General features: G+C 39.2%; 1 protein-coding gene across 1 annotated transcript; it reads left to right on the top strand.

The window, feature by feature from the left end:
• Nucleotides 1-52,778: 52,778 nt before the first annotated feature.
• Nucleotides 52,779-130,996, top strand: FAR2 (fatty acyl-CoA reductase 2; the record flags this gene model as incomplete). The annotated part of the gene is made up of 11 exons (XM_079547906.1): nucleotides 52,779-52,967; nucleotides 97,245-97,420; nucleotides 100,139-100,318; nucleotides 105,608-105,785; nucleotides 107,005-107,049; nucleotides 109,470-109,588; nucleotides 111,984-112,051; nucleotides 118,147-118,318; nucleotides 125,210-125,339; nucleotides 127,667-127,794; nucleotides 130,834-130,996. The coding sequence occupies 11 exons, from the start codon at nucleotides 52,779-52,781 to the stop codon at nucleotides 130,994-130,996; spliced, it is 1,548 nt and encodes a 515-aa protein (XP_079404032.1).
• Nucleotides 130,997-144,179: the final 13,183 nt, after the last annotated feature.

Genomic DNA, 144,179 nt, shown 5'->3' with positions numbered 1-144,179 from the left:
TGCAAGAACTGATGCTAATCAAGCTCTCTGTTCAGTATGCTGGAAGATAGCGTGAGCAATATTTCTAATTCTGTGCTTCCCAGAAGCATTGTTTCTGGTTATTTTTCAAACTGCAAGATCACTGTTACTGGAAAAAGCTACTCTTGATCCCCATTTTGTGTTAAGCTGGAAGTTTAAGTATGGATTTTTCAGTTAGACAGAGGTTTCTGCAGCCCACTGAGATAGATATTTACATTAAATGAGATGTAGGCAACCAAAACCCTGTTTACCCATAATTATTTGAAATGTCATCAGTCACTTTCAGCAAATGTAACTTCCTTGGTTAAGAACTACTTTCAGTGGTTTCTTTCTTTGTAAGTTTCCTCCCACTATACTTCCAATGAATGAATTTAAAACATCTTTGCTTGAACTTGTGGATTCTTTGTAAGGAAATTTTTAAATGAAAGCTAGAACTTCAACTGTCCTGTTAAGTGTTCTAACCCACCATGAGACTGCTGCTTTCACAAATAGCAAGATGGTATCTTCCATTTATGTAGGTGACGAAGTCAGTGTGCCCTATAACCTATATCTTTGCATGAGATGAATAAGCTGATCTATCTAATGCCACACAAATATCCTTACTCTAGCTCTGTAAATAATAGAGAGCTGTTGACATACAACTTGGGTAACTGGAACTTTTTATGATTCAGGTTGGCCTGAAGAGCCCTGTACTTAGATTACAGCTCAACATTATAGTAAGAGTAGCAAAATGCATATTGCATAGATGCTAGGCAGAATGAGATGAAAACCCTTTAGAGACTCCAGCTAGTTTTAAAGCTTAACTAGTAACACCCAGGCATGCAAACACATGCTCAGGAAGCTTTCTGACAAATAGCAGGCACCTGCAGCCTTTAAACATCTCAAGAATGGCATTAGAGACAAAAGAACTGCAGCTGTGAGTGCAGCATGTAATCCCTCTCCCTCTGGAGGTCTGCTTAGTGCTGGTACTGATTCAGTCAGTAGTGATCACCTTACCTAATGTTTCTGGGGCTTTTTTTTTTCAGTGCTAATAAATTGATGATGGTAAATAGACAAACACACTCTTGTTAAATTAATTAACGCTTGTACACGCTGCGTGATGATCCATATAAAAGCATCACTTCTTGCTTATTCACAAATCGGGTTGAAAAGATCTCTCTGATACATATCTTTAGTAGCTGGAACGAGAAAACCAGCATTTGTGGTTGAGTAGGTAGGTTGTACATCTCTTCATTTTTTCTTCTTAATAGCTGCAACGCAAGTTGAATGACAAACGCACCACGACATTCTTCCTCATCATTTTAAATGCAGAGCCAAATAGATGGACTTTAAGCAGACGAGGGAACACCGTTCTTTGTACTTCAGAGGCCGGTGTAGGAACAGTTGGACTTACCCCTCCCCCGTGATTTTCTCTAGCCTTTAGGACCCCATCCCAGCACCGCGCCACTGCCGGGTGGGAGGAGGACAAGAGTAGAAGACAGGAAGGGGCTCGGGGAGGCGCTGAGGAGCTGCTGCTCACCTCGTGCGCCGCGGGCAGCTCGGAGCTGGCAGCGGAGCCCCGCCATCCCGGTAAGGAGAGGAGCTGCGGGGAGAGCCTTTGCTTGTACTGTCTACTGATGCCTGGTGGCGTTGCGGGCGCGGAGAGGAGGCGACGCCGTGGGCTGTGGAGGCTAGAGACGGGGTGGCCTGAATGTGGGGCCTGGGATGTCTCCTCGCCCACCCCCAGTAGATTCCCACTGTGGAGGAGCGGAGCCCCGGCAGGCGGCCTGAGCCCTCCACCCCAGCTCCGAGAGGCGGTGAAGGAAAAGACGGCGCAGAGTCTGCTCCTCCCTCCCTCGGCCGGATATATAGTATAAAACCCAGAAGGGGAGGAGAGATTTATAATTTTTTATAATTTTTTTTTTCCTCCTTTCTCTACCGCCTCCTTTTCTTTGCCGGGAGTTGCTTACGTGTTAGGGAAGGTGGGGGCAGCGGTTTGCAGACGGGAATTGGTTGGAGAAGCGGGAACCGAAGGTAACGAGCCGCCAGGGGCACGAGAAGGAAGCAGAAATGTTAAAAATAATAGTAATAAGGAAAAGAAATAGGGTGGGGAGAAGATGAGGAGGCCAGGCTGTGAAGGGCTGACGTGACTCGGGAACGGGAGTCGGCCGGGGGGAGCAGGGCCGGGCCGGCTGCAGCCCCCGCCGCTGCGGGAGCCGGGCCGTTCTGGGCCGCGCTGGGTGGGGAGCGCGGGCCCCCGGGCAGCCCCTGGTGCTGTGTGGTGCTGCGGTGGAGCGGAGGCCCGAGCCTCTACGTAGCTCTCGCTTCTCGCTGGGGAAGTTGAAGCCGGGGCGCAGCCCTACGGATGAGGAGTGAGGCAAACGGTTCCTGCGCTGTTTCACAGCGAGGCTTGCTCTGCATAGGGCTGTTTTGGAACGCAGTGCTGTCGGTAAATAAATAAATAGAGAAACTCTAATGCAGTTTAATGGGAGGCTTGCCATTTTAGTTTTCCTGTTATTAGGCCCTAAATTTGAGGGGAAAAAAAAAAAAAAAAAAAAGAGTATAGTGTTAGACAGTGATAGACCTCTAACTGTATGAAGAGGTCTTCTTGTTCTGAAACTTACTGCTGTTTTGTTTCATGATTGGGAAATTACTGGATATCCCTGCTGCCCACCCGCATACCATGAAGATTTAACCCAAATTTCATTGCAGGATCCTGTGAGGATCTCCCCAGGTTTCTAGATACTAGAGACATGTGACCTCATCTCCTACAGCTCTTTGCAGTAATGTTATTACTCAGAACAATTTACTTTTTACATGTTTGCCTCGGAGCCTTTTAAGGCCATTACTAGAGAGACAAATAACTAATGACACAACATTACCTTGCAATGAAACAGAAGTTGATTCGCCCAGAAATAGCACAGATTCAGTCAAAAGAAATATTTTGGACCTTATTTTTAACATCAGTGAAATTTATTAGTAGGCTGGAGAAATCTACTCCCAAGTCCATATCTGCTGTAGTTCACTCAAATTTAAATTAGCGTAAGAGTAAAATTGAAATATGCAGTAATCCCGAAGGTAGCCTATCAGAATCCCAGTGCCCATGTTGCTTCAGAGCACAAGTTCCTGCATGTGCATGCATTCTCTCCACTTCATAAGAAGCTTATGTCAGTTGAGAAAGATGCTACTGGAGTTTGTTTTCATTTGCATCTACTTTATCAAAACCATCATCATTTTTTCAGCTTATCTGTAATGTTCTTAAATAGGAAAAATTCACGTTTTGTTCATGACTGTGTAATATGCTCATCTTCACTTAAAAGTAATTACACAGTTTTGAAAACTATAGATAGTTTTTTTAGTGGAGCTGTAGAATCCCTATTTTTACCTAAATCTCCAGTGCCTTAATCTTCCACTATAATTTTGTAGAAACAACAATTTAAAACTTTCCCTCTGTGTTTTGGGGTATTTGTCTCTATTCTCCATAAAACACAGAAAATTTGGAGGCGGATGGGATGGGGAGAGCTGCACTCGTTCGAAGGTATCTGAATTAAACATGAAGCAATAGCAGATATAAGCCAGCCTTTCTTTATATTTAGAGGATGTTTAAGGATACATCACATCTGATACTGTAACAAAGCTACAAGTTCTTAATTTCTGCCAATTTGGGTTCCAGTTCTAATCCCTATTAAGGTTTGTTTAGATGAGTCATAGGGAAAAGCATTTTTTAAGAGTGCTTAACAGCTTGAAAATAGTGTAACAGCCTGAGTAAGGAAAACCTGTAGAGAGTTATTTGGGGGGGAGGGGGGGGGAGAAGGGGAAAGGAAAAGAAGAGAGGAAAAACAGCTAGAGAGAGACTGACGGAAAGGTAGTAAGTAGGGAATTACCTGCTAACAAGCATAAAATTAGCAGCTTTATAAACTTCCAATGGTTTCTCTGAAGTCAGTTCAGATTTGGCAGACACGGCTTATCAGAGCTGGCTGGGTGGAGGATATTGTTCCGATGTAGGACTGCTTGCATGGAGAACATTGGTGATGAGAGAGTGGGAGGTTTGTATTAATAAATATGGATTATGTGACCAAAGGCATTTGGTTGGCATGGTACAGCGGAGGAACATGAATGAGTAGTTGATATCTTCAGTAAACTCTGACGCTTCTATCTTCAGTTCCTAAAACAGAGTGTAATTCCAACAGGTCAGTCTGCGATGTTACGCTGTAAGAAACTTTTGAAATTTTTCCTTTCCACCTGCAAAATTACTAATTCTTACCAGTTAAGATTATTTTTTCTAAAGGCAGACGGTCCATCCCTTTGATACATTAAAATTACGTGAATGAGGGAATAATGAAAAAGGGGGAAAAAATAACCAACAGCTTTTAAAATGGGGAAGGGGAAGAGAAACTAAATTTATTGTTGGTATCACAGATATGAGTAGTTTGTAGAAGACAAAGGGTAATGCTGTGGAGATGAGGAAGCCACTGAGTGCTTTTCTTAACTGGGGAATATTGCTAATAGTGTTATTTTGCTTTGCTGTGTTAATAGGGAAATGTTGGGGATAATGTTAGCATTGTTCTGTAATTGCATTATTATCCCATTTTTACTATTTAAAACTACAAATTTTCTTATCCCCAAAGCTTTTGGGACCAAAAAATAGTCTTAAGAAATGCCAGTTTGATCATCCAATGAAACTAATGCTATCTAAGCTGTTAGTAGTAGGCAGTTCAAAGAATTGGGTATCTATAAACATACTTAGAAGTAAGCGCTGATCAAAGCATGCTGACTTCCCTGATACAACAAGCTGTTGTATAAAGGTAGTTCTTGCCTTGGGCGTATGTTCTTCATCTGTACAAAAGTGAAGCTGGTGTTGAAGGTCAGCAAGATATGCCTCTCAGTAAGGCAAACAGTGTAATTCTGTGGTCATTTTAATTTACCACAAATGTAGGCTGCTGCTGGAGGGTCAACCTGCCCACATTGCCTCTGGCTGCAAGTTCCTCATCTTTCACTTGTGCTGGTGCTATCGTTTGTGGCCACACGCAAATCCATTCTTGTTGCTGTTGGCTGGATAAATCTGGCACTGATTCAGTGTCTGACTGAAAGTCAGTGGAGATGTGCTGTTGGAAAGCGCAGGCCAGTCCTCTCAGTGTTCCTCATAAGAGGAATCCCAGACTAGAGATGATTGTACTATAGTGTAATGAGCTTGCCCTGTCCCATTTAACGATTCTGTATGCTTTCCTGACTGGGTTTTGCTTGCATCTGGCCTATTAAGAGGATGAAGAAAGAATTTGTTAACCATTGTCCACTTGTGTAGCTACACCCTGTGAGGGCCTGGTGAAGCTAGTAAAAGAGGAAACTCAAAGGACAAAAGGTTTTTGTAAATAGCTGTGCCCTTGAAGGCAGTAGGGCCTCACCATAGCATGCTAAAAACATTGCCTTCCTGTGCTCCAGATGCAGATCTCAGAATGTAGTTTTTGAGTCAGTTCTGCTGCTGTTGCTTGCAAACCCACTTATCCTATATTTAAATTGCAGACTTCTTTAGCTGCAGTATGTCTTTGCTGTTCTGTACTTTGCTGTACTGGGCTAATGAGGCTCAGACTTACGAATTGTTGCTATGATGATTATTTCTTGGCACAGGATGATCAAGGCCACAGAACCAGTCATGGGGCAGTGTTGCCTGAATTTGTTGTTTCCTCAGAACTTGTGGTCTTCTGTGAGTCAGTTGAGATGGATTGTTGTGCAGTACTGCCATGGGTAACCATGCATTGTAGCATCAAAGCCCTCCCTGATAACCCACCTACAGCTGGCAAAAGTTCATTTTCATTTGTTATCACAACAAAGCCTGTAACTCATGTTTTTAATACCTTCCAAGATAGACAGGCTTTACAAAAAATAATAATAATTTAAAAAATCTGATCTAAATATTGCTTTCAAGCTTTCTTTAGAAAATGTAGTTGTCTTTGAATGACATACTTAGACTACAGTGTCAAAGCTACAGTTAATTAGGTGTTTACATAGTGAAATAGTAGTAGAATCTTCTGTATGTAGGTATATAATTAATTTTGTATTGCTAATTACTGGAGTCTGGAAATCCCCTCACCCTCAAATTCTTGGTTATGTTACTTTTTGTTAAAGAATGAGGCATATTAAAGGTTTAGCAAAAATACCTGTAATTTGTCTGTGATTGTGTCGAGTTCTAAGCTTTTATTAGCTGTCTTTTGTAAGAGTTGCTTGTACATGTGTTTTGCTTTGTGCGTATCTGTGTTTAGGCAGTTACAAGTGACTGGAAACCATGTAGGATACTGGGTTTTCTCCATTCTTACAGAAAAAGATGTGTTGTGCTTATTTATGAATAAGCTCTTGTGTTTAGCTCAATTGTTTTCTGCTGAGCTGCACTGAAAACTCCCTTTTTTGTTTTGTTTTGCTTTTCTGAAAATAGCTGCAAAACCTGTTGCCTGAAGGAAAGAGATTTCCTGATTTTACTTCTGGTCCTGTAAAGAATGTAGATTTATTTTGCAGTAGCTTATTTAGGAGGGCTTTTTCTTATGCAAGGGGCGTTCTATATGGATACATTGTAGTGTCAGTACTGTCTCTATAATATTCCTTCAGAAGTTGCCTTGATATTGTGAGCAAAATCATGAAAGTGTAAAGTGATTGCAGTGTTGTTACTTTTTAAAAAACAAACAAAAAAGCAACCTCAAACCTTAGGTGGTCAGTAAGGGAAAAGTTCTCAACAAATAATACAGTTATACTGTTTAATAAAACAGAAAATGAAAGTAAGGGTTATACTGAGATTATATCAAACTAGTTCCGTGCAAAGATGTGATGTAGACAACGTTTCACATCTCTTTTGAGCTTCTGGCTGCAAGAAGGACACTGAAGCCCTGCAGCATGCCCAGAGAGGGGGCAACAAAGCTGGTGAAGGGGCTGGAGCACAAGTCTTATGAGGAGCTGTTAAGGGAATTGGTGTTTAGTCTGGTGAAGACAAGGCTCAGTGGAGACTTAATTGCTCTCTACAACTACCTGAAAAGAGATTGTAGCAAGGTAGGGATTGGCCTCTTTTCCCAGCTAACTAGCAATAGGACAAGAAGTTATGTATTTAAGTTGCACCAGGGAAGATTCAGGTTGATTAGGAGAAATTTCTTCACAAAAAGAGTGGTGAAGTACAGGTTGCCCAACGAGGCAATGGGGTCACCATCCATAGAGGTGTTTGAGAAATGTGTAGATGTGGCACGGAGTGACATCATTAGTGGGCATAATGGTGGGTTGATGGTTGGCCTGGATGATCTTAGTGGTATTCTGCAACCTTTATGATTCTGTGATGGTTAGCTAGCTTTCATCAGTGGCTTAAAACAGGCAGGGCTTCTGTAGTGAGGCCGAAGAGGTCTGGAGGTGGGATGAAGAAAATGAACAAGTATGCTCTGCTGATCTTGTCCTGGCTCTGTGGCAGCCGGTGAGGTCAGCAGTTGCTGATTTTCTTTAGTGAGACAGGGAGAGAAGAGATGGGGAATCACTTTCTCTGCCAGCATCAAGCTGAGTCAGTAGAAGAGCAGAGCCAGGGACTGCTGCAAATCTTTTCAAAACCATCTGCTTTTACCACCTGTCATTGCTTATTCACCAATGTATAGTCTTATTTGGAATTAGCATTAAAAATCTTTAAGTATAAAACCAAATATGTTTCTTCTGAAGTTCCTTCATGATATGTCTGTATTTCTCATGGGGAGCTAGAGAAGTATTTGTTCTCTGTAGGGGGAGAGAACTTGCATTTCCAACATAAAGTGCTTTCTGATGTTGTTCATACTGTGAACAGGACTGATTTTGGTTATCAACTGATCTGAAATGGATTATATGATTCAATTCTGTTTAAAAATAACTTAGAGGACAGTTTTTGAGGGTGAAGCTTTGTTACACAAGCAGTCCTTAGCAAAAATTCTACTGCATGCAGTGACATCAGCTACTTCATTGCTTCTGGCTTTATGCTGTGGGAGCATCACGGGCTAGGGACTGCTTCTAGATTTCCTTTGGTTACTGAGTTGAATGTCAGTGCCCTGAAGTCCCTGAGTTCTTTGTTGGACCGAAAAATTTTTTGGAGAAGCTGTGTTTGCAGGTCATTACCAAGGCACTCAGACTTTCACGTAGTCACATTTCTAAATGGAATGTGACAGAATTATACCTTTAGACATCCTTTACTTCATATATATGCAGCCTCACTGCTTTACTTCTGATGCTGCAGAATTTGCTTGCTTTTTTTGACAAGATCTCTGTTTATGCAAACCCAGGGATCTGATAGTCACATAGTCTAATGTTGCACTCGCTAAATCCATTTCTGTGGACTACAGCTGGTCTTTTCAGGGTATAGCTCTTTGCCCCATGATCTTTTCCCAGTAATGTAAGCAACGTACGCTATTGCTTTGTTGTTTTCCTGCAGAGTCCTTCAGTTTGCCATTTGCAGGGGGAAATGAGATGCCAGATCAAGATGTTATAGACGTTGAATGACTCTGTCTTCTACTGGTGACCTCTTTCAAGTGCCCATTGCTTTTATCTCTATTAGATACTCCAGAACAAGCTGAATGTATTCATACCCAACTGGTGTGGCACAAAGTGCCAGTGAAACTCTCTGCCTTTTAAATGAAATTGTCTTGGCAACGCTTACAAAGAGGGCTTGGAGTGCACAGATATCAGGCTGTTTGTGCCATGCTCTATTGTACACATCAACTCAGTCATTAAATCTTGTGCATAAATACAGTAGCGAACCTGTGAATTCATTGAAAAACTTTCAGAGTTCTGCAAGTAACTAGTGCTTTTAACCATAAAACCATGTTTAGTTGTATTTCTGAGTTGTCTTCATTCTTATGATTCTGTTCAGTGGCTACTGCCTTTCCCACATATTCTCAAAGCAGCCATTGGTTTGTTACATATGCCTCAATTCAAAGTTCTAGGGAATGCTGAAAATCCTAAATAATATATTGATTTGATGGAGGTGTTGGATCTTGATGTCTGTTTTGGCTAATATTTTTTTCATTTCCCATATTTCCTAACCAATGTGTTTTCTCTCAGGCATTTTGTTTTGTTCTTTTGCCTCATTCTACTATCTAGCTCACAGAAAAGATGGGGAGTCTGTGTTCTTAAAGACTGATTTTTGTCTGATGTGTGTGGCTTCACCTTCACTTTGGCCTATCGCTGATCATTGCTATGTGATGTCTGGTAACAGCTATCTATGTATGAAGGAATTGGGAATAGAATTTAGCCCATGTTCACCATGTTCTGAAGCTGTTTTATATTTATACTAAAATCAATGCTTCACAGGCATGTGACTCAAATCCCATGCACTGCTGTTTGCTACAGGTCTGAGTTAGTTGATAGGCAGAGAAATGCTTTCTCTTCTGGGGTACTGCTGTTTCCCGTACATAAGACATTGAGTGTTTGGTCCAGTTTTTCTAGTGAATTTTTGTACTGGGCCATATACAAAGTGAGATTCAAGCAATCCTGTTTTTTTTTACAGAGGGTAAAGCTGAATAGTCTTTCACTGGAAAGCCTAAAGCTTTGTCAAGCTCAGGGGTTTTCAAGAACTGATTAGACGCTACTTACTGCTGATGAACTTTTTTTGGCATGCAGGTCAGGGATCAGATAAAACTGCACGCTTCCAAGATGATGAAATAACATCCTGTATTTAAGTATGAAATCTCTGGACTCTAATCAGCAATGATACTGGTAAACCAAGCACACGTGCAAAAGTAAACTGGTTTGGCAGCAAGGCAGTAACTATATAAATCTGCTTTAGCTGCTCATACTGCAGCAGTGCAAGTATGTGGGGAGGTCATAGTTGTCTAGTTCCTCTCAGAAGGCCTTTGCCTGTTATTGTTATATTACTGTAGTTCTTTCAAATAGTATATAGCTGTATATTTAATTCTGAACACCTTTCTGTCATCCTTTCTGCAAGACTAGATTTCCCTCAGACCTGATTGTCTAGTTAATAGTGAGGGAGGATGGATTTCTTTGTGACTGTTTCTGCTTTACTCTTGAAGTTGAATACAGTTTTGAACTCTCGTTATTAAAGGCTGTAGGCTAGCACATATAACTCTCCATAGTTCACCTTAAGATATGAATAGTCATGTTGAAGAGTAAAAGGGTAATATTCATTGCCAGAGTTTTCATCATTGACTGAGTCCTTGAAAATGAGGAAGTTATTACCTTCTGATGCAAGATAATTTTACTTAACAAAAAACAAGGAGTGTAGTTCTCACTAACATTTAATTCTCATTGCAGTGTGGCGGATGAAAAGCTGGTCGTGAGCCTGCTGTGTGAACTTGCAGCCTAGAAGGCCAATAGTGTCCTGGACTGCATCAAAAGAGGGGTGGTCAGCAGGGCAAGGATGTTCCTCCTCTGCTCTGCCTTTCTGAGGCTCCATCTCGAGTACTGCCTCTATGCCTGGGGCCCCAGCATAACAGTGATGTGGAGCTATTGGAGCAGGTTCAAAGGAGGGCCACGAAGAGGTCCAAGGGGCTGGAGCACCTCTGTGTAGAAAGGTTAAGGAAGTTGGTCTGGTTTAGCTTAGAGGGAGAAGACTTTGGGGAGACCTCATTGTGGCCTGTCAGTACTTGAAGAGAGCTTACACGTGGGGTGGTAGCCAACATCTTACACTCTCAAAGTGTGACAAGAGGGAATGGCTTTAAACTGAAACAGAGACAGTTTAGGTTAGATGTTAGGAAAATATCTTTACTCAGAGAGTGACGAGGCACCTGAACAGATTGTTGAGAGAATTTGTGGATGCTCCATTCCTGGAGGCGTTCAAGGCCAGGCTGGATGGGGCTCTGGGCAGCCTCATCTAGTGGTTGGCGACCCTGCCTGTGGCAGGGAAGCTGGCACTAGACAATCCTTAAGTTGTTCTCCTACTCAAACCATTCTGTGATTCTATGCAGCTCTTATTCTGAAAAATGAAGTGAAGTTAATCAGGCGCTCTTCATATTACACAAAATGACAATTTTCACTAGTGTCTCATGAGTAGCTGTTGTGTTTTCTGTAAGGTATGATGCAAAAATCTTACCAAATCAGAACATTTCATTTTCACCAACAGAGATGTTATATGCCTTTGATAATTGCTTTGAAGTCAGAATGTTCAAGAAGATTTAAGGCCAGGAATAAATATGTGATGAAAAGATCATACTTTACTGCCTCATCTTTAAAGAAGCCATTTTTTTCATTCTTTCTTCTTTCAAATTTTTCACTAGGAGAGAGAGCTCTGCAGTCAAACTCATTACTTTGTTCAGTTTGAATACTTACCATGTCTTATTTAAAAAGCAATTTCTGAACAATTGTGACTGAAAAATAAAGTGTCATCTTTATCTTCCAATACATGAGGTTGTAAACCAGCATCTGTAGGAGACAGTACCTTGAGTTGAATGTTTCTTCATTGTTTACATCAGCCATCTAATATATTACAAAAAATACTTGATGTAGTTTTAGCCGGGGCATGTATGTTCTTTTCTTTGTGTAATTTTCATGTTTATCCTAATATATCTCACAGTTCTGTTGGATTCATAAGAACAAAGTATGCTGGGTCACAAACAAAGTCGTCTGTATCATCTTGAGAAGGTTTTCTGCCTGAATGTATTAGTTAATATGTTTGTCTATTTCATTTGTACTTTCTTTGTATGCCCATATGCATATTTCTTGTCTAGTGCTGCAATAGTAATACTCAAAAGCAAAGGGAGCGGAGCAAAGGATGCGTGTAATAATCTGTGGAAACCAGGTAGACGTGGTAGATTTCAAGTCACAGATACAGAGGTCTGCTATATCCTCAGTGAAGAGGAAGATGGTGCTTTGCATCTGTTTTCTGTTTCACTGTGACCAATAACTACGCACTTTAACACAGTATAAATGTGTTGTATTAAAACATAGTGTAAGGACTAGCACCTTATACTGTGTAAAGGGCTTGGCGTCTCTTGTTCTAACTTAGTACTGATTATTGGTAACAGAACAGATGGAATTTGTTTTTAGACATCTGGAAGGCAATGTCATAGTGAATATCTGGGTCCTCTAATATCTTGACTCAAAAGCAACTAGTGATGTGTCTTCAACCGATTGAAGTCCCTCATAAATTAGGTTTAAAAGGATACGTAGCAGTTGTGTAGTGAACATTCAGGAAGCTTTCCTTACAGGTTTATTACGACAGTGAAGGGGACTCTTAGTGAATTTCCTTCCTTCCCTTAGAGAAGCTACATCTTTGCAGAATCTAAATGTAGCCTAGTAATTTTATTCCTGGTAGGCAAGTATGAGCTCATATGTTAGAATGGTGCGCTACTATGTTTCTTCATTTGAAGATACTGTTAAGGGTATGATCAAAAGTTTTCTTCTCGCTTGTGGGTATTTCTAGACTCTCTGTTCTCCCTTAACATGCATTATTGCTCTAGTGAACTAGAGAGAGATTTTGCTTCTTTTTTTTTCCAGTATCACTGGCTGCTTGTGAAAGATACTTGTTGCTAGATGATTGCCCATTAAGACTGAGGTAAGAGTGCTTTGATGTTGTAAGAGGATGAGGTGAGGATAAATACCATTTTCTCAGAGCCCAACTGGTATGGAACTGAATGTGCCAGGAAGAGATGACCTTTCTTGCAATGTGGCACGGTGAGTGAGAGGTGCAATACATTTCTATTCCAAATGTGATTTTTGTACAGAAACAAAGATTATCTAAAGAAACATGATCTAGCAGTGTTGTACAGCAAGTGGAGAATACTTTATCCTTGAGAAATACTTAGAAAAGCTGATTGTATTCAAATTCATCAGGATGGATAGGATTTATCTTAGGATGCTGAGACATGGGTGATGGAATTGCAGTGCAGCTTTTCTTATGAAACAAGATGCCAGGGAGATCTCTGAAGGTTAGAAAAAAGCTATAATTTCATTCATTGTTAAGAAGAGTAAGAAGGTGAAGCTGAGGATCTACAGGGCAGTCAGCCTTATCACCACCTCTAGAAATATTGTGAATCACATTTGCCTGTAACTTTTTTTTCAAATGTGAAGGATGGGATTGTCATTGGGAACAGTCAAGTCAGGTGTGCCAAGAGCAAATCATGCTTGAGCAATCTGAGTGCCTTTTGCACTGACCATGCAGATGAGGGGGCATCAGTGGATATAGCATTCCCTGACTTCAGTGGGATGTATTCACTAAGGAAGGTTTGGAATATTAATTGAAAGTATGCATTTGTCGGATAGACTGAAAATTGCCTGGATATTTGGATTCAAAAGGTAGCCATCAGTTGCTCTCTTGTTTCGTTGTCACCAACAAGTGGCCTGTGAGGGATCAGTCAGTACTTTGTATCTGACAATTATCTAGATAGTAAGATAGAATGTCCATTATAAAAATTTGTAGATTGTGTTATGAAGGCAGGAGAGAGTTTAATAAATCAAGTGGTAGAAATTCATCTGGTCTTTGAGATGCCTGACCTCTGTAACAACAATTTCATGAAATTCAGCAAGAATAAACTTTGTGCCTATGTAAAACAGCTATAAATTTTTCAGCAGGAAGTGAATACTTCTACTTTCCTGGATAACATGTTAGTGGAATTTCTCCTTGGAAACTTCCAAGGCTCACCAGTCCAAATTGTGGATGACCCAATCTAGCACTGGTGACAGACCATTTTCAAGCAGAATGCTGAGGTGATCATCTCCAGAGGGCTCTTCAGCAAACTTTTCTGTGATTCTCAGAAGTCTGTTCGAGTCAGTCTGCCCAGGATAGCAGGGCTTCTAGTAATGTGGAGGAAGAATTTTGTGTGGTTGTGACATTTGTATGTGTGCAGCAGTGGGCATGGAATGATGAACAGTAGAAGCCCCTCTACTAGAAAGATTTTTCTCCCTATCATCAGCTTGAATTCTGTCTCTGCTCAAGAATTCCTTAATTCCATGTGTTATTATGTGGTTTTATGTCACTTAGCGTTTTTCAGATTCCTGCACTTTTGGCTCAAGTGGGAAAAACAATGTTTACATGATCATAGGAATCTAAGTAGTTTTTATTTCACTTGAGTTAAGGTTATTTATTAAGAATTATATCTACTTATCCATTCCTTCTCTTTTCCAAAGTGCATCAGGAGGTAAAATCAGATGTCAGGATCACAATAGATCTATTTTCATAGATCAATGTTTATGATGATGGGTTTGTTTTCAATTATGTTGATTCCTATTAATTCTGCAGCACTGACTGACAAATGCTGCAATATTTAATTGCAGGTGGTAAGGGATAAAGGAAAAAATAGACAACTTAAAGCCAGGATAATTGAGAGTATGGTTTTATCAGTAATCCAAGATAGGAGTGGAGACAGACAGAATTGGGTCAGACTTTGCACAAGTGAATGGCAGTGTCATGGAGTGCACCCTGAATACCATCCCTTCCATGGGACTGCTTGGAAAAGGTTTTGCATTCATTTGTTGGTCATCCTTTGAGTTTCCAGATTAACATCAATGCCAATTGCGTCAGGGCCATGTAAATGTGACTGTGTTACTTATGATATCTGTCCCAAACCTGTTTTATTTCTTTCACTTGATGCCTGAACAAAGAGATCCTGCAGCCCGGAGATATCTGAGAGTCAGATCACATTAGAGGATTCAAATCTCACTTACGTTGTCATAACTGTGTAGAGAAAAGGATTGTAAAAGTAATTTTTAAAAAATTGTACTGAATTCAGGGGATAGTTTGGAAAAGCCTGGATTTGAACTTTTGGCTTTAGCTGATGCTAGCAGATTCGGGAAACAATGCTCAAGTAACTAAAACAAACAAAACCTTACTTAATGTATGGTTATGGTCTTTTATTTCCTTGTTCTGTGTTTTTTCATGAAGTAGTTTTCCAAGCTACACCTATGTGAGTAAAGCAGGCATTGCTTTGATTTAGTGCACCCTATTATGGTATAATGCTGTGTGTTAAAAAGAGATAATATATCAAATTCATGCTCTGGGCAGACGTGGATTTTCTTTCTGTGGTCGGTATTGCTATCACAAAACTTACCTCCAAATCACAACTAATTAGAAAAGTTGCCATTCAAGTTATATGTGGTAAATCTTATCTGTGTTTATCACAAAACAGAACAACCTAGTTTCAAATGAAATACTTGTATTAATTCCTGCACAAACTTTGATCATTTATTGTTACTGTTTATTTACTTCAAGGAATAGTTTTCTTTTTAGAAAATTTCCATCATGAATTGGTAGAAGTTGTTCCTACATGTGAACAGGGTTTTTTCACTATCAGGATTTAGTATGCTTGTTACAGCTTATCTTAAGCATCATGCTTTGCTGTAGGAGTTTTACAGGAAGGAATCTTGATGTGCCTCTGCCAGATAAATTTTCGCAAGAGTATAATTATGATCTAGTCTAGATCTCCAAGGACACAAATTTGGGGAAAAAAAGTAATTCAGTATGGGAAATCATGAAAGTATATTTTGTGGAGGGGTGTGTGTGTGTCTGTGTGTGTGTGTCTGTGTGTGTGTGTCTGTGTGTGTGTGTCTGTGTGTGTGTGTCTGTGTGTGTGTGTCTGTGTGTGTGTGTCTGTGTGTGTGTGTCTGTGTGTGTGTGTCTGTGTGTGTGTGTCTGTGTGTGTGTGTCTGTGTGTGTGTGTCTGTGTGTGTGTGTCTGTGTGTGTGTGTCTGTGTGTGTGTCTGTGTGTGTGTGTCTGTGTGTGTGTGTCTGTGTGTGTGTGTCTGTGTGTGTGTGTCTGTGTGTGTGTGTCTGTGTGTGTGTGTCTGTGTTTTCATGTTTTTGATTCAGAAATAGAAGTAGTAACTAGAGAGTAAATGCTTTGGGTACAATGGTGTCTTGGTCATGCTAGTCTGGGGCTATATCTGGTGTTTTTCAGCAAGTCAAAGCTCTGAGCAGCTCTGTCTGAGCCTCAGCAAGTCTCAGCCTGCATTTGGCTGTGTTTACTGGCTGATTTGTGCTGTCCCTCTGCTGTTTAGGTTGTTCTGCACTATTGTCTCCTGTGTGCCTGTTGTCTACCACATTGCATAAGCTACATGAGAGTTACCTCTACCAAAGAATCTGGTTGTTAGATTACAGACGTAAACTTCCATACTCCTAGCAATGGTATTATATAAACTTCTTCTGTTTCTAGCTAGTACACATTGCAAGAGACTTTATAAAATTAAATTATGAAGAGACAGCAGCGAAGGTAAGAGTGCAATAGTGTAAAATCCCAATTTGATCCAGAAGTTGAAGCATCATTGTTATGAAAGCAAATGCAGAAACCTGCTTAGGGCTTTGTGGTTCTCTTGTGAATTCCTTGGATTTGATCTGCTGTTTTGGTATACCTCAAAGTAGTGCGGCTTGTAAACCACACCAGGGTTTGTGGAAACAGGTGATTAACACGTAGCTTCCACATGAATGGTAACATTATCTGTATTTATTGTTCCTGTTTGTCTTGTAATATGTTGCCTGCTGATTTGTATTATTTAAATTCTTGCTTTGTGCTTAGACTTTGGACTGGTTTTTATTTGAAACATGAAAGGTTTGCAAGATGAAATATGAATACAGTTTCCTGAAGGACCTTTGTCTATGCGAAGATAAGAGAAATAGGGCTCTGGGGATGCTTGTACTCAAGTGGCTTAACTGAAGTTAATGTGATCCCATTCCTCTTTTTTTTTTTTTTTTTAAGAGTTATGCAGAACACAATCACACAAGCCTCAGACTGTAACTTACTTGCTCCTCTCCTGAAACTGCCAGAGCAGAATTGCCCCAGTGGTAGTTCTCTTTCTATACTTGGCATTCTGGGTTATGAGGAAGAATGAGACTGCTTTTATGTCATAAAAACTTGTAAAGAAGTAAAATCACTTGTGTCTCTGGAGAGAAGACCATGTGCATCATGTGGGTAGCGCTTTACAATCTGAGAGCATCACTTTGCACAGATGTTTTTTTCAAACCTGAACGTATTTGAAACAAGGCTGATTGGTGTGCGAGTAGCAGCAGTGCTGTGTGGACATTTGAAGACATCAGGAACACACCAGTGCTTGTAAATCCTGTATTCAAGCTGGATGCAAACTAGTTATCACAGGGGTTGGCATGGACTTAGTACCTACAGCATGCTAGTAGTCAACTCCCTATTTGGAACACTGATCCCAATGAAAACTTTATAAAAATGCCACCATGAGATTAGAAACTACGACACAAACTTTGCAGGCAAAAAATATTATGCAAAACCGTATATAAAAGTGGACCCTATCCACTTAGCAACTGGGCATTTCTGCAGCCTTCTATGAGGAAATGGAGTCACTGCATACTGCTACTGTAACAACCTGCAGAACTGCAACCGGGCAGAGTTTGAAGGCAAAACTTTCTTTCCATTTCCTTATGAGTCTATAGCCTTATTAAAACTGGTAACTGTAAAGGCAGCTGGCTTATATAGTGACCCTGAATAATTTAAACAGCTCAGAAAAGGGTGTGTACTCTCCTGCTTGTTAGTTAAATGGATAGATTTCCAGTGCTTTAAATCAGCCAGTATGTAAGAGCTCCTGTATTCTGCCTAGTAGAAGGGAAATGCACTACATTGCTGGATGGGATTTTATTAAGTGACTCAAGTAATTGCTTTCATTAAGGTATTGATGACACCTGTAGCTGTACAGAGTTTTTTACAGTTATTGAAAATACTTCATTTTCTAGCTAAAAGAAGTGTATCAAAATCTGTATAAATACAACCAGGCAGTAAACAGTCTCTTTTTAAGTTCTTTGCTGTAAGATTTTTTTATTTAATGAAGCACAGAAACTGAGCAGATGAGTTGGGAACACACAACCTTTGAACCCTTCCTCGCTTTGACTTACAGACATTCATACAGACATACAGATTTGGCTTCAAGGGTGATTCTCCTTAAATCCTGCTCTCCTCAAGTGTAAATGTTTTCATCAGGTGCATCTCTTTGTGAAACATAAATCACTTCTACAAAAAAGAATAATTGAATAATTAAAAACAGGACAAACGAGCAAATCTCGTTGATTTCGTTATCTATACTCTTCTCACTGTGGTGATCAAGGCTGTAAAAACGGAAATTCATATGGTATCACAAAGTCCAGGAAATAGTTACTGAGGGGAAAAAAAAAAAAAAGAAGAACAACTGCTGCAGGAGTTGTCCTGGTGTTGCTAAGGATAGCAATACTACAATAAAGTGTAACAAATACATAGCTATAGCTGAAAACAGTGTATGTCGTCTAGGTTGGTATCTACTGACAGCTGTAGCACAACTTTCTATGAGTGTAAGCTCTCGATTCATTTTATTTATATGCAAAGCAAATTCTAGTTTTTATTTAGGATGAAGTCTCTGAAATCTTGTAATAATTTCTGCAATAAATGTATTGTTAGGCTGTGAGTACAAAATCTGTCAGAAAATGCAACTCCTCATTCTTGGTTTACTGCTTGGTGCAAAATACTGACCTGGTGAGATCATCACTTGGGACAGCTGAACTTTTCTCTGTATAGTTTTCATTTTGATTGTTCAGATTTGTTTTGTTTAGGAAAACCTGTTGTTTCCTTTGAGCAAAGTGTAAGTAATTATTTGTCTTGTTCATATAAGCTTAAGGCTAATACTGTAAATCACACCAATTTTTTTTTTCTTCTCCATTTAAATTTTATTTTATTTGGTGATATGCAGTCAAATACTCTTTTGCATCTTAGACCTGGATATCTAGTACTAGGTAGTAGAAGAAAGGGGATGTTTCCATCTGGTTCACACATGAGCGTCAATTTTATTTCATCAGTCTTTCTTAACCCTTTGTTATCCTAAGTTTACACTTCGAGCTTGTCTTTTGAACCTTTCCAAAGATGGAAAGGGAAATTTAAGAAATTTTACTCGGTTTTGTGACAATTAATTGTCTGTAGACTTCAGATTTAGAAATTATAGGTCTGAATACCTTTTAGTGGATTTGGTTCAGGTAGTTAACATTTCAAAGCAAATGAACTTGATTTGGTCTCAGGTGTGAAGGGCCAGGTATTTAACTTTATTTTCTAATAAATAGCAGTTAACAGCTGCTAATTATATCTTAATATAAGGTACATTTAGAGTGCCTTGAAATTATACGTCGACACAGTAAGCCATGATTTTGATGCAGCAGCTGACACTCTGTGAGTTCCTCTCATTACTACTCCAGTCAGAGACCCATTTTTGACAGGCCAGAGGCTTTATCCTTATATGAATTTTTCTTACTGTCCTTTTTATGTGTGAGTTTTAGATCTATGAGTATTGAGCTTAGATTTTCAAGGTACGATTGGAAATAGCCTAACATTTGTGTCCTAAGGCCTTCTTCACCAGACTTGCTGCTGTAACTTCCTGCTGCTTAATCTTCCTCTTACTTCTGTTATATTTTTCCAGTGGAGGCAGTTATCTTGATGAAGATTTTTGGTTTTTTTTGCTTTTGGATTTTTTTTCTAATAACTGGCAGGCTGTTATGTGGCGTATAGTCAGTTGCATGCTTGGATTAAATTACATTGCTTGATTTGTCAATCTGGCTGTTGTAATGTTTAGAAGATGTCTCAAAAACTATTTCATATATATATATATATGTGTGTGTATATATATATATGTGTGTGTGTGTGTATATATATATATATACATATATATATATATACTTAATTTCTTTAATCATTGTCAAAACATGCCTAAGTAAAACCACAAAATAATTGTTAAAAAAACCATACAAAAATACATCTTTTACAAGCAGACTATTGACTCTCCTGCCTTGAATTGTGGAAGCACTAATTAATACCAAACTGTCCTTTTGCAAATAAGCCTAGTTTTGGATAAAGCTTGCTTTTTTTCTTCTTCTTCACCTTGCCTAGCATTAAAGCAAAAGCACCTTTGTTCCAGGCTTTTACACATGCATGCCAAACACGCTTCAGAGTGATCAAACAAAAGCTTGACAACAACTTTGGCTTATGCCTGTTGAATTAGTAAACTTTGTGTACCACAAGCATTGTTGTAGAATAAATTTAAAAGCAACCAGCTTTCACTGAGTGTTTCTCTCCAAAGCAAAACAGACTGAGCGAACGCTCCCACCAGTTGACCAGAGCTCGGAAGATCCTATTGGAAAACGAATTGATATTCTCTTAGATGGCTGCAGATCTTTGCAGCTGTGTTGGAGTACAACTCTGACACAAAGGACGGATTGCATGGGCTGAGAGCCTCACTTGTGTTCCGGTCATTAGCATCTTTTGGGGCTGAGGCCAACCTGAAAGCAATGGGTAGGAAGCAGAGGACTTATGAGGGGCTGGCAGTGCCAAGATAAGATTCTTTTGAGGTTTGGCTAGAAGTGCAACTTCTGGAGGGTAGTCCTGCTGTGATGGCGAATACCAAATTTCCACTGCTCACCAGCTGACACAAACAGATGAGAGAGCTGAGCTTTTCCTTTCTGTGTCTAAAGGGGGGGCTAAAAGAAAGAAAAGGACAGACTTCTCAGAAGGGTCTGTTGTGGTAAGAACCATGGAAAATGGTTTCAAACTAGAAGAGGGGACGCTTAGATTGGATGTTAAGGGAAAAAATTATTTTCAGTAATGATAGTGAATCACTGGAACAGGTTGTCCAGAGAGGTGGTGGGTGCCCCATCCCTGGAGACATTAATGGTCCAGCTGGAGGGGACTGTGAGCAGTCTGATCTACCTGTAGATGTCCCTGTTCATTGGAGGGGAGTTGGATTAGATGACCTTTAGAGGTCCCTTTCAACTCAAACAGCTCTTTGAAAAACCATATACTTAGCTCTGAAAGCTGCTTTGAAGAAAATAAGAAAATAGAGGGGAACTGTAGATGTCTCTTCCACTCTATCTATAGGTTTTGAATTCAAACTTCACTGGACTGTAAAATATTCACAAAACCTGGCAGAGGCTTACTTTCAAATTTATAAGGTCAGTATCCTCTACATAATTCTTAACTGTATTTGAAGTACTACTGCATTATTTCTGTGATTAATGAGAACAACTAAAAACCTAATAATATTAGGATTGTAACTGTCTCACAGACTTTCCTTTAGACAACTGAACAGATCTTTTGCAGCTACGTCTAAAAATTTATATTACATAGTCTCCAAATGCTTTGTTTATCTTTCAGAAATTGGAAACTTTGTGTTTTCTGGAAACAGAAATAGAACTTTGTATGAGGGCAGTTCCAAAGGTAATGCCTTCTATTTTATTACTTTGGCCCACAATATCAGAGGCAGATGTTGGTGATATGGCAGTAGAGGTTGAATCTTCCTGCCAGTATTCCATTAGATTTTGTTGCCATGCAACAGGTGGCAGGGGCAGTCTGACAAAACGGTGTCTGACGTGAAGCAAAGGTGTCACTGAATTCTTCCATGCAGAAAAAAATGGCACCCATTGAAATTCATCAACACTTACTGAATGTTTATGGAGACCAAAGAATGGATGTGAGTACAGTGAGTGATGAATGATGCATTTTGGCCAAGGTAATAGTGGCAGTGGATCAGCTCTGCAGTTGTTTATGAGCACAGCATAGAGTTCGTCGCTGGTGAGAATGCATAGCGAACTGTGGTGACTGCACTGTAAAACAGTGTTTTGTAGCTGAGAATTTGGTCTGTCAAAGTGTTGTTATACTCTTTGTATCTGTTCTAATTTCCATGGAATTAGGTAGTTCTGAAAGTAATGCCTCCTACCTACTTATTTTACTTATAAGTAGAACTGAGAAGGACCTGAAAAAATTTCTCAGGAAAATTCTTTGTTGTCTTCTTTGTTTTGTTTTGGATTGAAAAAACTTGTAGTAAACTTGTTTGTCATGCTGTCTTTCTAATTTTTATCTCTGAATGATTTCTGCATTCATAAACATCAGATGATTCCTCATCATGCATTTTATTCAACCAAGGATTGCTCCTAATAAGTGCCAGTGAGAATTAAAAACAACTACTTTAGCTGCAAAGTCACTATAATTCAAAATGTTACCTTTCGATCTAAACTTTTCAAACAGTTCTGACACTTAGTCATGTACCTACACACTGTGTTTTATGGCCTAAGCCAATGCATTTACGTACATAGCAAAGAGAAATTCCAATTAAAAATGTTTTGCAAATGGTCTGGTTTGTTTTAATACTATGCTCCTATATGTGGATAGCTAGTAATTCCTTGTCAAAGATAGGCCAGACAGCGCTAGCATATGTTACACAAATCGGGAAAGAGATGTTTAAGATCTGTAGGAGGGTGGTGCTTGCAGTTATTAAAAGCCCTGCCAGGTTTGTTGTTGGTGTTGTAGGTGTTGTTACCCTATCTTAAAACTCCAAAAAATTTGGGATCAGAATTGTACGGATGTTAGGACTAATGGTCCTCAGAATTAAGTGAAAATGTTTCACTTACAGCAATGTGAATGTAACTATACATTCAGGCTTATGTACTACTTTTGTCCTTCAGCAAAAGTCATGAAATATGGGGTGTACTGCTCTGTCTCTTTTTTTTCTTAATCATCACAAAACCTTAATTTCCCCATTTATCCTTTCACATGATTCACTCTCTAGCAGGTCTCAGGGGTAGAAATATACTTGCTATGAAAGTCAGAAGTGATGAATAAACTAGGCAAGGTGTGTGCAATATTTTTCATTTTAGTATGTTGTCATTTATGACACTTGCCTTACTCAGGAATATTTTGTACAGGTGAGCATAAGATATGATTGACAAGAATGTTTGCCCTCTTTTACTGGATTTTGGAATATTTTCACCATAGAAAGGATTAAGAAAATAAGAGAAGGAATATCCTACATTTCTTGGTCCTAAGCATTATGCAGTAAGTATTCCTATTTTCTGCTGAACGCAGTAGTTTGCCTTTCTGGTGAAAAGCAGCAGTTCTTAATATGCATGCAGTATCCCAGCATGACAGATTAAAGAGAAGAAAATCACATGTGATAACAGAAGCAGCATCAAAATTTCATTTTATGTTTCAGTATTGATAATATACCAAGCTTGTGATCTCAGTCTCAGAGTGCCTGAACAGGTAACTGTTTGTATTTAATGATAGCAGGGTTGGGATTTTTTTCCATGTTGGACTCTGGTTTTATCTTACATTGCTCCTTACACTGTTAAAATAGGAAAATCAGAATATCTCCATATTGGTCTTTATTTATTAATCCTGGCATGAAAACTTCATGAGGCTCATCCTTAGAGTATGTAGGAATGACAAATCCATATGAAATATTATGGCTAGCATTAGATATTAAAAACAATTTTAAAATAATTTTTAAAAATAGGAAATAGAAGTATGGTTATTTACAGTCTAGTGGAGGAAAAGACAGTTGTAATGGCCACAGCTTCCTAACACATTCATGTACAAGTTCTAACGCACTTGCATCTTTCAGTTTATTAGCATATAATTTCAGGAATAAAAAGCCTTTGATTATATGACCTTAAAGGTTTCAAACTCCAGCTTTCCGCATTCTAAAATACAAGATGCATTGTTTCCCTTAAATTTCATCTTCAGTTTTTCAGAATATTACCTTGAGGATTTTACTGTTTGACTCTTCCTGCTCAGATATTTTTTTTATTATGATACAGTTAAGTAGTCTGATTACTTATGGCGACAAATATTAAATATTTGTTTATTTTCCAGAGAACCTTCATCAAATTTCCCCATGAGCGCTAAAGGGCTTCCTTCCATTGCTTAAAGTATTGTTACACTTCGTGCCTTGAGCCTAGATCTAGACCCACAGTGCTTAACACCTGTTCAGGCACTGAATGAGAGGCTTCACATTAAACGGCTTTATAAGAATGCTTTCTGAAGGTGAGGGTAGGAGAAAGCTCCTGTTGGAAGATATCAAGCCATCAGGAACACTGCAGTTCTTTGCTGCCTTAAATTTTATTGTCATTAATGTGCAGGTTGTTCATACAACAAATCTGGTTTTGGTCACTGCCACGTCTCCCTAGCAGCTGAAAAGGAAAATGAAAGATTACTTTTCTAAAACGTACCAGCTAAACTTCAGAAGTTCTTATCTGTGGTAGCTAGATCAATTCTGTTAAAGGTAAAGCCAAAAAAGCAGCCAATCAGGGAAGCATTTGTTGAATATTGTTTTGAGAATTTTCATAAAAATATGGTAGAAAAGTGAGAGGTTTTATTAGAAGTAGTTAGCAAGTCATAAGTCTTTCTTAAAAATAACTCTTCATAGGATTCCTAATATCTGCCAGTGTGTAAGGAATAGAGGCACGTAATGGTATTGGAGAAATGGAAAGAAATGTGCTGTGACTGGCTTTTTAGGTAATAACCTACTTTTTATAAATGGGATTTACAGAAAGCTTTTCTCCTGCTTCCCCCTGCAATGTCTGAAGATAAGTGGAAGCCTGTGTATTGTAGATTGCTACCTTGTGGCTCTTTCTATAGATTAACAGATATTAAACACATTTTTCATTTTTATACACTTCCCTGCTATCAAAAAAAGATACTTGCAGGTATGATTTTTTTTTTTCCTAGTAGCTATTATAAAAGCTTGCTAAATACCGTGTCACACAGGGTGTGTCAGAGTGGTACGCATAAAAAGTAATGTCTAAATTGTTGTTTCTGGTATAAGATGTTAAGTAGATCTAATGGAATAAATTTCCTTCCATATATTTGTACTTTTACTGCTAAAACATCCTTCTGCCTACTGCTTTAAGCAGTCAAGTTGTTGTCAAGAACAGTTATGGCTTTGGATAACACATTTAAGTGATGGGGTTGTGGGCGTGTGGCTGCTACTTTCCTACGTGAATTATGAAAACAGGAGTTTTTTCTTAACTGCGCAGCAAACAAATAAACTTTGCAAAATAGATGACAGACTGAAAAACGTAGTTTCTCTGAAGAAAAACAGATTTCAAATTACTGCCACGCATATGGATTCTTAGCTGAGTTGAGATCTGCAGCTTTTCACCACTGGAAAGGATACTTCCACTCCTATAAATGTACAGTTCTAAATAATTATGAATCAGGTAATACCTTATGAATCAGGTAATACTGTGTATCTTAACTCCATTTGTATGGTACTAAAGACCAAATTCACAGAGAATACCAAACTAGAAGAAGAGAAGTTCCTTAAATCATTGAAAAAATAGCACAAGTTGAAGTTGGGTTTTTTCCTCCTTCCTTGCAGAAAAGACTAGAAGTTAAAGGTCTCCCTAATGGGTGGGGAAAACATTCTGATGCTTACTTTGTCCTGTGTATACTGTACTGTCATATCTTGCCACTGTTCTCTTTCTATTTTTATTTATTTTGTAAATACTGATAGATATGTTTGTATAGAAACTTTTCCTGTCAATGATTTTTCTTCTTCCTTTCCCATTAGATCATTCTACTTACAGTCTTACTGTAATTAAGAATGAAGGTTGCATGGGGTGTAAATTAGAAGAAACAATCCTGCAAACTAGCCATAATCTTACACTCTCTTTTCCTCCTGATGTCAGACAACAGCAGCAACAGAGCAATAAACCCTTCAACTTACTATCCTCCACCTTCTGAAATGCATTGCTATTTGTCATGTGTGGACTCTACCCTTTTATCAGCCACTATCATTGCATCCATCATCAACCTCAAACTATTAGTCTGCATCTTAGTTATTATCATACTGGTTGCTTACAAAATTTGAGCTGATCATGCTACACTTGGCACAGTGTCTTCTGTTTGTAAAGAGCATGACATGCGTGGAGTCATGTTTTAGTATGGAGACAAGTTAGTATAGATGAAGACAATAGTTGTGCCTTAAGGCAGAGGCTTCAGAGTAGCTATTTTAACAGCAACCAATGTCTACATGGGATGCAGTGGCTTCTTATCCTCCTTCTCCGTAAATGGAAAAAATTATCTAAGATACATTTTTCAGGAAGCCACAGCTCATCACTGTGCTATGAGAAGGTAAGGCTGTTGTGATTGGGCTGAGTACTATAAATGTTACAGAGATACTGATGCATGGATTCAGTCCACCTGTAGTAGGAGGCAATGCAACATCCACCCATCTTGGGATTGCTGTAGGAAAAAAATTGCTTTTATGTCTGTCTCTTTTCTGTGGGAGCAGCAATGTACACCTCTACAGTAGACATAGTTCCTAATGTAATTTGGTATACTTATGAAACACCTGAGGATGTAACAAATACGGTAAGATACGTGTAGTCCAAGCAAGCCTTGCTCAGTTCTGTGCCTTGTTGGCATGTTTCAGGGCAGTTCCACAATTGTTCTTTGCACTGTTTCCACATGTTGCGTAAAGGGATGAACCTGATCTAATATTTGCTCACTGGCTGTGTTTGAGGCATGATGACATATGGCAGCAGTACAGCTAAGGAACTTACTTCTGGCATTTTCTTTTTCCATTTGCCTCCTTTGGCAGTGTGCCTCTTCTTATGGCAGCTGCCTTGTGGAAGCCTGTGTCAAATAAGAACTAATTGATGGGAGGCCTATATTTAGGGCTAGAAAGATGGTGAAGTGCCTAGAAGGGAAGATGTATGAGGCCAAACCCCTCCTCATCGCAGCCTCTCTTCAGGAAGTTGTAGAGTGCAATAAGATCTCTCCTGAGCCTCCTCTTCTCCAGACTAAACAATCCCAGCTCCCTCAGCTGCTCCTCATAACATTTGTGCTCCAGACCCCTCACCAGTTTCTTCACCCTTCTCTGGACATGTTCCAGGGCTTCAGTGTCTCAAAGTACTCAAGGTGCGGCCCCACCAGTGCTGAATACAGGGGATGTTGAGTACAGAATCCCCGCTCCTGCTGGACACTCTATTTCTAATGCAGGCCAGGATGTCATTGGCCCTCTTGGCCACCTGGGCACACTGTCGGCTCATGTTCAGCCAAGCTTCAACCAACACCGCCAGGTCCCTTTCCTCTTCACAGTCATCCAGTCATTCAGGCTGGATGAAGCCTGTAGCGCTGCATGGGGTTGTTGTGGCCAAAGAGCAGGACCTGGCAGTTGACCTTGTTGAACCTCATCCCATTCACCTCAGCTCATCAATCCAGCTTATCTAGATCTCTCTGAAGGGCTTCCCTACCCTCAGGCAGATCAACACTACCTCCCAACTTAGTGTCATCTGCAAACTTACTAAGGGTGCACTCAATCCCCTCATCAGATAATCTTAGGCTTGATGCAGTGACACAATTCACACTGCTACTGAGTGGACTGCAGCTCTTTAGGTATAAGAGCTCTCCCTTTTCCAGAAATGAAATAAATTTTCTACATTTCATTTTGTTAGAAGAATTATCTAACTTATATCTAAATGTACTTTTATCTAAAAACAAACTTTCAGGCAGTCAGGTTTTTAAACATCCTCTAAATAATGTAGAATCACTGGCTAATACTAGAAGAAATTTTCAAACCGTATTTCTCCTGCCCAACCTACATTTGTTTTCCTTGTGTGCATCTTATCTCCTGTGCCACTGCCACTGCAAGCACTAGTAACCGTATGGAAAGACTTCTTGGTGGGCAGGATTTGCACATGTAGTTATGTATTTATCAGAAGACTTCCCAGATTCAAGTAAATGGTTAAGCCAAATGAATTTTCATTATTTAAACTTTGAATTGGTGACAAAAATCTATCCCAACAATGAAAGGAGAAGAGGAATAAGAACCTTACTAATTTGAATGGCAGAGTTCCAGTAGAATCTAGAAGCATGTGGGATTTTTGTGTGTATCTATTTTGAGCTGTGAAGATTTGCTCTTTGATGTTGCGGTTGAATAGGAAGGACATGCTGGCATTCAACATGTAGGCCCAGGAGATGGTAGAAGCATGGAGTTTGTTTTGATGGGGTGGCATAATTTTGTATATGCAATGTTGTTTGACTAAAATAAGAGGAAATTTAAGGATCTACAGAGCTTTCCTTGTCAAGAAAATTAAATTGTCTCCCTGTTGCAAAGGCCCATTTCTTTTAATGTAAAATAGTCAGAATAGTCAGATGCTGCCAGCAGATCAAATTGTTTTGCAGCTCTAAAGGATGCACATATTCAAACTTATGTTCTCCTTCTCAAATTACATCTGCTTGATTTCTTTCTATGGTACTTTTTATATAGGTAAAAAATTTTTGTGGTTGCATCCAAATCCACTGAAGTCTGCCCTGTTATGTTTGAATTCAGGCAAACCAGAGGGATTAGTTTGCTCCAAATCTGTTCTTGTGGTGGCAGTGGTGGCTGAGATGAACGCTGTCCCTCATGGTAAGGAGGTGACTACAAGACCAATAGCAAAAAAGCCATGGCAGCTAGGAGTATGTTAGTGCTGCATGAGGAAGGCAGTGCAAAGAGCAGCCTGTCGTCAGGCTGGTATTTGTGCTCACTCGTAGCAGTGCTGTAGGATGTTGTAAATTACACTCTTAAAATTTCACTCAGATTGCCAGCTGGCACTTTGGTTAGAGGACCAAAGTTAATGAGGTGAAGTGTAGAACTGCCTAGAACTGGCTGTATTGCTCCCAGTTCTAGAAGGTAGCTGGGTTCCAGCTGGATTGGACATTGTTGCGGTTCTGTGCTTTAAACTGCAGATGTGCTCTGTGCTTGTTATAGCCAGACTCAGATCTATCTTCCTCATCTTGGCTGATGATGTTGGATTATAAAGGTAAGGGTCTGATAAACATAGCTCTACAGAAAGCAAGCTGTTTTGCTTTGATGAGTACTGATAACATTGGGCAAGAAAATTAATACCCTGTAGTGATTTTTGTGTTAATGAGAGAAGGGATGATCTTTAAGGTTTCGTTTCTTTTTCTTACACTGGCATCTTGTTTTTGATTAAAAACAGCAAAGTATTTGGTGCTTTTTCTGTATAACAAAAGAATACTGCACAGGAGTGCTGTTAAGGATAGTACATGTGAAATTTGGTGGGTTGGTTGTATTTTACTGTTTTGAAAATAAATGTATCCTGCTCTGCAATCTATTGATTCAGTTGAAAAGGTTGGTTTTCATCTGTCTTCTCCTTTCCTATGTTCCAGAATATATATATATTAGAACAGAAAATTTGAGTATTTAGGAATACTTTGGAATATTCTTCCTCTGCCAGAAGGCTGCAGGCTCACCTTGCTGTGTGGTGGGCTGGGTTTTGCTGTCATCCAATGTTCCTGGGTACTTCCCACTGCTTCTGTTCCACACCGCACTACATTTCCAGTCAGGCTGATGGAAAAAAAAAAAAAAAAAAAGGCCCAATAGCTACAAAAGAATGAGGAAAATTGCAGGTACAAGCATGTTTAGCCTGCAGGCTGCGTGCAGCCCTGGACAGCTAGTAATGTGGTCCCACAAGATCATAAACTTTTAACGTTATTACGTGATTTTTAGTGATATTTTTCATGAGTCAATTGTGTGTAGCTTGAGCACGGAGTATGTAGCTGACAAGTGAACACTGTGAAGGGGCAGGCACAGTGCAGGACTAACCGCCTCTTGCAGTCACCACACTCACTCAAGTTGAAATGAAACCCGCATGGTACATTGTCATCAAAGTTGAGAATTTAATGAAGTCTAAGGGACTAAATCAGGAAATATAATTGACTTTTCTGAAGTAAGGTGGCTAAGTTGGGCTAACATGCTAAAAAGGTGCAAAATGAAGTCAGATCATGTATGGAATCAAAAGGAAAATGTGTGACATAACTTGGAGATGAAAACTGGCTGACAGATCTAGCATTTTTGGTGAATTTGATCACTTGTTTAAATGAGTTAAACAAATGTCTTTAAGGTGAAAATTGATTTATCTCTGCTGCTTCAAACCATAACAGCATTCAAAATTAAATTGTAGCAAACTCAAGTTATGAAAAATAATTTTATGCATTTTGATATGTTGGCTAAACACAGTCCTATGAATAGCAAAAAAAATAGGTGGCCTTCCTTTCTATTTTGATAAAGGAATTTGAGAATATCTTTCAAGATCTCCAAATCATTATTCTCCTTTTCTATACTTGACTCTATTTTCAGTCAACATAAATTATATATAGATTTTCAAGTTGAATGTAAAGAGTTGTAATCAGACATTCAAATAAAAAAAATAAAATATTATGTCTCTTTACTAGACTTCTATAGAACCAGTCTTACCAGAGAAAGATATCTCTTTCTTCACAATCACATTTTATACATGTCATTACTTTTTGGCAGTAATACATTTGTGAGTAGCTATTTTCAAGGATGAAACAGAAAGAGTAAAATTAGATCAAAAATCTCTGACAAGCACCTTGGGAACTAAGGCTTGCAACTGTTTTCATCAGACCAGTCCATTGCATTAGTTTCTTAAAAATAAGGTAAAAATGTCCCACTAGTTCTGTTTTGTTGTCTTCTTTTTTTTTTTTTTTATGTTTTAATAATTTGTAATATAATTTTTGTTACTTATGTATATTAACTATATTTTGTATTTTATATGCAGCCTAAAACAATCCCTCCTCTCTAAATGCAGCCCTGGCAAGCAACAAGTTTAGATACTCATGCTGCAGGACGAAGCAGGGTTGCCAGCAGAAAGAGTACAGATTAAGTGATTATGTTTCTATTCCAAGTTTTTTGATTTAAAAACTGTCTAGTAATGTTTATTTCAGTATTCTCACAGGTGGTTACACAGGGCTTTCAACCTCTCACAATGAGACAGCATTTGGTTCATTGCAGAGGATGGTAGCAATTCAGCCTCTTTTTGTGGGATCGGAATGCTGAGGAACATAGTGCTCAGCAAAATGAGTGTGTCTCTGTGCAAGGTGACAGAAGATGACTTCAGCGAGAGTGAGCTCCTGGTGCAAGTGCAGTGATTTTCAGTTAACTGTGGATCATGGAGGGCCTCTGCAAAGAGAAGGAAGTAATGCCTTCAAATGCCACATGAAATGTCTTGGGAAATGAAGATTTTGAATCACCTCCTTGTCAGATGACTTGCAACTGAAAACATGCAAATTAACACCTTTTTTTCTAGGCAGTTGCAAAAGAATTAAGAGAAGTTCACAGTGGTGACAAGCCTCATGTGGCTGTGAGGTATGGTACGAATTTTGTTGAATTTGTTTCTGTTGAGAGAAGCAGACCTTTCACTGACTTCATCTGAGCTACGACGTTTGTGTTACTGTCATTCAGAAGAACCTGGGAGAAGGTATTGCTAGTATTTGCAGTTGAGTATTGTCCATGCAGAGGTGCAAGATAACACCATTTTTCTTTCCTGGTCTCTTGCAGCTTTGATGGCAAGTGATGGATGACAATGTAGCTGTTAGGGCAGCCAGATAAATGAACGCATTTGAAGATCTGTCTTGCATGAATAGATGTTCCTTTACACAAATTTGGAAAGCCTGTTTGAATAGATAATGAATGATATGCCATATTTGGTGACTAACTTCTGTGTCAGAGGAGTCAACACTTTCGAGGATGGGAATGTCCCATACTTTTTAATCAATGTGAAATATAGTAAGTACTTTTGTTGTTGTACTTGGAGAGTCTTGAATTTAAGACTGCTGTGTGTATTGCTGTGTGCCCACCTGGCCTATGGAGTTCCTCAGGTATCTTAGGAAATGAGATGGAACACTTCTGTAAGATGATAGGGCAGTTGCTCAATTTGAGAATTGTAGAGCAAGGTACAAATATGTTGCTTGAAAATTCGGAATTTATATTGTGTCAGCATTTTCAAAGACCTTCCTACCTAACTTTTCTCATATAAAGCCTTAAATGGATCTTAATATTGCAAAAAAAATTAAAACATTTTAAAAAATAAAGAATCATAGAATTGCTTGGATTGGAAGGGACCTTAAAGATCATCTAGTTTGAACCCTGCTGCCATGGAAGGGAGAAGAGGGGATTGCCACTCACTAGATCAGGCTGCCTAGGGCCCCACCCAACCTGTCCTTGAACACCTTCAGGGATGGGGCATCCAGTTTCTCTGGGCAGCCTGTTCCAGTGTCCCACCACCCTCTGAATAAAAAACTTCTTCCTAATATCTTCCCTCTTTTAGTTTAAAACCATTCTCCTTTGTGCTATCACTACATGTCCTTGTAAAAAGTTGGTCTCCTTCCTGTTTATAAGCTTCTTCCTATTTCTGGAAGGCTGCAGTCAGGTTTCTCTGGGCCTTCTCTTTTCCAAACTGATCAAGCCCAGCTTCCTCAACCTTTCTTCACAGGAGAGCTGTTCTACCTCTTTACCACCTCCTCTTCTGGATCTGTTCCACAGCTTTGTTGTGTTGGGGCCCTAGGCTGGATGCAGTTCTTCAGATGGGGCCTCATGAGGGCAGCCTAGAGGAACAATCACCTCCCTCATCCTGAGGGCCTCCTCTCTTTTGATGCACCCCAGGATATAGTTAGCTTTCCGGACTGCAAGTATGCACTCCAGGCTCCTATCAAGCTTTTCATCCACCAGAACCCTATTTCTCTGCAAAGTTGCTTTGAATGAGTTCTCCCCATCTGTATGTATATCTGTCCCAACCCAAATGCAGCACCCTTGGGTATTGAATCTCATTAGGTTCACATGGATCACTTCTCAAGCTTGTCCAGTTTCCTTTGGATAGCATCTCTTCCTTTTGTTGTACCAACTGCACCACTCAACTTAGTGTCAACAGCAAACTTGCTGAGGATGTACGCTCAATCCCACTCTCTCTATATATAATTAATAAAGATGTTGAAGAGCACCAGTTCCAAGAGTGACCTCTGGGGGAGATAAAACTTATCACCGGTCTCCAGCTGTTGGCCACAGTCCTCTGTCTGTGACCGCTCAACCAATTCTTTATCCGCTGAATAGTTCACCTTTCACATCCACATATTTCCAATTTAGAGATAAGAACGTGGTGTGGGACCATGTCAGAAGCCTTGTGGAAGTCTAGGTAGATGACATCAGTCACAGAAAGCTACCAGATTGGTCAGGCACAATCTGCCTTGGTGAAGCTGTGCTGGCTGTGTTGCATCACTCCTCCTCTTGCACGTGCTTTAACACAGCTTCCAGGAGGATCTGCTGCATGATCTTCCCAGGAACAGATGTGAGGCTCTCTAGCTTGTAATTTCCCAGATCTTCCTTTCTCATTCTTGAAAATGGGAGTAACAGAAAAAGGGTTTTTTTTTTCTCCATTTCTACCTTCAGTACACATGTGAAAGTAGTTTGAAGTTATTCAGAAAATCTGCCAGGTATGTTTGTCCAACAAATTCTGATTTCAAAATGTAAGCTTTTCTGAATACTTGGCAAGTGTTCCTAGGTTCAGCTATGGATGAGAAGGCATGTCATGGGAAAGCCTGGGATCACCTCCTCTACAACACCTTCAACTAATAGCAACAGCCCCTCTGGGATCAGCACAATAACATCTGGCTTCTGAGCCTTGTGTATCAAGGAAAATACAATTGGACAACTTGTATTTTCTCTCTGTTGTCTCTTCCACCTTGCAGTTAATGAAATCTTGGTGTACCAAATGTCTGGGAGTATACCTGCAGCTTTCTGGAGTAGGAAGAGATGCAGACAGAATGTTATTTTAGATGCCTGGGTTTAACTAAATGTAATGCTCTCTAGCTGTGGCATCTTCACCAGCAGGACAGGTGAGGAAATCTTGTCTTGGGCTGTAATTAGGTTGAAACAGAACACCAATCTCTGTTATTACCTTCCTAAACTAAGTGTGGATTTAGGGAAAGAATGAGTAAGTACATGGTCTGTCCAGCTGTACTGATAATTTGTGCTATTTCAGTTTTGGAGTTAGAAGTAGTAGAGTATGCAAGTCTCAGCCTCTACAGCTACAGAATTTCATAGCTAATATTGGAAAATCATGAGTCACAGTGTCACCCTGTTCCTGTTTTTCTCCCTCTGAAAAGATTCAAAGTGATAGGAGCCTACATGCTTAATGATGTCTTTTGAGCATATTAACTTTGCAGGATAGGCTCTCTAACTGGTCTTTGAAAAACTAGTCTGATTAGAAAATTGGTATTTCAAATGCCTAGGAAAATGTTGTTTTTCTGAAGACTCCTCAGAGACCAATGACTTGACTCTCTCAACCCCAAAGCTTTATTTAGTCCTCAACAACCTCTTGCCGCACTCACAGTCATCTCTCCTTACACTCTTCGCACACTTTTTAGCTTTCTGCCCTCTATTCACAGTTTCCCAAAATATACAGCTGGGATGCTGAACTTTCTATGTTGTTAACTCTTCCTTGTCCTCTACTTCTCACTGCAAATATGTTCCTTCTCCAGCTTGCTCTGGAGATCCTCCTTAATAAAGTATCAATTTAACTCCTGACTTTTTTTTTTTTTCTTTCTCCAAAGGCTCCCTTTTTCACACTGAGTTCTCCCCACAGGATGTTGCCCTCAATCTCTGTCCAGAATATCTTCATTTTCTGCACTGCCATACCCTCCTATCACACATTCACAGATCTTCCCATTGTCCTCTAGCTGGATTCTGAACAACAAGCCTGCATTCACAGTAGCTGGAAAGTGCAAGTTAAGATTTTTCTTAGTAGGAAATATTTATTCTTCAAATAGAAGCTTTAAGGGAATCAAATCCTGTACGGTCACAGCTGGGCTCCTTCCACTATGCAGATGGGGGAAAAAGGACACTGGGCATTTGGAGATTTATGGGAAAAAATAATGAGTTTCATCTTTTATTAATATAACAACTAATAACAAAAAACCTATTCCTAAATTCAGAGATGTGAGAGGTTGCCCTTTCTGAAATAGTGTGGAGCTGATTCTACTGCCAGTTCTGGAAATTTTTGTCTTTTCTAATTTCAGATGTCTTCTCTGGACCTATTTTAAGCTGCAATTTGGGAACAAAAACAGAGTGTGTTAACTCCTGTTTTGTTTGAATTCTTCTTGCACTTTTTCCTCTGGTTTCCTTCTGTTGCAGAGCACAATCTGAACTCAGTTTCTGTCAGGTTGTTACTCAACAATCCTGCAGTCTTCAGCCACCCAGGTAGCTCTTTTCTGTTTCTCTATTTTTGCTAAGCAACAAAGAAGGAGGATTCATTTGTAGTTGGAGCAGCAGCCAGGAATTTCTTGCATGTTTTGTAGAAGTTTCTTCTTTGACAATGTTGCTAATAAATCAATGGGAATGTACCCTGAAACAGATGTATCCGTATTCCAGCCTGAACTACTAAGCATTGAACAGATCCTGTGGATGACTGAAATTCATAATAGCAGATCTTCTCTGCTTCATTTTCTCCTGTTTGATTTCTAGACATATCCTGGACTACATTTGTGCATCTTTGATCAAATTCCTTAATTTCACACTGCCTAAATCAAAACTAACTACACCAATACTTCTGTACCGTACAGGAATGTAGTGAGTTGCAAACTAGCTTGTTTGGGTTAAAAAAGAACAAAAGAGAGAAAAACTTTTTAAAATTCACGTGAATTTTAAAACATGAAATAAAGGATTTCTATAAAGTTGTCCCTAAAACATGCAATGAATTTGATTTGAGTCAAGGTGCAGGATCTAGTTTAGAAGAGACCATTTTGTACTTGAAGGCCATACTGTGATGTTAAATTGATTGATAGAACATGCTGTAATAAATACAGAAACCTGTCTTGCACCTTCAGTCATTCTGAGAGCAGATTGTAGTAGGTAGAAGTAGTATGTTCCTCTGTTCCTTAACTATGAAATTCCTGAGAAATATGTGGGAATGTCAGAGATTGAAAAGATGAATCTATGGAGTGACAGGAAATAATATTTGTGTAAGTTTCCTTCTAGTGCATGCTGTTGTAGTTCTTAATAAAGATGCATATTCTGCAATTTAATTCAATTAAAATCTTCTGGAGCCTACCTGGAAATTCACCTTTTATAATTTGTCACAATACCATTTCTCAGCAGTCATCATTTGCTGAGAAATGAATAGTTCTGTGCCTGGAAGATTTCCTACTTGTGAATGTTGGATGTTTTCTAGTTTAACTTTATGAAGAGAAGAAAGACAAAAAAAAAATTGTTCACCATTGATGACCCAGAAAGCAACATTTCACTGAAACTCCTGTACAGCTGCCGCTGTCAATGCTCTACAGAAGCAGTAATTTCTCTGTGTTTATTTTAAAAATGGAATCTCATGGAACTAAGGGAATGAGCAATCCAGGAAGATGGAAAGAGATCTACAGAAGAGCAGGGAGAAGCCTGGGGCAGCAGAACTGTGACTGCTGCTGGGAAGACAGAGAACAACAGGGAAAAGCAATAAATATTTCATGAACCCAACACAAAATATGCTTTTACTTACATTTTACTGCTCAAGATTTTTCCATAAAAATTCTATAAAATATTTTTCCATGAAAATTTTTTCCAGGGCTACTCAGGAAAAAGAACTTGCTGAACAATTGTTTTTTGCTAGTCTGTTGGTTTTTTGTTTGTTTGTTTGTCACATGCATTTTTAGTTTTTAGTTTAACCTCTTATGTTATATACATGTAATCCATCTGAAATGTCCCTTGCAAAATTAATTTCCAGTCTTCGGTAGGTGAGAAAAAAACCTGATTCAGTTAGCAGTTAAAGGTCAGACTAGCAATTGTGTTGATATTATTACCTTTATAGGAAAGATTTCTTTACTTTCAAATCCCATTTGTTCTTTTTCCATATCAGTAAAAGATCTTTTCTTTTTAACATACCTGCTAAATGAGGAGAAAATATGGTTCTTTGTTCCCACTTCTCAGTGAGAAGCCCAAGTGGAACTAGGGAGAAAACCTTTCTCACATGTCCTGAGCCTCAAAGTGTTTTTCATAGTTGAACCCTGGAATTTGTTGCCAGGAAGTTCTCCTTTGTTACCTGATTTGCTTTTCCTTTCTCATGTCATGGCTCTTTTTGGGCCAGTAGAGCGGTATAATATGGTCACCCTATTCATGCATCTGAAGAACCTAAAAGTTAAGGGCCAACAGTTTTACTTCTGCATATATTCCATGAGGAGAGAGAGCAGTATTCCACAAGGAGATCAAATCTCTTTCCATCAAATTGTGCTTTTTAATTTGGGGAAGGAGCAGAGGGAAGAGGGGAAGAGGAAGAAGTAGGGAGAAGTGTCTGGCTGACATTGAGGGAGCAAGTAAAGCGTTAGGTACAGTGGCCAAGATAAGGAGGAGCACTGGCTGTGAGTGTAAAGGAGCCATCACCCTTCCCAGATTTCTGTGGAAACTTGCATGGAAATGTGACTGGAGCAGTCAGAGGACACTTTAGGTTATCATTTGAATAAAATGGCACACCAGAAGGATGTAAATAGCTACTCAGGGTGAAAGGGGCAGAACAAGCCAAGTCACAGGCCATAGCTTTCAGATAGTGAAGGCAAAGGCTTTTTCTTTCTGAATCAGTCTTCGTGCTGAAACGCTCCCTTATCTGAGTCATTCAGTAGTTATTTGGAGGCTTTCTTGATGTTGGGAAGATAAGAATATTTCATTTGGGTTTTCATAAGTCTATCATTAAGCTGTCAGTGCTTAGTGAAAAGGAATTGCTTCCTGGGGAACAGGTTGAGACAGGAGACTAAGACATCTCAGGAAAGTTTCTCTGACCAAAATAGTCATTAGGCTCCATGGAAATCTGTTGCCCAAAACCACAATTTGTTTTACTGAGAAACTAGATGTTTGCTTAAAGTATTATTTGCTTAAAGAAAAAATATATAGAGAAGTTGCATAACTTCATAAAACAGAAAGAGACTAGAGGGAGTTTCTAGGTGTCCCCTGGTGGGGTATCTCTTAATTTATCTACAAGATTAAGGGAAACTGTGCTGAAAGCCTTGCTGCAGCCAAGGCAGAAGACACCTGTTGTTCTTTGTTCATGAGACTGATTATCTCCATATGGAAGGTGATCTGTTTGATCAGGCATGATTTGCTGGTGGTTGGCTCTTTCCAGTCACCTTCCTTCTCTTTATGTGCCTGCAAACAGCTTCCAAAAGTGTTTGTTTCATTGTCTTCCTGGCCACTGAGGTTAAACTGACTGGACTGCACTTCCTTGTATCCTTCTTTTTGCCCATCCTGAAGGTGATCTTGACATTTGCCTTTTTACTGTCCATGTGTAATGGAAGTGCTAAGTCATAGCTTAAACTAGTGACTGAGCATGGGTAGGAAGGCGGGGCCAACCCAAGATGTGAACAGAAGGGGTGGAGCCAGGATAGGATCTATCCCTTCCCAGACCTCATTTAAGGGCTGTCAGTGGAGGCAAGGGTATGTCTCTGGAGATCCTTGCATACCTTGCATACAATTCTGAGGGTAAGCAGCTTCTTTCCCTATTTTTGTGCCCACTGCATTTTGAATGTTTTCTGTTGTGTTTGATCAAATCCTCACAGGCTGCAGCCATCATGTTATGCAATGACTACACTTTCAGTATTTGTTACTTTCCCCAAATTCTAGGCTGTCAATGTGCGTAATCTATCCAAAACATTGGACTGCTTTTTCATTGATGGCATCAATGAACTTGATTCAGCCCTCTCGGAGGTATCCATCCAGTCTCAAGGAGATGTGTAGTTCTGTGGTGCTTGTATCCCTTACGCCATCTTCCTCCAACAGGGGTGATACTTTGTTCCCTGAGACACTGTGGTGGGAGACTGGCAGGACTGGCACCTGGAATGCCTGAAAGCAGAATTTGCAAGTTAAGACTGTAAATTTATATTTTCTGTGGTCTTAATAGAAATTTTGAATGTTTCCTCTACTGAAGTTATAATTTGCTATCCAAGTATCTACATATCATCATTAGGACTTCAATAATTAACAAGAAATAAACAAATTTAAAAAAAAAAAAAAAAAAAAAAAGAAGAGAGAAATATCCTTTTCTCTGTTCCAATTCACTAGAGTTTGATATTTTCTGCAAATAACCTCAGTTATTCTCCTCAAACTGGACAAGATTTGTTGTTACGTCCTCACATTTTTTGAAACGTTGCCATTACACTGGAATGCAATATGGAGGCCATGTAAACAAAAATGGAAAAGAGTGGAAAATAAGAAAACGAGAAAGAAAGAAAATTAAATAAAGAGACTTTCTTTAATATATTGTCTAAAAATGTGCAATATAAAATATATTTTAAATATAGGAACATATGAAGTTGACCTGAAGAACCTTATAAAATGGAGAATTTTATCTGAACTTTAATTTGCAGGAAACCTTAATTGGATTTAAAGGCCTTCTGAAGCTTTTTATTTCCAAAGTAAAGACTTTTTATCCTAATCTCCTGGAGAAGTGCCCGGGCAACTGAAAACAAGAAGCGAAGCAGAGGTGAACCTAAGCTAATTTTTATCTGTTTAGGCAAAGACATAATGATGCCCTCCCATGAGGAAAGGTCATGATGCTGTCTGTGTCTCATTTCTCAGTGGTAGCAGTCAGCAAGCTAGAAAGTTTTAAGGAAAGCATAACTAAAAGATTTGGTTGGGAAAGATATATGAAGAAAAATTTCTTAGCAAAACATGTATGAAGTAGTGATATGAGATGAAATGAGGAGGAGGAGAAATAAATAGGGATGATTTAAAATGTAGCATTTCATTCCCTCAGGGAATTCTGCAAACTTCACTGCTTATACTTGTTATGAATTAAAAAAAAAACAAACATAATCTTGTTGCAGAAGGAAGAGTTATGAAAAATGTTCATTTTTAAAAGAGTAGGTTTTTTTGTTTTGTTTTTAAAAGACAAATTTGACATTGTGAAATCATCTTCCAGTGCTTTTGGTGAGTGCTGAGAAGGACAGTTCAGAATTGCCCTTGCTGTGAGCTGGGGTCAGTGCCTGAGCACTTCTGTCCTAGTTAATCACACTAATGTCTCTTCCTGTGCATCAAAAGAAATCTAGCAGAGTTGAAGTCCCAGCATTTACCAGGATTATTAGCATGAGTGTGTGTCTCTTGGGAGATACAGTCTATCGAGAGACCCAAGTGACAGTGGTAATGGAAGTGCAAAGTGCTTAAGCTGTAGCTGTCATTTAGCATCATGGCAATAAAAGTGGTTGCAGAACAATGTCAAAATATACAAGATATAACCAGATGATCTCTGTTGATTCTAAATGACCATGACTCCAAGAAAAACATCGTTTCAGAATTTTTGCTGGGGGGAAAAAGCTTAATTATTTACATAAAATAAGCAAAAATATGTTGGTAAACTAAGGCAAAAAAATGAGTGAAAATAACAAGTCATCTCCAAACTGCTTTCTGAAGTAAACGTAGCTTCAGAAAAGTTATTGTTTCAGCTGTGTTATGACATGTTGTAGTATTTGCGTTTGATATATAAAAAGCTGAGGAAGCTGTGTGTGTAGATAGAAAAAGAAATGTAAAACAGTTTGCTAAAGCTTACTGAGATTGGGTTTTCTAAAGAGAGAAGCAGAGCATTTATGCAACACTATAAAGTTCAGATTTAATTTGGGTAAGTTGTAAGGATCTCCACTGGAGTGTGTGCGTTCCATTCAGCCATCAGCTGTCACCCTGCAATTAATACTCCTGTGAAAGGAATGTTTATTAATTTGGGGTGGTACTTCGTTGGAATGACATTTTTATAATTTTGATAGAGAAGAGGCCTTCAAAGTAGCTTGTATGAATTTCCCTCTTCATTGGCAGTCTCTAAAACACGTGCTCTATGAGTCACAATAACAGAAAACAATTACTCCTGGCTTACTCCTGGTATCGTATTGCAAATATATCAAATTGGCATTTGAGTATTATTTTCTTTAGCCTATGGACTAAAATGATTCCTAACATGAGATGTTATGATGGATGCTTAACAATGAACTGCCTGTAGATTAGAATTTGTCCTTCAGTATACAGTAGACCAATGTCCAGCCAAGTTTAGAGTACCCCATAGGAAGCATGACCCCTTCCTTGGTCTCTGAGCAACATCATCCTGCTTTGCACCACTGAGTAGCACAAACAGAAGATCCTGAGTAAAGACTTGGCCTTCTGTCTTTTTTGAGGTTGTTCATGCCTTTCTCCCATCTGGGTTTGCACTGTTCTTGGTTTTGTTACTGGGCTGATTGGTTTTGCATTAAGATGGAGAACAGAAAGGAACTGCAGCCTGAAATCTCTTCTGCTTGATATGGAAAGTCTTCATGGATAAGAACATGAAAGCATTGTATTAGGTTATTTCAGTGAAAATGATGATATATTGAACTCTGGAATAAAGGGGCTCTTTTTCTTAGGCATTAGGAAAAGAGAACTAAATTGTCTTAATAGATTGTGTTCTGTACATAGCAGTTCTGCTTGTAGACAGAAACTTGAAATATAATATTGTTTTCTGATAAATGACTAATCTTTCCATTCGTTTGCGAATTAACAAAAAATGTTAAACCTGTCATGCAAAGAATAGGCTATACCTTCTGGAAAGGGTTGTCAAATAAAAAATCAGTCATGTTGCCTCATCCTGGCTGTTATGTTGACTTGTCTGTAGCTGTTGCAATTCTCCCATTATATGGTATGCTCTGATTGAGTGTGTCCAATGCGTCTTGGAGACATTTCAATTCATAGTAAGTAATGGCTTTTCTGCTTCCTGCAAACGTTATGGCAAATAAGAGGAGAGATTGGCTAGTCTCAGTTCTCTGATATTTCCCCATGTTGCTGGAGAGTTTGGCTGACTTTCCTGACTTGACTAATTGCATGTAGATAAGCTTCTCCATGAGATGATTATTTTTTTTTTTCCAGGTAAGCCATTTTTCTACATACTTCCTCAGTATGTGATGCCAGACCTTCTATTCCTTGATGGACTGAGATGTTCCCTCCTAGTGATCCTCCACTGTTACTTCTGTTTTCATCTCCTCTGCTGAGTCTGTCTCAAAGAAGTGGCAAGTTAAGGCTGATGGTGACTACTAGGGTGTTTGAGTTATTCCTTCTTCCTTGGTGGCCGTGGAGGATCTGTTCCTATTATAAGCTTCTCAGTTCAGAAGACAACACTGCAGGTTGGACTGAAGTATAAGAAAGGAGAAAGAAAAGGATGGCTTTGAAAAGGAATTTCAGAGCATTGGCAAAGCAGCCACAGGGAGACTGCGAGATGGCTTGAAATTCTTAATTTGAGACTTAATGCAAATACCAGGGAAAGTTGCTTGTTACTGCTAGAACTGCTAAATTCTGAAATGGGGGGTATCTCAATAAAAAAAAGGTAGATGAAATGGTCCTGCCAAGATGCTGGAGATTCAGTGGAAAGGATTTGGCAGTAATATAGGATAAGCAAATTCTTGCTTTTCCTGCCTTGCTTTTTGCCTCTGCTTCTCCATCCAATTGCTGTCTAACATCAACCTCAGTGGTGTTAGCACAGATCTTTGTCAAGGTGCTTTGTAAACGAGTTCAACTCACAACTTGAGCCACAAGAGTCTGGCCTGAACAAGTTGAAAGGGCAAGTTTTTTTTCTAAAAAATAAATTAGTCCTGAAGCTGTTGCCAAAATCTCTGCATTCAGCTATGGCATGATACCAGGAATTCAAAATGATTAGTGATTATTTTCTCCCATGAAAAGTAGTGTGTTGGTTGTTTTTGTCTTTGGTTAGAACTGAAAAATGTTGCGATTAGGGTTTATAATGGGCTCAAAATATGCTTCACAGTTAAACTTCATGTCTTGCAAATTTAAAAGAATCAATTTGCTATTAAAAAAAATAATAATTCCTATGGTGTAAAATTGATCTAAGGGGTCAGATATGACCAGAGATCATCTCTGTGCTGTGTAGAGGTTAGTGGCTCTAATACCTTTTGTGGAGCTGTTGACACCTGGGTAACTGTCAAGAGTTTGTCAACTCTCCATCCCGCAGCCAGCTGGAGGAGTGGCACTGCAAAAGTGTTTTTATTTGTTTTCTCTTCCAGTTCATCATTTGTCTTTTAGTTCAGTTTTCTCTTACCAGTTTTCATTTTCATAATTTCTGATGATGGTCTGTTTGTTCTGTGAAATACTTAATTTCCCTCAGTCCTTGTAAATCCTGGCATTCTAACATGAATTTGGATCCTGGAGCTTTCTAAACTTATTAAAAACAAAAACCAAAAACCCACTGAAGAAGGCCTGACTGATTTGTAAAAAGCAGGTCATCCACTCTTTAGAAATGTTTTTTTGTGCTACTTTAGTTTTGAGTACAAAATATTACCAGATTGCATTCAGTCTTTTCAGTCTCTCAACTTATATGTGAAATGCCTTGATGATGGTAGCCTCTTTATCGTATGTTATTAAGAGAAGTTGTTGCAGAAAGTAATTTTTTTCAGCATTTATGTGTTTTGAGCTGAGGACAGAGCCTGCGTGGAACTTAAGTGCGTACTGAAGATCTGGAGCCTAATAGAACTGACTTAAAATACAGTTTTTTTGTGTTTTTCTTGGTACAAATTAATTAACAAAAGTCTGTTGAGCATGTTCTGAATCTCAAAATTAAAGTACGTGAGATAGAGAGATGTAATATAGGATGAGCCTGCTGTGGGTGTTTTAATGCAATGAAACTATAACAAGTACATCGCATTTCAGTTTCTGAATTACTAAAGCTTACTTGACATTTATAACCTGCCAGTTTTGTCTCCAAGATCATATCGCTATATAAAAGTCAAAAAGTGCATAATTTCCTGGAAAATACAATAAGAAATTCTATAAATAGGAAATGAATCGTAATTCATTTTTTTTCTTGAATTATATGGATAAATCCTTCAATTTAGAATGCTCCTTAGTGGCACACTGTTTCTTTTGAGATATTTGATCAAATGTTAATGCTTCTGTAGTCTATTTTACCTTGGAACTATTTTACCTTGGAACATAATTTCTGATCTTTATTAGAGAGGAAAAAGTTCCTAAAACAAAAAGAAATGAAGAAGTCACCAACACTCTGTACTTGTTGTAAGCTTGTGTTGTACTTATGTAAGCTTGAGATCACTTGTGCGCAGTAGCACAGCATCTACTGCAGCATTTTATATTTTCAAAATGCAAGGAATTTGTGAATTCCAGTTATTTTGAGAATTTGCAACTCTGGTATGTTTTCTTACTAGCTTTCTAAAACATGATTAGCTACATCTATGTTAGGAGAAGAGTGCTGAGGGAAAGCTGCTGCTTTGGGATGGAAGCTCTAAGGCCGAGCACATAGGTAGATGAGGCATTGCAGAAAAAAATCTAGGAGCATGTCTGACTTCATCTGAAATATGGTGCGTGTATTCGTTCATGTATTCCTGTAGCTCTCTGTACCACACAAAGATTTACTAGTATAATGTTCACTGCTTAGAGTGGTGTAGTCAGGACAGAGGAACGTTAATTAGCTCAGGAGCCTAGAAACCTTGATTGCAAGCACTTTCCTGCTTGAGGGATGAGGACTCTCCTGATGAGCCTGAGGCTGGCTCTACTTTTCCACAGGGGTATGAATCTCATGTGCCATGGGAAGTTAACACATAGATGTAGTTTTCCACATGTATTTTTTATCAGATAAATAAGATTCTAACTGTTAGTCATTGAAAAGATAACAAAACAAAAGAATAAATTTTATTTAGAGCAGGAATTTTGAGTGGAGAGCTAAAGGAGCAGAAGGTGTTTTGTGATGCAGGAAAGTACATACACTAAGTCAAACCTGGTACTGATTGCAACAGGTTTCTTCAAGTGTTTTTAAAATAAGCTTAAAATGTTCTTGAACATTTAGAAGATCTGGAACCATATTATCCTTGAATTAATTATTTTCCATTCCTTTCTTGCATTTCACAGAATCAGAGGAGTTGAAAGAGACCTCTGGAGATCAGCTTGTCCAACCTCCTGCTGAGGCAGATTCCCTAGAGTGCCTTGCACAGTTTCTGAAAGTGTCCAGGCAGATTTTGAATTCTTCCAGAGAAGACTCCACAACCTCTCTGGGCAGCTTGTTCCAGTGTTCTGTCACCCTCAAAGTAAATATTTTTTTCTCTCACGTTCAGATGAAACTTCTTGTGATACAGTTTGTGCCTATTGTCTCTTGTCCTGTCACTGAGCACTACCGAAAAGAGCCTGGCCCTATCCACTTGGCATCCACCATGTAGGTATTCAAAGCACAGAGGAAGTCTAAGATGACTAAGTGCAGCCTGACCATTGTCCTTATGTCCTTATGTTTTATTCAGTACTGAATTTCTTGAACTTTTCTAAATGTGCCTTGTCATCTCTCATCAGCTTCTCATCTAAATGTTGGAGAACAGGAGAGTAGAAGTCAGTCCCTGTATATGGAAAAGAAGAAAAAAATTTCTCCGTGACAGTATCTGCCAACCAAAAAACATCATCTCATTGCATTTTCTTGTCTTCATTTTGAAGAAATGTATTTGAAAGCCTCGTGGCACTCTAGAGCTCTCTGCTGCCTCATTATTCAGTTTCTGATGTTCTGAGCAGAGCTCCTTAATGCAGCTTTTAGTAACTCCAAGGGATTCTCTTTAGTTATCACTTCCTGCACTTTCTCCTTTATCTGAAGAGTAAATGTTTGTGATTATTCAAGAACTGTGAGGAGAGAAATCTACAGAACGCACTGCCGATCTTTTACAGAAACCAAGTCATTAAATTTAAGGAGTGCATTTGCCTTACAGTCTGTGAGAAAATCTGGTTTGCAAAATATTTTGATCTTTTAGTTTGATTTCTTCAATGTGTCATTATCAGTGCCTTCCTGGAATCCATATTTTGAACAGTATATGAAATGAACAACTGTATGGTAAAAAAAGTAAAATAACTGTAGATAAGCACAAAAAAACTTCAGATGGAAACAGATCGCTTTTTCTTTATTTCTTTTCCTTTTTTTAAAAATTCTTATTTACATATGCATATGATACGAATGAAATTATAGTGTCACAGCAATTATTTTGATGAAAGCTGTGTTACATACATTGTTCTGAAGGTAACGTCTCCTGTTTATTTCCATGGAAATGACAACAGCTGCAAAGAGCACAATAACACTGTTTGATAGAGCATATTCTCAGCTACAAAACACTATTTTTCAACATAGTCACCACCAGTGACTATGCATTTTTGCTGACAGTGAACAAAAGCCTGCTTGCTGCTTTCATAAAAATCTGCACCAGTGAAAGTGACTCATTTTTGTTGTTACCACTGCAGAAATTCACCTCCCACCACCTAATTGTGCTCACATCAACTGCTTGGTCCCTGTAAACATTCAGCAAGCATCACTGAATGTCTGTGGATGCAATTTTTTCTCCATGGAAGAATTCAGTTCCACACCTTTTTTTCATATACACTTCCATGTCAGATGCGATTTTGTCAGACAGCCCCCCCGCTGCCATCTGTTGCACAGCAACAACGTGTAACAGAATATTGGTGTATTTTACATTCTACATTATCTTTCTGTTGCCTTTCCTCACTCTCTCTCCAGAAGCAGGCAAGCTCCGTTCTGGTGTCTCCTCTGCCCTTCTCACACTGCACACGAGTGAAAGGCTGGCTAGTTTGTCCTTGCTTTGGGTTCTGTGTGTTTCTATAGGGAAAATAAGATACTTGTCAGCTAGTGGCATTTGTTCCATGAAAATAACAGCAGCATCCTGCCTTGCCCGGAAACAGTTGCAGCTCTGCTGAAGTAGCTGCCTCAGTATGGGCATGTATGCTGTCTGTCTGAGGTTGTTTTAATGCCCAGGACTGTGGCAGCAAAGGTGTCTTGCACTGTAGCTGAGATTCAGACAGTTCCACAATTGCTCCTCCTGTGCTGAGGCAGGACCTGCTGCAAAGCTTGTCCCTGAACACCAGTTTTCTGGCTTGCCAGCTTAATGCTGTGCATTGAGGGGTGTAAACTTCTTTATGGACTCCTTTGGTTGTGTTTTTTTCCTGTTCTCAAAGGTCCTGATCCTGCCTTGCTGCCTGAGAACTTTCACTTGACAGGAGAGTTTTGTATATAAGAGGAACAGATGCTTTCTGTCTGATTTCAGTAGCTGGATGGAATGAACAGGACCAGTTCTCTTGTCTGGTGGATTGCAAGGTGCCATCAAATGCTCTAAGCATGGGCAATAGAGAGGAGTGAGAGAAGCAAGAAATTAAAAAAAAAAAAAAATTTGTTTATCCTAATGAGTTTCGGTGCATCAATGAGGTTAAAGATGTGCAAATGAAACTCTGGTACTTGTCTTTCATGTTTCATTATGGAAAGATCATTTGATTATGCTATCTTTAGTTTTGAAAACAGATAGCTATATACTGTATTATGAAATCATTAGTATAGGCTCTCATGTTTATCTAGTTATGCTTTTATGAAGACTGTTACTGGAGGAATCAATAGGTTGGAATGATGCCTTGTTTCAGATAGGACTTTGCTCTATAGGACTTGCTATGCAGATGTTCAACTCATTATTATTTCTGTTGCTTCTGTGCACACACACTCCTTGAACTGTATTGATTTGCTTCATGCAATTTTTGTGTATACATTAATGTTGGAAAAAAACTGTTGTCCAAATATCTACCTCCACTGACCACCAAAGTTAAAAGGTCAGGTAGTAACTACTACATTTAGGATGATTTATTTGCTGATGATTTGCTAACAAGAAGCTATACATAGATGTTTTCAGGCAAAGCACCTGCATTAGAAAGAATTAGTTTTATTGTGATGATGCGCTTAGTTTGTGGAATCTCTGTTACACTTCCTGACAGGGAAAAAAAGCAGTTACATGAAGATACAGTGTTCAGACATCGCTAGTATTGAGTCCATTTTAAGCTCATAAAGCAGTAGTAGGTTGAGGAAGCAAGCTTACGAGATTGAAATATTCTGTAACCACTTTATACTGATGCTTCTGACCTCAGCTGTATAAGTTTGCTGAAATAACAGAAGAATCTTCATTTCTCTGCATGCTTCAGAATAGAAATCAGAAATCCACTAGAATCCTAATTAAAGAAAACTATCGTATATGTGATTGGACATTTGCATCCAAGATTATCAATTTATATTTAGAAATGGCTAAATATTTCTTTTGTCTTAAGGAAATCTTGCTGTCTACATTTTTATTTAAAGCTGGTTCATTATATCTTATATCATGTTTTAAAAAAAAATCATATGGATATTCTGACCCTCTTGTTTACAGAAATTACATACCTATGTAAAGTTGTGAAAGTGCATCAGGTATAAGAAAACTCATCTAGACTAGATTAAGTAGAAAGAGATGCCAGAGAGACCATTTGTGGATCTAGACATGTTAACACACCTTCAGTCCTTTACGCTTGCACTGAACTAGATCTCTCTCCTTTTTTTTCTTTCCTTTTTGTTTTGTGCTCTTAAATTGAAATGGCAAATATCTCAATAGATCAGCTTTTGAAATCACCACTGTCCCAGCTGAGTAGAGTATAGAAATCTTAGCAACTGTGCAAACTGCAGTGAGACATTAACTTGCCCTGATGTACTCATCCCTCACTGCTTGTGCTTCATTTTACCATCTCTTGTTGACATCCTGCAGTCACAGACCTGCTTTGGGCAGTAGTAGTAACAGCAGCGAGGGAGGTTCAGATATGCATTCATCTTCCCTTTGCTGTGGCTTTGGTAACAGTCTAACTTCTGGCATTACACCATTGTAAGATGAATGCAGATTTGGCATCAAAGTATGTGGAACGAGGGGACAGTGTATTAGTTTTCTTAAATATCAGCTCTGTTTCATCTGCTTGGGGGAAAAAATTTTTGCTTTATGCTTCTGATGAGGATGTGTGGGTTTTCTTTTGCAGGGGCAAAGTATTGGGTTGGTAGGACTCCCACTTTTTGTATTGCTCACTTGTGCTTTGGCATATGCCCCTGGCACAAGACCATGGCTTTGTTTGTAATGCAGTGCTGTAGATTATCCTTTATGTCTGATCTGGAGAGAACAGTCACAGGCATCTGTATCAGAGCTTTACTCTTAAAGCAGCTTTTGTACTTGTGTCAGTAGAGATGCTCAGCATGATTCCTGACTGAATGTCCAAAAGGTGGCTTTTTTTCAGAATACAATTGGAGATGAGTCAGCAGCAGTGAAATGTGGACTCCTTTAAAGATGTTGTGTTCAGTAATTCACATGACACACCACTGATTATTTTCCTGCTCAGATTAGCACCTAAACTGTTAAGAGTTGTCTGTAATTGAACATTAGAATTGGACTTCAGGAAGTCTGTGTGTGGGCTTTTCTTTTTTTCAGTGGCTTTGTCATCTCCATCCAGTTTATGAAAAAATAGGAATTTCAGGCTCTGAAATAGTCTTTCTCTTCCTTCAGCTCCATAGGGCTCAGCCCGCTGGAACTCCTGATCGTTGTTCAGTCTTATGACAGTTTTCTCTTAGCAGATGCTTAATTCCTATTTGCTTAAGTGGTAGAGCATTGATAATACTTGGTTTTGAATTATTATTTTTTTTTCCCCGGAAATGAAGTTTGAGCTTCTACAGAAAACATAGGTTTTCTTTATTTGATTAATTTAAAAAAAAAAACAAAACACATCAAAAAGGAATGTATATGGTTCTTTGTACTTCAAAATAGATATCTAAATGTTCAGCAGGCATTACTTGAATCACCTCTTTTAACGTGAAAATCCTCAAATTTCTGAAGATTTTTGTTACTTCTGCATTTTCTTCATAAAGACCAGACAATATCCATTAAATTAGAAAAGAACAAATTCCGTTATGAAATCACTTTTTAAAATACATTTTTAAAAATCTGAAAAAATAAAATTAGACAATATTCTCGTAGTTGAAAGGAAAACATTGTAGCAGTTTCTGTAATGGAATATCCTGAATATAACCTGGAGTCTGCTCTTGAGTTTGGGAACTATTAATAACCTTTTAAAATTTGTTAGGAATGTGGAAATTCAGGGATCTGTCTGAACACAGTGGTTTTGCAGCATTTTTCCTTTTATTTGTCATGATCACAAAACATCAATTTGATTCAAGCAGATAAACATATGTACAATTCTCTTTGAAGATCATTAGCATGGAGTCAACTGAGTGCAACATTACTGTATTTTTTCTAAATTTAGCTGAAGAAAGAGAAAAAGAAGTGGAGGATACATAAATCTGATCCCATGATAAGCAAATACCATGACATTTCTCATGTCTTTTTGCTGTGGATGAAACCCAGAGCAACCTAATCCCACACTGAAGCTGGCTCTGCTAAATATATGCTACTTGACTTCAACTGTTTTATTATTATAGAAAACAGAAAGTGTATGATTTCTTACTTTTTCTTCTAACCCTGGAGGATTAGGCAATAATGAAGAGAAAGAGCAGATTACTTTAGAAATGCATATTGATGATGTTTGGTGCTTCCATTGCCACCGCATCAAAATTATTTTGAAGATTTTTTTCCTGCATTTTTGAAGAGAAACATTTGAGATGGTCTTAAATTACAAGAGGATTGCAAGAAATACTTAAGGAAATCTGGCTGCAGATGTGATTTTAGGGACACTTTAAAGTAGTGTTATTTTTTTTTCTTCTATTATTCTTCTAGAAGGCACCTAGTGTCTGGCCAATACAAATAGAACCCCTCTTGGATAACTCAGAGAACACAAATGAAACAACAAAATAAACTTATTTTCATATTCAGAACTCTAAACAACTATTTCAGCAGGAGCCTGCAATCATAATGCATATCAGTGACATATTGTAATAGAATTTGCAAATGTTCTAAACTACTGAAGATTGGAAAAAAGTAACTACTGCTAAATATTGTGGTAATCCTCAAGTCTGCCATGCAGAGTACTTCATAAATGTACCATTTTTGTCTAGCAGAATATTAGGTGAAGCTAAGTAGGATGTGATCTTCTGAAAGTCAGTTCAAAGCAAGAATCCGCTAGCTGGGGATGGTCTAAATGCTTCTGAATGTTTCCTTATATTCAGAAGATTTCTTATGGCTTCTAGTGACTGAGGACTTATGCCATTAATATATCTGCTTTGCCAGGCACCTATCGTACTCTTAAGCATTTTGTCATCTTCATCTTCATCTTCATCCAGCTGAACTAACACACAGTCTTTCACACACTTCTAGGTTCTGCAAATTTGTCTTACAGCATTACTCAGTTTTCCCCGATCAGAATAAGATGTGACATTTTATTATAAATTAATTATCTAATAGTTTAACCTGTTTGTCCAAATTCCCAAGTGACCAGGTCTTAGATAAGAGCAGGTTTATAATAGGCCTGGACAAGCCTGCTAGATTCATTTAAGCTGTGATGTAGGTCATATCTGAAAGTAGGCTAATACCTGAATTCACAAAGCCAGAATACTCACAGATATTAATTTTGTAAAATAGTGTCCTTCAGATGTTTTTCTGCTTGACCTACTTTCTCAAATTATATGATACACTTGATGATTTGTTACAGATTTCTTTCAAAATAAATTTGGGTGTTTCGTTTGATGATAAGTGCTGCAGTTCCTGATAGCACTGAGATCTTTCTCACATGTATCTTGCAGTTTCTATCCCTCGTTGATGTGCCTGGACTGTAGTCCATTGGAAATACGCACTCAGTGTTTCCATGTAGCAATACAGTTACTGTGAATACTGGCAGGGTGGTCAGATCTGGGTAGGTGCATCAGATAATGGATGATGATAATAGTAGATAATGACTGTAAGTACCAAAGCCTCTGATTCATTTTTCACTGTCAGGAGTGATAATGCCTTTGAGATCACAGTCCATTTAAGCATCTTCCTGAGCTGTTGCACTGAACAATGTATACCTTGCAGGGGTTCTTCTACGGACAGTTCTGTTCAAGTCCAGGTTGGAAGGGGCTTTCGACAACCTGGTCTGGTGGGAGGTACCCTTGCCTATAGCAGGGGAGTTGGAACTAGATTGCCTTGAAGGTCTCCACCAACCCAAACAATTCTATGACTTCATGATTCTGTTCTATAAGTTAGTCTGTTTTACTGTCTTTACGTGGTTTCCTTTCTCTCAGAAAGGCAGAAGAGTTGATGATAACAAGGAATCTTAGCAGAAAGCAAAAATGCAACAAATGATAAATTTCTGTTTCTGCGTATTTGAAAGGATTTGAGGGGGAGCTGGATATTTTCATGGCTTTTGAGCACTTGAGCTCTTTTTGTTTCTGTTTCAAAATTTGTAGGTTTAGTAGGTTTGTTTCGAAGGAATTTTTTAATATTTTTTCAATTTATTTGTATTTTATGTGAACCTTTCCCTTGTAATTGAAGCATCTTGGGCATGCTGTCAATTCTGCAGCACTTCAAAGATGCATGGGGTGGTTCCACCTGTTAGCCCGACAGAGAGAGGTTCCTCTAGCAAGTCTAATTTCAGCCTCATTCGTCATTTTATAGCTTTCAGAATGGCTGGGGACATGCTGGCCTGAAAATATTGTATCTAAATAAAATATTTAACTGGGACACTTCATGTGGGAGTCTAGTCATGCCAGCTCCCTTGTGGAAAGGGCGAAGGATCTCCAGAGGTAATTTCAAGCAACCTAAACTCTTTGTGGATTATCAAGAAACATGACATCTGTGCTCCTTAGAGTTACATGGGATTAATTTTGGCCTTAACATCCAACAAAAGAAGTGGTGACCTACACATAGTTCTGCAGTCTTGCAGGGCAAGTAATCGTGCTGTACATTCCAAGAAAAAGAGTTTTTACCATGGATATATTCCAAACCAAGACCACTGAAAAAAACTGAGGATGTTGGAAAGTGATGGCTGGCAAGAAATTGGTACAGTGGAATAGCAGTGGAAGAACAGCATTAGAGCTCACATTAGTTGAAAGGAGATCTGTTTCTGTTTTGTCCTGTAAGGATAGCGCATATATTTGGCTTCCATTTCATAACGTATAAGTGCTCTTCAACATTGTAGTTAAGCATCTCCTGCTAGAAGTCTTGACCACAACAAGCCATGTTTGAACTTGTGAACTCTGAGTGCAACTGCAGTGTGATATAAAGGCTGAACTTAAGATCTGTAAATTTCCCAGATTAATCTTTTGTGTGTGTGTATTCTGTTCATGACAACATCTTGAAAAAGAAAACTGATTTTAAAATTACCTTTGACTGATCTAAGATGAGTTGCTATAGCTGACAAACTGGAACAAGTTCTTGCACTGTAGTTCCTTAATGACTTAGCGGTTTAATCTGGAAAGCCTTAAAACCTTGTTTCTGTATCTTCTCAGGTACCTCCTGCAGGAAGCTAAAGGAAGAACAGAAGTAGGAAGCACCATGTCTTCAGTCTCAGCTTATTACAATGGAAAGACTGTACTTATCACAGGAGCTACAGGTTTCATGGGCAAAGTGCTGGTGGAAAAGCTTCTGCGCTCCAGCCCTGACGTAAAAGCAGTTTATATACTTGTAAGACCAAAAGCTGGACAGTCAATGCAAGAGAGAGTGGCCAACATGTTGAAATGCAAGGTAAGCTTCTATATTTTATTCAATAACTTAGTCTGAAATTAATTTAAGCTGAGTAAAGCAGGTGTGCATTCTACTGGAGAACAAATACCATCTTCTACTGTAACCTGTGTATATTTTTTTTGTGTCTGAAAAAAACGTAAACATTGTACACAAATGAACCAACATCTGTCTCAGTCTGATAGTTGATGCAGGATTTTACACTGTAGTGATGTAATTCTTTTTCTTCCTTTTTCTGCATTGCTGTCTGTTGAGAATGATGTTTTTCAAAAACATGCTACATTAGCAAATGTCTCTTTAAAAAAAGTGGCATTTTGTTTTCATGAATTCTTAGTTCCCCACTTTCAAAGCTTAACATTCAAAATCTAGAATTCAAACATAAAACTAAGTGTGAATACATCAAACCCTATTCCTTGTACTTATTAGTTAAACTTATTTCATAAGACAAGGCCTAAGGACAACACGTAGTGTGCTGTGCTTTGTTGCAGTTCTGTAGGACATCTGTCATCTTCATCTTCAACTGCCAGCTAGTTTCATCTCACTTAGAAAATGGTAAAATACTGTCACATTTGAAAAAAAATGTTTTCCAAATTCGCATGCAGTTGAATGCATGGGCTAAGTCAGTGCTGTGAGATGAAGAATAGACATATATGACTTCGACCTATGCATCATATTTCAATATGATGTTTCAAAAATGTTTCAATAATCTTTTAGCTTGCCACCCCAATGAGAAGAGCCACATCTCTCCTGTTAAAAGAACACTAAGCCTTTTGTTGCATCAAATGTAAAGATCTGTTAAGGAGACAGACACTGGTAGACCTAGTATCTTGGTAGACTCTTGCTCTTCTACAGCTTATGCCAGTGGGAAGGTCTTGAACTTGTTCAGACTCCTCCAGCTGTGACAAATGCCAGAATTCAAGCTAATGCTTCCTGCTGGTGAGAATTTGTACACAGACCATGTGAAATGAGACAATGGAACAGACCTAGCTTTAGTAGGCAAGAAATCACTGGAGTTAATCCAAGACAGGCCAACATATCTTTAGAGCATTGGTCAAAAACACTCAGCAGGACTTTTCTGGGAAAGTATTCCTACTTCTAGTGGAGTTGAAGATAAATCAGGTTTATCAATACTAAGAGACAAGTAAAGCTGAGAGAAGACTTATTTTTTTTTTTTTTTTTTTTTTCATTGTTTTGAGGCATCCGAAGAGTCAGCTAGAAAAACCTTAAATATGCTCAGCAACAGAGTTTAATTTTTGTGTGTGTTTTTTCAGCAGACCTTAGCATTCATAAGTGCTCTTAAAGGAAACCATCATACTGGTTGCTTTTTGCAAGTCTGTCAGACACACAGTTTCTCATTACTTGTCCTTTCAATGAATATTTTTCAGTTGCTTATACAACTTCTGTCACCAGCAATAGGGATAATGCAAGTTCTCATCATTAAAGAACAAAATCCCAAATCTGACATGCTTGTTTATTTTTTTTTTTTTCATTTTGATGGTTTGTTTTGTTTTTGTTTTTAACCAGTAAGAAAATGAGGAACCAAGCTATTTTTCAGGATTTCTAGAAGCCGAGTTTGCATATTCTTTATAAATACAGTCTTATTTTTTCAGTTTGTCAGCACATCCTTGTGTTGGTAGCTCTAGGTGAAGTTCTTGAGTAGCTCTTTTATTGTTGCAGCTGTAAGAGACATACCCTTTTTTTCCTAGTGCATAGCAGTATTTTTAGTCATATCAATGAAAACAGGACTTGGCACATCTTCTTGAACCTTTGCCAGATTGTTTCATTGATTTTCAAATGAGTAGAAGGAGGAGGCAAGTGCCTAAGCTGGGTTTCCACAGATTTTAAAGAAAAAACTCTAGGAGTATGAGCACAATTCATCCAGGTCGTCTAAGGAAGAGGACATATTTTGATGCTGTTCTTTTAAAAATTGAACAATAAGATAACAACTGGGATTTGTGAGAAAGCATCTATCTCCTATTGAAGAAAGACCAAGAGGACCAAAGCATTGAGGTTTTATTTTTCCTCTGCATACCTAGTTATGTCTTCTGCAGATAAATCTTACTACACAACGCCTTGGACCAAAATTGTACAATTCTTCAAGGGTTTAAGCCCTGAATAGTTTCTAAAAGAGTACCTTTTTACTTTTATTACTATAACTGTATTGTCTGTTATTGATATAAAGGCACATTGCATGGTAGTAAGACTGTTATGCATAATTAATGCATGAACAGACCACAGCTAAGCAGAATGGTATGCGAATGTTGTACTGTAAGCTCAAGGAACAGCAGCTTCTTTTACCAGACTTTGGTTCATTTTATGGGGTATGTACTTCTATCAGGGTGTTTGACACAGTATCCGGCAACACCCTTGTAATGAATATTAATTTATATACAGCAAGATGGATTGAAAACTGGCTGACTGATAGAGCTCAGAGGTTTGTGATCAACACTGAAGAGTTTAGTTGGAGACCTGCAACTAGCAGTGTTTCCTAAGGGTGAATACTGGGCCCAGACTTGTTTGATATCTTCATCAAAAAGCTGAAGGAAGAGTCAGAGTTCACCTTTTGCAAGTTAGCTGACAATACAAAGCTGAGGTGAGTGGCTGACATACCAGAAGGCTGTGCTGCCATTCAGCAAGACCTAAACAGAGACAGGCAGAGAGGAACCTTATAAACTTCAGCAAGAGCAAGTGTAGCATCCTGCACCTGGGGCGGAGTAACCACATGCACCAGTACAGGTCATGGGCTGACATGCTGGAAAAGAACTCAATAGAGAAAGATTGAGGTATACTCATGGACAGCAGATTGGTGATGTGCCCTTGTGAACAAGAAAGCTAATTGCATCCAGGGGTGCATTAAAAGGAGTGGCAGCCAGCAGATTGAGGCAGGTGATCCCTCTCCTCTATCTGTCCAGGTGAGGCCACATGTAAAATATGTCCAGCTCTGGGCTCCTCAGTCAAAAAAGACAAAGATCTTCTAGAAAGAGTTCAGCAAAAGGCCACAAAAATTATTAGGGGCCTTTTCTCCTGTACGAGAAGAGTCTGAGAGACCTGAGATGGTTCAGCCTGGATAAGAGAAGAATGAGAGGAGATCTGTTTATAAGTATATAAAGTGTGGCAGTCAAGTAGAATGGGCTAGACTCTTTTCAGTGGTGTGCAGCAGTAGAACAAGGGGTAATGGGAGAACCAACAGGAACACAGGGAGTTCTTTACAAACACAAGGAACATCTTTAATTTGAGTGTGTAAGGCACTGGAACAGGCAACCCGGAGAGTCTCTTTCTCTGGAGATATCCAAGACCCATCTGGTCACTTTCCTGTGCTACCTACTATAGGGAACTCGGAGGCTGACGAGGTGGTCTCCAGAGGTCCCTTCTAGCACCTATATTTCTGTAATTGTGCAATACTGTGATTCTGTGTTGTGTGTACAATCAATGAATACTAAGATGTTATAATTACAAAATAAACAAGAGAGTTTGGCAAAGCAGATTATAATAACAAAAAGAGAATAGATAGAAAACTTACCCATATCCTGGGCTCACTTACAAAACTCCAACAGAGTAGATCTCCAGAAGAGATCCTTCTTCACTGGTAGCCAGCTCTTAAATGGGTCTAGGAGAGGTGGAACCAGGCTCCACCCCTTCCAGCAGCACAGGTGAATTGCCTTCACCTGTGCTCCTGTGGCTGACTCATTGCTCACCTCAGGTGATCAATCAGAGGTTCAGGCCGTGATTCAGCAGTTCCCATACACGTGTGTATGCGTAATTTCTAATCCCTACTGCATAATTATTCTTTTTCCCCACAGATTGTGTTGGAGTTAATGCAATACAGTGCTTGTTTGTGTTTTTATGAGAAAATGTTAAATTCTGTTTTTGTATATAATCTTCCCTACCGACTAATCACACATTCAGTTTGAAAATAACTTTCTTCTTTTACATTATGGCTCAACTCTCTAGAATTACTGATTTCCATACCCAGAAAGGAAATTTCCCGTGAAATGGCTAGAGAAAAATGTGCTTCCCATTTCAAAATATTCTAGACAAACAGATAAAAATAGAAATTAGTATGAAGCAAGCTGAAAGTAGAAAAGCAGATTGACAGGAAATAGTTGTACTGCATAATGCTAAGGTTTTTCAGGTAAGGCCTTCTGGGGACTCTATTTGTAGTAGTGTATAACAGTATTTTCAAAGAAATTGCCTATCATTTTTAATCTCCACATATTTATTAGTATAAGCTCTGAATTTTTTGTGGTTTCCATCATTATATCTTTAAGGGTTTAAACTTTGAGGCATCATGTTTGAGAACTGTCTTGTTTGCATTGTATACATTTGAATATGCTGGAAGATAACTCCTGTCAAATTAAAAAAATAAGTAACAAAAGGGTGATGCAGTATGAAGGGAGAAAATACCTTTGTGTGTTCTTTTAAAATGTTTACTGTATGGAATTTTTAAAATTCTAAACCCAATGTGAGCAGTAAAATTATAGAAGTATAATTTAGTTAAAAATTAGAATTCTTTCATAGTATTTGCTGGAAAATATTGTACTGAAATGCAGTATAATACTAGTTTTCTTCAGATCTTTTAATCTTAGTTTTAAATGAAGTTGTGTTATTGCATTAATATGAAATGTGTAATGAACAGATCATTAGCTATCTTGGCATCAATTCCAAAATGAATGCATGCACTGAGGAGCACATAAAAAATGGAGGCCTTACCAATTTATGGACAAAAGCAGGTCCCTAAGGGAATCAAATACTCTGTGCTTCAAGAAATACCATGTCTGTATGACGCAGAGCACAGCTTGTACACACACACACAAAACAACATTTTGTTATCGGCCTCACCCTGGATGTGTCCACAGATGAGGATCACAAGGCAAAGCTTGACAACTGTTATATTCATTAATTGATGGGAGGTGTATATTTATCAGAGGTGGAGCAATGTTCTGGTGTTCTTTGTTGTTCCTGATCCCTCTTCATGTTCAAATAAGCAGAGGTGCTTGGAGGTGATGTCTGACATTCCATGGAAGCAATTACTGGATTAAGCTGACTTGCTTGTAGCTTTCATAGTGTCCCGGGGAGAGCTGAACTTGTTCCATGCTGTGGATTCAGTGAACCGATGCTGTTTGCTGCTGCCAGTCTGTCTTTCAGGTCTACTTATCCAGTACTGCTAATTGACCAGTCAAAGTAGAAAAGTCTTGTAGTTCAAAGAGAAGATGGGGATGTTGTGAGGCTATTGAAAAGGGTGAGCAGGATGTGTCCAGAAATACTGTAAAATACTGCTGCTTTTTAATACTGTCTAACTACATTTTATTAAATTCATGCCAGATTTTTCTTCCCCCAACTCCCTCAAGTATCCCTTTCTCCAATCCCTGGCTCATCATAGAATCATCATAGAATCATCATAGAATTGCCTGGGTTGAAAAGGACCACAAAGATCATCTAGTTTCAATCCCACTGCTGTGTGCAGGGTCACCAACCCAACCAGGCTGCCCAGAGCCACATCTAGTCTGGCTTTGAACACTTCTAGGAATGGGGCATCCTCAGCCTGCTTGGGCAACCTGTTCATGTGTTACCACCCTCTGAGTGAAAAAACTTCCACCTAATATCTAACCTAAACTTCCCCTGTCTCAGTTTAAAACAATTCCCTCTTGTCCTATCACTATCCACCCTTGTAAACAGCTGTTCCCCCCCCCCCCCCCCCCCGCCCTATTTATATGCTCCCTTCAAGTACTGGATGGCCACAGTGAGGTCTCCCTGGAGCCTTCTCTTCTACAAGCTAAACAAGCCCAGTTCCCTCAAACTTTCCTCATAGGAGAGGTGCTCCAGACTTTGATCATCTTAGTGGCCCTCCTCTGGTCCTGCTCCAAGAGCTTTATGTCCTTCCTGTACTGGGGGCCCCAGGCCTGGACGCAGTACTCCAGATGGTGCCTCACAAGAGCTGAGTAGAGGAGGACAATCACCTTCCTCTCCCTGCTGGCCACCCCTTTTTTAGTGCAGCCCGGAACACAGTTGGCCTTCCGGGCTGCAAGTGCACACTGCTAGCTCGTGTCCAGCTTCTCGTCCACTCATGCATCTTGATCAATCACTGTAAGCGTTTGAGGTTCTCCACCTCACACCAGTGCAGTAATACTCCTCTAGAGGGAGCAGCTAAATCTGCTATGGCCACTGTAATGGTGCATGCACCAGTACCTGGAAGAGAATAATAAGGTTTTTTGTTGATGGAACAGGATCCTACTCACCCAGCAAGAGGTGTGGAAACGTGCAACAGAGATGAAGATGCTTTCTTTTCTATTACTTAATTCTGTCAGTGGAGTATCAGGCATAGTTCTGGTATTTGTGTACCAGAGGGGAATAAATCTGTCACTTTGACAGAAATTTCTTACTTATCTCAAGGGTAGTGGTAGAGAAGAGTTAAACATAGTAGAGAGGAGCTAAATCTTAAGGATGCTAACATAACTGACATAAATACAGGCAAGGGTCTTGAACCATTCTATGCCTCTTTATTAAGATAAAGCCATCTGCTGCCTTGTTCCATTTCACTTATGTCAAGAGCTAGCAACACGACACAGGATTCTTGTGCAAGGAAGACTTCTTTATTGCTGTGTTTGCATCTTTCCTTATTCTTCTAAGCTTTTATATTCTAACACACGTATTCAGTACATTTCCACTAGCAATCCATTGACTAGAAAGCAAGCAAGTTCCATAACAAGTCTTCATAAACAGCAGAGGGCTTATCTTACGCCTAGCTACAAAACATCCCTGTTTATTCTATCCATTTCTCTTTCCCAATGCCATATTATCAGCAAGTTGGCCTCTCCATCTCCCACACATTTATTTATCTTTTACATATTGTTTTTGTGATTGATGATGGATGGTAAGGTTCTTCTTTGTATTTAATCTGCTAATAGCCTGCTTTGTGCAGCACAAGAAAAGGCCAAGACATCTGGTGCTGACAGCAAGATACCCTTCTACACTGAACAAAAAACCAACACTACAGCAGCTCACAAGTTAGTCTCCCTCTTATGACTTCAGTGCCACTTCCTGCTGTTGGACCTTTGCGGCCTTGTGATGCTGCTCCTTGGTTCCAGTCTCTTTGTGAACATAGGCATCTGGAACAAGCCAGGTGTAATAACATCGCATTTTTTGGGAGCTAAACTGCAGTCTTGTGCCTTACCTGATGCATATCCAACACATACTCTGACTCAGGGTGTGGAATCTCACCCTGTAGCTTTCAGCTAAGCTGAAAGCCTATCTGCCTGCTGTTTGATCTGGTCTGTGTTGCAAAGTCATGCCTAACAGTAGGGTAACTGAGAAGCTGCAAAGCAAAAAGACTCATCTTATTGTCACTTAACATCTATAGAATGTGGCTTCCTGCAGCTTCTCTCTCTCGCACTTGTCTAGCTGTCAGCACAGACTGTATTCTGTAGAATTGCTGGAAAAGCAACTAGGTGGAATTTTTTTTTTTTCTTTAATTACTTTTATTACATACTCAGGTGTCATAGGAGAAACTATGAAAAAAGGGAAAGACAGATGCTGCTTGAAACTATGTCCTCCATTGCATCAAAATTCAAGCTTTGATCAGCTGAGGAAGAAAGAATGTATGCATGACTGATGCAATTCCTAGAGAAAATAGGCTTGTTTCACATTTGCATAATCACAGTATAGTTTTCTATTTCTTTGTATACATGGATGCTGCTAAATAATTTATGATTTCTCAATGCACTGTGTAAGTTGATCAGAAATGTATTCAAAGCTAAAGATTTAGAACCACACCTGCATGTAACTAATAACGGTATTATAAATAATAATAATTGTAATTTTCTGTATATAATGAGTTCATTTGATAGAAACTTCCAGTGTGTATTAGTGAGTATAGCTCTTCTCAATGCCCTTTTACAAAATAATTCCCTTTGGAATATTTAATTTAAAAGTCTTGAATACCTCAGCTCAACAATCACTTTGAAAACACTGGTCAAGTTATATATTTGAAAACATTTTTTTTGTTTTTGTTTTTGTGTCCTTACTCATTTTTCAGGACCATAGACTACATTGCTAAGTTTCAAAGTATGTATGAAAGCAAACATGGAAAAAAAATCTAATGAACTATCCATGCACTATTCTCAGAACATGAGCTTTTATGTTTTTAATGAAGCTGGAGAGAAAATAACAGAATTGTGATGCAAATTAGATGTTCACGGGCAGAGAAATGAGGTAGTTAAATAATGAGTTGATGTTACAGCTAAAAAAGGACTTGACATTTTGGTTATGAGAAATTACAATGAACATCAAGGCTCCCAAGAGTTCAAAAACAGAAGGGAAAGATAAAAAGAGACAGGGAGAAAGAGAGAGAGACAGATGAGTCATAAGCAAAAGAGTAAAGGGGTAGTTTATGACATAATGATGACAGCAGTGGAGATCTTGTAAGAAAAGCAGTACAGATGATAGAAGGACTGAGGAAAGGCTAGAATAGTATGAAAACTTAAGAAGAAATGCTGAAGAAACAATAAAAGGGGTAAAAAGATAACAGCAGCTCTGCAAAGTCTATCATGATAATGGTTGGGAAAAAAGTGTGACAAGCCTGTCACAAAACTGTGAGGACTGGGCAATTAACATTGGTGAAATGGCAGAGGATCTGAAAGAGTGTGATTGAGGATCTAGAGGAGGAAAGAAGTAATGGAGAAAGAGAAAAGGATGTTGGATAGGGATGAGGAAGGAGAGGAACCATCATTATTTTCTGTTATCTATCTATTATACATAGATTTTATTTATTTATTTATTTATTTATGCCTAATGCTGACATTCAAAACCTATCAGTATGCAAACATAGGTCTTCCTCCTAAAAACCTCTGATTGAAAAGCCTGGTCATCTGGACATAAAGGAGAATAGTTTAGGGTGATAGAATAAGTAGTTTGGAATCAGAGAGCTGTTAGGAGTGAATCAATACCATAACTTTTATATTATGAAAAAGGATTGTCTGCTTTAAAACTGAAACCCTTGCACTTGTCATATAGCCTTGTTGAATTCATAATTTCTCACATCTCAGTAAGTTCAAATAAAGTTTTCATGCTTATCCAAATGTTTTTCAAATACACTAATCTTCATTGAGGTTTTAGGAGCATGGGAAAGGAGTTTTCAGAACCTTCAAGAAATTTTTTTTCGAGTTTTCCAGAACTTAAATAACATCATGGTTAGGAATGGAGGCCTACCTTTTTCTAAGTGGGTCAGTAATGGAGCTATCAGTCATCAACTCAAGAAACAGAATTTTCTATTTCAACAAAATACAGTATTGTGTTTCATTCTTCAGGTCAATTTTATTACATTCTTTCCTCAACTACTTCTTCCGATTTTTTTTTTAAAGAAAAATTTTCTGTTTACATAAATTTAAACCAGGCATTTCCTACCTGCCATCTGACTGTAACTGAACGATGAAATCATTCTTATGTCAGAAGACCATGAAAAGGAATAAAGGTTTTTGTGAATAAAATATTGCAGTACAAAAGAGAACCCTAGATATAATGGGGCAGAGTCTTTAATTTCCTCATTTGGCTTTCCAGTCAAAGTCCCCTGATGCTAACTGGATAATACCTTCTGCAGACAATGTTATTAAAATGCTGGGGAGATGGGGTGAGTATTCTGAGCCTCAAGACCCTGAAGTGATGTTTAGGGAGAGCTCTCACTCAGTATGCAGTGATACATCCTAAAATGTGCAGTTTGGAGTATTTGGCTTCCTGCTAAGCAAAGTGGCAGGTTCATGGAGAGCCACCACACAGGTACGTGCACCACAGTCTCATTCCCTGGCATTGTGAATGGAAAAGTGAAGACAATTGAAGAGTACCTTGTACAACAGAATCCTGTGATTGCTAGGAGGTTATCTTAAGACCATCTCTACTGACTGCTGGGTTAAGTACCAAAAGACTGACCTCAGAGTTGATCCTCTCAAACATCAGGGAGCTTAAATCCTGGCTGAATGTCACCTTTCACTGCAACTACCTAAGTAAATGCAGTTCATTGTTTCTATTTCATTTAACAGACCTATTAGAGATACCAAGTATGTTAGAGTGAATACTTTAAAAACTGTGAATTTCTGAATGCATCGTTGCAAACGCAAATCAAATTTGAATGTTCTGAATTGTGCCACGGAGCCGAAGTGGGAAAATAATCTATTGCTAATCATCTGGTGCTTGAGTTATGCTTTTTGTTTTCTGTTACAGGAGATGGAAAGAGGTGAGGAAGCATCATTAGCCTGTTGTAAATTAATTTTGTTTCTTGAAAGAGAAACTGCTGCAGCACAGCAGCTCTTTTATCAGTGATAGCTTGACAGCAGGCAAAACTTCAGAGTAAGCTGTTTAGATTGTGTGGAGGGGAATCTTGTTAACTCTGTGAACGTAAGTGATTGACTCTCATATTCTGGATTGTGGAGATGAATGTCCAGAGCCTATCGTCTGTGACCAGACTTGTGTTCAATGTGGAGATGGTATGGAGAAAGTGTCATTCTGTGTTCTTTTGATTTTTTTTTGGTTGTTTCTTTATTTGTTTAAGTCTAGGCATGCCTTATTCACTCTGTCAAAAATTATCAAACTGATTTTTGATCCTAGCAGCAGAAATATTTGAGTAATTACTGTAGGCTTCCACTTTTAAGACAACTGCTTCCCAGAGGTACTTGATATTTTCCTATATCATGGTACCTAGCACCACACATCATCTAATACTTTTGGTCAATGTGGCAGGACGTCATGCTTCTCTGTCCCTGCCTGCCTGTCACAGAATGTGCCTGTACTTCTCCTGATATGTAACTATGTGATCTCTAATGCTTTTTTAATGTCCTTTGAGATTATTGCACGTAACCAGATAAAATGTACTGAGAAACTGCAGGAAGCAAAGCAATAGCGGTTTCTAATCCATTCACAAATAATTCAGGAGCTGAACAGAAAGGCACTTTATAACAAAGCATGACAATATTTTCAGCAATAAACAAATCTGAGTTTTGGTGTGCTGTATTAGTGCTTAAAGACACACTATCTCCCTGATGTCGGATTTTCACTTACATGAGGACAGTTTGCAAGCTGTGTCCTTGTGATATCTAGGAAGTTAGCTTTTAATTAAGCATGCATTTTTTTTGCAGGAAATTTATTTACCATAGAGGCAAAGAGAGTATGAAAGTTGTTTATTTTATCTATTTGAGAAGCCTCTGGGTTTCCTAAATTCTAGAGAACACTTATGGATGGAGAAGGGCCAGTATTGCATCCGTCATCAGAAGAGGCAAGGGCAAACAGAAAGCTGTAGACCAGGCAGTTTCACTTCTGTCTCTGGAACAACTGCTGGGTGATTTTTCCTCAGCACATTTGAGTATGTGAAGGAGAAGATGATTAGGAATGGTGACCAACCTCATTGTGAAATGAGATAAAATGACGGAATTTGTGGGTAAGGGATGAGATTAGCCTGGACAGGAACAATGCTTTCAGCATAGTTTCCAACAGTATGCCAATATCCAGATTGGGTATTACAGTCAAGATGGGGGTGATTTGCAGAATCAAAATCTCTAACCCACGTAAGGTTAAAAGAGCAGATACATTTTATTTCAGCGTTGCGTCACACACCGGGTGCAAGGGGGATCGCTCCTCCTACCTTGCACACCAGAGAGTGGGGTCTCAATACATTTATTAGCCAAGCCATACATATTCAGTAATATTACCCAAGACCCATTGACATATTGATTGCTTTTCTGGGAACTCATTTACATACTGTCCCCCCTACCCATGGCATGTGCAGTAGTTTCCATTGGATGAAGGCTTGATGTCTTCCTCCCCATTTGGTGGTCATTCTGGGATGAAGTCAGATATCTACCTCGCCATGTGCTTCCGACCTTTGTCCCAGTTCTGGGCTTTTCTCTTGCCCTGCATGCCTCAGCAATTTCCTATTCTGCTTATCTCCCCTTTTTCATTGCACTCTTAGGGGCCCCTCTTGTACTGACTGGAGAGGGCTCCCTTTTTAGAATATGCCTGGGCTAACAAAAAGATTAGACTAAGCAATAAATTTCCCTTGAGTTAGCAAAGGGTTAAACTAAGTGATGCTATTTGCAACCTCTTTTGAGTTAGCATAACCGAGAAATGTTATGGACCCCTTACATCTTGTATTCTTCAGCTTACTATCTCAGGGGGAAAGACTGGCTGGCCAACACAGCTAAGGTAGTGATTAATGGCTCACACTCTGCCTGGAACTGGAATCCAGTCGTAGTTAGTATTGCCTTGGGGTTTGTCCTGGGACCTGCCCTGTTTAATATCTTTAAAAAAAATATCCAGACTGTATTGCATTCTCCATACCTACTACTGATAACAGGCTGCTAAGCCTGTTAACATCTGACTTGTGGAGCTGGAGAGAAGTGGAGGAACAATGCCATTGTACAAGCCTGTCCTTCTGACGGCCAGTAGCTTTCCCTGGTCTTTCTGTATATCTCTTTGCTTTTACTCTCTTGAAAGCTTATTTCCAGTGTACACTACAGTAATTTTTTTCTGTGTGAGAGGTTGCTTCCTGAACAAGCCTTAGTGGAGCAAGCACACCCAGGTGCATCAGACACATCCTAGCAGTGTATTTTCAGTCAAAGGAATTACTGCAATTGGTATTAGTGAAGCAGGTGGGCAGCAAAAGGCTTAAAATAGATGCAGTGACATTAAAAATACTAAAATACAGCTTCCAACAAAAGATGTGAACAATGTGCTGGATGTCTGGAGTAACGAAAGGTCTGATTCTGTAAAGGACTTTGTACATATTTTAATTTAGAAATATGAAAGCTACACACCAGAACTTTCCTACTCTTTATTTAGGACATTTACTGAAATAACTAGCTGAATGACAATTTCAGTCAAACCCCTTCTGTAAGATAAATGAATATTATTCTCTTTGTTTTATTGAGGGATTGAACAGGTCTGTAGCTCAAAGACACTCTGTGGCAGACACAGACCTAATAGAAAATTTGCCATTATCTTTTTGTTAGTGCCTGTTTAGGCATTTTACTGAAACAAATGCCAAGCTCCATACCTATTCAGTCTCAAAGCAAGCATTGTAACTTCTTCATGAGGTCTGATTTGTACTTTCAACCCAGACATCTTTAAGAGCTAGGTTAATCTTCCCTAGCTTTAGCTTCTAAAAGGATCACTTACTTACAGAGTGCAGATCATGTTTGACATGAGCCACTTGTACGACAGTTCCTGCTGACTCCAACAAAAAACGTGGTTTCAACTTTTATCATATGAGCTACTGCCCATATGCTTCTGATATTATATGCAGGTATAACTGGTTAAAAATCCACAGGCAAGCCTCTCTACCCACTGGGAAATAAAAAAAAAAAAAAGCCATGAAAATTTCTTATTGCATACTGTGGGTAGAAGCTTTTACCTAGTCACATAATTCAACATTGTACTGTTAAGGATAACCAGAATGTGGTTTAGACCTCATTCATATGACAGCTTATTCAAACGTGCTCCTGCCAGCTGGTTCATAAATTTCATACTCAAGTTGCAACTCAGCTTTCTAGTTACACTATTCAAAGGATATTAACCACGTTTTTGCGAATGTACTGGTGGAGCTAAAAACTTCTTGTAAAATATTACTGACAGTTTTATTCGACTGCCTATCGTATCACACAGTCTCTTCACACGTGATCTTGGGAGAACAGTGCGTCCGTTCGGTGATTTGTATTTTGCTTGAGAAACAGTGAACAATTAAGAATTCCCTGGTTCACCTCTTCATGGTATATAGAAAAGATCTGAACTTTTTTCACTGTGACATCTAGGAATGATTCTTCTGTGAAAATAATTCTTGCCATTTTTTATGTCTAAGATAGTAAAAAAGCAGAGAGTGTTTTCTTCTATTTATTTTTTGTTATTTTTTTAATTTGGTTTGGGCTTTTTTTGTGTTGTTTTCTTTTTGGGGGGGAGGGCGGAGAGATGGGGTTGGTTGCTTTTAAAAAAAGGCACAGAGGCATAAGTAAATGTCCATGCAACTATTGAAGCTTCTTGTCATGAAGACTGTGGGGAAATACTGAAATAGCCTGCAGAGATGATCTGTATTGTAGATAAGAATTCTGACAGGGATGTAGAACATGACTAGACATATCCAGAAAGAGATGCAGAAAATATGCAGTTGTGATGAAAGGATTGAGAGACAAGAATCTCTCCTTCAACTTCATTTTAAAAATTTTATTCATCTGCTTCATCTTGTCATCATATAAGTTCTTCAAGGAAGGGATTGTCTCTCTACAGGGCTTCTCAAAGAAATTACAGCCTTATTTTGATTCCTGAGTTTCCATAGTTTTAAAGTACTAGTCCTTAGCATTCCATATCTAGTATTAAAATGCATGACCATCTTTCTTTTTTTCCACCTTTATATAATTAATTTTGTGTTTTAATCATTTTATAAATATATGCCAAAATACTGATTTTGCATCTCTTCCAAGCATTGAGTAGTTAGTTATTTAAATACAACCCATTTAATGGATTTACACTAAGAAAGGATATGCAAGAGGTCAAGGCATGGAATAGTATTCACATTCTAATATTTTATCCCAGTATATCCAGTTGATCCAATATAAGCTTGATTTCTACTGCAAATTGTGTATAATGATTTTGCCTGTCTCTTTTCTAACATGAGCAGAAATAAAAACTGTGATTAAAATCACAGAATCACAGAATGGCCAGGATTGGAAGGGACCTCAAGGATCATGAATCTCCAACCCCCCTGCCACATGCAGGGCCACCAACCTCCACATTCAATACTAGATCAGGCTGCCCAGGGCCCCATCCAGTCTGGCCTTGAACACCTCTAGGGACGGGGCATCCACAACCTCTCTGGGCAGCCTGTTCCAGTATCTCACCACTCTCTCTGCAAAGAATTTCCCCCTGACATCCAATCTAAATCAACCCAACCCCTCCCTCAACTTAAAACCATTTCCCCTTGTCCTGTGGTTATCCATCCTTTCAAAGAGTTGATTCCACTCCTGTTTGTAGGCTCCCTTTAGGTATTGATAGGCTGCAATGAGGTCACCCTGCAGCCTTCTTTTCTCCAGGCTGAACAAGCCCAGCTCCCTCAGCCTGTGCTTGTAGGGTAGGTGCTCCAGCACCCTGATCATCTTTGTGGCCCTCCCCTGGACCCTCTCCAACAGCTCCCTGTCTCTCTTGTACTGGGGGCTCCAAACCTGGACGCAGTACTCCAGATGGGGCCTCACAAGAGCAGAGTAGAGAGGGACAATCACCTCCCTGTCCCTGCTGGCCACCCTTCTTTTGGTGGAGCCCAGGATATCATTTGCCTTCCGAGCTGCAAGAGCACACTGCTGGCTCATGTTAAATTTTTCATCCATCAAGACCCCCCCAGGTCCTTCTCTGCAGGGTTGCTCTCAAGGACTGCTCCTTCCAGTCTGTATGGATGCTTGGGATTCCTCCGGCCCAGGTGCAAAACTTGAACCTGATGAGGTGTTGGACCTCATCATGTTCAAAATCATTGCATTAGTTTTGGTACTGAGTTCCAGTAGGGCATCAGGATACTGTATCTGTAGCCTAAATACCAAAGAAGTATAGAATAAATCCAATTTACTGCAGTTCAGAATTGATAATGTACTGGCTTTATGATTTTGAAGGAGTTTTATCAGTGGGAATTCTCTGAGTTTAGGGCATGGTAATTAGATTTTTCTATCCAGTTTTTTCCATGTGCAGAGTACTTTGAGTGAGAGGATAGTAACCATTCTTAGCAGCACAGAGGCCTTCAGCTTCAAGAGGCATGGAATCATTTTGTCAGCTTTCCAAAATTCCTCCTTTCAGCCATTCATTTTGAACCTTGAAAGATTCCTGTCCTTTCCATCCTTCCTGTTATTACTTCCATCTTTTTCTGACAGGCAGGGTCTTTATCTGCAGGATCACAAAAAACACATTTCCCCCAGTTTCCAGTCACCCCAGAAATCTCCAGAGAAGGTTTTGATCACAGCATCACCCTGATATTCTGGCTTCCCCATAACATTTCCAAATCAACAATGACCCAAAGCCTTTGTCCAGTCCTGCTTCCATTTTCCGTTAATGATCTGTAGAGCATTACAGCTGTCATCTCCTTACTTCCTTCTTCATATTTCCTTCAGCTTCCATTATTTCCAGTTCAGCCATCCCTTCCATGTATATCCCAGTGACTACAGTCAACACTAAGTAAATTCTTTGCCATTTGAGTGCAGTGTTGCAATTGCAGAAAGGGAAGAAATTAGAGGTGAATTCTCTGAGGTGCAGGATGTTCCTGTTCTCAGTCATCAACACATTTGAGTAACATCCAGTAGTGCTTTCTCTTTCCCTTTCTCTACCAGCTTGCATTTTGAAGCTTATTTTTGTCACTAACAACAACACATTCATTTTTTAGAGGTAGTAGAGCTGTTGTTTCCTATCAGCAACCTGTGGTGTTACATATAGTATTTGTGAGTCAGCAGAAATGAGTATACATCATGTATCTTTGATTTAGGCTAGATCATGCTGCTCATCAAATACAGCTGATGATTTCCACCTGCTTGTTCACTTACTTGCATGGTCAGGAGAAGGGGAAATAAAGCAACTTGCCCTAAATGCTTATAGCTAGACAACTTTCACAATCTCTGCTGATTTGGTTTGGGCTAGCCAGTCTGAGTGCGTGTGTCCCAGAGGGTTTCCCAAAGTGCTTTCCTGACCCTTCAATATGCTTGAAGCAGCTCCTGGCTAAGGTTTTCAGGTAGAGGATGCCCAATTATATCTTAATTTGGCAGTTCTCTAAGTTGCATGTGCAGCTGGATGTATGTCATGTGTGAAATGAGGCAACAGAGCAAGGGCAGGGAGGGCATACTGTCCCTGCTCTGCACACATTACACTATCCACCTTGCTGAGAGTCCGTTCCTCATGGTTCCCTTAATCTAGGTACCTGCGTCTTGGTGTCTTGGCAAGTGTTGAGTGATGTTTGATATAGCCTAGTTTGCAAAGCAAAATGAAGCCATTATCTTCACTGATATGTTCCGAAGTTTTAGTAAAGCAATACTCAAACTTAACTGTGGGCAGGGGAAGATTTACCTGAATTGTTCAGCCAGGTAACCTGTTAAGGAAAAAAGTCTAAAACCAGTATTTTTAGAAATATATAGGCATTTTCCATAAGACAGTGCTAACATATCTTATGCTTACTCTCATGAATACTGATCAAATTCCTATGCAATAAAAGCATGTCGAGGAGCAGCCAGCCAGCTGACCATTAAGAATCTAAGTCCTTTATGCCATACCCCTTTGTATACTCCCTGTCAGTACAATATACATCCTTTACTCTTGAATATCAGACTTTTTTTCCAAATAGGATTAACTATTTTTTTTCCGTTTTTCTTTCCTTCTTGTAAAAAGTTTTCTGCATGCCCCTGCAGCATCTGATGCACGGACTCAGATTTGAATGATCCAAATCGTTTATTAGAAGTTCTCACATCACTTATATACCTAAACAAGTTTTCTTCTTCTAGTTTTCCCATCCACCCCTACAACTTTCCCATCCAACTTTACATGTCAACAGAGCACTCTTCAACTGTTCACGCAGGCGCTTATCCAATCAGAGCCGTGAGACCTTCTTTCTTCTTCTGGAGGTGTCCTTGGTTCTCATGATGTTTATCTTGCTCCACAGCTGCTCTCTGAACAGTTTTTCTTATATTCCCACATGCCTCTCTTCCAGGTACTTAACCATACTAGAAACTCATTTATTACATCCCTTTTTGTCCTTCTCCTTTAGTTTCTATACCATCTCTTTGCTTTTGGGCTATTTAACCTCCCTGAATTGCTTTCTGAGTTTATGTATTTCACAACCTAGCACAAGAATGCATATTCATGTTTCAGAATACAGTAATTCTGAGCTAGCATTGTAATTTCAGTAAAATAACAAACTGAAATATGTTTGTAATTTCCTGCTACAGCATGAACCCCATATTCAATAATATCAAAATATGGTACCTCAATAGGGAGAGAGCAGGATCTTCTTACCCTGATTTTCTTCATTTCTACATGTGAATGATAAAAAAAAAACCTTCAATTTGTTTGCTTCCCCAAAAAGGACACATGCATACTGGGGCCAAAGTCTACCTCATTCAAGAGATCCAGTTGGGAAAACTTTCCAGCAGAATTACATCTGTGTCTTGATATGCTGTGCTAACCTCACTTCAGGGCCTAGAACAGTTCTCTAACTTTTGCTTGTGCCTGTCAGGGAGTGGCTTGAGTATTATATATATCTCTATCCGTATCTACCTATCTGTCCATCTATCTGTCATTCTGTCCGTATGTATGTATGCATAATGTGAAATTATAGTAGTAAAGGTAATAATCAGTCATCAAATTATATGATGTAGAGAGTTTTTGGTTTTTACATCAGACTGCTGACATGTTTCAAGGTTATAATGTTCTTGAAAGAGAAGGTGTTGCCGCTAGGTTATTATCTTATCAGAGCAGAGTGCAATTAATGTTCATTTGATGCAAAGCATTAACTGTAAATAAACTGCAGGGGAATTTCTGACAGACATATTCCTATCTTATGATGTATATTACAAATACACTCTCATCTCTGGATACAAAGCGTATCACACTGAGAAACAAAATGCATAAAACAAATGAGCCTATGTAATATTCACTTTGTATCAACCATGTTTCTGCAGGCTTTAAGCAAAATGACAACTTATTTCTCTAGTAGTTTCAGTATTGACTAACATCAGTTGATTATACGACTACTATTCTAACACCATAGTTTTCCATAACATTTTAATTTCTGCATGAAGTTTCGTTGAGGAGAGAGTGAGCCCTCGTCATATTTTGATGTTCATGTTTGGATTACATGATTGGAAAAGTTTCACCTTTATCTCAGGTGATCGAAACTGAATGTCTCTTAAGGGGACTCACACTGTGATAAAATTAAAGCAACATCACAATTTACCACGACAACCATTTTTAGTTATGCTACCATGGTGCTGTATCAAAATTTGATAGATTAATCCCCAGACCCATGTAGATTGCTTGAAATTCATTGTGTAAAGAAGGAAAAACCAACTTTAAACACTAGTAGTGGTAATATGATGATGCCACTTTAAAGAGAAAAGGTTTCTAAGTACACCTCATTAGAAAAAGAAACACCCTGACAATATTATTTTACTAATGTTGCATGTTGTTTTGCCTGTACAGACACTGTGCCTGTGTTCTCACTGCACCGTTAATTCTTCCAGTGTGGACTTGGCTGTGAAGGGAAGGCAGTCTCAGTGTTTTCTAATGGTCAGACTGAGGAAAACCTTATGATTTCAATTTCTTATTCAGTTGTTGGGATGTTTAGAAAGGAAAGGATCGGACAGCTAGATAAAGTCTGAGATTTTTCCATTTTCTAGGGAAAAACAAACAAACAAAACATCTACTTTAACGATTTAATGGGTGGAGTAGGCCATCCTTCCCTTAGGGCGTTTTCCCTTGCCTTTAGGTTATGGGAACATTGCCTCACCTCACATTCCTCAAGTCCAGCTACTGCCTCCTCAGCACCATTACACACCTGTTATAAGAGAAGTGGGTAATAAAATAGCATTTATTACCCCCAAGACAAAGCAATACCAAGGACTGTAAGGGAGGAGCATCCTGGAACAGAAAAAAAAAAAAAAAGTATGCAAGTGAGGGTGCAGGGAGCAGCTCCTCAGAATGCTGGGCTGCAGGAGCTGCTGAGTGGGTAGGCATGATGGGGAAAACTGGGAGTACATGTGGGAGGACTGGTAAACTCACAGTTAATTTGGCCCAGGAAGGGAATAGGTTGGAACAGTGGTATCAAGAAACAGTCACCAGCCAGATAATGAGCAGCTTTCCATCAGCTCTGTCTCAAGATATGGACTCTGCTTTCTGTGCTGTAGTGATGTTCTGATTCTGTCATTATCCTGTGAAATAAAATGCCAATAGCAGGTACCCTCTCATTTCTACCAGCCTGCATTCATTCACAGCCAGCCTTCTGTACGCACAGATCTTTTCAGTCGTGTTTCTTCTGGTGTCTAGCACTATTCTTTAAAGAAAGACTTTTTATCAGCTTTCTGCAAAATAAATATTATCCTTTCTCCCTTTCAATTCTTTATTTCAGTAAAGATCATAAAGAAAGAAAGAAAATCTGCTTACATAGAGTACAAGGAAAGGGGTGGAAAATGGCTAGAGCTGAGGGTATCTGCCATAAAAATAAGAGCACAAGTTTGAGGGCAGTTGTCACATCATACGTGTTTTCAATTGAATTATGAATGTCTAAAGGCAAAAATTGGAGTGCATGTTTTGCTCTGTAGGATTTAAGGCAGCCATTTCACGAGATCAAGTTCAGCTCATTGCAGCATCTATGCTTTCATATAAGCAGGGTTTGTCTCTCTCCAGTTCTGAAGATATTAGGCCCAGTTTGTCACTGGATTGTTACAGAATAGGTGCACTGAAAGTATTCTGGAGAGCCAGGTGGAAGGACAGTATGGGACTTGCATAGTCCCACTTCTCCACTCCTCCCCCATCTAGGAACTGTTCAGTCACTCCTTGGGCAGTCTCTGTGGCATTACCATAACTAGAGTCATCGTGCATGGCCCAGGAAGATTAATCGTGAGCTTTTCAATTATTTATGTACAGAAGGGGTCGGTATCCATCGGAGAAAAGTATTGACTGATACACAATTAAATGGAAGTAGGTTAGGTGTAGTACAAAGAATGAGCTCGTGCAATTGCAGTGCAAGGCACTTGTGGAGAAGAACATATTTCAGTCCAGGATGAGATGAACTGGAACTGATAAAAAAATAAAAAAAAAGAGCCCCTGTGTCCATATTTTATGACTGACATGTCTTAGGAGAGAGGCACGGTGTTAGTTAGGTGGTAAAGAAATAGCTCCTAGAAATCCTCCCTAGTGTCTGAGGGATATTATTAATCTAGCCTTCTACCAGTACAGAGATTTCAGGGAAAGTAAAGTAGGAGAAAAAAATACTATGGTCTGGGCTTGTGTGAATATCCTGTGAAGAAAACAGGTTCAACCCCTTCCACCTGAGTAGAGGAGGGGAACCTCTGTAATTCCTTGTATTTCTGCATGCCAAGGCAAAAAGAAAAACTAGGACAACAGTCGAAACAGCAGCAGTAATATATTTTTGAGTCTCTGTAATTTCTTCAGACACTGCAACCAAGACTTTCTTTCTGCATGCATGCAAATATCCAGATCCTCTCTTCCTCTGTATTGACCAATTTTTTTTTTTGGTAGAAAAAGAAGCCATCAGGGGATGAAGCCTGCAGCCTTGGTCAGTGTTTGCCTGCAGAGCTGGACCGTGTTTCTTGTCCTATATATGCTCTTTGGTGTGTCTTCAGAAAGCAGTGGCACTGGTGTTTGTTCCTTCGTGATCCTTGTCATCTCATAATGCTGTTAATTGTATAAAGTTTAGATATCCTAATGGGCTGAGCTCAGTACTAGTTTTTGTCTTGGTTTTAAAAACTTAGCTTAAAAACCTGCATACTTATTCTTGATCTCTTCCTTATTTCATTTTGATTTTGGAGTGTTTATTCTGAAAACAGCAGTGTGAGAGCCCATCTGCTTGTTAAGAGTAGTTAGTAAAATAGTAGATTATCTCCAGTAGATTTTTATCTATGCTGTACAGCATATATATGTATATATGCAAATCTGGATATCACATTTGTAAATAATTTGAATGTGTTAATTTCATTTATTATCCTTTAATCATTTCTACTGCTTTTTGAGTATCTTTTGTTTAGAGAGGATTTTTGTGAATAATTGATTATTTTGCACATATAAATAAAATCCTTCCCCCTGTACTAGCATGTAGGAAAGACTGGATGGTACAAAAAATCAAATTGATGGACCGGAAACAAAGGAAATAATGGTTTTGACAGTCAGCCTTTAACCTCCACTAATAGTATCTTGAAATGTTGCCTTAGAGACCCAACTGAAAAGCAAAATCTGCTATATTTAGTTTTAAACTTAATGGAAAAGTCAGATTCACATAGTATTAGCTCTCCATGCATGCCATTTCTTATTTTAAATAGAAAGTAACCTGAAGTAGGTACACATAAGTGGAGTTATGTTTTGATTTGTTGAGCCTGTACACTGTTTATTTTTGATTCAAAGGTAAACATATCTCATGTGTCAATAGGAGAAACCAAATAATTTAAGTAGAATTCACACTTTCACATGGCAGTTCATGTATTTAAATTACTATTTGTTCTGCATGGAATCAGTTGCAGAATATATGCATATGAATGTACTTTATCAAAATAAAATTTATGATTAGTTTCCTTGGGAGGTCCCACAAAACTATTTGACAGAACATACTTGATTTGTTATTTGGCAAAAGAATGGGGCAGCTGAGCAGCTGTTGCAACTGTTTTTTATTCTGGAGGCTCAAAGGTGTGGCTAAACTGAAACTTTGCTTATCTCTTTAATAAATTGCTAAGAGTAGCCTTCCACTCAAGGGAATGTGAAGGAACAAGCTCTAGCAGTCCACTGGCTCCCTGCAGTTTATAGCAGTGACACACATTTAGCCTAATCCAATTGCATGTTATCTGCTCATTTACAGTGTGCAATATGAAGAGCTCTCAAAGGGATGCTTTCAAAAATCTAAGATTGTGTCTGTAAGTGTTTCTTATGCACCATTGTACTCTTACTTCAGAGCTGATTCGGAATTAGTACTGCACTGATTCTGTGCTAATCTGTGAATTTCAGGAAATACTCCACCGATTTTGTGCCTAAGCTGGTACACATATATTTTTCATTTGCCAGTGTCTGCTTTGGTCATGCTTTTGTAACTTCTCAGTCCTTTTCAGGAAAGACACAGTTAACTAAGAAATATTACCTCCTAAAAGGCTTTGAAATAGATAGGTTCTCTTCCCAGTTCTCCCACTGCTTAATTATGTGACCTTGAATTAGTCATTTCAAAGCTAAATGTCTGTTTCCACCTCTGAAAAGTTGTTTGGATCATCTCTATAAAGAATTTAGTGAAAAATAAGGCTACATAATACTTAGGTATTAATGGAATACTTAATAAAAATATATACATACATATTTGCAATCCAAAAAACATATCTGGAGATCTTATCTTTCTGTCTCTTCTGCCTCAAGTGTGATCTGTGAGGTTCAGGAACATGTAACCAACATCATTCTATGGTCTATTTAGCCTTGAGAAAAGATGACTGAGAGGGGACCTGATCCAGGTTTATAAATATCTGAGGTGTGGGGGCCATAGTGGTGAGGCCAGTCTCTTTTCAGTGGTACGTGGAGACAGGACAAGGGGAAACGGACATAAGCTGCAGCATAGGAAGTTCCGCATGAATGTGCGCAAGAACTTCTTTACAGTGACAGTGACGGAGCACTGGAACAGGCTGCCCAGGAGGTCGTGGAGTCTCCTTCCGTGGAGATGTTCAAGTCTCACCTGGACGCCTACCTGTGCGACCTGGTGTAGGGAACCTGCTTTGGCAGAGGGGTTGGACTCGATGATCTCTGGAGGTCCCTTCCAACCCCTACAATTCTGTGATTCTGTGATGTCCAGTTTGTTCCCTTGCTCTTAAGTGGTTTGTTCTGACTGATGAGCTTTGCAGTATATAAGAGCAACCACATTAGGGTTTCTTAATGCTCTCTGAAAGCCTTAAAATTTCTTCCTTATGTTTAATTTCAGTTTCTTGTGCAGACAGCAGTCCTTTCTCCATCCATATAGCCCCATGTGACTGCACTACTCCAAATGCATATTTTGAATCAGCCCAAATGTTTATCCATCTGCAGTTTATCAGTGCCAGAGGTTGGGTATCCAGGGCAACAGCACCATGTCATGGACAGCATTCACGCAAACAGTGGCTCATGCCCTCAGGCCATTGGGTGATCATCCTCTTGGATGACCAGTTTATACACTTGCCTATTATTGTGTTTGCTCAGATTGTATGTGATCTCTCAATCACAATCACAGGGTGTCCAATTATCCTTCTGTATGTTATCAGTTGCTCATAGCCACAGCAAGTGCCTTTTTTGTACAGTTGGGTTGGGAAATTCCTCAGCAGGAGGAATATTTAAACAAAATACTGCACGTCTTTCATAATAACTCTGTGACACTGAAAAGGGTCAGAAACATCACATTGACCTCATCCATTAGATATTAGATAAGTCCCTTTGAGCTTCTTCTAATTAGCAGCACAATTGCTGAGGTTGCTTTGAGACACTCAGGGCATCCATGGCTCACTGCGTCCAGTTACTTGGAGAAATAGGCTACTGCACACCTATTTTCTTCCACATATGGTGTAAGGACCCCTAAAGCCTGACTCTCACAAGTGAGTCCCAAGCCTTGGGCTCTAGATAATCTCTTAAACTGAGTGTTATTGTTTCCACTTTCATTACTCCTTTGCAGAGATCCTTTTGACACTTTGAATTATATAAAGGCTTTGTCATTAGTCCATAATTAACGATCCATAAATGAAACCATACTACCATTCCTAAACAATTTCTCAGCTTGTGGACATTTCAGGGTTCTGAACACTGGCAGATGGCTTCTTTTCTGTCAGAACTCAGCTGTCTCTATGCTTTCAGGATCTTGAAACAAAATAATTTACAGCTTCCTGTGCAATTTGAGCCTTTTTCTTCAACACCTAATAACCACTTGATATGAAAATTCAATAAACTGATAAACGTAAATGTTCTTCTTGAAATTCTCCATCTAGCAATATATCAAGGTACCTTCTCTATTTTCCTGCCTCCACTGTTCTGGTAACTAGCAAAGGCTAGTTATTTCCAAAAATAATTGGGCCATTCTTAGATCCTCGTGGCTGTTCAAGTGTATTGGGTTTTTCTTCCTGTCTCAGGATTTTTGCACTCAAATGCAAACTGTTCTTGATTTTCAAATTCAGGCAGGATGCAGAGAAAGGCATCTTTCAGGTTTGAAGTTGTGAACTACATCTGTTCTTCAGTTAGAGCAGTTAGCAGTGTATTCAGATTTGCCACTACAGAGTGAATATCCTGGGGCAATTAATTGCTCTTAAATCTTTTACTAGTCTGTAAGACTTCTCATCAGCTTTCTTAATAAGCAGAATTTGAGGTGTTGTACTTAGATTTACATTCTCTTAATAAACCATGTTTTAAGAATTTTTGTATGAGAGGTACCAACCCTATCTTTGCATCTAATTTTATAGGATATTGTTTCAGTCTTATTGGTACAGATTCTGTCTTTAGGTCTATTCTTACTGTCTCGGCTTTCTTTGATTTTCCAGGCACCTCCCGTGCCAATACAAACAGCACCACTGCAGCTTCTACTTCAAGTGAAACTCCTTTCTTTGCTCTCTTGGCTTCCTGTAGCAGTAATACTGTAGCTTGGACAAATCTGTACTCTGATATCAGCACTTCTACCTGTCTGTCTTTATTTATTTATTTATTTTGCCTCTATTTTTTCCAACAAATCTCAACCAATTAAGTGCTGTGGTGCCACTGGTAAATACAAAAACTGGTATGTCACCCAATGTTTTCCCAATTTTAAAGTTCAAAGGCTTAAAGAAACGTCTAGTTCCTGACTTTCCTGTTGCACCAATAACCTTCACAGCTTAATAGCTTAATTCATGTTTCTTTATATTTAGAACTGAACAGGTAGCTCCTGTGTCAGCAAAACGTTCTGTTTCAGCTTCATCTTCCCCCAGTTTATTTTAATGAGAGGCTCTGCTGGGGAGGATTCATGTAGTCCCCTTCAATCCCTAGCTCCCATGGCTAGCATGGGAATATCTGGTTCCTATACCTCTGCATTTCATTTCCAAAAGTTCTCTCTTTTCCAGCAAGCACACTGATCCTTCTCTAGCCAGAATTTTGGGAATCTTCTGCCATGCTCTCTTCTTCAAAATCCACCATCTCTAAATCCATCCCTGGATTTAGGCCCCATCCTCCTACTTTTTCTGTGCTGCCAAACAACATCTGCATAATAACTACTGTATCTTTCCAATTCAGATCTTGAGTTTTAATCATCATTTCAAATGTATTCACTACCCATCCAGGATCATCCCAATATCTACCAGCAGCTGCTTTTCAATTGTAAAAGTCTGTAATTGAAAAGGATATCTTAACTACAAACAGATGGTCAGTTTCAACTGCCTGCCTCAGCAGGGCTTGTAGTACAACCCTATGCCAGCTGAGAGTCCTCTCTACCACCAGCATTGTTCCTATAGTCCCTCCTTTGGACTCATCATCCAACTTCTCCCCTCCAGGGAGTCCAGGTCCATGATCTTGTGGCCCCTGCCTCCCTCTTGGGACTACTAGTATCTCTAAATTTTCCTCCTGCTCCCACCAGTTCTCTCCATGATTGCAAATCTGTCACTGCTGCTGTGTACTAGAACCCACCTTGAAGGCACCCATCATATTCAAATAACCTTTCTGCTCAGTCCAACTGGTGGATGAAGCTATTTCTTTACAGTAACTTAAAACGCAGTCCAAAGGTGGGTTTTTCAAAATTCCCTCAACTTTAGATAGCCATTTTAAATATGAGGTATAATGCATGTGGGTGAGTACAACACCACCACAAATAATTAAACAATTAATATTGCAATCAAACAAGCACACCAGATGACAATTACCATGCTTACATTTAACATTTACCTCTAAGTGAGGACTTTAACCGTGAAGGGGGGGTGCTTTAACCCTCATTCTCCAAACCAAACAGGGACTTTAACCCCAGGGGACTCTAACCCTATTTTAGTAGGATGTCAACCTGATTTTTCAGTGATTCTAACCCCTTACCTAGGTTCTTAGCCTACCTCATGCAAGTTTCATTACATCTGATGGGAAGGCAAATAAAATTAAAAAACAAACAAAACAGAACACCTTAATACTCATTAGTCAGTGGTGTTCACTCCAGGACTCTTCAATCTGGGGATCAGGATCCTCCCGAGAATACCTTGGTGCTGGCCTAGGTTTCTTGATCCCCAGGAATCCTCAAGGATAAGAGCTTAGTCCCATCTGGGTTGCCAAATTATTACCATAAACCAGTTGATCAAGAAACTGTCTGAGACTCAGTTTGGAGTGCTAGAAATCAGACATTCTAAATTCTCAGCACTGATGCATGAGGGGATCCTTTTACCTAATCATGCATACCTTATCTACCTGGTAATGACACAGACTCTTCCCATTTTCTGAACAAACTAAATTGCTATCCATCAATGAACATTAGCAAGCTTAACAATATCATTGTAACTTGTATCAGTATCACACTGTATAAAACATTTCTATGAATAAAAAATATGAGTAAAATGTGTATAAAACAATATATTGTGTCACGGATTTATACACTTACACCACTCCTTTCCTCACTGAGAAACAGAATGAGACTTAATTGAGATGTGATTCCCAGCTTCCCAATGCACAGTACTCAGATCTGTCGTTGAAACATCCCTTGTACCCGTTGTCAAATATGGGCTAAGAACAAATACACCATAGGTCTTATGCTGCACAGCAGTTCTTGTCTTCCTGTATAATTTGTCTGGCTGCAGCTTGTTTTGTGTTTCTGTCCTCCAGCAGACACTGTGTTTAATTTGCCCAGTGCTCCTTTTACCTTCTTTTCATTAGTTTTTATTCTAACAGCAAGGCTAGCTCAATTCCAGTTCCAAAGGCATAGCTAAGCCCTGTACAATAGCTAAGATACCAGGGGTTCTGAGCTGTAATGCCGAAAAATAAGAAGTGACAAGAAACACCATTCGTCTTGTGAAAATTTAATATTTTGTTAAAAGAGATTAGATTTTTTCTAAGGCCAGCAGCATGGCTCCAAGGGCCTTGCTCAACAGGTTATTTAGTAACAAAATATGAAATAGAAATGTGAAAGATAGCCATGATATAAACATGAAAGTGAAGCATGAAGTAAGCCTATGATATACTTAACTGATAAAGGAACTGTTTTTAATAGCTCTCCTATGAAAAGAATTCTCTAAGATGTTTCTTTCGAATATATTGATGTATATGATGTGGTCATTGACCACAAGGGGGGCAAAACATTGAGCACTGAGTGAAAACTTGAAATGTGGAATGAAAAAAGAGTTATGCTCAAGCAGAAAATTTCTTTCTACCTACTTGAAGAAGATAGAGTTTCTGTTGAAGGTCAGTGTAAGTCTACTTTATTCTTAGTATCTCCAGAGATATTTGAGAGAAATAAAACAGTGATAACTATATCTGAGGTGGCTGATAGGTACTGTTAAGCCATTGGTAGCAATCCTGTTGTTATTGCCTACCATATTATCATAATCAGCAGCACTAGTCTGTTCATTAGTTGACTGACCTGTGATGTGGATTACTAAAATGAGTGGAACTGAGACAACAGAAGACCGTACTTCATGTCTTTTCCAAATGCATCCTGCTGTCAACTCCCTAGGAAAACAGTAGTTTGCATGAGGAAAGAATTCAGAATAGATCTTGTAGATCCAACCATATACACAGTTTATATGGGCAGTGTCTTAAGTTCTCTCAGTTCAGTTCATTAATATTAATAAAAATATACTTACTCTGTAAAGGTTATGGTTTCATCACCAGTACTGATAATGAATTCCATGACCAGTACAAAAGAATTTCTGTCACCAGGTGTCTAAGTAGGTGAATTAAAGTCTGTCCCATTAAAGAGATTTTCCCATACAAAAGAAGTAGTACCGTGGGCGATTTGCTCAGTTGTGAGTAATCTCTTAAGAGATACTTACAAGTGATTTGACATGATGTTACTGAAAGTATATGTGTTTCATTTTCAGAGTGTTGAACCATCCCATGAGCTGGGAATTAAAAAGTTAGGTTCTTTTTTTTTCCAGGGTAAGAAGTGGAAGTAGTTTAATGAATGGCACATACTTAGCTTTTTTTTTTTTTTTTTTTTCCAGGACTCATTTGATTACTTTATTGACTGAAAAATTTTGTAAGGTCTGTTAAGCCTGAACCAGCTTAGAGTGAGATTATATTTTCAACAAAGTTGTTAATGTAGAGATGGTAAGCCAGTTTTCCAAGATTTTCTGCTGCAGCCACAAAATACGGAGCAGACCACGCATTGCTTCGCTAGCGTTTACTGCAAGCAATACTGATGAATCTGGGACTTAATTTCGCCTTTGCTTACTGCTGCTTCTCTGCTTGTATTAAAAAGTTCATGGCATGGTGTGAGGTAACATCTATTTGGACTAGTTCTTGTTCTTTTGCTAGATACTGTGATCTATGAAGGCAAATTACAGAAGCAAGGAAACATCTCCATTAGGAATGGTGAACAGTATCCCTGCTGCTGTTTTATTTGTGAAAGAAGTGGCACGTTTTACATGAACATTTCCACCTCACAAACAATGGGTAGATCAAAGATTCAGCCTGTTGAAAAAACAAGGATTTAGTTCACTTTCCATGTTTGAAACAATCACAACAGGGTTGTTTGAGCTTGTCAGTAGTACAGCACCTTGTGCAGGTGCCACTTCCAGGTGCTGCTGTTTAAGCACTTCTCTTTGGATTACAGTAAACAAGTCCATTTTTTAAATAAATGACTGCGTGTTCTCTGAACTATTCTTAGCTACAGTAGCTGATATTTAACTGTAGAGCAAAAAGCTACTCATACAAAACAGCCTGCAGTAATGTTTCATACTTGGCATTCAGCCTTGTAAAATCATATCCTAAACTGGCAAAGACTTTGGAACAACATTCAAGAAAGTGCGTATTTCCATGAAAAACTGCAACCCTAAATTTAGGTCAGTATCCTTTCAAAATTGGATTTTAATCTTAGATATGATCTCATAAGTCTCTTTTCCTATAATGGTACAGCACAGTTCTTCATACCTCATATGGCATAGCTGGCTCCAGTACTGTCAGCGTTCTGAGGTGTTATTTCTCTTAGTTCAAAGACTAACGATCAGATACTGTTATACAACTTGAGCTTTATCAGGAGATACATTTTGATATGAGAGAGTGATTTGGATAACAGTGATTTGGAGAGCCATCTCTTCCAGTGTAAAAAGGAAGATATTCTTGATTTAGTACATTTTACTCTATCTAAATTGGACAAAATTTCAATGCTCTGAGTGATGAATTGAATAAATGAAGGGGAGATTATAGCTATGCTATTATCCCTAGAGAGAAGATGCCAAAATAGAATATTTTTCATTTGGAAGGCATGAGTTAAAACAAAATGTTCAATATAAAGAAAATTATATGGATTAGAATATTCCTTTCTTTCCTCAGAGAAACAGCTTGTTTCCTTACTTCTTTCCTCAGAGTTCCACTAACTGGTGAGTTAAAAACACTTCTGCGGCAAAAAATGTTTTGGAACACAATGTACCTTTGAAGCTAGAGGAATATAAATAAGAGATATTTGGCCATTAACTTACATACTACCAGAGAGTCCAAGACAAAAAAAAATATTCTTAAGGCATGAGGCCACCTCAAAGACCACAGATTTTCCACAGCTGTAACACAGCAGTATTTCTACTTTCCTGCTTTGTTACCTGTGTAGATGATCAGTGGATCACAAATCTATTAGCCAGCTGCATGTGATACTTGAGGTCCCAAAGAGATTGAAAGGAGGTGATACTGTAGTACCAGAGAAAAGATATTGCAAAAGGAAAGCATGGGGGTAGATGAGGGACAAGAAAATATGAGATTTCTTCTATCACAGTTATGAGTTCAGTGGAGATTTATTCATTCTATCATGGATTCCTCAGGTTCACAGGCAAGGATGACACCATGAAGCAGTTCTCCAAACTCTTAAGTTCATAATACAGCAGCAGTTCTGCCATTTTCCTGTACAAAAGTGGGAAAGTCACATGTCCTGAGCTGAGCACAGCAAGTCAGAGAACTGAAAGATTGATGTATTTTTCTTTTGTGAAAGTTATTTGGATCCTATGGATTACAGCTATCATTTAGTGGAAAGACAAAGATAGAGATTGAGTGGGATGCTGAGCATCTGTCTGGAGATGGGGTGAAGGCTGCCGCTAGTGATTAATGGCTAGAGCTCATACTTCAGGGTGGTAAGCTGAAGGTCGTGGTCATTTGTTGTTTTGAGTGTCAGATTTTCCCCTTCTGGTAGAGGCTTCAGACATAACAGAATTAAGAAGTATGTTTTTTTAATTAAGCAGCACACTTCTTCAAGACTAACAGAGTAATTAAATGATAATTAATCCAAAAGCACATACAGCCATAGAGCTATAATAATCACTCAAGTCTTACGAGTAACGCCCAATTATTATTGAATTACAGGTCTACTTTCCACTATTTAGTACTAAGATGAAAATCTGTTCCTCATTTTTCCACTCTTGCCTACCACATCTTACATATGTCCCCTTATGTAAGGAACCTTGGTGGAGGCTCCACTAGGTGTCTTGTGAGACAGGAATTCTCTTTAAGGTCCCTTCCAATCTAAGGCATTCTATGATTCTGTACCTTTTTTTTCCTGTTTTTCTACTTTAGATCCACCTTTACTGCACTCTTGCACCTCCCTTTCTCCATCCATAATCCCTTCAAGTTAGCACTCTATCCCATGATAATTTTTCCATAATTGATCCTGTTGGTTTGGTTGCATCCATTCCCATTGTTGGTTTGTCTGGTGCTGTTACTTAGGCAGTGTTTACTTTGTGGAATAGTAATTATGTGGTTGCCTGGTTACAGGTGACTTCAGAAGACTTTGCACCCCAACACTCCTCTGCAGTTAGCCATTTCATACTGGCAGTATACTGTTTGCCATATACACTCACCAAGACGAAACATTTTATTTCAGCCTTGACTCTTCTACCCAGTGCCAATTAAGCATAAGCCGTTTCATACCTTCTGCAGTCTGCTTATCAGAGCACCAGAGTAACCTTCATACTCTGGTTTTGGGATCATGCAGTCTTGCTCTCTTTGAGCTGTATTTATCACTTTTCTTGTTCCCAGCAAAGGCTTTAGCTGATTACAAGTCCTGGTGTTCCAGCAGGACCTCTACCTTGGACCTCATCACTTTGTAGTACCATCTACAGAAATCTGTATGCCCCATGTTTGCTACCTTCACAGGCTGTGTAGTTTGGAGTAGATTTTTTAAGCACTGGGGTTCTTTTTGTTTGAATGTCTGTTTGTCTGTTTCTCCCAGGGAATCTGGGAAACTGATGATCTACTTCTACAAAATATAATAGAGCAGATGTCAACTTAATTTAGAGAAAAGTTGTACTTCCTCAGTTAAATATATAATTTGGATATATAGCTTCATGAAAATAGTCATCTGCAGATCACTGTGCATTTCTTGTTTGTGAAACATTAAATGGCATGAAAGATACTTTTCAGTACAGATAGCTGGCTGTGGGTATTTCCTCTTCACTCCTTCAGCCAGGATTTTCCACCAGTATATTAAAATATTCAAGTACTTTATATCTTCTCAGGTATAGAGGACATAGGCTAGCTGGTGGTAATCCCTGCTCAGACAGATGGGTAGACGTTTGCATATAAACAACAGCTTGTTCAATAACTAGCAGAAAATGTTGCTCATTCTGGTGACACATGGGCAAGTGACTCGTTACACCTGAAGCATAATTAGCGCAGTTACTTGCTTTTCTCCCATGTGTCAGCCTAAAATTATTTTAAATCTAATTCTAGAAGCCAGTGGCAGGATATGCAGAAAACATGAATGGCATTTCAGCTTACATGAATTCTCCTCTTGGATCTTTATTGGTTGGGATGAGATCTGAAAATACTCTTGCAGAGAAAACTAGCTTTTCTCTTTGTAGACATGTGGTATTCTTGGACTTCTGTGAGATGAAGATTGGATGTCGTTGTGAAAGATGTCTTGAGTCACAGATCCTTTGACTAGAAACTTTTAACGGTATGGTTTTAGCTGGAACAACTGTTAAGAGTGCCAAAAATAGTAAGTCAGGGTCAAGTGATGGTTAAGTTAATTACCCTTCAGCAGCTTCTAACAGCTAGAACCTGAGCTTGGCTTAGAGTCACTCTATATGGCTTTCCTGACCCTCTTTAAAATATGTGTGTTTTCTTCCTTACTAAAATATCTGAATCTTCTACCAAAAAAAAAAAAAAAAAAAAAAAAAAAAAAGGGAGAGAGAGGGAGAGAAAGAAAATTTCTATTGTTCCTGCCTGACTGCAAAACCAAACTCCCATCTAAAAGAAAGGTCATAACGAGTATGCAGCTAACTGTAGACCTGTCAACTTGTCCTTAGTGCCAGGGAAGTTTATGGAATGGATCACCTTGAGTAAGTTCACACAGTATGTGTGGGGCAGCCAGGGATCAGGCCCAGCAAGCATGGGTTCATGAAAGGCAGGTCCTGCTTAACCAACCCGATCTCCTTCTGTGTTCAAGTGACCTGCCTGGTAGATGAGGGAAAGGCAGTTAACATAGTCTACACAAACTTCAGCAAATTCTTTAACACTGTCTCCCATAAGATTATCTTGGAGAAGCTGACAGCTTGTGGCTTGGACAGGTACGCTCTTTGCTGGATAAAGAACGGCTGGAGGTCTGCACCCAGAGAGTGGTGGTGAATGTTAGATCCAGCTGGCGACAGGTCACAAGTGGTGTGTCCCAGGGGTCACTGTTGGGGTCTATCCTGTTTAATATCTTTATTGATGACCTGGACAAGGGCATTGAATGCACCTTCACTAAGCTTGCAGATGACACCAAGTTGGGAGGATGTGTCAATGTTCCTGGGGGAAAGACAGTCCTTCAGAGGGATCTGGACAGGCTGGATCACTGGCATGATGCCAGTGGGATGAAATTCAACAAGACTAAGTGCCGGGTCCTGCTCTTGACCACAAAAATTCCAGGCAGTGCTACAGGCTTGTGGCAGAGTGGCTGGAAGACTGTGTTGAGGAAATGGACCTTTGGGGATGTTAGTCAGCGTTCAACTGAACATGAGCCAGCAGCGTGTCTGGTGACCAAGAAGGCCAATGGCATCATGGCTTGTATCAGAAATAGTGTAGCCAGCAGGAGCAGGGATGTTATTGTCTCCCCATGCTCAGTGCTGTTGAGGATGCACCTTGAGTACTGTGCTCTGCGTTTTGGCCTCTTCGCTACAAGAAAGACATTGAGGTCCTGAATACATGCAGAGAAAGGCATCAAAGCTGGTGAGGGGCCTGGGGCACAAGTCTTGTGAAGAGCAACTGAGGGAACTGGGATTGTTTAGTCTAGAGGAGATCAGTCTCAGGGGAGACCTCATCTCTACAACTACCTGCAAGGTGGTTGTGGCAGGGTGGATGTTTGACTCTTCTCCTGTGTAACTAGTGACAGGACTAGAGAGAAGGGCGTCAAGTTGCACCAGGAGACATTCAGGCTGGATATTAGGAAAACTTTGTTTTCCGAAAGAGTGGTCAGTCACTGGAAGTGGCTGCCCAAGGAGGTTGTCGAGTCACCATCCCTGGAGGTGTTCATGAAACATGTAGATGTATACTAAGGGACATGGGTTAGTGGGGAAATGTTAGTGATAGGTGTTTGGACTGGATGATCTTGGAGTTTTTTTCCAAACTTTGGTGATTCTATGACTCTGTGATTCGTTCTCATCTTTTACTTAAACATGAAAAATCTTGCAGATCTTGTGAAACATGAGCTGGCTTGTCTCTTGCCATCAGTGCTGTTAAAGCATTATAGTCAGGTGTACAATTGGGATTGCAGAAGAAAGGAAGAAAATTCTCACATGGTGTTGCTGAGCCATCTGCGGCAACACTCTGATCTTTGTACTGGGAAGTGAGTGGCACTGACTCCTGAAAAGGGTGTTACTATTACATGCGGGCAGTAACTGGACTTCCTAGCCACTGGTGTCTTTATTCTGAAGTAAGAGTACACCTTCTGCTTTATGAGACCCCAGATACTGGAAAAAGGAGTACATGTGTCAAAATCTGGTATGGACTTCATAGGCTAAATTTGCCTTTTCTTTATATCAGGATAATTTGTTACAGTTATTTATATCCATTCCAGGAAGAGGTGAATTTTAGCAGCATTTATTATGGACAAACCAAGCACGGTCAGAAGGAGGTCTCATATACAGAAACCAGTCCATATTTTATATAATGTGCTGAGAGGTTGGACTGAGAGTAAATTTCTGAGATGTGAATCCAGCTGTCAGGCTTGCATGTGTGATTCTGCAACCATTTCTGAGATATTTCCATGGAGTCTTCTGAGAATTGGCCATAATAAGAAATAATAGTAAGAAAGAAGGGAACAGACTCTTCAGCAGGGTCTGTTGTGACAAGACAAGGGGAAATGGTTTCAAACTAAAACAGGGAGATTTAGACTGAATCTGCGGAAAGTTTTTTATGATAAGGGTGATGAGGGACTGGAACAGATTGCCCAGAAAGGTAGTGGATTCCCCATCCCTGGAGACACTCAAGGTCAAGATTGATGGAACAACCTGATCTAGCTGGGAGGGTTGGACTAGATGACCTTTAAGGGTCCCTTCCAATTCAATTGATTCTATGATTCTATAATCAGAGTCATTAATTACATTGTATCTCTGCTACAAGTGCTAGTAGAGCCACTTGGCGTTGCAAGTAACTGAACACTATTTTGACAGATGGTTCCATCTTCTTAAGGAAAGTTTTAATTCTTTAATCTGAACTTTCCTTGGATGGCAATCAAGAATTATTTGTAACTCTCTAATTTCTTGCTTGCTTGGAATAATAACACTACAGAAAATCAGTTTATAATGGTTAAGCCATCATTTCATCATCTTTAAGAAAGTATCAACTATTTTCTTCTTCACTAGACTCTCTTTTTCACAATTGCATCCACTTCCTATATGTTCCTGCTTTTAGTCTCATAAATTTGATTATCTTCTGGTCATCTCCCAAAAATGTTCCAGTCCTATTTTTAAATTTTTTTTGCTTACTATATGTATTGCATGTAATGTTTCTATGATGATGTTAAAATACTCACATGATTACACTTAAATGAACAGATTTGACCAGGGCTCTGAGCAACTTGATCTATCTGTAGGTGTCCCTGTTCATTGTAAGGGAGTTGGACTAGATGGCTTTCATAGGCCCTTTTCAACTGAAATGATTTTATGATTTTAATGTTGTGTTCTTCATGGTGGCATCTCTCCTCTAGAAGAGGAAGGGAAGAGGTCAGAGATCTTAAGGAAGTGGACATAGAAGTGCAGGACATTCACCCTGTGTTGACACAACTACTGCATTTGTGGGGTACATGGTCACGGTTATGTATCCCAGCTCTCCCAGATTTACTTAGAGCATCTGTGCACTTGTCCTTGAAACCAGATTCTGAATTGCATGCCAGTTTTATGTCTTAGTACAGGTTATGTGCTAGCTGTCTGAAATACATGTGGGGCAACCAATGTGATTGTCCTATTTAGGAACAGTGTTACAGTAGAAGGAGGAGTACCTAGAGAGTCTAACTGAGATAGGGTTGCCTGGATGTGGGGATCACTCACTGTTTTTTTTGGCAGACGTCTGTTTTCGCTAAAAAGCAGCACAATGAACTGTGAGTGTCTGTGTCATCTGCTGTATGGAAACACCAGAAGGCTGAACCTAGGCCTGCTGTGAAGCTCAGCCAGTTCTAGTCATCAGATGGCATGACCGTTTGTATAAACAACGACTGCTGTGCAGAGTACAGCCTGTCAGCTGATTGCATTGTGCTAGGTCAGCTGTTTCACAGCTGGCTGAAGATTTCATCATGCTGCATTTAGTCTCTTTTTCATATCACTAACTTCTCTGGAACTTAACGGCTGAGTGACTTCCCTGTTGCCAGGACTGCAGCTCACTCATTTGTAAGGCTTTACTGCATCATCTTATCTTCTTTGTGATCTATTGAGCCAAGTATACCTGGTCAGCCAGATGTGTATTTGTCTATACCTGTAACTGACCTGGTTCTCCCCACAATTCTTCATGTGTAAGGGAGTTGTGTCTGAGAGTATTCTTTGCAGCTGCTGGCTACGTGTGATCCTCACTTCTCCAAAAGCCTGCACCACACCAGTGAGATGACTATACGGGTGAATTCTATATATTCATAGGAGAGGTACATAGCATGTTTCAGAATCATAGAATCATAGAATTGCTGAGGTTGGAAAAGACCTTAAAGATCATCGAGTCCAACTACAACCTAACCATACTACCCTAACTAACACCCCTCTGCTAAATCATGTCCTTGAGCACCACATCCAAATGGTTTTTAAACACATCCAGAGATGGTGACTCAACCACCTCCCTGGGGAGCCTACTCCAGTGCTTAACAACCCTTTCTGTAAAGAAGTTTTTCCTAATATCCAACCTAAACTTACCCTGGCGCAACTTGAGGCCATTTTCCCTCATCCTGTCACCTGTCACCAGTGAGAAGAGACCAACCCCACTCTCACTGCAGTCACCTTTGAGATATTTGAAGAGAGCAATAAGGTCTCCCCTCAGCCTTGTTCTGTCTAGCTCTTAGATACACCCATCTCCATAGACTTTTAAAAATCAACTTGATCTTAGGTATTTTGAAATGTTACAATGTCATCTCTCCAAGAAGTAGGCATCTGTGTTCGGCCCAGCCTTTGCTCCTGGCTGTTTGGTCTTTGGGGACCAACAAACACTCCTGAAGTTTCATGGTGCCCAAGTAAATCTGGCAGTGAAACTTCAAAGATCTGTAATTTAGTCAGTAGGTAAGGAAAAGCAGATTAACATCCTGTATCTTTATAACTTTTACCTATTAATGCTTTCAAGTACATACATCAATTCTCTGTGTAACTGGTTGTGAATTCTACATGGCGGAACCTGAGAAGGGGAAATGGATGAGACTCAAGACACAGCCACACGCTCTTGTCATCCTTTGATATCTGACTCTCCTTGCACCTTTCTCCTCACATCACTGGGTCATAGCTACTGTGGAGGAGGAATGAGAAGGAAAACAGTTCTGGAAAATGTGTGGGAAGAACTGTATTAAACTGATCCTGTAGGAAAAGCTTGAAGTGTTACAATTCTCCTTCTCTGTGCTTAATTCTTTCCCGGTGTAAAATGTCAAACATGCCATCAAATTCTGACAGTGATACTTATCTACTTATTCAGGGGTACAAGAAATGTCTACAGTGAATTTTAAAAAGATCCGTATTCTCTGTGACTTACTTGTCCACCCACCTACATGGTGGTACTATAGTCTACAGACATGTCTGTCAAGTCCCTAATAGTTCTGTCTACCATGCCTGTCTTGGAAAGAGCTAGTTACAGATTTGCTGACGTAATCTGAATATTTATACTGGAAAAAAGCCTACTTTGTCAGCAGCCAGTTTTCAAGGTAATTGGCCATTTAAAAATGCAAACACATCCTAAATAGCTGGCTATCACATTAACCTTAGCTGAGCTATATTCATATTTACTGTCTGTAAAGTTTTTGTTAATGTTGTCTTTATCTTTAAATAATCAGCTTTTGTGTACTAGATGTTGGTCATGAATGTTGTATTTCCACTACATGAGCTCTTCTCAGGGGAAAATAATAACTCTAAATTGAAGCATAAGGCTTTTGATTTCTTATAATGAGGAGCACCCTGCTGTATACTTTCTAACCGATTAGATGAATTATGATTTACTTGCCTTGAGAAGAACCATACTTAGAAGCAACTTCCTGAGGCAGAGAGTGTGCAAGGGAAAAGAAGGGACTATCCTGATTAATGTTACTTGAGCTGGATTTTCACACATTTCTTGACTGAACAATCCTTGTGCTTACTGCTAGAAATGTACCAGGCTAAAAATTAATTGCAAGCTAATTACTGTATGTCAGGAAACAACTATGTTATTTCTCAGATTTGCTTCTGTGGCAATTCTAAAAGTAGCCATGTACATTCAAGAACCTGTTGGAGGACTTTCATCAGTGGCAAGCCGGAATGTATTTGATAAGCTGCTTTGTCAGATCAAAAGTTCAGAAATTAGGCTTCTGAATAGCTATTTCCATGCCCTTGCTACCTTCAGGTGGTTATATTCATGCTGGTCATTCATGTCCATTTAAGATGCTACTACTGAAATCAGAGAAGAATTTCTGCACTAGGGTGTTGATCTATGTACATGAGATGCTTCAAAAGTAATATCTTCTATTTTATTATGTTAGCTCACGACATCAGATGTGGATGTTGGTGGTATGTGGTTGAATCTTCCTGCCAGTATTCTGTTAAATTTTGTTGCTGTGTGATGAATGGCAGCAGTGAGGCAGTCTGACAAAATGGTGTCTGCCATAGAAGTGCGTATGAAGCAAAGGTGTGTCATTGAATTTCTCCATGCAGAAAAATGGCATCCATTGATATTAATTGATGGTTGCTGAACATCTGTGGAGACTACACAGTGGATGTTGGCACAGTGAGAGACAGTGGATGGTACGTATGTTTCAACAGTGGCAACAGTGACAAGAAAGACAAGCCACATTCCAGACAGCCACATGCAGAAGTCACAATAAGAAACGAAGAGCATCTCGATCTGCTTGTCCACAGGAATCAACAGATTACAACCAGGAAACTGTGTACAAATCTGAATATTGGTTTCAGTGCTTTGGAAATGATGGTGGCAGTGTTGGAATATGACAAAATTTGCACCAGCTGGGTACCACAAATGCTCACATGAGCAGAAAGAACATCATTTGCATGTTTGTCGGGACCTATTGAATCAACACGAGGCAGAAGGTGACAATTGCCTAAATTGTATCATTACCAGTGACAAGACATCATGTTACCACTCTGAACTGGAGCTAGAACAGCAGTCCATGGAGTGGAAACATGAATTTTCCATCAAGGAAGAAGTTTAAGATAAAGCCCTCAGTGGGCAAAGTGATGTGCACTGCCTTTGGTATAGGAAAGGGTTGATCCTTCTGGATATCCTGGAACCTGGACAAATTGTGAACTTTGACCACTACATCATGACACTGACTAAGTGGAAGGTTCGAATTTCCAGAATCAGACAAAAGAAGAAAGCAACCCTTCTCTTGTAACATGATAACACCAGGACCATCCTACTACACCCACTGTGTAGTCCAGATTTGGCACCTCCTGACTTCCATCTGTTCAGGCCAGTGAAATATGGACTGCATGAGCAACATTTTCCTAGCAATACCACCATCATAGCAGCTGTGAATCACTGGGCCACTTCACTGGAGTAAACTCATGAGTGTAGCATGCAGACCCTTATTCATTGGTGCCAAAAATGCAAAAATATATTTCCTTTTACAGAAGTAATTAATACTTATATTCTCCTGAATTATGCTAAGCAATCCCTTCTATTTCTCTGTCTGAGAAGATGAAAGCTTTCTGCTTTGTTTTACTTCTTGTTGTCTGTTATTGTTTTTAATTGATCTCTTTCAACCTTAATCCTCTCAGCAATACCTCATATCTATGATGCAGTTTGTGGAATTGCCTAATTTTCCTCCATTTTAAGAGTTCTCATACTGTAATGCCGTAAAATCTGCATATTATCATGCAAATTAACAAGTTCTGGTAATCCTTTTAGAGAAGGCTGGTATTCTGTTAAACGCTTGGCCCCACTATTCACCACATTGCATTGATCTTTCTCAGAAAAATAAGAAAAAGGGAGAAGAAAAAATAAAAACACTGACATCTGGTTAACATACTGTAATTTGAATGCCTCAAAATTGTTTTCGTGTCATGGGAGAAAAGAGAAAGTAACCTTTCTAGGCCATTTTTTAAATCTTTGTGCTTTCTGGGTCAGCCACCCTCAGTTAGTTAGACACCTGACCTTGATCCTGCCAGTGAGCAAGCATGAACTTGGCCTTTATTAGGCTCCTAAAAGAGCTGTTAATGCCAACAGGTGTTCTCAGAGTAAGGGATCTTGAGTAGGTTGATGGAGAGCAGTAGCTGATCTTCGGCACTGCTGGGTCACAGCATATGTATTCAAAGCTTTGGAAGATTCATCTTTCACATCAGAGGAGAGCTCAGGAAAGCGTTAGCATTACCGAGCAAATAGGAGTACTGTTTCCTCTCCTGCATGTGTTCCTTAATGAAATGCCATGCTGCATAGTGCCTGCTGCAGAAAGTTGGCCTTTCTTAATTCTTCCTTGCTGAAGACTGTGGTGCCCCACTAAAAGGAGGACTACCATGGCTTCTTTAAAAAGCTGTCATAAGACACTGGTTTTTACCAAACTTATATAATTGTTTTTCTCAAATTATTTTGTCTTCACTGAAAATGTCTCCTAAGGAAGAAGCTAAGCCCTTGGCATTTTACATTGTTTGATTGTTCTTTTATCTTTCAGCTGTGCTCCTTCCAAAGATGTGCAGTTTATCCTTTCTTGGGAGGTTTTTGTGGTATTAAAAAATCCTGAATGAAAGACTGATGGGCAGAAATAACTTTTAACTATAAATAATTTAAGGGCAGAGAGAATTACAGATGCCAAAGCTTAAGTGAGCAGAAGTGGGGAAAGAGAGACTCGTCAAAAACACTCATATAATATTGAGATTAATTCTGGAAGTGTTGTTTTCACAAGAGGTTGACAGTGTAAATTGAAATCAGATATTACTTTCATAAATGGGAACTGCCTAACTGTATAACTATAAAATAAGAAAAAATCAGCAAATTCCAGAGTGAAATTCTCCTCTGCTAATAGCAGCACAAACACTCTGCAGAACCTGAGTCCTTTTTTTGAGGATTAAAGTGAAAATAGCAGCTGTCTTTCTGCAGTGATTTGTTTATTCCCTTTCGTCCAAGGCTGTGGTGTCGCCATTGGAATGTGTTAGAATACTCAGGAAGGCAGAATGCAGTATTACTGATTTTGCTCCACTTACTTAGTACTGGACATAGACGATCAAACATTTTTTCCTCACTATAATTGTCATAGTGTATCACTTCTGCATTATTTCTGACTTGGGTAGAATTTTCACACAAACCCATCAGTGCAGTATACCAGCCTACTTCTATCCCTGAAATCTATCTTGGATGGACAGACAGCTTCCAAAAAGGAAAGACAGAACAATGCTAAGGCCTTATGAAGTTATTAGGGATTTATTGTACATTGTCTTTGTGAATTAATGAGAATTTAGAGATTATTTTATTGCTAAACTGTAGAATCAGCATCATCTTTATGTTAGGCATTCCTTGAGCTACAGGAGGAAGCATAGAATAAGCTGCATTTGTCTCGTCCTTAAATCTTCTTGCACTTTCCTGTGAAGTACTGACAAGTCTGAAACCTTCAGATTTCATAAAAGAGGCAATAGACTTTGATTAAACAGCTGCTCCTGTTTAATGAACTGAATGTTCTTGTGATCCAGAAGGTTTCCAAAGGGTGTGCTGATTTGTGAGCTTCCATTTAGAAAATGACTTACTCCTCCAGTGGAATTCAGTGAATCATTGGAGGGAGTGAAACTCTATAGTTTTTGAGTAATGTGTAGTAGTAGACAACACCTAACAGAATGCTCAGAAATGGAAGAGGATATTACCTGCAAGCAGAGGAGATGGGTTTAGGCAGAATATATCAGTCTGAATTTGAATCAAGTTGGCCCTCCAGAAATACTCGTCTGTTTATATACACTATGACTGAAATAGAGGAAGGGCTGATATATTCTTTCTTTACCTTTGCATTATTTTTGCCAGAGTAAAACAGGTACTTAGTAATTCTTACTGAGAGGAGTTTTTTACTCTCTTCGCAATAAAACAAACAAACAAGCAATTGTTCTTAAAATTCTTAAAAGATAACTTCAGTCTTACATCTTCTGAGAACTCTTCCATAGGCACTGGAGAGATCAAAGTTAAGACAATCTCCAGGAAAACGACACAGTAATAGTAAAGAGATATGCAAACTCAATATTACTAGTGAGTAAGTTATGCAGCAGAGGAAACAACCAAATAAATCAGAGCTACTGAAAAGTCAGCTGGTCCATCTTCTTACCCTGAAACAGACCTAGCTATTTCCTGCCTTTCCTGGCAGTGCTTATCTTGGCAGTTCATAAATGTATCCAAAGTGGTATCCCGCAGCTTCCACCAGTGATTTGTCCCAGCACTTAGTCATTTCTGTCTGTGGGCTGATTACCTTTGAAGTGTGGTTATCCTTTGAAAACTAGACTCTATATATAGAGTCTGATTCCACTCACTCTCTATTCTTGTTATTCTTTCTGCCCTTGTTGTTGCTGGCTCTCTGCCCCCAAAATGGAGGTCTTAACTGTTACTATTATTTCAGTTGTAGTTGTTCAAATGAAATGACGCTAGCTGGAAACACAAAACCTTTAGAAAAGACATTTATAGTTTTGCTCAATTCAAAATTCAATGATTTTTTCAAATTGTACTGTAACAAATTCACATAATCCTTTGAAATTCAAGATTCTACACTTTTGCCTTTGAGGTTAACCAAATAAAGGGTTACCAAGTGGAACTTGTAGTAGCTGCCTGTTTTCAGGTATCAAGCAGAACCTCACCCAGAATCTTATCAGTGACTCAGACCTAATGATTAAAGTGTAATTAATTTACAAAGTAAAAATGGGAACTGAGGAAATTGCCATTTTTACACGGGCGCTTTTCATGTGATAACAGTACTGGTTTCCTATTCCTTTCAGAAAGGCTGTTCATAGTTATCTTGCAGGATACCTGCTCTCTTGGATCAATGCTAATTTTGGACCAGTCATCCAGCAGACAGTGTATGAAAATGTAGGAATCTTTTTACTGAATGGAATGTATAGTCTTGTCATTCTGCAAAAGACTGGAAAGAAAATGAGCGTTTGAAAGAGCTAATGAAACAGTCATAAAAAAAAATGACTTGAAAGGCCAGCTAGCTGCACATTTGTCCAGTCATGCAACTTGAGCAGTATGGTTTCTCACTGTTCCCTTTTTTGCATACCAAGGAGAACTCCCATGGTACTTATTTTAATGAATGAAGAGTGCAAATTGGAAAATGGCATTTAAGGAAGAGGATGAGCTGGAGCATGATCTTCTATTCTCAAGCCGTCTGTAGAGCAATGAAGAAAATGTATAGAACAAATAGTTCATAGGCTTCCCAACTCCAAATTCTGCCCTCCTCCTCCTTAGCTTCCTTTGTGGTTTGTGGTTGTCCCTGAGGTCAAATAAAAACTGGTTGCAAGAAGATATGGAGATACAGAAATTTCAGTGGCTGCCCCAAGAAATGAGTGGTTTAGATAAGATTCATTCATCTCTTCAAGGCACTGCATTCCCTCCTGCAATTTTTTTTTGGTTTGTTTGCTTTCCTATGAAATTTTTCCTTGGAAGGAAACACATGAATTAACTATTTTGTCATCTTGCTTGTATGTTGTCTCTGAAAGAATGGGGAGGGGGAATTCTCTTTCATGTCAATATCATTGCCTGACATAATCAGACTGGCTACTAATCAAAGTGATTTCAATAGCCTAATTCTGTACATTATCTCTGTGCTTCAAGGTCTTTGACAGGGTTCGAGAAGATTGCCCTAATTTCCATGAGAAGATTAAGCCTATTAATGCTGAACTCACTCAGCCCAAGTTGGCCATCAGTGCTGAAGATGAGGAGGAGCTTCTGACCCGGGTCAATATTGTCTTCCACTGTGCAGCAACAGTACGCTTTGATGAACCCCTAAAGTATGTTCTGCTTTCTGTGTTTGCTAATCATTATTCAGAATGCACAGTGGTTCATATTACAGTATTCAGTACATCTCTTGAATAGCTGCAATAATCTTTGTTTAGATTTTCATGCAGCATGTAGTCCTGCACTTATCGTACATTTCCTAAATGCTCTAAAAATGTCATGTACGTGTGTACTTCAGAAGTGAAGTAACTTGGCAGATTTCCATGGGAACAGAAGGAAATATGACAAGCTTGGATTGTAAAATGGTAAGAGAGTAAATAATGACCTAAAATGCGTAGAGAAAAATGTTTTAGAACAAGAGGGAAATGTTTTGGCAGAACTAGCTGGAGACAGCTTGAAACGAAATTGTGTTATGTGTATCTCTAAAGCTAGTTAGTGTTAATGGCCTTTATTTGTCAATGAATAACTGAAGAGGGAAATAAGATTATGTTTAACAAAATAGCCTTTCACAAGATTTAAAATATCCAATATTCAGAGTAATTAACTGTTCAAAATAGATACACAATTTCTGAAACAGCTCCCTTGGGACAGCCTTTTCAGAGAAGGCTTTCCATTAAAAAAGAAAAAGTAAGCATAATAAATGGGATATGTAAGTGCTTCTGTGCAAATAATTTAGATCAGCAAGCTGAGGTGGCTGATTTGGATTGCCAGATCTTCCCAGTTTCATGAAAAATCCTAGAGCCATGAGAATAGAAAACACAATTATTGATATTCTGTCTTCATTTGCTCCTTTGCAGGCTAAATAGATAGCCACCCTGTACCTCCACCATAAGTAGCTGCAACTAATTAGAGAATCCAACAGAAAGGAAGCAATTCCATTTATAAAAGCATCTCAAGCTGTAACGAGCAAAGCACTATTCTGCATTAATATCCATAAATGTTCTTGAATTGATAGAGGAATGATTATACTAAATACAAAATAATAAATAAATAAATAAATAAAATAAAAATACACCACAGTGACATATAACATCAAAGAGAAACTACAACTTTTAATAAGGGAGATAGCTAGAAGGAAATTAAAAGAAAAAGCTTAAATAGTCTTCTGCTTCGAGGCAGTGTAGAGGCTATCTGAACACTGATTGTATCTGATCTGTCAAAATCTCCATATGAAAACAAGCAAAATTCACTATGATTAAATGACAAAATGTTTGAAGATGTTAGATGGAAATGAGCCTTGTCTAAATGAGAAGTCTAGCAAGTTCAATGTGATACAAAGGCAGTGTTATCAAGATACTAGAAAAGTAGTGACTAAATGAATTATTGGCATCAATATGGAGGAATTAGGGAATTCTCCAGATGCAGTTATTGAGAGCAGAAATGTGAGAAACTGTTATATTGAAATATTAGTAGATGCAGTTTTAATATAAATTGGAAAAAAAAAACTATAAAAAATAAAAAAACTAAATAGCCACGGATAATATTCCCATACAAGGATAAAGGAACTCTTTCCCATTAGGAATTCATGCTGAGTCTGCACTTGGAGTGCAATTGTATTCATCCCATCTTAGAAAGATTACAGTGCAATAGAAATGTACATGAAAAAGCAACTTTAATGTGAAAGGAAACTAAAGTAGAAATATTCTAATATTCTACAAGAGAGACAAGTGACGAGAAAACAGAAATTTATACAAAATACTATCACTTAATAGCACCATGTTATTAAAATTGGTATCTCTGGGTTGAGATACTGTGATCCAAACATTAATCATACCCTTAGCTTCTGCCTTCATTCATCTGGACTATTTACAGTTTCACTTCAGTGACTGTATAATTAATTTCTTTAGCATACCTTTTACTGGACAACATTATACATAGTCTCTTATGTTTGTTGTGTTGAAACCTTCTAATTCAGGGCTGAACAGATTGCAAATTCCTTAGCCTTTTCCATTCTGTATGGGAAAGTGCAACAAAGTTGAGTGTTTCTTCACTGAGATATAGCAAGTATGCAGTGTGGATCCTTCAAGGTCAGACTTGTTAGCCAGGATGCTTTGTGCCTTCTTTTTTAATCAATCTTTTCCCCATTCCTTGAGAATTTGTTATCTCTCACTGTGGCCTCTTTCAGTATCAACCTGTATTTCTGGGCTCAAGGACTCTTTTCTGAACCCTTGCATGTGTCTGGTTTAGCAATGGCCACCTAAGGAGAAAGCTGAGTGCAGACCAAAGAAATTACAGCAACTCAGTGGTCATGTATATTGGAAATATTTGTTCCAAGAGAAGGTGGCAAGTAGTATGTCAGATTTAGACATGTTACTGAAATGTTACCTGTGAACCTTCAAACTGAATAAAAATATTTCAGTTGCATCCTGTGGCTAGATCAGTGGATCTCTCTGAAGGTTATTTTAGATGTTGCTGTTTGATACTTTCAACTCCTTTCAGTGCAATGGGAGCATATGCTACGTACAAACTGGTAAAACCATAAAGAAACCTAGGCCAGCCCTCAGTGGTGATAAAGAATGTGACTGGAGTTTAGAAAAACAACTTTGAGAACAAATAAAACCACATTGTGAATGAAAAGATCAGCATTGTGACCAGCAGCTGTCAAGCTACTACACCATTTATAATGATTTTGTTTGAACACATTCTGGTCAAATGTGCTGTTACCTGTGACCCCTTCCCGTATTTGTTTTTTATTTGTCAGGAAGAAGGGTTTGGATATGATAAATTCTTCCCAGTGAAATGCATTTTGTTTCTTTCCCTGCCCTCTTTAGACATGCCTTGCAACTGAATGCAATGGGCACACAGAGGCTTCTAGAACTGGCCCAGCAGATGCAGAAGCTGGAAGCTTTCATCCACATCTCCACTGCCTATGCAAACTGTGTGCGGAAGTGCATAGATGAAATCATCTACCCACCTCCAGCTGAACCCAAGAAGCTTTTTGATTTAGTAGAGTAAGTAGAAACAACTCATTAGGCTGAGCTTACCAATACTTTCCAAATACAAAAGAATTATAAAGCAACATAAAACATACTTAATAAGTCTGTCATTTCAGTTACTCCTACATTTTTTCACACACCATTTCTAAAAAGACATAGTGATTTCATTACAGTCCAGTGCTAAATTATACATGAGTGCATTGCTACCAGGAATGAAGTTGTGCTGCTGCTTTCTGCAGTACTCAGCCCTGTTGCTAGCTTAGTGAGATCTGAAAGTTTCTGTATACCTTATAATCACTTTTTTCTCTCTCCAGATTATCAGCATTGTTTCTACGTAGTACAAAAATTCTGCTATGCTAAGCTGGAGCAATACAGATATTAGTCAGAAATAGGTTGTTTTAGAAACAATTTGGAAATGTTGCCAAGAGATACAGAGCCCCCAAGGGCTGCAGCCGAGCCTGCTGAGTTCACCCTGTAAGGGCTACTTTCCTCAGGATAACTCTCTTCAAATAAGCTGCTAGGCCATCCACAGAAGCAGGACTGTTCTCTGTTGAGAACCACAATTCAATCACAGTGAATATTTAGGAATTTGATGAAACAACAAAAAGGTGTGTTTAATTTCATTTGCCAAAATGAAGACTAATTACTAAAAATAACAAAATGTGCTGATAAAAGTCCCAGGAAGCCTTATCTTTAAAATTTTCCTACAGATGTAACTTTGTTTTCATTTATTTAACAGTGTTATTCCATCTGTGTGATATAAGCAACTAACCTATGAACTACCAACCCAGAGAGCTGGTATAAATTCTTTCTTCTTGATTCTTGCCAAAAGAAATAATTTTACAAAGTGCTACTCCACAAAACTTAGTAAAAATCAGTGTTTTCTTTTTCAGTTCTTCCAGTAACCCTGGTCTTGGATGTGTTTACTTCCAGTTAATAGTTATTTGTCATTTATCAGAGCACGATAAATATGTAAGAAATGCCTTATTACATTAGTGTTGGACTGCCTGGCCCACTACATTGCCCTCAACAGTGGCAAAGCTTTCAAGGTAACTGCACAGGCCTGGGCACAGTGATGCATTCCCCTTGTAGTCTCCCAGAAACCAGAACCAATGAATCACAGAATCATAGAATGACTTGGGTTTTAAGGGACTTCAAGGATCATCAGGTTCCAATCCCCCCAGCCCATTCCCCTTTGTCCTATTAGTATCTACCCATGTAAAAAGCTAATTTTCTTCCTGTTTATAATCTCCCTTTAAATACTGGAAGGCTATAATGAGGTGTCCCTGGAGCCTTCTCTCCTCCAGACTGAACAAACCCAGCTTCTTAAGCCTGTCTTCCTGGAAGAGGTGCTCCAGCCCTCTGATGATCTTTGTGGCACTTCTGGATCCTCTCCAAAAACCTGGAATCTTTCCTTGTGTTGGGGACCGCAGACCTAGATGCAGCACTCCAGATGGGGCCTCATGAGGGCAGAGTAGAGAGGGACAATCGCCTCCATTGCGCTGCTGGCACCCCTCTTCTGGTGCAGTCCAGGATACCATTGGTCTTCTGTGCAGCAAGCTCATTGTAATCTGATGTAACATTCCTCATTGCAAGAAGGGTGTTGCATCCTATTATTTTTAATTCCATTTTTGAATTCATTAATTTTTTTAATCCCTTTTTGAAATTTCTGGTACTCTGCTTCTGCAACTCCTCTATGGTAATAAGTTCTCAAATTCTACTAACTACAGTGTGAAAATGAGCTTTCTTTTATCTGTTTCAAAGTGCCATCCTCATGGTTTCATTTCATGTCCTGAAGTTATAGCACAGGAGTATATGCAGCATTTGCCCTATTCAGGGCTAACGTGGAACTCTCAGCTGTGCTCCCAAGAGCTCTTGCTGAGTGGTGGCTGCCAGCCCTGAGTTCAGCAACCTCTAAGAACAGTTTAGCCTGCTTTTCTCTAAATACATTACCTTACATTTATCTGCAGGGAAGCTCAGCTGCAACTTTTTGCCTGGTGACTCGGTTTTATAATGTCCAATGGAGTTCATCACTGTCAATATTATATATCACTGCTCCTAAAATCTTACCACCACTTGTGACTTCAGAAACAATTAGTGTTGATGGCTCAGATAAAAAGACTCCAGCAAAGCATTCTGAACATTAATCTTTAACATGTAGAATTGCCTAGCTAACCCAGAGGTTGCTACTTCAGCTGCTTCAGATAAGATAGTAAGAATTAATTTATTGTAGTTTGTATACACAGCAAAGAGAAAGATATTTAAAAGACGGGTTGAGTGACAGAGGTTGGGGTCTCAAATAAGTTCTTCAATGTGTTTTTCTTTGTAGTATGTTTGGTTGTTGTTTCTTAGTCATGTTATAAGAGGCTTTTTTTCCTTGCTTTTTGCTTGGATTTTTGGTTTGTTTTACAGTTTTTCCTGTGTTTTTACTCCAGAAGTTAACCACCTTCTGGTACTTCTACTGAGATAAATTTCAGAGCATGCCCTCAGCTAGAATAGTATGTTTCTTTACAGTGTTTGCAGGTGCAAGTATAATGGCTCAGTGTGAAGACAGTCACAGCCCTCAAAGGCATTGAATTAAGGTGGGCCTCAGTGAAAATAACTGCCTTCAGGGTAATTGGTTTAGAAATTGAAAATCAAAGGCAATGTGTGAGGGAGATGCATGGAGGAGCAGGAAGCAGAAGCTCCCTGGGATGTTAGGAGGTAAGATAAGAAAGAGAAGGGCAGTACAGAACAAGTGCTGTGCAGTGTGAATTTTTAACTCATTGAGAAAGTTCAAGTAGAAGAGAATGCAGCAGAAACTGTGATCCCACAAGCCCACAAGGACTAAGTTCAGTGTTATTTTTGGCCATATAATTGGTATCTACTTATGATTCTGTATTCAGGTGAAATCCATGTAGAATTCCAACTGTTACTTTTTCTGTTCTTTTGCTGCTGTTATATCCCTGCTTTCTTATATTTTTATACTTTACCTGCATGTAAAACTTCAGGCTTAATCTGAGCAAATCAGAAGTCATTCTTCTAAGTGCTGTCAGGCCATTGGGGGAAACATATAATCTGACACATCAAGCAAACTTTGCCTTAATCTGAAGCTGACGGAAATCAGCTTTGAAGGGTATGCTGAGGTAAGGAACACAGCACACAGTGAAGTGTGGGCTGAAGTAAAACTGTTATTATTATTGTATTGCAGAAAATGTAGGTCTGTCACCACTTACAAGAGAGTGTCGTATTAACGGAAAGTGATTAACACAGTAAACTATGTTTTCCTATGATAGAGTTATTTAGTGCATGTTTGTGGTGGAAGAAGAGACTACTTATTTTTTTATCAGCATTTCTTTTTTCTATGGAGCAATTGCAGCAGTGAGCAAAAGCAGTTGCTTTATGATTTAGAATTTCAGATTCTTCAAAGTAGGTCACTGAAGGACTGAAAACAGTTTGCCTTGCTGAACTGTCAGCTCAGCGCGTCTGTGATTGCAGTGCTGGCAGATCAAATCACCTGGTAGGACAGTGCTCTTGGGGCACACATAAGCATGCTCCTAGTGGTGAACACTTAAAGTAATGCAGAAGCTTGTCTGGAAGGATGAGGGAAAGGAGAAATTGCTTCTTCTACACCTGTTTTTGCTTTCTGAGGACTCCTAACCTGTATGTCTTGTTTTAAATATGTGTATGTATTTATACAAAAACAAAAAAGCCACCTCATATTCAGCTCTATCTGAGCTCCTGACTCATTCTAGTCTTCCTCCGGGTGCTGCAGAAATAGATTTCTCCTTTTGGAAGACGATTAATTAATTGCTTGACAGATTTAGACAATGTCAGTTTAGCTGTGGCCCTGAAGAGGCTGTGATTGTCTAAACAGGCTTTGTAAATTGAGCCAGTATTGTGTTGCTACTTATAGCCCCATAGTTTAGTTCAGTTTAGTTTAACTTTTCTTGTGCTCAATTTTTCTGCCTTATTTCTGAGACATGGTAATAATGGTTTCAAAGGAAAATATTTGTGCCTGCAGAGGTTGGTGTTTTTTTCAGTTGTATAAGTTTCATTTCTAGATGCTAAAAATGACAGATTATTTTTAACTAGTTCTAAAACTTAAAGATTGACTGAAATCAACCCTTCTTTGGACACTGTTTGACAGTTACAATGATTCAGTGTTTTCTCACACAAAAATCTTGATGCAGTATAATAAGCTGTGTATAGTCAGAGCCATCTGAAAAGCACTATGCCATGATCAGGTATTTGCATATCCAAGTTGATGTGATCAAGTAATTTGCCAGGCACGACAATCTCCACCTCATTACCGTCTGAAATTCAAGATAAGGAGGGGTGAAATGAGGATCTGCAGACAACAGTATCCTTGCAATGCCCCTGTGAAAAGTACATGCAGTTAGTCTGAACTGTAAGTCCATTGACTTAATTACAAATTGGATTATGGGAGTTAATCTTTGATTCTGTGGTGCAGCATCAGACTGTTGGAAATCTGTCCTGGATTGGCAGCAGTGTGTGAGGGCTCTGGAAGTACAGCCAGTTCCTGTAATTCTGGCAGGACCGGGGAAGCACTGCTGGTGTGCCAGGAGGAAGCCTTTGAGTCTTAGATTCTCACTGCAGCACTGCAGTGGTAAGGGCCACATTTTTAAAGGTGCATGCATCACTACCTGAATACCTTACTAAGATTACTTGGTGGATGTTATGTTTGTTGTTTGTTGTTTTTTTTTTTCTCTACTTTTTTCTATTAAAAGTAGCTAACACTGGCAATTTCCTAATTTTCTGTGTGAACAAGCCAGTGGAAAACCAATAGAAAAGAACATCTAACACTGTAAATCGCGCAAGTGGAATATTATTGCTGCAGTATGCAATTACAACTTTTGAAATCTTTTCAGTTTAGTAACTCAAGGTTACCAAGAATAGCCTGAATTATACATGGGTGTATATACAGAGTCTGCTGACTGAGCATGACTGTTATCTAGCCAGAGTACCAGACTGGAAGGCTCCATCAGACTAATTGTAGACCAGTTACAGCTAGAAAACAGACTGCAGAGGAACATAAAGCAAATGAGATTGCTTCACAGTGAAATAGCATAGACATCTGTAGCTCAGCTGGACATCCCAGCAGGATGTTCAACAGGATGATTTTGTACTTCCTAGACAAAAGTACCTTTATCCTACAGAGCTATTAAACTAAATCCAAATCTTGTCACTTCTTGCTTTGTGTTATATGGCTTTGACTTACTTACCCTTTGTTTCAGGAGAGGATTCCTGTCTTAACTGGTCTTTTCTTACCTATGTATACATCCTTCTTCTTGTTTTTTATAGGTGGTTGGATGAATCTATCATTCAAGACATCACACCCAAGCTTCTTGGGGACTGGCCCAACACTTACACCTACACCAAAGCCTTGTCTGAATACCTAATTCAGCAAGAGAAAGGAAATTTGAACATCGCTATCATTAGGCCGTCCATCGTGGGAGCTAGTTGGCACGAGCCTTTTCCAGTAAGCATTAATCCACAGCAATTCCCTACTGAGAATACTTTAATGCAGCTGCATACACTCTGCCAGTATCCTCTTGAGAAACAAGTGTCCCAGTTTAAGGAAAGCATGTGAGAGAGGTAGGGGACCTATGCTGAAGTAGAACAGCAAGTGTTTAACATCTCTGGAAATACTTTTGTCTATGAGTAGAAGGAACATATTTAAAACAAAGAGATAGAATAACATGGATGCAAGATGCTGGACTTGCAATTTACAATCTTATATGCAGAGGATAGTGCCCAGGCAGGCACACAGGAGAGTTTCTGTGCTTGTTGGTGTAACACTTGTTAGAACATTCCTGATGCATTCTGGTTCAAGTCTTTCCATGATCTATCCATCCTATTATTATGGTCCTGATAAGCACCCAGGTCATGTTCAGCTACTAGTATTTTTATCTTACTTCAGTAGTTGTTGAATTCACTGGATTCACACTTGTACGAGCCTGTTGCAGACAAAATGTGTCATCCACACAGCAATTAAATGCAGCTGTACTTTTGGACTGAAACAACTCTCTAGGCTAAATGTACCCTAATATTGCAGCCAAATTAGAAAGGCAACATAAAGTCACCTTCGCCTTTCATAGAGCTTGAAGTGTGCCAGAGATGGTTGATATACAGCCACAGCTCTGGGACAACCTCTTCATCTCAGAAAGATGGAATTAATTCTGCTAGGCATCATAAATCACCTTGGGTCATGCAGCCTTTCACTGCTTTAACTTCTGTCCCACACAGGAAAGTTTCTCTGGCTTGGAGTAGGATGGGATTCAAAAGTAGAGTTGGTATCTTTTCCTCCTTACTTTAAAAATTAGTTGAAGTAATCGGATTGGTCTCAGTGGCATCTGTGTTATTGGATACGCAACATGCTGACGGTTTTTATTAAGTATGACAGCACCAAGACACTGTAGTGCTTTAAAGCCAGAGTTTATTTCTGTAGCTGAGTTACTTTAGGAAAGGAGTGGTTTCTAAAAACATGGTTTGGTTGTGTTCTTGATGGGTAAATTGTAGATAGTATGAGGTATCATGCAAAGCATATTTTCATTCTGGTTAGCTTCCTGACAACTGTCCCAGATGGGTTGGTAGCTGTCTTAACTGTTTTCTCATTCCTTCTCAATTTAAACCTTAGCACTATAGCCCTTTCAGCATTTTGAAACCTGTATAAGCAACCTATCATCCTTTTTTTGCAGGGTTGGATTGACAGCTTCAATGGGACAAGTGGAATATTTGTTGCGGTATGTTTAGTTACTATTTAATGTTCTCTTCAAGTGGAGTTAGCTACTAAAGACACTCTAAAGCCCCATTGCGAAACTGTGTGCAAAAAAGATTATAGAAACTTCCTGAATTTGGTTGAAAGAGGTCATGCTCCTGCCATGAATCCACATGCCCATGGCACATAACATCTAAGCTGTACTCAGAAAAGGACATTTTGAAAGAGTATGCATGTTGCAGTGTGAACTGTAGTTTTCAGGGTTTTAGAAAATTTTGTGAGAAGTGGCATAAAATGCATCCCTGAAGATAGGTGTAATTCACAAGTGGCAGAGATTGAATCATGTAACAGAATCTCAATTTCCTGACTTTCCATCTCACTAAAGAGGAAAAAAAGTCAGCAAGCACTAATAGAAATCAAGCTGATCTGATAAAGAAATTCCAAGCTTTCCAATGTTGGAAGTAATTTACAACATTAAAGTTAAACTCTCTACTCTATACACAATATACTAAACGTCTAATTCATTTATGTGTATATAATCATCATATGCTACTCTGAATATAGATGTTTGCAGCACATCCATCAAACTTATTGGTTTTGAATCCCGACCTCGGAAAGATCTTTAGTCTGCCTATTAAAATGGGATAATTGATCACACAGTGTTCTCTGGTGGGCATATATTCACAGCAGCTGAAAATTTACAGCAGGGCTTGACTGGCTGCTTTGGGTCTTTTTAATTGCTTGCAATTTCCCTTGAAAAGACAGCAGTAGGAACAACAACAACAAAAGTACAATCATAGTCATGTTGCACGTTAAGGTTTTAATGTCTAAACATAACTGTGGTTCAGGTTAGTACAGCAGAAGTTAACTGCACACCATGGGTTTGAGGAGTGTGTTTGGAATCATGTGGGAAAGCTTGCATGGTTGCATGTATTTCTGTCAGCTGCACCAACAGTAAGATGCAACAGCTCAGGAGCCTTAACTCATGAAGATCAAATCAGTGTCATAAGCAGTATCCTACTTGCAAGCTGTGAAATAAAAAAAACCCATCTAATTGTGTAAAGGAAGAAAAAGAGAACAAAATAACCCACATAAACACCTCCCAAACAGGGGATGTGATGGACCCTTTTACAGTGCAGTCAGAAATGACATGATTTACAAGGTAATATCAGGTCTTAAATGTTTTTTCATCACACCTTTCTTTTCATTTAGATTTCAGGTGACTGTTTTGCACAACCAGGCACTTCCTATTTAGTTTTAGTAGTAAAACTTGATCTTTCAGAGCTGGAGAACTATTTCATGATTGAACAGGAAATTTTCAGGTTCCATGGTGAAACCTAACTTGCAAGAGTTAGGTTGGGAAAAAAAAAAAAGAATTGCTATAAAATTTCCTCTGCCCTGATTTTTATAAATGTTCTTGGGTCTTTGGTGTATATCATCTGTCCTTTTACCTGTGTATCTCCCTCAAATTAACACTGAACTAAATTGTTAGAGGTTTTTTACTTCTTTTCTTCACTTGTGCTCTTATCCTCATAGCTTATTTCAGGAGGTTTTCAGTTTCTACATCAAACTCAATCACATTTAATTTCCCATGTACTAGATAAATGCAACCTTTGCTTTCCTGTTGAGATTTCTTTTTTAAATTGCTTTGTTCCATGTTCTGTCATTTCGTCACAAATTTTCTGTATTTACAAATTGTCCTGTTTGATTAAGGCTGCCACATTTCCATCTGTTCCTTTGAGTCTCTCCCAGCCATGTCTCTCCTGTGGAACCTCCAAAAACTAATTGGTCATTAGGGAAACTCCTTTATAAGCATTCAGTTTAAAAATATGTATTTTGGGGAGCTAGCCCCTGACAAATGCACTTCTAGCAAAAGCAAAGATCTTACAGTTCTTGACTTCTCTTTTGTATTTTCATATTAATTTCCTGAGTTTCCTTTTAAACTGGGAAGCTTCAGGGCATGGGCCACGTCTTACCTGTGTACTTGTCTGTAACAGGCAGAGCTTCGGAAAAGAGTAAAGTATGAATATATCCAAAGGAAAGCAGTAAACTTTTAAAAATGGTTATCAGCTTCATTTCCAAATCAACTATTATCTTTAAAAGACATTCAGACCTCTGTCTGCCTGGTTCATTTAAGAAAATGGAACTTCAGTGGAAATTTTATTTCAGTATATTCAATTTTACATTGAGTGCATTCCTTTTACATTGAGTTAACTAAAGTCATTGATTTTCTCATTGTGTGCAGCACATGTCATCATGCTTCAGGCTTTCTGTGAAAACACCGAACAGTGAGATGCACATGAGATCCATGTTTGTTTTAACAGAAACCAGCCAGCTTCTGTAGCAAGTGCTTGAAAAATGCTAAAGTTAAGGTCTGCCCATGCTCTAAGCCAATGAAATGTTGCAGTAGCTTACTGTCAGTGACTGCTTTTCTTTGTCCCACAGGCAGGAAAGGGAATTCTAAGGACCGTCATTGCTAACAACGAAGCGGTGGCTGATATGATTCCAGTTGACGTTGTCATCAACCTCACCCTTGCGGCTGGGTGGTACACTGCTGTGCACAGGTGGGAAGGCACTCCTGTTTCTGCTAGGCTGGAGCATATATTGCTTGGCTCTGGACTTTAAAGAGAACCTAAAGAGAAGCTAACTGAAAGCCTGCGTAAGAGCCATGTTGGCTCATTATCTGATTCACATTTCCTTGCCCACAGCTGACAAGAATGGGGAGCAGAGTGGAAGTACTTAAGGCAGATTTTAGTGTTAAGGCAACCTCTCAATCTGCAGGCCATACTTGTTTCTCAGTAAAATGTAAGCTCCTTTGACAGGTCTCTCCTGGAAGTTACTTTTATGAAGTTTAGAATTTGTACTGCAATATCTTAGTAGCCTTTTTTTTTTTGTCTCCTCATGCAGCTATATTGAGTTGCTTTTCAGTTGGCTTCTAGAGTTTTCTTGGTAAAAATGCTCTGTATGTTTTCGTTGAAAAATACTGCTCAAATATATTGTAAGCTCATATGATAGGGAAGATGATATAAAATCCCTATTCTTTGCTTCATCGAGAAGGGTATATGTAAATTACACTAAGGTTTTAAGATCTACACACATGCCCATTAAAGCCTCCAGATTGAGGGTTACATCCTGTCCAAAAAGCTGAAGAAGAAGAAAAGCATACGCTGTTGAAAAGTTTATCAGCGCCATAGACATCCTGGGTCTGGCTATAGTCAGAGAAATGCCATTATTTGTAACAGTTTATTGGCAAAAGACACATGTTTTTTAATTTTGATCCTGTGCAAATATTTGTTAGGCTAAATGAGCAGTTGCAGAACTTGGTTTAAAGCTTTGTCTTGCTGGGCAAGACCCCAAGGTTAGTAAGCTGTAAGACAAAACATAATATCCTGAGCCTTCTGTAAATTTGTTTTCACTGAGTTTCACATGTAAATGCTGTCACGAAGGATAGTGTGTATGGCTTTAATTTTCTTAAATAATCTAATTAGAAATAGAAAGTGAGTGTCCTTCAGGGCAGATGGCATTCATTACTAGCAGAAATTAGATTCTGAATCTTAGCAGAGAATTGCAATCTGCACTACATAGTGTAGAAACCCTACAAAACTCTACACTTGACCAACAACACTCACTCAGCAGGAGTGTGGAGAACGGAAAAACATCAAAAGATAGCTCCTCTTTACTGGATGCTGGAAAGATGCAAAAGTCTTCTTTATTCATCTTTAATGAGCCTGTACCCACTGGTGTAAGTGAACGTCTGTGCTTTTGCATCAGCACAGTTTGTATGAGACTGCTGTGTGGCTCAGCACTAGCTGCATTTTTATATGGTCTCATATTATGGATTTAGTCATGCACAAGTTGTGAATATTGAGTTCTGCAATCCAGAAGTGCACAGGAAGACCATCTTATGTTTAAGACATCATTGCATTTCTGCTTAGTAAATCAAAGTTATAGACCATAATTTCAGAGCTCAACATGTCTGTTAGTCTTAATCATCCCTAGAAGTCTACTATATTTCAAGTAGTATTGAACAATTAAATGACATGATTTCAAAGCGTTAATTGAAATATATATATAAATCTGCTCAGTAGCCAAATGCAGTTGTCAAATGTTAATGTGTGAGATTTCCTGTTTCAGGAGTTCTGTCTCCTGGTATCTTCATTCATGGAAGTTTTGAAAAGAGTTTCCACATAGGCAGCACATCCAGGCTATGAGCACCACAGACAACCTAGAAAGAATGAGTTGCTGAGTCCTATTCAAGGCCACATCTCACTTCTTTTAGCATATTGGCTGCAGCTGCTAATGTAGAGTAAAAAACTGCTATATTCATAGTGTTTCTTGCACCATTGGCAAAGCAGATTTAGATTAAAAAATCCGTTTGACTAATCCTTGACCTATGTCAAAGCAAGACATAAAACTCCACGATCTGTGCTTAGTTCCACACAAAAAAACAGGAAAGCTTTATTTGGTACTAAAATGAAAGTGTTGCTGAAATTGATTGACTTTTAATCATCACCTTGGCAAATAGAGTTCAAAGCAGTACAGATCATATGTATTAAGTAAATTATTGGAAAATATACAGTTTGTCACTGATGTTGGCTTGGGCTAACATTCAGTATGCTAAAAAAAACTTTAAAAATCTTACAGTTGTTAGTTTGCATGTTTTCCTTATTGTTTTAATAGTTTTTGCTAAGTGATCAGCTATGGCTGATTCATCTTAAGACTCATCTGTCTTTAACAGCTTCATTTGCTCTCCAGTATCTGAATGAATCTGTTTAAAGCTTCACAATTTATACTGTATTTCCATAGTTATGAAAAATTACCTCCTCTGCATTTTTTTAATAATATTAAAATAAGGAGCTAATATTATTGTTTCTTGGGCTGTTAGTGTTCATGCTCCATTAATAAATCTTTGGGTGCTTTTCTTCACATGTGAAAACAATATTTCTTTCTCTTTTCCAGACCAAAAAACATGTTGGTGTACAACTGTACAACAGGTGGAATCAATCCTTTCTTCTGGGGAGAAATGGGTAAGATCTATTTAAAACTGGAATTATGTCAACTATCAAAAGCATTACTTGGACAAGCTTTGAAAAGGTGCTTTCCTACATTTAAGTAACATTCAACTTCTGTCATTCAAACTGTATGTGAGAGGCCCAACTGTAGTTAGCGAGGGTTCCAGGAGCAAAAGTTCCCAGTGATGAGTATTCAGCTCAGGAGAGCATTTATTTGATTTTCACTGTGAGCGTAATCACGTAGCAGCCCCACAAAGTACATGCTTTGCTGAACTGAGATATTAACATGGTGGAAAAGTGAATAGAGAACCAGTCCCTTGGTTCTAGAAGAAACAACTCTACATAGCTGTAAGTGGTAATCTTCCTTTTCTGATTGCTGGGGGTTGTTGGATTTGGGATGGTTTTTAGAGGGTTGGGGTTTTTTTTGTGCTTTGAAATCACATGGGGAACCTTGAGATCTAATCTTACATCCTTATAAAGGAAGCTCTAACCTTCAGAAATCATAAGACAAGAATATTGAGACGGTAGCCTTTCCTCTTCACTCTGTGCAGAATAGTTTAAATAGATATCGTTATAGATACCTGAGAAGGGAAACCTCAAAATGATAAATATGCCTTTTGATAGTAAATGTTGCCAGTGAAAGAATTCAAATAATTTTCATGGCTCTTCTTCAAGTGGATGTGCTTCTGAGGCAGGTGTGAAAGATAGGAAGACACATTGTAACACCTTTTCAGTGGTAAACTGACACACAAGCTAAGTAACAGAATTTGGCCTAGCTGCATACTACAAAATACTATGTATAATTAATACACCAATAGAGAGATGTATAGGGCCTGATTTGCCTCTATTATACCATCATTCACTTCTTTGCACTTAAAATACAGTGATATTTCTCTCAGCCTTTGCTTTCCATTATTTAACAGGCAAACTTTAAGTCAGCAGGGAAATGGACCATAACTACATTTTCAGAATAAGACAAGTCTGAAAGCATTACTACTGTCCTGCTATGAAATTTGGTCAAGTGGTCTGCCAGCAAAGATGTCCAGAGTTGGCTGTGCTCTGTGAAAATTCCAGGTTCCTGACCATTTTTTTAATGTTAGATGTAATGCTGTGGTTTGTCACAGTCTGAGAAAACAGGAGAAGCTTCACAGATTGTTAGAAAATGCAGTGTCAGTTGTTTACGGCCTGGTTCAGCAAGGTTCCATGACTAGCAGGGCAGAGGGACCCACAGATCCACGCCTCTGGAAAAGGGGATAAGGGAAGAAGGATAGAGACATGTGCCCTTTCTTTGGGTAAGGGTACACCTGTCCAGGCCATGGGCAGCCAGTTTTCCCAGGAGATTACTGTGAGAGACTGTGTCAGAGGCTTTGCTGAAGTCTAGGTAGACTACATCAACAGCCTTTTCCTTGTCTACCAGTCTGGTCACCCAGTCATAGAAGGAGACGAGGTTGGTCAAGCACAACCTGCCTTTCATGAACCCGTGCTTGGCTGGGCCTGATTCCCTGGACACCACCGCTGCGCTATGTGATCTCACCCAAGATGATTTGTTCCATGACTTTCCCTGGTACTCTAGCAGGGCACCACCCCTGCTAGATTCTCGTACCAGCTATGTAATGAAACTATCTTCCACACACTCTTCCACTCATTCCCTAAACCCATTTTAGTAGCTCCTATAGGTGAAGTGTTTTTGGATCACATTTTTTTGCCTGTATAACACATCTGTTTCAGAATGTCTATTTGTCTGATTTTCTCTCCAGAACACAAATGGTTCTAGAATAAAAAGCCATTTTTAGTCTTGTGAAATTGGAACCCTTTCCAAAAATTAGGAGATAAAGCACTCGTGTTCAGACGTTGGGAGGTTCATAAAGAATACGGTAGGATTAACTGTTCGATGTCACGCAAAACTGGCATTTTCCTGAATTCCTTTCAGTAAGTCTCAGACTGGCCTCACTGCCCACTTATGTTTATTTTAAAACAAAATTGCTTTCATTTCTGACTTCAAGAATTTTAAGTTTTCAGCAGTATCTGCTTGTGAATAGAGATGCTTCTCACATGAAGAGAACAGCATAACTTTAACCTCATTATCAGTACAGGTTGGGAGGTTACCTGCTGGAGAGAAGCCTTGCAGGGAAGGACCTGAGAATCCTGGTGGAAAACAGGTTGGCCACAAGCCAGCAGTGTGCCCTTGGTGGCCAAGAATGCCAATGGCATCCTGGGCTACATTAAAAGGAGCATGGCCAACAGGTCAAGGAAGGTGATCGTCCCCCTCTGCTCTACCCTGATCAGGCGTCACTTGCAGTACTGTACCCAGTTCTGGGCTCCCCGGTACAAAAATACAAGGATCTCCTGGTGAGGGTTCTGTAGAGAGCCACAAAGATGATAAAGGGCCTGGAGCATCTCCCCTATAAGGGTGGAACTGGTCAATTGTTAGGTGACCAGGGTCTGTTCAGCCTTGAGAAAAGAAAACTGAGTGGGGATCTGATTAATGTTTATAAATATCTTAAATATGGAAGACAAAGGGACATGGACAACCTCTTTTCAGCAGTCCGTGGGGAGAGGACAACAGCCATAAACTGGAGCATATGAAGTTCTGCACGAATATGCAAAAGAACTTCTTCACAGTGAGGGTGATGGAGCACTGGAACAGGCTGCCCAGAGGGGTTGTGGAGTCTCCTCTGGAGATGTTGAAGACTAACCTGGACACTTACCTGTGTAACCTGCTGTAGGGAGCCAGCTTTGCAGGGAGGTTGGACTCGATGATCTCTAGAGGTCCCTTCCAACCCCTGCAATTCAGTGATTCTGTGATAATATTGCTGCTGCTTTACTGTAGTTGCATTTTCCACTAGAAGCATTACGTAACCAAAATGTGAAAAGCGTTGCTAATCTGTGTGAATTCTGAACATGGCCAATCATCTGACGTGGCAAGAGTTGCACTTTCTGCATATAAGATTCCTTCTTGCTGTTCTGGCCATAGAAGTAAAAAAAAAATGCCAAGAGGTAAGGGCAGCAACATCTTTAATGTGATTCCAGGAGGAAATATTCACAATCACTTACAGCTGATAACTTGATTTGTGGTGTATTAACATCAGGATTTTAATTGAGCCAAAGCCATACAGACAGTATCAAAATTATCACAATTCCAAAATATCAGTTGTTCTCGGTGAAACTGATAGGTTTCCATGAGGAAATGAAGTGACCAAAGAAGACTAGAAGAACTCAAATGTTGATAAGTAGGTGAGAACTTAGACATAAACTGTTGTTTAGTGTCTCTAAGAGAAACTTTCTTGAGGGAAAAAGAAGCAGAGTTCATGGGATTGCTCTCCTGATCCATAAGCACTGGGGATAGAATTGTTTGCCTGTTAAATCTGCCACGGAGAAATGTCACTCTTCTATGACAAAGCTACTGACACATTTATTAGCAGCCTGTGTCTCCTCCTCTTTCCAAAGCTAGTTGCACAGCTGCTTGCTGCATTTCAGCTCTGCAAATGCCTTCCTGCAGGTTCATGGTCTCAACACATTCATTTTCACCAAGCTTTTCATATGTGCTTGCAGTATGCTGAAAGGCTCCTCTGACTGGGCAAGTGATTTTTTGAAGGCAGCTTTTTTCCTACATACCTGTTTCTCTCTCAGTTAGTTTCTGTATATATTGAGCACAATTACCATAATATTAAATGAACCCACTTCTATTAAAAAAAACTAATCCCTGTTCCCACCTGCTGCTGCCGAGCTAGGGTTGCCCAGGCTCAAGGCAGAAACCTGTGGAGTTTAGAGGTAAATACTGTCTGCCTGGGTATGTTCAGGATATACTGCTTTAAGCCTGTGAGTATGCTTGGAAATACAGCAGGTAAATTCGAAGTTTTCTTTTAGAAAATTTCATTTCTATCTGATGATAGGGAAAGAGTTTTAGTACTTCTACTTTTCATATAAGAAAAAAAATAAAAAAGAAAAAGCAGCCTGTTGGTTTTCTGATATGTTTGCAGCTTTAGCCAAGAGGCTGTTGTCCTGCAGTGAGAGAAGAATTTGAAGGACGCGTTCCCAGCCAGCCTGCTGCTTCTGCAACATCACTCGAGGACTTGGGCCTTCTTACTCTCACAGACCAGCTGGCTTTCATTTGCAGCCCGCTGCAATGAGAGAACATGCTGCAAAGCATAATATTTCTATATCACACTCCACAAGATGACTGCAAAATAACCACAGCACTGCAGTGTGGCTACATAAAACAGAAAGGAAGTCAGTCAGTTCTATCTAGTGAAATGTAAAATGAGTTTCAGAACTGGCTTTCAGCCATTAAACATGCCATGTAACGGGAAAAAAAATTAACAGTGAACCTGCAGTCAAATTAAATTGAACTATTTTAAGTCTTTGTTGTCTCAACTTTGCAACTTTGCGACTAAAGTCTTCTCCAGTTGCTTTCACCAAGTAAAGCAAAAATCACTACTTGAATTGCATTAATGAGCTGACTGCAGATGCTTGTGAGGACTGTCTGAATATATGACTGAAATCTGCTTATCTAAAGATGATCTGGATATTTCTGTGACTTTCAAATTCTAATCTGATTTTCTGTTTGTAACATAAGCTTAGACTGTAAACTATAATATGAGCACAGATTGCTGTCATAACTCTCAGACTCACTGGAGGGCAAATAGTTCAACTTAAAAAAAAAAAAAAAAAAGGGAAAAAAATGGACATATTCTTTGGTTAGCTCATTGGTGCTCAAAAAGAGCAGCACCATCTGTTTGTCAGTCCCTACAATGATAGTCTTATATTCAACTACTGTTGTTCCATTAAGCCCCTCCAATATGCAAATACTCCAGTTAGTTCCAGTTAGGTGCCATTTCTGTGGCTCTGTACCATTGCAAGAGCTGGGCCCAGAATACTTCGCGCTTTACCATGCAAAATGAATGAAATGATTTCCACCCTATTGGGAGTTTTTCAAGTTAATAATGCAACAGAACTTGTTGCCTCTGTGCATCCATAGCTCACGTGAGAGCAAGCTACAGTACTTGATGTTCTAAGTCAGATGTTATTTGGAAAATCTTAATGATGGCTTTTGAGAAGTGGGACTGTACTATATAATAAATAAGCAGCTTTTTCCTGACTCAGCAATATTAACTATAGTTCTTTTGGAAATTTTATGAGACATCAAAAACATCATCTTTGTTTTATGCTAATAGTTCAAAGTTTGCTTTCAGTGATCTGAGAATAATCTAAAGATGTTAAAACTTACCAGTTTCTTTATGTCTGCTACAAGCAAAATCAGAAATGTAGCTTCTTGGTTTGAAATGCTTTAAGGCATTTCAACTGCCTGCTTTTCTTCCATTAAATTGTTGTGTTTTGATAGGAAAGTTTAGGTTTGCCAGTGTTAAGTCTAAATGCAGCGTATTTTCTAAAAAAGCAATACAGGGAGTTATCTCTACTTTGCACTGGAGTGACCTCATCTCAAGTAGTGTGTAATGCCACAATATAAGAAGGACATAAAAGTATTAGAGAGCATCCAAAGAAGGGTTGTAAAGATGGTCTAGAGCACAAGATATTTAAAGAGTGGCTGAGGTCCCTTGGTTTGATCAGCCTACAGAAGAGAAAACTGAGGGGAGACCTCATCACAGCCTACAGCTTCCTCATAAGGGGGAGTTGAAGGGGCAGGCACCTATCTCTTCTCTCTAGTGATAGTGATGAGTCTAGAGGGAATGGTATGGAGCTGCCATCAGGAGAGTGTAAGGGAAAACAAATACACAGTGGGTGACTGTGCACTGGAACAGGCTCCCCAGAGCAGTGATCAGAGCACCAAGCTTGCTGGAGTTCAAGGAGCATTTGGACAATGCTCTGGGAAATACTGTTTGATTTTTGGATAGTTCTGTGTAGAGCTAAGACTTGGAACCAGTGATCCTTGTAGGTCCCTTCCAGCTCAGGATGTCCTATGATTCTGTGGTTCTGCTAATGCCAGAAGGCACTATAGGATCATAGTGTCCAAATCCTGGTTACATGGTTCACAGAACTACAGGTTAAACATGTGAAGCACCATAATTTGGACTTTATTGCAGCATGTCATTATGACTGTGCCCTACTCATCTGAGCACCTGCTTTTAAGTAAAATGCCTGTTCTTTTACAGAGCAGTATGTCATGTCCACATTCAAAAGAAATCCACTGGAACAGGCCTTCAGAACACCCAACGCTCACTTGACATCCAACTACTTAATAAACCAGTACTGGATAACTGTTAGTCACAAGGCTCCTGCCATACTCTATGACCTGTACATGAGGCTCACAGGAAGAAAGCCCAGGTAAGAATCTGCATTTCTTCAACCATCTCCACATGCACTGCTGTTACAGAGAGCAGATCGCTAGCTTTTGAGAACTGGTCTTTCATCAATTTAGGCCTTGTCTTGAGATTATTCAAAAAGAAAAGATAATCTAGCATTCCCAACCTTTCCAGTTGCCAGAGCACAGCACAGGTTTTAAACTGAGCTCTAGACCCAAGAAAGGACAACTGCATTAAATTGGTTCGACCAAGGACCAAAGTTAGAACCACTATCACCAAAAAAAGGTGAAGAGTGCATAGTAACTGAGGACTCCTTGCTGAGAAGCACCCATGTGCCACTCAGACAATCTCTGTAGAGAGTTTTGTTGCCTACTGGGCACCCACATTTGTGGCATCAAGAAGACACTACCAGGTCTGATAAAGCCAGAGGATTACTATCTGCTCCTACTCCTTCAAGTCCTGCAAAATATTAACACACACTTTTTGTCCCTTGGAAAGATTTTGAATGGGTTGTCTGCATGGATAGTGTCCTGTTCAGGACCTGGGATTCTTTGATCTTAGATGTACCTTTGAAAGACCAGGCATGTCAATGTTGGATGGGATGAAATTGACCAGGCTGGGAAAGAACGTTCAGGGTAGCAAGCTGTCTGAACTGACTAGCAGAGCTTTAAACTAGATTTGATGAAGGAAGGGGATGTACTTCTGAGTAAGAGAGGCAAGCAACGCTGATGCTTTAGGAAGTAACAAGGGAAAACCTCAAATATGTCCCACAGGAATCTGGAAAGGCTCCTCGAATAAGGTAATGCAGCTGAAGTGCCTTTAAACCAATGCACAAAGCATGGGAAATAAGCAGGAGGAGTTGGAATAATGCATGAGGAAATACAAACTAATTGCAATCATAAGAAAATGGTGGGATGAGTCACAAAATTGGTATGCTACAACTGAGGTCTACAAAGTTTTTAGAAGAAATAGGGCAGGAGGAGCAGGATAGTTGCCCTCCATATTATGAAGTGAATGAATTGCAAAGAGAATTGCCTCTGAGAAACAGCTATGATCATGATGATAGCTTGTGAGTAAAAATTACAGACTAGACCAATAAAGGACATCTGTTGGTCGCGGTCTACTACAGCCTATGTGATCAAGGGGAGCTTGTTGACAAGGCCTTCTTGCTTCAGCTACAAGAAGCACTGCACTCTCAGGCTCTTATCCTGATGGGAGACTTCAATCACTCATACATCTGCTAGGAAAACAGCAATGGCTGGCTGCAAACAATCCAGAAGTCTCCTGAAGTGAAGATAACTTCCAGGTCCAGGTGGTAGAGGAGCCAACAAGTAGAGTTTTGCTGTTAGGCTTTATTCTTACAAAGAAGAACTGGTTGAGGATATGTAGTTTGGGGAAAGCCTTGGCTGCAGCAACTATGACACAGTGGAGTTCAAGATGTTGCATGAAAGAAACAAAGCAGTAAGTAGAATTGCAATGTTGGACTTCAGAAGAGCCAACTTTGACCTCTTCAAGATAACTGGACGTATCCCGTGAGTTAGAACAATAGAAGGTAAGGGTGCCCAAGAGAGTTGGTTAACATTGAAGCACTGCTTCCTTCAAGCTCAAGATCTTTGCATCCCTGAGAAATCAAGTGAATGTGGCAGGAGACCTGCACAGATGAGCAAGGAGCTCATGGAAAACCTCGAATGTAAGAAAGCTTAGAGAACATGGAAGAATTTGTAAAGAATATGGGATCATTTTCTGGGTCTGCAAGGATGCAACAAAGAAGGCTAAAGCCCACTTGGAATTAAAACTGGCGAGAGTGATCAAGGGCAACAAGAAGGACAAAGATTGTGTACGTGAATAGCAACAGAAATACTAGGGAAGATGTGAGTCCACTGCTTAATGAGGGGGATGTCCTAGTAACAGGTGATTCTGAGAAGATGGAGATGCTGATCATCTTTGCTTCAGTCTTTACTGCTAAGATTGTCCCTCAGAAATCTCAGACCCTGGTCTAGAGAATGAGGGAGTCTAGACAACAACAACAAAAAATCCCCTTGGTTGAGAAGAATCTGACTGGAGATCATCTCTACATACTTGACACACACAAATCCCTGGGCTCCAGTGGGATACACCCACAAGTTCTGGGGAAACTGACAGAAGTGACTGCTGAACTACTCTTTGAAAAATCTTGGAGAATGAAGGAAATGTCTGAATACTGGAAGAAAGTCATTGTCGCTGCAGTCTTGAAAAAGGGAAGACAGAGTACCCATGAATCTACAGGCCAGTCCATCTCACCACTGTCCCTGGGAATGTGATAGAACAACTTATTCTGGATGTCATCTCAAAGAAAGTGGAAAAAAGTAATCAGGAATAATCCACATGGATTCACCATGCTTGACCAATCTGGTAGCTTTCTATGTATATCACTGGCTTCATAGACGAGAGGAGAAAAGTGGATGCGGTGTACCTTCAGCAAGGCTTTTGGCACTGTCTCTCATAACATTCTCTTAAGTAAGCTTAGGAATTGTGGGGTAGATGAGTAGACAGTGAGGTGGATTGAGAACTAACAGACTGACAACCCAAAGGTTTGTGATCTGCAGTGCAGAGTTTAGTAGGAAGCCTGCAATTAGCGGTGTTCCCCAGGGGTCAGTACAGGTTCTAGTGTTCTTCAGCATCTTCATCTGTGACCCTGATGAAAGGATAGAGTGCACCCCCAACAAGTTTGCTGATGATACAAAGCTGAGAAGAGTGGCTGACACACCAGAAGGCTGTGCTATCCATTCAGTGAGATCTGGACAGGCTGGAGAGTTGGGCAGAGAGGAAACCTTATGAGGTTCAACAAGGGCAAGTGCAGTGTCCTACACCAGGGGAGGAATAACTGCATGCATCGGTACAGGTTATGGGTTCACCTGCTGGAAAGGAGATCTGCAGAGAATGACCTGGGTGTCCTGGTGGACAACAGGTTGGCCATGAGCCAGCACTGTGCCCTTGTGGCCAAGAAGGCCAATAATATCCTGGAGTGCATTGAAAAGAGCACTGAAAATGGCCAACAGGTCAATGGAGGTTCTCTTCCACTCTAATCTTCCCTGCTGAGGCTACATCTGGAGTATTGTGACCAGTACTGGACTCCCCAGTTCAAGAAGGACAGGGGAACTTGTCCAGTGGAGAGCTACAAATATGATTATGGAACATCCCTCTTAGGAGGAAGGACTGGGAAACCTGGGACTGTTCAGCCTGGAGAAGAGTGAGAGGAGATCTCACCAATACTTAGATATTCAAATATTTATACTTAATACTTAGACTTTAGATATTTATATCTAAAAGTGTTGTCAAAACAGTGGGGCCAGGCTCCTTTCATTGGTGCCCAGCAACAGGACAAGGGGCAATGAGTACAAACTGAAACACAGGAAGCTACATCTGAACATGAGAAAGAACCTCTTCACAGTGATAGAGTACTGAAACAAGTTGCCCAGAGAGGTTGTGGACTCTCCTTATCTGGAGATATTCAGAACCTACCTGGATGCTTTCCTGTGCAATCCACTCTAGGGAACCTGCTTTAGCATGGGAGTTAGACTAGGTGATCTTCCAACCCCTATGGTTCTGTGATTCTATGATTTACACATTTCAGAGTTTCCCAAGCCAGGAGAATATATCTCTTATTAGAAGACTGGGTTCACCTGTTTGCAGGGAAATCCCTGGCTGATGCACTGCCCTGATTCTTTTCTGATGGTCTGCTACAGAGGGAAACATGTCAATTAAAAAAAATCCTCCAGTTATCCAGTAGGCAAGAATTGCCCTAGAAATGAAGTAAAATTGAGCTGGAATAGGCTGGAGTCTCTGTACTCTGCTGAAACAGGCAGCAGTGAAGTCTTGGCACTGATTTTATAATTGACATTTTTCGTAAATCTGATTGTTGTTGGTAGTCATTGGACATCGGCCATAATACCTTCTTTGAATTTCAACTAGATTTCTGCATGCTGAGAAGGATCTGAACTTTCAGATTTGTGACCTGAGCAAACATGACTGAGCAATGAATCTGTGAAGTCACCAAGTCTTTTTTTCTATTTCTTTTTCTTTTTTTTTTTAATAATAATCCTCCTTTTTTTTTCTACAGCGCTACTTAAGCTCATCCACATACTACAACAATGTGATAGAGTGCATGGCAACAGCTCATTCAAACAAGCACCTAAGCTTAATTTATTTGTCACTTATCACTCCCACATATAGAAGAACAAGCCATCTTCATGGCATTTTCTTGGATTACCTTTATGACGTTATGCCACATTTGCAAGCAGGAGAATCTTCTTTGTCAAGAACAAGATTCAGGCTTTATTTCTCTACTGTATCCATGCTCAGCTCATCATAAAGTGATGGATTATCACATGCAACAGAATATCAGGGAGTTGGTTAAGGTTTTGCAATTCAGGTACAGCCTGTGAGCTTCACTAATACAGACTGCAGTACTATGTCTCCCAGAATTGGGAAAGTGCAGGTACAAAAGCCATCTCTATCTGCCTTGAGCTTTTATATATTGCCACTCCTTAGAACTTTACTTTAAATGTTAGTTTGCTTCATATAATTTGCCAGGTGTATAGCAAAAGTGCCTTATTTAGCTTACTCTTATCACTCCGTTTCCACCCATGGCCAAGGTAATAATGTGTTTTATATCATTACTAGTCTCTTGGGGCAGTCTGTTGCACCCAAGACTCTGCTCATGCATGGCTCAGTACAGGAGTAAATAAAGAAATCATTGTTCTAAACATCCTTCTAGAAGACAAGGTGCATTTTTTAAGTGTAACTAATAAGGCTGTCAGTAACAGGTGCTACTGTTTTCTTTTTCCCTCTCACTTCATCCACAATGGAGAAGGAGATATTCTAAAAAGAGTCTTTGTTATAGCTGCTCAGAACCTGCAGAAATTCGTGTTTCTGCTTAATTGATATTTTTCATTACACTAATGCTAAATCCAAACTAGTAAATACTAGTAAGTACATTTGAGATGAACCAGCTAGCATATACCACAGTTTTTATATGTGCCTGTTTAGATATCTTCATTTCTCTCTTTGATGCACACTTTCAGCTGCTTAGATAAGTTGCACTGAGTAGTTCTAAAGGTAGGGCTCATATTGACAGAAGGCCATATGAATAGGGTATTTGTTTTCCAGTGTAACAGCCTATTTTCAAAACAAAAGTAGAGATACACTGTTGATTCTCTTTGTGTTTGTTTTGGGTTTTTTTGTTTGTTTGTTTTGTTGATTTGGTTTTTTTTTGTGTGGATTTTTTGTTTTGCTTGTTTTCTGACAGATTTCATTAACCCTAAGCACTTTAAAGATACTGATGGCTTTTTGAGAGACAGTTTAAGGGTCAATTCCTGATTTTTGCAATCTAATCATATACTTTGTTTCCTGAGTTCCTTTAAGGCATTAAAATATTCAAAGTTTTGTCCCACAGTTGTTGCTCACACAGGCAGAGAGATTAATTTGAAGCACTTTTGAAGTAGTTTAAATAAACTGCATTTAATCCATGTGCATGTAATTATTCAGAATGAAAGTTCTCTTAATTTGATGTTTTGCTCTAAAATGAAAGCCACTTTAATTCTGAGTAGGAGTCTCTATGTGTGCTTTAAATACGCTTCGTAAGCTGCACAGCTTTCCTCTGAATTGAGGAGAATCACGTCTTTTTTGCTGTGCTTAATGCTTATCTAAGTGGCAGTCACATCTGCAGGAGGAGAGGCCAGCCTGGCACCATTCTTCCACAGACTGCCACTTTTTATTTGTCACAGTGACTTTGTTGCCCTCCAGGCAGCTCAAAATTCCTCATGAAAACAGCTCTGTTTTCCACAGAAATCAGCCTTTTGATGCTTTCTCTTGCCCTTACCCAGTTTGAGAGAACATGGTGTTCTCTCCAAACAGATCAAGCACTGAACATCACAGCACTTTAAAGCAACTGCCCCCTGTAGGCCTTTTGTACTCGTGACCACTGAGACACTTGTCAAATAATCTTGTGAGGTGGGACACCATTACAGTCATTCCCTTTTATTATTTAAAAAATGAAAAAAGAAAAAAAGAAAAAAAAGCCAAGAAACATGAGAGACCTGAACTTTCATTTCCAAAGTTCCTGTCTAACAGCCCTGAACTGGCTTTCATCATTACCAGGACACTCAGACTCCCGAAGACATTGAGACAGTTCATCTGTGTGCTCCCATTCTCCCTCACCACAAAAATGCCTATGAAAATTTTTATCCACCAGGAGTTTGCTGCTATTAGAACTTCCTGCGTAAGGAAGGACATAAAAATCACTCCACATTGCCACTTTATTACACAGGGAGAATTGTGGCCTTTATGAAAAACAGAGAGATGGAAGAAAACCCAAGATAAAAAAAAAGTTGCCATTATCTGAATGCTGAACTTTAGTAATAGGCTTCATAACTTGTCCATGCTGCAAAAGCAGTCACCTTTGAATTAGAGCTGACTCAGTATAAGCTAAATTCAAAATCAGAGCCTTCACTTCAGGCCAAGTCAGACATGAGAACAGAAGAGCTCTTCTGTGATAGAAAGAGAGAAGTATCCATCTTATGAGACAAAGATACTTTTGTGGTTCCAAAGTCTACTGTGCTGACTTGGTAGTGGTTCATGGATATGCGTGCCATGTAGAGTAGATACAGACTTCAGTTCAAATCTGTAAATTAATCAGTCTTGTCCTGAAGAATGTGTGTTTGCATTCACATTAAAGATAGGTTCAGGACCTCCCCTGGAGCAGTTTTTAGAATCTTGCTGAGTCGGTGTTCAGCCTTGTATATACCAGTGGAAGGCTCATCGAGCACTGCAAGTCTTATGCGCTTGGACTGGCAGAAACACCTAGACTAAAAGTACAGTTTTTTGCATTAAGACATACTTTCTCTCCATCTCTGATCCTCCTCCTCTCTTTCAGAATGATGAAGATTATCAATCGACTACACAAGTCTATGATGCTCCTGCAGTATTTCTCCACCCAGTCCTGGGATTGGTCTTCAGATAATATGAACATGTTAATGGGTCAGCTTAACACAGAGGACAAAAAGGTGAGTATGTATGTGTGAGGACTGCTGAACTCCACTTCTGTTCATCTGCAGCAATTATTTTTTTATACTGTTGAGTCCTCAAATGAATCTGCCTAGATTACTGTGACTGACTTGAGCCTGAAAAAAAAAGTATTTCTTCATGTTTTATTCAAGAACTTATCAGGAACCTTCCATTTAGGAAGGTATCAGGAACTTTCATGTAGGAGAATGTTTTTTCCTGAGATGTATTGCTCTTTCTTCTGAGAGAAATCAATCACTGTTCATTTCAGCTAACATAGCAACTCTTTACCTTCTATTCTGTTTGGCATAGAAATAAGCTAGATTTGTCTCCACAGACAAAATAGCCTGCACAAAGGGGACATAAGTTTATATCCCCAATGACCCAGCTGTACTCAGCCCTCTTGAGTTGGCTGCATACACTGGAATAGCTAGCGGAGTTGGAAAGATATTCCTTTTTGTATAGAAACGTATTTCCCTTTCTAAGAAGAAATGGTCAATTCTAGTTTTCATATAACAACTCTGGGCCCTAAAAATTTCAGGCGTCCCCTTTCATGGGGGATGTGTCTATATAAACCATTGTGCTATACAGGGACCCCAAAAAGACAGCATCAGTGGTAATACGAATATATGTGGTTAATTTAATACAATTTTCATTGGATAACTGTAGTATTCTGAGTAGTTTCTCATCCTATTCTTAGTGCCTCATTTTTGGAAAACTAGGAAGCTCCTTTATGGTATCATTTTCTCCCTCATCTCTTCTGGCAGTACAGAATTTGGTAGGAGGCCTGGAAGGAAACTACTTGAAAGATTTTGGCATTTTTATCCACATTGGTCTTAACGGCACTGCATGAGTAAATTTAGTTAACACATGGTGAGTTAGCATGAACAATATGAAAAATGTTCCTGTTTGATTTAAGTCCCCAGACAGCAATTACTTTCCAGGATGTCAAGCTCTACTGTAGTCTTTATAGGTTTGAAATACTACTCCTTTGGAATGGGGTTATAACTGAAAGACTGAAGGAATACAGAGATTAGATAAGCCTGAATGCACTTTTGTTCAGTATCTCCTTTCAAAGAGCTATTTAGACATTCACATCAAACCAGTCACACATGAGATTCTCACATAGATTCCCAAGAAAAGAGCCAAAAGGTTTCTTCCCTACTCTGTACAGATAGTGCATGCAGAAAATTCAAATGGCTAAGGGCAGTGGTACTGCTGTGACTATAGCAGATGTAGAGGGAGCCTAACTGGTAATTCAGAAGCTTGCATTGATGCAGATAAGCAAAAAGGCACAGCAGCAAGGACTTCAGTGCAAGTTAGACAGTGTTTCAGACTTCCGAAGTTGCTTATGAGATTATGGATTATTCTCCACATTCTGTGTTGCCACTGCCATATTGCATGCAATGTATTCAAGTTAGGTATTTCATGGAGACTATAGTTCCCTATACATATCTGACAGACACACAGGGATCTGTATAACCTGCGTTACGCACAGTTCACTCAAGTTGCTGCTGTTCTAATATCAAAGTTCCTTTACCAAACCAACAGGCTCAGATTGCCTTGAAGGTGAAAGAAAGGATTGTTTTGTTCGTATCTTCCCTTTTAGGGCTTTGTATGTAAGAAATACTTCTCCATTAAAAAAAAAAAAAATCTCTCTCCAACAAAACCACTTTCTCTTTACAAATAATTTCTTTGTCCTAATAGACAGACAACAACCTGAAAGCTTGCCAACAATTTTTCCAGTATCAGCGCTGAAATTAACTAAATAGCTCTGCAATGAGATTTATTGATGCCAAACAACATAGTAACCCATTCCATGGATTTCTGTCAGTCTAGCTGACGAGAGTAAATGCAGCACAACACAGAGCTGCAACTGATGCAGAGGCACCTATTGATTCAATGTCCTATTCATTTATTCACAATTAGCTCTAGTGACACAAAAAAAAAAAAGAAAAAAAAAAAAACAAAAAACTGCAGGGAGGCTTTCAGATCTGTTTGAGTGGACTGCCATTTTTCTTGCATGATTCTGTGTGGAGATTGGTGCACGTTCACATGTATTTATGTAAAGTGTCTACCTGAAAGAAAAAGATTTCATTGTTTTCTGCCAGTTAGCACTGAATTTTTACTTGCTTTTCTGAAATTTCTGTCTGGGTAAAACATTAATTGACAGCTACGAAATATAGTTTTTAAGTGTCCATGTCTTCTTTGAAACATAGTGGCTTTAAAAACTTAATAGAGATGGCCTGGTCTGGATCATGTCAGTGCTTGAAGTGAACTTGTTTTGAATACTTGCATTTAACTTCTGCTGTTTGTCTTTATATCCCAGTTATACAACTTTGATGTTCGTCAGCTGCATTGGTCAGAATATATTGAAAGCTATTGCCTAGGTGCTAAGAAGTATTTGCTAAACGAGGACATGTCTGGCATCCCTGCAGCAAAGCAGCACTTACGAAAGTAAGTAATATCCAATGACAAGGACCAGAGCTCCTGGCTATCTGAAATGAATTGTGAGGAAAATCATTCATTTTACCTTGCAGTGTGTTACTGTTGAATAAGATGGAGATAAATGTAGCGTAGCTTATTTATTTTTATGGTAGAGCATTGTCAATGCTTTGTTTTTTATTCCTGTAAAAAAAAAAAAAAGGACTTAGAATCACAGAATCACATAATTTTTTCAGGTGGAATGGGCCTTTAAAGATCATCAGGTCCAACTCTTTTGCAATAAACAGAGACATCTACAGCTAGATCAGCTTGCTCTGAGCCCCGTCCAGCCTAACTTTGAATGTCTCCAAGGACAGGGCTTCCATCACTTTTCTGGACAAGTCATTCCAGTGCCTCATCACCCTTATTGTAAAAAAAATTCTTCAAGTCCAATCCAAATCTCCCCTCTTTTAGTTTGAAACTGTTTCCCCTTGCCCTATCATAATAGATTCTAGTAAAGAGTCCAGAGTCCCTTCCTTCTTGTACTCCATCATTAGATATTGAAAGTCCACTATTAGGTCCCCCTGGAGCTTTCTCTTCTCCAGGCTGAACAGCCCCAGCTCTCTCAGCCTGTCTTCATAGAGAAGGTGTTCCATCCCTTGGATCATTTTTGTGGCCCTACTCTGGATGAGCTCCTACAGGTCCATGTAACTCCTGTGCTGAGGACTCCACATCTGGACACTGTGCTCCAGGTGAGGTCTCACCAGTGCAGAGTAAAGGGGCAGAACCACCTGCCTTGATCTGCTGACCATGCTTTTTTAATGCAGCCCAGGATATGGTCAGTTTTCCGAGCTGCAAGGGCATATTGCTGGCTTATGTCCAGCTTGCCATCCACCAGTATGCCCAAGTTCTTTTCAGTAGGGCTGTGCTCCATCCTTACATCCCCTAGCTTGTACTGATAGCAGGGCTTGCCACAACCCAGGTATAAGACCTTCCACTTGAATTTATTGAATGTCATGATGTTCACCAGGGCCCACTGTACAGTCCTGTCTAGGTGTTTCTAAATGGCATCCCGTCCCATGGGCATGTCAAGCTCCCCACAAGGTTTGGTGTCATCTGAAAACCTGCTGAAGGTGCACTCAATCCCACTGTCAATGTAATTGATGAAGAAGTGGTCCCAGTACTGACCCCTGAGAGAAACCACTTGCATCTACCTCCACCCAGACACTGAGCCACTGATCATACTTTCTAAGTATGATCTCACAACTGGTTCCTCTTCCATCAGGCAATCCACCAATCAAATCCATGCCTTTCCAATGTGGAGAGAAGGATATTATGGAGGACTGTGTCAGAGGCCTTACCGAAGCCTAGACAGATGACATGAATGGTCTTTCCTTGTCTACTGATGCAGTTACACCATCATAAAAAGTTGGTCAGGCAGGACCTGTCATTAGTGAAGCCATGCATTTTATCCCATATCACCTCCCTTTCTTTTATATGCCTTAGCATAGCTTCCAGGAGGATCTGGTCCATGATCTTCCCCAGCACTTAAGAGAGGCTAATTTGTGATGGCACTAACAGGCAAGGACTAAACAGTATGCCTTCCCAGCAGATGACCAAATAAACAAGTTGCAATGAATAAGAATAATCAATGAATACAGAAGATACTGGTAATTCAGAATTAAAGTAGAAAAACAAGGGTAGATTTAGATATTGTGAAGCTCCTTGAAGCTCCTAGCATTTGAAAGGGATTGCATAAAAACTTTGTTTATGTTATTTTGAATTTAATTTAAAGTTGAAGATTCTAAATTTTTGGGAGGAGGGAGTGAAGCGGAATGAGAAAATTTCTCCAAAATTGAAGCAAAGCTTATATTTTCAAGTCCTGGAAGTTTTAAGAGCTCCTAAAAGAACAATAGGAGATTGTCCCTCTCCTTTTCAGTCAAAGCTTTTCCCATCGTCTCAAGCCCTTTTACTCAAAGATGTGCAAGCAAAAAGCTCTCTTGGAGCTTGATTTAAGAAAACCATTCTTGTGCATTATGAGAAGTGAAAAACAGCTTGTTGCTAAAGTAAAGGGTGTTAGAATCATAGAATTGTTTGGGTTGGAAGAGACCTCAAAGATTATCTAGTTCCAATGCCCCTGCCATGGGCAGGGACACCTCCCACTAGACTAGGTTGCCTAGGGTCCCACCTAACATGACACAGAACAGTTCCAGGGATCCACAGTTTCTCTGGTCAGCCTGTTCTAGTGCCTCACCACTCTCTGAGAAAAAATTCCTTTCTAATAGCTGATCTAATTCTCTCTTCTTTTAGTTTAAAGTCACTCTCCCTTGTTATATCTCTACATGCTGTGATGAAAAGTCTGTCCCCATCTGTCCTGTAGGCCCCCTTTAGGTACGGGAAGACCACAGTTAGCCTTTTCTCCGTACTGAACAACCCCAGCTCTCTTAGCCTCTTCTTACAGTGGTGTTGTTCCAGCCCTCTGATCGTCCTCATGACCCTTTTTTGGACCCAGTCCAACAGATCTGTGTTGCTGGTGGTCCCAGGGGCGAATGTAGTACTCGAGCTGCTAAAGTACTGCAAAAGTTAAGATCTTTTATGATTACTGAGTAATTTCCTAACATGAAAAACATAGTTTAATTCAGATAGGAGAACTATTCATCAGCTCCTGTAAAACTCCTCCAGCTTATCACCAATCCTACGTAGTCAAAAATAACTAATATACCAAATCAAGAAGGCATTGACATGCCCTACAATATCATTTAAAAAAAAAGCAACCAATTCTCAGTATGAATTCAGCCTATTTTGGTTTGAAAGTAGAGTACATGAAAAAGAGAGACTTAGAATACAGACATTCCACCTATTATATTAACTATTCACTACACTGCAACTTCAACACAGATTGTGGGATGGTAGGGACATCTAGGCTTAGTATTTTCACTAATATAGGAGGAGCAAAAAGCCCAAAGGCCACTTGTAAACAAGATTTCTTAGAAAATTATCGGTAGCACATTAACTAAGCTGGTAAGCTTTTCTTTCTGTTTTCCTCCATAACATGCCTCTGTCTTTTCTCAGACTGAGGAATATCCGGTATGCATTTAACACCACCCTCCTCGTGATCATCTGGCGCATTTTCATCGCAAGGTCACAGATGGCTCGAAACATCTGGTACTTTGTGGTGAGCCTCTGCTACAAGTTCCTTTCCTACTTCAGGGCATCCAGCACCCTCAGGCACTGAAGCTGTCCATCAACAACCAGCCTCTTCCAGAAGGACCTCCAATCCCCTCTAACCAGCAACTATGGGCATCGAAATCTGAAAGTAGCAGAAAAATCCACTCCCTCCAACTGCAACCTGCATTTATTGTGCACTGATATGTGTTCACCTTTTTAGTTTTAACCAATGCTGTAATACATGGTGGTATTCATTCCATAGGACCAGACTGATTCTTAAAACCATAAAGCTTTAGGAAGAGATGAAGATGGAATCTTTTATTGAAAGTTCATTGTGCAAGAATAAAGATTAACCAAAGTTGCAGTCTTCCCATCTACTACCTATTTTAAACTATTTTAATCCCATCCTCCTCCATAAAAGGGGCACATTTAAAGCACAGAACCTTGGAAGAAAATAATGCCATCAGAGAAGAACCAGTCAAGGAAATTAACCTTTAAGAGGTCTTCCTAAGAGGCTATTTATTCCTTTATTCTCATTCAAAAATTTTACATTTTCCATTTTTCAAAACCTAGAGGGGAAAACCATGAGTTACACTAGGCCAGTGAACACACTGAACAGTTTTCAGATCTTGTCTTATAATCCTACTGAGGACTGATACTTTCAAGCCATAACTGAAGACACAAAGAGAATTTATGTACCTATGCTAACTGTACTCACTCACATTCTGCTTTGTTATGGAGAGGCGTTTTTTCTCTCACTGGTTAAGGATGCAGTTATCTTCCATTAAACAGCTTTGTTCTTGCATTTATCACTTTTGCTTGGCACATTTCTTCAGCTTGAAAAATGCTCTATTTACTCTGAGGATAAAGAGAAGAATACCTAAAAGATTGAAGAAAAATTCTGAAACTCGTTATTATTTTTGAGAAGTAGGTCCTTTTCTCCATTCCATTTGCCTCCCTGTAGCTCAAAAACAAGCTGATACTGTCCTTCAGAATCTCACTACAGCTAAATCACTTCACAGTTGATCACTTCAGCTGGTGAAAAATACGTACAGACATGTATGGCAGAAATCATATCAATCAGGACAATTCTGCTACCACTTGTCAGGAGAGTCTGAAACTTATTTCTGTTGAGGTTAAGAAAGGTTTCAAAGGTTGACTTTGTGTAAAAATCATCATGTGCTCTGAAAGTAATTGTTCTACTTTGCAGTTTAGAAAGGAATTCAAGGATCTTATTAAAGCTCATGGCTATTGGAGATATTTGTTTCACCTAGTGAAGTATGAATTCCTATGGGAAAGATTGGAGAAAGAGCTTTCTTCAAAGTAGCTGGTGCAATGACAGTTTCAGTGCAACAAATTTACTCATGCCATCAGATTTTCAAAATCAAAAGTAGTATTGGAATATATTTTATTCAGATTACACTGAATAAGTATGATAAGATTATGAGACTTCAAAACAGTTAGTTTTTGAAACAACTGCAGCATCCAGTTTGCCTACACTTGTGTCACATTAGCTGTCTTAATGCTACATCTCATAAAATGACATAGTGGCTCTTCTGAGAGCTGAGAATAGTATTTACAAAACTGTCGTTCTTCAAAAGGCTTTGGTAGCAAAGGCAAGAACAAGTTATGATGACAGTGTATTTTTATTTGAGCATCCAAGCTGATTCAGAAGTCTCTGTAAAGATGCAAGGAATTACAAGATAAGATATGCTTGTATGCCCCATGGGTCTAGTTTTAAGCAGCTGCCAAATGATGCCTGCAGCATGCCCTAGCCAGAAACCTGGTATCCAAAATGGCAGGACTCCAGCATTCCCTAGCAAAGGCCCCTATTACATTCCTTCTGACCTGTGTTCAATTAGGTTAAGCACACAGCTAACAAAGATACCATTTTTTTAAGCTCTTGACTTGAAAACATACTTCCAAAATGAAACTGTTAGCTATCTGTTTTTCAATGCTAGAAAGTTGGCAGTGCATTTTGTGCATTGTGCTTATGTAAGATGTCACTGCCTAGAAGACCAGGTTTACAAGCTGGGGTCCAGATACCTTATGTATGCTCCTTCTGTAACAGCTTATATGGTGAAGGTCAGCTGCATTGTACTTAACTAACTGGGACTATGGTTACCTTAGTAGAGCGAGGCAGGTCACTACAGAGATACCTCTAGAAAGACTACATTCCTTCAAGTGAATAATCAGATCATCAACCAGCTTCCAGTCTAATTACACTAAAGGCTTAAAACAGAACAAAACAAAACTGCAGACTGTTTTGAAACAAACTTCATTTAAAAAAAAAAAAAAGTAAGAATTCTAGCTCATCTCCAAGAGGTCTTTTTAAGTGCCTGACTTACATATCAAGAGAAGCAACAGCTAAGGGGATCGTAGATCTTAAGCTGCACTCATTGTAAGAAAAATACTGAGTCTCACAGAAAAGTCAAATACTGCAGATGTGCTACACCTACAGCAGGCGGCTGATGTAGACCAGACATGCTATTGTTGGGCTATGAGTACAGTTTCCTGCCTTCCCGTCACCAATGCTAGTCATGCCATGCATCCTTCAGATATGCCTGTAGGCATTCATAGTTATTTGCATAGGCTGTATTGTTCCAACAAGTCTAATATGTAACTGCTCATTATGAGTACATTTGGACCAGATTTCTCCACGTGTAAAAGAACACTTCAGGCTTCACTCAGAACATTGGTGGTATCACATTTTAAATCTTCAGCATTTTGCTGAAGATATCATTACTGCAAAGCTGCTGCTCATCCTTGAAAAACAGCTGGAATGTTACAGAAATATTGCAATTGCAGATGGTGTATGCTATTCTGGAGACCTTTCATAGCCTATACAATGTTGCCAGAAGCTGGTTCCAGTGCTCTGGCCTTGCCTATGAGGGAGATCAAGCTGTTAGCTTATTTTAACACAGACATAAACTCATGTGAAACTTGAATCTTTTTTCCTGTGGCTTGTGACATTTTCAGGTGATCATCTGAACCACAACATAGAAAAATGATAGAGAAATCCCAGTGGAGAAACTCACACATGGCAGTGGCATTTGTCTGCCATTTCTGACAGTAATCATGAAAAGCTGCACCTAGCAAAAGAATTTGTTCTCAAGTAGTGACTTACCTGTGACATGTTTTACTTGTACTTCTCTGTGTACTTATATGTACTCTGAAGAAATCCAAGTCTTGCAGAGAATATATAAAATGCTGATTGACAACTTTTTTCTTTTCTTATTCCATGTCTCTCTCTCTTGTATACTCACCATCTGTTCTCAAAAGAAAAGCAAGCTAGGGCTTTTGTTTAGTTAAATCAGAGGTCCTGCGATGACCTCTGATTTGTGCACCAATTAATGTGAACAGATCAGGAATGAATACTACTCATGGCTGAAGGCTAGAGGCTTTACTACCTGTATGACTGAAAATGGACTCACTCAGGCTTTTAATTTTTTTTCCCTCTATCAAGGTAGCATGGTCAGTGATATAGGGAGAAGCTACAAGGGGCATTTCTGCAGCCAGTGCTCATAGCAGAAGAATTGCTAGATATGGCGCACCCTGCTCAGTGAGGAAAGGGAGATGCAAGAAATGAGAGAAGCATGAGCTGCCAAACCTAGAGGACTGCCTCCCAATGGGCAGGGGAGGAGCTCCATCAGCATTTTGTGATCAGTTTGGCTTCTTCTCATAAGATGGATAAACTAAAAGGCTCCCTAACAACCTGTTCAGTTCTTTCCCCAGAAACCAACAGGCAGCATAGAGAACAGTATTAGCTGCCATCCTGCATAGCCAGAAAAGAAAAAATCTGCCACAAGACTATATAATGAGGTGAATCATCAATGACTGTTTGTACTCTATGAACCTGCGATGTAGCTACTCGCTCACAGTGCTGAAAGCCTTCAGTGCTGCTACAGAAACAGCATGTATCACTTCTGAGCCCAGTGTACTCATGTTCTGTAAACACTGTTCTGTAGGCTATAACTGTATGAAAATATCATTTCATTGTCAAAGAACAATGAGTACAAACTTGCAATTAAGAAGTATCTCTGCTTTTTATTGAATTGCTGTAACAACAACAAAAAATCCCTAACTGAATCAGAATTGAAACTGCAATTTGACTGACAACCAAGGCTGTTTATCTCCAGCATGTCTGCTATGAAAAATAAAATTTCTCTCCTCTATCCTTCTTTACCCCGATAACTTTATTAAGAAAACTACATTATTTCTTTGTAGTAGAAATGGGTAACAGACAACTGGCATTCAACTTAATGTTGGCACATTGCCCACCTCCTCAATGGATTTGTTATTTTACATTTTACAAGAAAACATCACTATAGCTGTGTGTGCATGTTTACATCTTTCCACACAAGTCTTCTCATGCAACACACAGAGAGGGTAATATAGAGGTGTTTATACTGAAATGACAGGCCTCCCTTCTTTGATATGTTCTATTCTAAATCAGTTTAAAATTAAACAAGAAAACCTATCCGTTTCAAATGTAAGGAAGATCTAACCTGTAGTACTATTAAATAATCAAATAATTACATTGTATGAGCAATTGGGAGAAGGTGGGGGGTGGGGGGGAGCATTCTTTTATTTGTAAATATGCTACAGCTTCTTGGTTGAAAGCATGGTGCTGCTCTTCCAGCACTAACATTCTACTGCAGAAAACAAAGGTGAATTTTTAAACTTTTATTACAATTAGATCCTTTATTCTAGTACTGAGTAAGTAATATACTGTATATTCACCATAAATTAAAAGGAAGAATATTTCACTATATGGTGCTAAATATTGGTATGAAGAAATTAAAGACTTACTTGAGACAATTTAAAAAAAAATGGGAATAATTAAGTACTATCCTATTTTTCTCTATTGCTAAAAATCGAACTGTGAACTGAATGATTTTGTTCAGATTAACATGAAGCTGCTTATAAAAGGTTTCTTGTTCTTAAATAATCTTGGCAGACTCCAGTTTTACTTAGTAAAACAAATATTTTCCCGCTATCCAAAGTTTATATGGTTCTATCTGCTATTTCTATTCTTTTGTTAGCTATGAGACAACTATAAATCTTATAAATCATGCTCACAAATTTCTAAGGTAAAGGTGTAAGCTTCTGAGCTCACAGATCAGATAAAAGGGTAAATTCACAAATTCTGAAAACTTCAGCCATAAAATTGTTAATATGATATTTATGTTACTTTAAACATTTAATAAAACAGAATATTTTAAAACTATGGTTATTTGGTATATGTCTATCTCAGTTGCTAAAGGAGCTGGTTACTTGCACTTCAGCGCAAGCTTCATGTCTGCATCTCATCTGTACCATGCTGCCATCCGGGTCCCAGCCTTTGTGCAACCACAGCCCCATCTACAGGAAGCTGCCAGCACAAGCACCTCCTGCACAGGCCAGGACAGGGGAAATAATAAGCAGGGGAGAAAAATCTCTATTTTTAAAAAAGTAATGATGTGAGACATTAACCCAGATACCCACAACCAGGATGGGAGCATCTCAACTAAATACTCCCCAGAAAGTGATAGGGACAGGTCTTCAGCAAGAACATACTGGTAATAATCAACCAACTTCCTGCAAAATTTACTGTTTCATCTGATAATACTCCCCAAGACCCTAGTTTTACAAGGTAAAAAAAAAAAAAAAAAAAACTTTATTTTACTCAGAAGTCATTTGACTGATTCCTTTCCAACAATCATATTGTTGAATGTTTACTGTGTTGGTCTCTTTTTCCAAACCATAAATGTATTTTCATTCAGATTTTTCCTAAAAGGGAAAAAATAGATATGTATTTGTCTTATTTGAAAACTAGATAAAAACAAAACAAGAATGAATTGGACCAACTCTGAAAAAATAAAATCCCAGAACAACTGGAAAACTGAGGTGGTATTTGGCTCATACCAGTAATGCTGAAAGAGAAGCCTTTTGTCCTATCATGTAAATAGGCAGTCATGCAAATAGTCCACTGATCATCATCAGCTGGCCCATTTCTTTTGAACAGTGAGGTCTTATGCAACATTTAGTACATAAAGTGCTAGCAAATACAGCTATTGTCTTGTCAACTACACAGGCTTAATAGATACAAAAATGTGTGAGTGGAAGTGTCTTTGAATGTGTGTGGATAAGCACATACATATATATGTCTGTGCGTTTATATGCATGTAAGCTGTAGTTCCACAAATTCTGCAGGACTAATCCAATGCTACAGACAAGGGAATTTGACTAACTATGACGTAGGACAAATCCTTGCTGTTACGTTTCTCAAAGGCACATCTTTGCCAATACTAAGTTTGGCTGTTTTTGTATTTTATCCAAATTCACTACCTTTGCTATCCCAGTTTCACATTTTTTACATCCTTCTGAAAGTTATGCAGCTTCTATTCGCTCTCTCTTCGCAGTTGCTTCACTCTCCTCACCCCACACACATCTCCAAACATTATATCATTCCTTTATTATAAGAACATCTGTATCTGAGAAGAGGAAGAAAGAGAGTTCAGTGAGCCTTGGAGTGTCTGCAGGCCAAGATTAGAAGGAAAGTTGGCTGGCTCTTCACAGCTTTACTGTAAAGATAAGAAAGTGAACTGAGTTGACATTTTCAGGCCCTAAATATCCACTTGATGGTCCACATCTTTTAGATGTAGCTTAAAGCAAAAGTAGGGGCAAGGAGAAAAAGAACAAGGAAACCATCCCATTAGTATGGAAGAGCTCCAGGCAGAAGTGTCTTTGCCTAGGCTTCCTGCTACTGCTGCAGTCACTGTAGCCTTGTTCCAATCTTGTCTAACAGAATTTAGAATAAAAACAGAATTGGATTAATTTGAATTTGCTATTCAAATTAAACATAAATTGTCATCACTCTTAAGTTAATGATATTCTTACTAGTATTTGGTATCGACTTACTAACAATACTCTTTCAGCAGAACAGCATCCTGCTATTACTCTAGGCATTGCAAGATTTTTATTAGATCTTAGTCCAGTGAGAAAAGAGATGGATATTGCAGATTAGTTTGCTTGTTTGTTTGTTGCTTGTTTGTTTTATTGTATTTTTTTCTAGAGCACAAATTAAAGACAAGTTTTTCAGCCCTACTAGTTTTGAAAATTAAGAACAGAGAAAAAAGAAATACTTCTAGGAATAATCTACTTCCTTGCAATACAGCAAAAAGTTTTTTGCAATAAAATCATAGCATTATTATGTGCCTTTTCTTAATGAAAGTAATTTCAAATCATGAAACTCAGGGTGTACATCAAAGACATCATTTTCATTTTGTTATCAAATCTTTCCTTAAAATATAATTTTCTTTCTGTTATTTTTTTTTAATGTAAATGCAATTTTTAGGGAAAAAAAAAATCAATTTTCCATTAAGATGCATCAGTGAATTAAAGCCATCAGCAAGAAGTTCAAATTTGTTCTAAAAAAATAAGACTTAAAGGTTAACCTGCAGTCTTCAACATTATGATAGATGACAGAGACAGACGAGACAATGTCAGAGACAATGACAGAGATTAGATAAAATAACTACTAGCTATTGAATGTTCATCAGCCCAGTGAGGAAGGAATACACGCTGCTTAGTTAGCCATCCTCCAAATCACTGTGTTTGGCAATGTTTGATTTTAAAGTCAGAGTGTTTTTACCTGGAGATGACTAGTATTTCACAAGAACTGTCTGAGGCAAATACGGGACTTGTAAATAACAAGAACACAAAAAGTGCACAAATCAGTCATCCTTCCCCTCTTAGCATATGCATCAGAGATTACAACAACTACAGTATGCATTCTCTCTCAAAAAAAGAAAATATTGTGATAAAAGTGGCTTTTGAGCAAGGTGTCCAGTGTCCATGCAAATTGCGAGGTCTTGCAAATTCCTCTCTGCTTGAATAACTGCACTCTCACCAAATAAGACTATCAGAAAGAAGAATCAGTTGAGACCAGAAGAAATTAAAATGGTAGATAAACAGCCTGAATTTATGAACTTTAGACTTGCTGTGCAGGCTTAGGTTAATTCATATTAACTTCTCTGCCTGGATGACATAAAGTTAGAGTTTATTCAAGTAAATAAAGCTAAAGACTCCTCTGTCTCTCTTTGGAACAAATATAGCGTATTTGAGCTAAATTTTCCCAACTGTATGAGTTAAGCCATGAGTTTTATGATTCTTACTTATCCTGAATTCTATTTCTGCATGTGAGGAAGTGAAGACCAGATGGAGGTTTTACCAGTATAAGAAGAAGAACTTAAGACTAAAGTACTGTGAAAACGATATTTATTTTGGTAGAATAGTTCTTGCAGTGGGTATTGAAGAAAGACCATGAGAAAGCTTGTGAAAGACATAGATCCAGAAGGTAGATATGAGAACTCAGTACTACTTAACCTAAAGTTCTGAATAATATTGGTCACCTAAGAAAAGTGACCAACACCCTCCTCAGTGCAACCTCCTTTCAGGTAATTGTAGAGAATGATGAGGTCTATCCTCAGCCTACTTTTTCTCCAAACCAAGTAACTCCAGTGCTCTCAGTCACTCCTCGCATATTCAGTTTTCTAGTCCCTTCACCAATTTTGTCGCTTTTCTCCAAACACATTCAGAAGTAATGAGGCCTAAAACTGAGTACTCAAGGTACAGTCTCCCCTAGTGCAGAATACAGAGAGACAACCACTTCCCTAGTCCAGCTGGCCACACTAATTCTGTTTCAGGTCTGATGCCACTGGCCTTGACCACCTGGGCACACTGCTGGCTCAAGTTCACTTGACCAGCATTACCAGGTGCTTTTCTGCTGGGCAGTTTTCCAGCTATACTTTCCTGAGCCTATACCACTGCTGGGGTTGTTGCGATCCCAGTGCAGCACTGAGCACATAGCTTTGTTCAATGTCATATCCTTGTTGATATGGCCCATTGATCTTGCCTATCCAGATTCCTCTGCAAAAAACTTTCTACCTTCAAGCAGATTAATACTTCTGCCCAACATGGTGTAATCTCTGAATATTTGCAAGCAAAAAGTCATTGAAGCCATTAAGGGAATTTTTTGCAAAGGCATGGATTACAGATAATGCTAGCAATACATGTATTTGACTACTATTTAGTGATAGCTAAATATTTTTCCACTGTGCCCTTTTTACAAGATAATTCTAAGGGAATGCAAATGATTGCTCACTAAGAATTGCTGGTCCGTGATGCTACTTTTTCACCTACAGTAGTCTGACATTTTTAAATGCTGCTTCCCATACACATGGAGGATAGAGAAACATAAGGTGAAAAGATCAGATTGATAATAATGTCTTAAGACAACAATTTTGTTTGTTAACATTTTGAGTAGAAGGAATTACGCTGCATTTCAAACAATGTTGACAACATGTGTCATGGTGAAGGGCAACATGATTTTGCAGAAAATAAACCCCTTTGTATTCCATCTTGTTCTCAGATATCAGAGACTGGGGGGAATCTGAATTTCAATTCTAAGTGATACCCAATTTGATGCTGTAAGTCTGGTTGCATTCCATATATGAACCACCATGATTGTGGACTCACAAATAGCACACAATAAGCTGGATTGCTGGGCCGAGGTGAATGGGATGTGGTTCAACAAGGCCAAGTGCCGGGTCCTGCACTTTGGGCACAGTAGCCCCATGCAGCGCTATAGGCTTGGGGCTGAGTGGCTGGATGAGTGTGAAGAGGAAAGGGGCCTGGGTGCGTTGGTTGATGCTCGGCTGAACATGAGCCAACAGTGTGCCCAGGTGGCCAAGAGGGCCAATGGCATCCTGGCCTGCAATAGAAATAGTGTGGCCAGCAGGAGCAGGGAGGTGATCATCCCCCTGTACTCAGCACTGGTGAAGCCGCACCTCGAGTACTGTGTTCAGTTTTGGGCCCCTCTCTACAAAAAAGACATTGAGGCCCTGGAACGTGTCCAGAGAAGGGCAACAAAACTAGTGAGGGGTCTGGAGCACAAGCAATTCTTAGTCTGGAGGAGGATCGGGGGAGACCTCATTGCTCTACAACTTCCTGAAGGGAGGCTGTGATGAGGAGGGGTTTGGCCTCTTCTCCCAGGCAACAAACAGGACCTGAGAAAATGCCTGCAAGTTGTACCAGAGGAGGTTTAGGTTAGATATGAGGAAAAAGTTTTTGTCTCAGAGAGTGGTCAGACACTGGAATGGCTGCCCAGAGAGGTGGTGGAGTCGCCGTCCCTAGCAGTGTTCAAGCAAAGAGGTGCCTGGATGAGGAGCTATGAGATATGGTTTAGTTTGTGGTAATGAGAAGATGGTTGGACTACATGATCTTGCAGGTTGTTTCCAACCTTGTGATTCCATGATTCTATGGTTCTATGATTCTATGATCTCAGCTATACTTTGTACAACATAGAAAAATTCAAATTCAGTGCAACATGCAAACCTTATAAATACAATGACAAAATACTTAGCACTCTTTTAAACTCATTAGTGAGCAAAACTCCTACAGAAAATAAATGCTAGTTCTGTACAGATTATGAAAGTAGAATATGCAACAGAGTACTTAAACAAGGCTAAAAATCAGTGAACACAAATGAGAAAGCCAGATCTAAAAGCTTAGATTTCATTCTGGTGCTGGAATATCCCAAAACCCATTTCTGCTGAAAGCCTGTTCAGCATGGTTTGATGTTCCTCCAAATCAGGAAGACCAAGACTTGCTCTTGCTTTTTATTGTTTAAATATTTTTCTTTAAATACTCTGTGTTATTAAGAACATCAACTCTAAATTCTAAACCTTAATGTATGAGGGCTATTCCAAAAGTAATGTCTTCTATTTTATTATGTTGGATCATGGCATCACAGTCAGATGGTGGTAGGACAGTAGAGGTTGAAGCTTTCCAGCAATATTCTGTTAAAGTTTGTTGCCATGTGACAGATGGCAGCATTGGGGAAGTCTGACAAAATGAAGTCTGACATACAAGTGTATATGAATCATAGAATGGCTTGAGTTAGAAGGGTCCTCAAATATCATCTAGTTCCAACCACTCTGCCATGGGCAAGGTTGCCAACTAGATCAAGGTTTCTAGATCAAACACTAGGTCAAGTTTTTTTGAGGTCCTTTCAGCTTGGCCATAACATCTCCAGGAGCAGAGCATCCACAGTCTTTCTGGGCAGCCTGTTCCGGCACCTCACCATGCTCTAAGTGAAAAAACTTCCCAGTATCTAATCTAAATCTCCCCTCCTTTAGTTTAAACCCATTCTCCCTTGTTCTATCACCACTTACCACTTACCACTTCACCATGTAAACATTTGATTTCCCTCATGTTTATAATTTCCCTTTAAATACTAGAAGGGTGCAATGAAGTGTCCCTAGAACTTTCCCCAGACTGAACAAGCCAAGCTCCCCCTGTTTTCAGAGGAGAGGTGCTCCAGCACTTTGATCATCTTTGTGGCCCTCCTCTGGGCCCATTCTTTACAGCTCCACATCTTTCCTGAGCTGGGGGCCCCAGAACTAGATGCACAACTGCAGGAGGGGCCTACAAGGGCAGAGAGGGACAATCACTTTGCCCTGTTGGCCACAACTCTTTTGATACAATCCAGGATACAATTGGCCTTCTGGACTGCGAGTGCACACTGATAACTTATGTTTTTTATCTACTAGGACCTCCCAAGTCCTCAGCAGGGCTACTCTCAAATAGCGCTAGTCCCACTTTGTATACATACCTGTGATTGCAATACCTTTTGAGTTTTTTATCATTCAGCTTGGTGTTGTCTGCAAACTTGCTGAGGGTGCACTTGATTCCAGCACAAATGTCATTGATAACGATGTTAAAGAGAATCAGTCCCAAGATGGATCCCTGTGGGACACCACTCATCACTGGCCTCCACCTGTACATGGAGCCATTTACTACAACCCTCTGGTTGCAATCATCCAACCAGTTTATCTACCAAATAATCTACCCTTCAAACCCATATTTCTCAATTTAGAGTAAAGGATGTGGTGTGGGACCATGTCAAAGGCCCTTTGTCCATCGATTCTGTCACTCCATCATAGAATGCCATTAGATTGGTAAAGGTGTGTCACTGAATTCCTCTGTGCAAAAAAGAATTGCATCCATTGACATTCACTGACGCTGAATGTTTTTGGAGACCAAGCAGTAGATGTTAGCACAGTAAGATGGTGGGTGGTGTTTCAGCAATTGTGACAGTAGTTCATCTTCAGTGGTGCAGATTTTCAGGAGTCTGGCATGCAGGCTGTTGTTTATCACCAGCAAAAATACATAATCAGTGGTGAAGGCTATGTTGAAAAGTACTGTTTTGTAGCTAAGAATTGGCTCTATCAAATAGTGTTATTGTGCTCTTTGTATCTGTTGCAGTTTTCATGGAAATAAATACAAATACTTTCAGAATAACTGAAGTACTAAAAGGTACTGCTAAATCAGCACTTAAGAACTGCTTTGCAGAAGCATCAATATTAACTGCCATGTTGTTGCCCACAGATCTTAATGCAGAAATACCTATCTTTTTATACGCTTTACAAATATTCAAGGCAATTTCATACATTTATTCTTGAATTGTAGGTATTTTCAAATTATTTTTTTTTTGCTCTTGTTCTGGATTGAGACTTAGAGCATGAGATTTGGAGTACAGTGTTTCCAGGCTGGTGAAATTCTGCAGTTTTTCTGTGACGCAACCTCGTTCTGTATGACCAACATACACTCCCCTGATTCATGACAACAGGAACTGCAGACAGCAATGCAAAGACTGTTCACTTATGCTGATTCCACTTCACAGAGTGTACTGTTGAATCCATCTTTGGGAATATGGTGTATCCAGAGTCACAAACAACACCTAAAAAAGACTTGTTCTGAAGCAAGAGATCTCTAGATCAGACAAGCTATCTACTCAAGACAGCTTTGACTTTGAAGGAGTTGACAGTCTACATTTAAAAATATTTCTCCTTTAACAGCTTTGTTATTGCTTTTTTAATAACATAATGCAGTTCTAAAAGAGCAAAATTTGCTCTAATCTAAAATTTGCAGACTGTGAACTCTGATTTGCTAAGAGATAAGTTATCTTTTTGACAGTTTCAGATATTCAAATCAAGTGCATTCCACAACCCATCGCTGTGCAACAACTGGAAAAATGATGCATGGACATACCTATGTAGCATGGTTTACAAATATTGTTGTAACAATAAGCTTTTATATAAATAACCCCATCTACTGGCAGGACCTGGCTTCTTCAGGTTGGATAGAGTGGCATGGAAAGATACAATCAAGAACCTTTCAAAGGATTTTATTTTTTTTTTCCA

The sequence above is a fragment of the Tetrao urogallus genome (assembly GCF_951394365.1).
Source record: "Tetrao urogallus genome assembly, chromosome: 1".
NCBI classification, from domain to species: domain Eukaryota; kingdom Metazoa; phylum Chordata; class Aves; order Galliformes; family Phasianidae; genus Tetrao; species Tetrao urogallus.
This window is presented reverse-complemented; position numbering and strand designations above follow the sequence as displayed.